Below are 144,179 nucleotides of genomic sequence, written 5' to 3'. Positions count from 1 at the left end.
AAGTGTGTTTGATACTCAAGAGGGTATTTGTCATTTGGGGGAAAGGTTAAGTCAATTATTTTGTCTGGAGATCAAAAAGATGGAGAGTCAGCTTAATAACAGGCCTCAGGTCCACAAGGGGCTGTTCTGGGGAAGATGGTGACCACCTGTCTGTTCTCTCCACAGCAGAAGAAGAATTGGGCTTTTGTTGAAGAAAGAGCTAAGTGAGGCCGATGGAAAGACCACTGGACCGTGGCACTGACTGCTCGCACTTCTGCAGATTAGCAGTGAGATCTCCCCCACCAACAGCAGCTCATGAGGAGTGGGGGCTGTGGCTGAAGACCCTTAGAGGTTTTTCTTTGGTTCCATGCCTGAGATTTGACGCCGTAAGACGAGATTGGGAGAGTAAAAGCCAAGGGATACCCACACCTACCTGCAGGTCCTGACTGCTGCTTACTTGTTGAGTATAAGAGACTTAGTTTCCCTGGACCTCAGTTTCCTCATCTGTGTGATTAGATTAACAATGCCCATGCTGCTCTCCCATCACAGAGTCATGAGATGAACCGAGATAATGCACGTGAGCACGCATCGCAGACCACAGGGCACTGAGCAAATGGAACGCATTATTTTTCCCAGAGTAAATGTTGATTGTTTTTCAAGTCAAGTGTGCACTAAAATTTTTCTTCCTGCTTTGGATAAAGTTGCCAGATGGCTTTGGATCCAACCTTGAAATGATGTGCCAGTTGTTTTCTCTTAGCTCTTGAGCCTTCCTCAGCATGCTGCTCCTTGAGCAAGTCCTGCTCTGCTCCAGCTACCAGCTGTTCACAGAACTGTGTCTTTGAGGATGAAGGGGGCCTCACAGAGTATCTTCCAAACCAATGTCCAGTCCACGTCTGTTTCCCTTTTACCGGTGGCGGTTCTACTTCTCTTGAATGCCTCTGATGATGAGGAAACTCACTCTTCCATTTTTAAAGCGATTCCACTTTTCAAAACTTCAGATATTTAATGATTCCTTTCTCCTTATATGAAGCCCAAATCGATTTCCTTGGAGCTGAAGGAACAGGGATAAATGCAGGTAAGATAGATGATATGGGCCTCTAAGAGAAAGAGTCATGGAAGGTGGTGGTTACCTGGAGAAGAGATGCCCTCCCAAAGCAGATGGCTGCTACTCCACGCTTATAGATGACTGCCCTGTAGGAATGTGGGCCCAGACTTCCCAGATCCAGGGCTTTGCTTGGGGCTGGGGTAGCTTAACTCTGTGGAGTATCCAGTGTCACCCTTGAAAGGAGGCTGTACTTTATTTTGTTAAATACCAAGATTAGAAATTGAAATGGAATTATTAAAAAAAAAATAATAACCTTTGACTCCTCAGAAAGAGGATAACAGGTAGCCATCATCCTTTACAAAGTGCCTCTCTTTCACCCCAAATGCAGACCCTAGGGTGGCAGTCCCAGATACTCTACCAAAGGATGGTATTTTCAGATCCTTTCAATGTTCATTTATTTATTTATTTAGAGAGCATGAGCTGGGGAGGTGCAGAGAGAGAAGGAGAGAGAGAGAGATTTCCAAGCAGGCTTCTCACTGTTAGCATAGAGCCTGATGTGGGGCTCGAACTCACGAAATCAAAAGTCAGACTCTTAACCAACTGAGCTAGCTAGGTGCCCCATCAAGTCCATTTAGTTTTAAGAGACAATAGAACTCTTCATTTTTACACAAAAGTACAAGGTTCTGAAGTTAGCTTTATTTCAAATATTTTACAAAGACTGGATTAGCCAAATAAAACGTTCTCTGGGAGGTGAATGTGGACCACAGACCACCAATCTGCAGTCTCAGCTACCCTGGGTCCACCACCTCAGCCTTGGTTCTACTCTTGAGGACCAAATGGAAACAGTCCATTGAGATTCTAGGACATCTGTATATCTTCTCCGGTATTTTCCTCACCAGGGTAAAAATCACTAGCAACATTTTACTTCCTTCATTATCAAAACTTTCAGTTCTGTCACCATGTCCTCAGGATCCTAGGACCCTTCAAAGTAGACTGTTAGAAGAAAGGCACTCATCTGCTCACATACATATTTTCAATGCATAGCTCTCCTGTTTATGAAAGAGGTCCCTTGCTAAGGACCAGATTCAAACCATATGATTCAGATATTTTGTTAGCCTTAAATTACCCATTCTCAATATATTCTTTGGAGGGAAGGGAGTCTATAGACATATACCTTCAGGGTTTAATTTGCTTAACAATGTCATTGATAACAGAGCAGCAACATAAATTGAGAAACTGATTTCTTTTTAATGAGAAATCCAGGATGTTTGGGCCGAAAGAGAATTGTGCATCATCTCGTTAGCCCAAAGGTGGCAAATCAGTTTCATGTGAAGGGCCAACTCACATGGGAGTGATGTGTTGGGAAAGATTCTAGAGAAAGAAGACCAGGAAAAGGCAAGAGGGAAAGGGACACATGGGTGTCACCTTCTTGCCCTTCCTTGCCTCAGGTAAGGAGACTGAGGCCAAGAGCAATAATTTGATGATTAAACTGAAGCCAAACTCAGGCTGAGGCCCATATTTCCTGATTCCTCAGATCTCTGCCTCCTGGTGCGAGATTTCTAGACTATGTGTCATGAGCCCTCTGTGTGCTCTCTGGAGAGGTGTCCCAAGGGTCTCTGGGAGAATGCAGGCTGGTCCAGTTGGGTTCCTATACTATTTTCCACACTTCAACCAGCAAAGAACTCCATCCACCTCCTCTTCTCTGGAGCTTTTGTTTAAGAATTAGTTTGAAAAAAAAAATGGTCCATTGGTTACAGAAACATTGGAGAATCAGTGCATTTTACTATGTTATTTTCTATATTTTGTAATTGATTGATGAGCTAATTAATCAATTAATTCAATTGTCTTTTATTCAGCAATTACTATTTGGAAATCACTGTGCCAGGCCCTGCTGAAAATTAGAGACAGGAGTCCCTTCTCAAAGAGTATACAATTTGCTAGGAGGCCAGACATATGAATAACCACTTATTGTAAAATAATATGTAATTGCATTGAGGGAACGTAGAAGAAGGAGTTATAACTTGGCTGCTGGTAATCAAGGAATGCTTCATCTGGGAGGCAGCCTTTGAACCTAGCCTTGAAGGACTGAGCATCTTTCCAAGGAATCTTAGGATCACAGGCTTGAGATGGAAGAAAACTTAGAGATTTTGACAACTCAACTTCTGAATTTATAGATAAACACACTGAGGTCCAAAGAGGAGAAATGACTTGTCTACATTGTTTTTGGATCTCCTGGTTCAGAGCCCATTTGAATGGCACTGCAATATGGAACCACTCTATGAAGAAAGAAAAAGACAAAGACAATTAGGTGTATGGTGAGAGTGGTGATGACATTACTGCGCTGGAGTTTAAGGAACCTGAGGACTCCCTGTAGTTCTGCCTTGACTCACAAGGTGGTATTTCCTGATGCCTCTCACATGCCCTGGATGAATGTGTCCTCACAAAACATGAATGCAATGAACCCATCTGTATTCTGAATTGATTTAGTAACCTAAAACCACCACCACTATCAGGTTAGCAATAAATCTTATCTTGTTAACAGAAATTCTTACACAGAAAAGTTTTATAAATAAATGGTTGGAAATTAGAATAAAGGCTGTGGTACATGCTCTTGGTTGGCTGGCCTTTCTAACACCCCTTCCCAACCACTATCTTCCCTGCTGTCTTCATCTAGAGAAGTGGCAAAAGGGGAAGAGTCCTTAGATTGCCACTATTACAGTTATGGGTGACAATACAACCTGGTTCTGGCAAATGACATAGAAAGGGAAGTCAGCTAGAAGTTTCAGCTTGAACTGGAACCATAAATTCTAGCCTTTTGACTTTTTCCCTGCTGATGTGATGATCTAAATCCTGGAGTAACAGTAACCATCTTGTGACCGTGAGGCAACAGCCACAAGATGAAAAGACTAAGGATGTAGAGTAAAAGCATAAGAATTGTTTGACGATTTAAGTCTTCTTTAAAATCTATCCATCTTTAGGTGGATTTCATTGTGTAAGAAAATGATAGCCCATTTGTTTAGGCTACTATATTCATCAGGCTAGACTAACTGCTATAAAAGCAACACCCCCAATCTCAGTGTCTTAACACAATAAGTGTTGATATCTTGCTCAAACAAAACCCAACTGGGCTTTTCTTAAGTGGGTGCTGTTCCAGGAGATTGTTCTTCATTTGGTGATTCAGGGAATCAGGCCCCTTCTAGCTCAGGATGCTTCCATCTTGAGGTTGTGACCTCCAATGTCACTGCTGAAGGAGATGAGATGTGGGTAAAGCTTTCTTAACCTCCTTGGCTGGGAAATGATATACCTCATTTCAGTTCATATTCCAATGACTTGTCAGTAGAAATATGGCTCCACCTCAATGCAGGACAACTGAGAAATGAAGTCTCTGCCTACAAAGCTGCTTCCCAACTCTGTGTTATGGAAGGGGAACCTAAAGCTTTAATGATAGTTAGCTCCCTCTGCCATACTCACTCTTAGTAGATTTTCTATTACTTGCACTCATAGGCATTCTTGGTGTAATAGTGGAATAACAGCATTTGTTGCATGTACTCAGGCAACGTTTATGGTCCCCAAACTTCATTCAGGGCACTGGACCTGGAATCAAGTGCCCTTTATAATAGATGGAAGTCACTTTTCTTACTCTTTTATTACAGAGGTAAGAGTCATACAGGAACCAGTTATCTATAATTACCAGCAATATTTTGAGAAGTTCATGGCATCTTGTTTGGGCTCAATAACAATATGGACATTGAATGAATTCAAAGGAAGGAGAATCTCAATATGAATAGTTCTCCAGGGAAGGTTCCCTGGGCAGAGACCACTGGATAAAGAAGGGTAACACCTTGCAGTTTCCATGAGACTCTGTTTCTTTAAAACAAATGTATTCGTCCCGTATAATTATTTATCCAATAAAATACTATTATTCATTCCATGAGCAAGCATGGTATGGGTGGCAGTACTAAGATTATAGATACTAGATGAGTAAGATATAATCACTGCTCTTGAAATACTCAAAGTGCATGATGAGAGACATAAACCAAGAGTTTCTCTGCTTGCCAAAACCATGGGAGTTTAGAGGAAGGAGCAAGGCGGGTGGAGTGGGGGAAGGCATCAAAAAGGATGGAACTTGGTAAGCTGGACCTTGGAGGAAGTTTAGGAAATTTTCAGTGATGGAAGAAGAGAAGGAATTTTGGGCAAAGCAAATGGCATTACCAAAGGCACAGAGGTGTGCAGATTCATGGCAGACTCACAGAATAGTGAGTAATTGACACTGGGTGTGTATGGGGGTGGGAGGGATGGTGGGAGATTGCATTTGAAAAACAGGCTGGGCCATATGATGAAAGATCTTGAATGGATTCAAGCTGTAAGTTTCAGCTACAAGTTAGAAAACATATGATGAGGGCTTTTGAGCAACTTGCAGAAGACGACATGAGCAAGGCAACCTCAGATTTGGTTCAGCAGCTCAGTGTTCACATCATTTTGGGTATTTTTGTGTGTGTCTTGCTCAGAATATCAGTGACATTTCCTGGGGTGACCAACTGTCCTAGTTATCCCGGCAGTGAGGGGTTTCCTGGATTTATGACTTTTAGTGCTAAAAGAAGGAAAGTTTCAGGCAAACTGGGATGTTAGTGATCTTACTGCCTACCCTGTCAGTCACAAGATGGCTGCCACAGTCTCAAACATCACACAGAAAACAGGCCATCTTTTCACATACTTCCCTCTTATCAGGAAGAAAATAGTCTTTCCCTAAAGCCCAAGTGAACTTTTGCTTATAACTCATAGACAAGACAGGGTCATATGCCCACCCTTAGTCCAAAGAAGAATGAGATCACTGTAGGTGACTTAGAGCAATTGTGGTCTGTCACCTAGTTTGGGGGCATTGCAACCAGACCTTAAATTGGATCTTGCTGGTACGGAAGAGAGGTGGTTTGTGGATGGGCAACTCATAGTAAATTCCACAAATGCCATGCCGGAGGTTTTAGACTTTATTCTGAAAGCAGTGGATTGTCATCAAACATTTCTAAGCAGGAAGCGATAGGCCATCACTTATATTTTATACTTAGAGGCAATATCATAACTGGATTTGGAACAAGAGTGAGAGAAGAGAGATTGGCCAGCAGGTTACTGCAATAATCCAGACATAAGGTGATAATATTTGAATTAGAACTGTGATTATGGATGTGTACATGGAGTGATGGGTTTGGAAGAAGTGACAGGACATACATCTCACATGTGTGAATGGAAACTGCACGGTGCACAGGTCAGGCTGTGATTGGTCCCATTTGTGCATGAGAAAATACTGGCATGGGTATTGAGGTGACATGTCTAAGTTTCTCTCAGAGGCCAAACATTACCTGCCTACCGAAGTTAACCTCCCATGCTCCCGGAGTGAGCTCTTGGACATGTTCTACACCAGCTGGCTTGCTCTCCTGGGGCTCCTTCATCTACCTGGCGCCAGGTGGGCGTCAGCCCGGGCAGAAAGCCCTCATTCTCTGTAGTTAGACAGCTTTGTAATGATGACTGTGAGAAGATGTGTTGATTAGCCAAATTGGCCTCAGCAGAATGAGCAGTAATGTAGACCTCAGAGAAAGGACGTGAGGTCAGCAATCGTAAATTCAAGGATTTGCTTCCTACTCCCAAGAATAGTCTTGCATTACTCTATGCGTGGTTTACAAGCGAAATCAACTAATCTCGCAAAGACCTCTGATACTGGAAAGTTAACCCAGTGGGAAATCTAGTTTGGGGTGGTGCATACTGCCTGGTGAGCCATGAACGGGGCTATGAGGGAACTATCTGGTGAATGGTGGCTTTGGTGGCGTTGCAGAATAAAAAGAGCAGTTGAGATACGAATTAGCATGTATTACGTCTATGTCACAGTCCCATTACTTGCCTTATAGGTCTTAGCTCATACGGCAATTAGACATTCATAAATGTGATTTCTAAGTTTATGTCCACCTACTCATACAGGGTAAGGGTGTTACCTAGTTTGCTTACCACTGTATTTCCTGAGGCTAGCACAGTACTTGGCACATAGTATTTGCTCAATAAATATTTGTTGAATTAATTTTTTTATTAAATGACTGCTCCGTGTCAGTTACTACATCATCTCTTTGAAACCTTCCCAAATCCCCATAACATAGACAATGAAAATGAAATTCTTTCTTTTTTACAGACAATGAAACTGAGAATCAGAGCTGCAGAGTGAGTTAACTGTGGTCATATATTTAGTTCCGAGATCCCATGCTCTTTTTCTCTAAATGTTGTTTGGATTTTCATTTCATATAATGCTATTTCTCAGTGCAGAGAAACCCAGTGTTGGTTTAGTCCTACCACACACTTTATAGATGAGAAGCTCTAAGCCCAGACAGGCCAAGCATCTTGTCCAAGGCAAATTAGTGCTCAAGTTAAACGTAGCTCAGAGTTGTTTTCAATCAGACCTTGAAGCTCCTTTAAGATAAGGCAGCCACCAATTCAGAAAGAGCCAGGGCTTGTGGGTTGGATTTGACCTATCTTTACAGTGTTGCTGGATGTCTGCATAGCAGAAAGGCATGAAAAATCTCATCCAATACAAGTTTCAAAATCCTCACTGTTGTTTTCTGGTACTCAGCTTTCACTGCATAGCCTGCCTTTTGAATGAAGGGAAGGCAGGCCTCAAGCTTTTGGAAAGCCACTGCAAGTTTGCTGCTGAAAACTTCCAGGTTGGGATGCAATCTAGACTCTGCTAAAGTACTTAAGCTAATAAAGGTCTAACGCTTCTTCCAGACTCTGTACAACCGCCTCACTGGCTCAGCGTGCACAAACCCACAGGAGAACGCAGTGTCCGTGGCTTGGACAGCCCCACACACGTGATTCTGGCCAAAGCACTGCAGCAAGGCCAGAACCCTTTGCACCCCCACCTCCCGCCCCCATCTTATCACTCCACTTTCTTCCCCAATATGCTACCTAAGCCTCTGCTCCAAAAATTCATTTGTATGTCCCTGAATTTCAAGCAGGGAAGTATATTACCTGCATAAGGTTAAGCTTGCAATTCAGCTGAAAGCATTGAGGAAACCTCAGGTTGAGTTGCTATTTGCTCATTTTCTACTTCCTGAGCTAGGCTCCTTCTCCTTGACAGGGGCTGTGCCAGGCCCAGCTCCTGCCTATGGGGCCCTCGCCGTCAAGTGGGCAAAGGAGCTGCATCACACAGCCAGTGTGGTCTTGTGTTATTTCTTTGTAACTCACTGAACGTTGTCCTTCTCTGTGGCCTGGTGTTGTCCTCTGGCTAATACAAAGATGACTGCTCCAATCCACACATGACCACCCCCGGGGGACGAGGGAGCATCTTTCTCAGTAGACTCCCTTACAAACAAAAATTTTATTTTCCTGAAGTCTGAACAAAATACTCCCTTGGTCTCAGTGGCCCAACTTGTGACACATGTTCATTTCTGAAGTGGGAGATAGCATAATATGATTGAAAGAGACCTAATTTCCTTTAAAAACAAAGAGGGGGGGAGTATCTTTTCCTTGCAACCCAAAACGCCAGAACTTGCTAGAAAAAGCCATTTCATTTTCCATTTTTAGATTTCTGCCAGAGCATTGCTGCTTTATTCAATTGATTCCCCATGGTCCCCATTTTCATTGTCATCATCATCGTTATCGTCATCATCTGGAAGGTGGATGTTTTAAACAAATGAATCACGAAGGAGAAAATCTATGACAATTGTGTGACAGATTTCTTGCTAATAGATAATTCACAATTTCTCATTTCCATTCTTTTTTGGACTTTATCCTAAAGGCAATGGGATGTCATCAAACATTTCTAAGCAGAAGGTGATAGATTGGCTCTCATTTATGTTAAATGACTCACGTGGGTCAAAGCTGATGGGAAGCCAAAGTAATTAAGACACCCTCATAGGACTAGCAGTTTAAATCTGTGTGAGGCAGACTGTCTTGAATAGGCCTGCCTGCCAGACATGTGGACCAATCCAGGATCGCAAAGATGGCCCCAAGGTGCAGGTTTCATGAGCAGTAATCCTCTCCCCAGGCCCAGCAGCCTCTGGTTGCTAACCATTGGTGACTCACACAGTGCAGTGCAAGAGATGGCCACAGGTCACATCTTTGTACCAAAAGGAAAGAGAACACCTCTCTTACACTCTTCAGGGTGTTGGGGCTGGGATTTTTGAGTGGCCAAGTAGGGTTCAAGCCTGTTTCCTGCTTCTTGCTTCTGGCTAGGACAGGCCAGAAGCTGTGAAGGGGATTCAGACCCTTGAGGAACACTTCTCCTCCATGGCCTTATCCCTACCCTTCAACCTCCTCCCCACATACCCACATCTGTCAGAGTGAGCTTCTGAGTGTTATACTTACTAGAGCAAAAGTTCCTAATGTGAGGACTCACCTAATTATGTGTCAGTGGCTAGGACCACTGTTGGGATAAATTACATTTTAACTAAGCAATTATTTTGAAGTGTTCAGTTTTTTAGAGATCAGTATGAGGTCCATGAAAGTTCATGGACTGACTACTTTAAAGTACTCATCTGATCCAAAGAAGAAGGCTGGGGTCAGAAGAAGCCTTGAGTTTACGGAGCATTCCCAAATTTCTAATAAAGTGACATTAAAGGTAAGTCACTTCTACATTCTAAGCCTTTGGTTTCCTCACCTATGAAATGAAAATAAGACTTTTTCTCTCTTTAAGATAGTGAGGGAGACGGTAAAATGCATGATGGGCGTTGAGAAGGGCACTTGTTGGGATGAGCACTAGGTGTTGTATGTAAGCGATGAATCATGGGAATCTACCCCCCAAATCAAGAGCACACTGTATAAACTGTATGTTAGCTAACTTGGCAATAAATTATATTTAAAAAAGAATTCAATGAGATAAGATATCTAAAACTCCTATGGCTCATGATTTTTATTCATCTGAGAGGCTCACGTCTCTCCTTTGCAATCTCTGTTTTCTTACTCATGAAATGGAAGTGATATAATCTGACTTACTTGCTATAGAGTAAACAAGAAATGCAGAAGCCTCTTGTAACCTGTAAAGCCTGATGCACTCCTGAGCACTTAGTTACCAGGTTGATGCTCTGAGAGGACCAACCCAAGGTACACCTGTAGTCCAGGAGTTGGCTGAGATGAGGAATGTTCTTGAGAATTAGTCTTACCAAGAAGCCAGCTGCTGTCTTTTCTCCTAGAACTAATCTACACTGCAAAGATTCTCTGTTCAGAGCACAGTCTTGAGGGCCGTTGTCTTCCAGACTTATTCAACTGTAGCAGATGGGCCCCAGCAAATGGCCCTCACATGCCTCCTCTTGTCGGTCAGGGATTTCAGTAAGCTGAGGTTTGTTAATGGCGTTTTCTTTTCTGTTAATGTGTTGTTTTTTTCCCTAAAGAAAAATAAATAAATAAAAGAACGCAATATTTAAAAATTCAAGTCAAAGTGTCCCCTCCCTTTGAGATTTTCTGTCCATAACTGAAGCCATGAAGCCATCTTCCTAAAATTAGCAAAGCATTCCTTTTGCCACAAAACAACAGGCCCTTTAAAAAAAAAAAAAGGGCTATTTCCTTTTTGGATGGGGATTTATGTAAGAGGATCAGACAGGGGAAAAAATGAGCTTTCATCCAGCTTCAGCAGTAGCTTCCCCATTTGTCCAAACTTGGCTGGCTGTTGGGATTATACGGCATTCATTCAGGCAAGGACGGCTCAGAGACAAAAACTGAGGTCAGATGAAGCCAGATGCTTTAGTTCTGACTCTCAACTTTGAGTGTCCAGTACTATCACCTAGAACGCTTGTTAAAACACAGACTGCTGGGTCCCAACCCCCAGAGTCTCTGGTCAGAAGGTCTGGGATGCCTGGGAAATTGCATTTCTAACGAGTCCCCAGGTTATGTTGATGTTACTGGTCTGGAAACTGTACTTGGGGACCACATCTCTGAGTTAACAGTTTTCAGTCCCCAGGAAAATTTTTAGAGAAGTTATTGTGGCCAGAATCACTGTGGCTGGTGGTTGACTTCCAGTTTCCTGGCATTGGAGGGCATGGCTGCACGATCTGGGCGTTTGCTTTCCATTCTGGTGTGGACCTCTCAGCCCAGGCAAGGTGTGCTCTTGTGGCTCTCAGGCTGGTCTCCCTGTGTCCCAGTTTCTGTTATCCTCCATGGGAGGCTCTGATCTTTTCTTTCCTCTTAAGAGGCTATGTGAGAAATATAGAAGGATCAACACAGTTTTTGGTATCAATCAGATGAACATGTATATGAAACCAGGTTCCCCTGTTTATTGGCTATGCAATCCCAAGCAAGTGAAATAACTTTCCTGAGTCTGTTTACTTGTCATCAAATACGAATAATAATAGTACTCTATTGTAGTGGTCTACAAACCTGGCTGAGGTCCCGCTCCTCTCCCACATCTATTTCCCCTTAATAGTTCCCCTTCTTGGTAAATGACATCTCTACTCAACCAGCTATCCAAAGACCCCTAGGGGCAACTTTGGCACCTCTCTCTCTCTCTCTCTCTCTCTCACTTTCCATATCTGATCAACCACCGTGTTCTGTCCATTCTACTTTCAAAAAGTACCTTGGCCCTGAATACTCCTCTCCATTTCCGTTGTCCCTGCCCCACAACCTGCCACCCCCACCGAGCCATCATTAACCCAAACTCGACCACACAAAAAAAATAATTTTTGATCTATCTTACCAGTTCTCATTTCATGTAGGCTAAAGAATAAAGCCCATAGCATGGACTACAAAAGGCCTACCAAGTCTTCTGTTCCGGCCTATTACTAGATGAACACCTCATTCACTATTCCTTTGATTCTCTGAGGTGCACTCAGAGGAGCTGGCCTTGGGATCTTTGAATATGTCAAGTACTTTCCTGCCTCAGGGCCTTTATGCATGTTCTTTACTCTGTCCTGTATGCTTTCCTCCCCATTGTCTTTCCAGGCATGCTCCTGCTTCAGGGCATTTATACCATCTGTTCTTCTGCCTGCATTCTTGTATTCCCAGATTTTCTAGTGGATCTTTCCTTCACTTTATTTGGGCCTGCTCACATATCACATTCTCAGTGAGGCCTTCCTGTCTAAAATACCACCCAACCCATTGCTGTTAGTCTGCTCATCCTGCTTGATTTTTTGTGTGGTCATTAACAGAAATTGACATATTATATGCATGTTTGCTTATTAACTGTCTCCTGACTCAGAAGGTAGCCTCCATGAGGGCAGAGATTTTGCCTGCCTTGTTAACTAATATAACCCCAGGAACTAGAATAGGATCTGACATGTGATTTATGCTCGACAAATATTTAATGAATGATTGAATGGATGGATGGGTGCATATATGTACATGACGATAATTGTTAGTGATATCTCTGGTAAAAATCACCTGGACTGGTCCCTAACCTTGGAATTCTTTCTCACATACCCACTGCCAAAAGAGATATTCTAAGCATAATTTGGACATTTGGGCATATTTCCTAAACCCTTATCTGGGATCATTTTATCATGTGAGCTGTGATAACTTACTTCTGCTTGCACAGGACACATGCCTATGTTTGTGACATAGCATGCTTATGGATCTCAGTTAGTCCGGCTCCCAATTGGCCTTTTGCAGGAACAGGCAACTCCTTCAGGTGTGAGAGGAGTCCCTAGCCCCTCTGACTCTACCTGCCAATTTCAGTATGACTTTCATGACAAAGAAGTCATCCAAAGAAGAAAGTGTTTCAGTGTAAGATTGAAAGCCATTTAGCCTTTCCTCTTGGAGCCCTGGCTCAGTTTCAAGCCATAGACTGATGTCAGAATGTCTTCATGTCAGGGAAATCTAGAAACACATTAAACATCATATGCATCATGGCCTAGGCTATGGTTGACCCCACCCAAGGGTAGCCAGGACAGAGGTTCATCAGAAGCCCAGGAATGAGGTTAGCCAATCACATTCTCACTCTTGGGACTTGGAATTGGAAAACGTGGAGAAAATCAGGTTGGAAATGGAACTTAAACAGATGTAATAAATACACCCATGAGGTAGACTGGGAAGCATAAAGAATCATAACTAAGCTGAGTCTAAGAGGTATCCAGTACTAAGATTAAGGCAGAGGACACAGAAAAGAGGAAGAGGTAGTTAGTTTGCAGTGGTGAAGTGAGACACACAAATAGAAGCAGAAATGGGGAGTGTAGCTGAGTCACCTCAGTTGATGAGCTCCAAGGAGAAGATCTAGAAGCTTGTGTTCTACACTCTAGTAGGTAACGTCCCATGCAGAGATTGTGAACATGCATGCCACCATGGAGCTGGTCATTCATGGCTGGCTGTCCCTTCAAGTGGAGAGACAGTGTCATCCCTCTGGGATGTAGGGAAATTCTCTGCAGAAGAGGGCACTGTAACTCAGTCATCAACACTTACAGTCCCAGGAGGAAGTTGCAGTCTGGTAAGAAAGAATGGGCCAGGGCACCAGCAATATCACACTAAAGATTCAATAACATGATAAAATAGAGATATTTCCATAAATGTAATATAATGCACATGTAATGCCAAAAACTTTGGCCCTCAAAAACAATCAAATTTTGAAGGACATTTCTTGACACAGAAACATATTATTAAAATAATATGGGACTGAATGTACATACAGTTACGTATGTCCACCCCATGTATATGAAAATAGAGAAGACTAGATGGAAATAATCAAAAATACTTACGGCAGTTATCTCTTGGTATTAGAGTCCATTTTTATATTATCTCAATACAATTTTGTCTCCACATTTTTACAACGAATTTTTTTACTATTATTCTCAAAAAATATATATAATAAAAATGTAAAAAGAAACGGTGACGAGTTAAGGTTACTTTTTAAAAAATTGGCCATGTTTTCCACACACGGAGAGGCTGACAAGAAAAGCCTTGGCTTGTGTTTCTCAGGGCAGGAAATGGTGGAGTAAGAAGATTGACTCTGAGCTGGAGGTCTGAGGTGGTGGTTAGAAAATTTGATTATGACTTCTTTCCTCAGTTAGTATTAAAGTTAAATAGGGTGACTCCATCACCTTCTTTAGCAGAAGGTGGTAAGTGCAAACAGTGATACAACCTCTGATGTTCCTTCTTATTTCTGGCCACCAAATAGCCTCTCAAAGACAAGTGAGATCCAAAAATCAGTCTTAGTTGATGAGGTAAACTGTTAGTGTATCTTTTACACCTTCCTTCTATCCTCCCACCTCTGCTGGTCCCCTGCCTTCTTTCTCCCTCTCCCTCTTTCCATGTCCCCCTTCTATTCCCCATCTCTTCCTGCATATCTGTCACCTCCTTTTCTTTTCCTTCTGCAACAAACTATCTTTGGTAACTATCTTTCATGAGCCAGAAGAGAGCCAAGATCATCTTCCCAGTAATTCAACCTCCCAGCACACAAGGAATGATATCAACAGACTTGTTAAATATCTTATTTTACTTAATATTTTATACCTCTATCCAGAGGTATACTTCTCTTCCAGAGAAGATTTTAGACCTGGATACATTACATACACCAGGGAAAGGTAAAAATCACTGTGTATCCAGATAACAACATATTTACTGAATATGTAAATTTTCTTTGTTTGTAGTTAGACAGTAAAGTAAGATGTTTTAAGTGTGGTTTCACTTATGGTCCCTGATGACCTGCCATGATTCATAAATAAATGAGAAGGTATAAAATTAATAATAGGAGTAAAAGAGGAAGGAAGGAAGGAATTTATAGCAAGGAAATGATAGGGACCCAAGATCGACATTGAGAAAGTAGGTTACAAAAAGACCTTTCCCTTGCTATGACTGGCTACAAACTCAGCTTCAATTTTAGTGGCCAATAAAAGGGGAGGGAAGATTAATAGAGACAATTACACATTTCACCAAGTGTATGCGATAAAAACTGACCTGTTTTTCAGCGGTAGAACTCTGTTTAGTATTGAAAGGAAAAAGGGCCCCAACTCTGGATGTAATGAACAAGGTCATCCACAGTAACCTGACAGAAGACATAATTTTAAATGTCATAGGTCTGTAGCTTCCTCAGTATGGCCTGATGGCAGTCCAGCTAAGGCCCTCATGTGGTGCAGCTCAGGTCCCCAGCATCCTGTTAATCCGGTTTCATTTGCGACAAATTTCAGAATTGGAAGAACAGTGTTGAAATATATCTCTTAGGGGATTTTTATTGTCTTAAGCCCAATTTATATACTTATTTTTTCATTCAGAAACACTTATTGGGTACCAAATCACACCAGACATTGTGCTAAGTGCTGTAGCAACAGAATGGGTTCTTGGTGATGAACAATACGAGACTTAACAGTGACTTCTCAACAACAGAAAGTAAGGTCATTTGAAGCATCTCTTCACCTATGCATCTAACCATCCATTCAATTGTTTGTTCTCTCTGCAAATATTTATTGAGTTCTTGGTATATGTCTTGGTATATATATATATATATATATATATATATATATATATAGCACTGTGTTAAGTGCTAGGGTCAGAAAGATGAATAAGACAGGTTCCTGCCTTCAAAGAGTCACTGCCTAATGGAGGAGAAAACTCATGTTCAACATGGTGCTATAGCAAAACCAGGTACTAAGTACTATGCATGCTCAGAAGGGCCAAATGGACTCATAGGCAATTTTTCCAGTAATAAATCCTCAGACAGGGAATTTCTGTGACTGGAAACTTTCCTTAGGTAGAGGGTGAATGGTGGTGAAGGCAGAGATGAAATGAAAAAGAGTTTAGAAAGGAATGAGGGCAGCTTGGAATGCAAGAATTAACATCTTAGTCCTAGAGGTGGGTGAATTTGGGCTTGAGGACACCTCTCCCATTTAGGAGATTTGGATACGGGGCCTGAGGGGGATCCAACACAACCATATGAATCCATGAGGTTCAGGAAAGGTAATGCTTGTGCAGTATTTAACACAGCACCCAATTCAAAGTATCCATTCAGTACTCTCTACCTGTGTTGTCATTTGGTCACGTCTGTTTTGCGTAGGAGTATTGTTTAGGCATCAAATAGGATTTGGATACTAGATACTTGTGCAGAGCCCCTCATGAGGACAGAAATAGACTTGATCTTAGAAGTACTGGAGTCCAGGAGAACAAAAAGAGGGTTCCTGGAGGGGGTGTGGGGGGGGATGGGCTAAATGGGTAAGGGGCATTAAGAATCTACTCCTGAAATCATTGTTGTACTAGATGCTAACTAATTTGGATGTACATTAAGAAAAAAATAAAATTAATTAAAAAAAAAGAAGTACTAGAGTCCAGGTGATGAAAGTTCAGCAAAGTGGGAAATGTGGTCAGAAGGTCACATGGCCTTCACGCGTCCTCAGATGGACAGCACGTGCTACGGCAATGAGAGCCGAACATGGTCTCCTTTGTGGAGTGTTGGGAGCCTGTCTACTCAGAACAGAGCTTGCGTGCAATGTGGGTGGTCTACAATCCCAAGACTTATTTTCAACAGTAGCCTCATCAATCTACTTTGGTGGTTTGTATTTGAAATATTGATCTCCTTGGGGAAAATGAGTCAGCTCAGCATAATATTTTTTTGTAAACTTTGACCCTGATGAATTTCGAAGAATGCCAGTCTCTTTACCAAGCTTTCTGAATTGAGAAAACAGATCATCTATGTATATATAATAGTAATAATAATATTATCTATTATTAATATTAATCTTATAAGGTATAATTAATATTATAATTATAATTAAGAATATGTGCTATTATATATTACATATAATATATTAATAATAATAGTTATCTAACTTATTGGATAATAATATCTAACCTCTGTGTCAGGGAATGTATTTATATATATTATATATATATATATATATATATATATATTATTCATTTAATTCTTGCAGTATCTCTATAAAGGGGTTTTTTTTAGATGAACAGACTGAGGCACAAAGGTGCTAAGTAACTTGCTCAAGGTCACAGAGCGGGTAAACTTAGGGCTGGAATTAAATTTAGACAGTCTGGCTGGAGGCTAGCTCTTAATTGTTAGGCCTTGGTATATCTATGTCTGTACCTATACATGTAATGTATATCTATCTGTATCTGTATCTATAGCTGTATATAGATAGATATATCTGTATCTATCTATCTATCATCTATCACTAAATAAAGTGTTTGTAAAACTCAATACTGTGGCTAATACATGGAGGAGTTCAACAAATGGCAGCTGTTATCAGCAGTAGTCTATGTAGTTATGTCTATGGTTGTGTTTATCCCCTGGCCACAGGCTCTGTGGAGCAGTGGTGAGGGAAACGGAGTCCAGAGGCAGAGCTGCCTGAGCTCAGTCCCAGCTCCGCCACTAAATATGTGGGTGATCTTGAGTGAATTTACTTTGTGCCCTCATGTGGAAATTGGAGATAAAATATTATCTGGCCTGGTGGTTATTGTCATGATTACACAAGGACAATGTTCACACTCTTGTAAGTGTATGTCAGCATTACTATCCTAATCAGTGATAACCCAAAGTGTGGGAACCAAGCCTCTCCAAGCTGGTCAAGGAGATGCTCCTTCGGTGGCCAATGGAACTCAGGGACCAATGGCACTGGGGGGTAACCTTGCCGCTCTTGGGGAGTCTCACACATGCTCTGGTTCACTTTGAGAAATGAAGGTAAGCCATTTCGGTCTGGCCCCTTTTCCCCCACCCCCCATGGGAAAGAGATGTGTCAGGCCAGCCACGCAGGTCACTGGGTACAGATGCCCCTCAGCCTTTGAAGACCTGAAGCGATGGGAATTGAAAAGACAGGCGCCCCACTGGGCAACGGTTCAGCTAAAAGTTCACATCGCTGCACATCTGAGAACTTCCTGACCGGCCGCCCTGGTGTCAACGGGGTCTGAACCCCTCCTTGTCTCCAGCCCTGACATGGACTTGTGAGCGAATGCTTGCGTTCACAAGACAGCACAAGGCATCAATGGGCTGATTATGTCAAGACATTTGAAGACAAAGCAAAATGGAACTTCAAAAGACTTGGGAAGGCCGGGAATCTCCTTTCAGAAGTCAGAAAGTTCAGTTGTTGCTAAAATTCCCATATTGGGCTCACATATTGGCTTTGAAATTACAACTCAGATGGCAAATAAGATTCTTTCCTGTATTTACACTTTGGATGAAACTGTTTCACCTTCTAACTCTTGTTCAGAAGATATTTATCTTTTTCATGAGGAAGGCTTCCCTTTTGAGTGCCACTGCTACATCGATATCACAGCATTCACTGTGCTTTCATACATATGTGCATGTGCATATTTATACACATACATTTTTCCCCTCTAAAGGGGAAGGAAGGGATGGGGGATGGAAACCTTAATACATCTTTATTATTATTATTATATAGAGGATTGCATGTTCCTTGGCCTTTGAAAAGGAAATTCTTTCCAGCTATTTAGCTTGGCAAGTCTAGAAAAAAGGCACACAGAATCTAATGAAAGGATTTTTTTAAGGAAGGAAAGGATTCTGTGAAATGGATTTTAATAAAGGCACTTAGGAAATATAACTCAATCTAAAATATATTCTTAAGAATATACTTCCTGCCTATTTATTCTCTTTAAAAAATGTATAGTGTATTTCATTTTTACACATAGACATGTGCAATTTCCTGGTTGGGGAATGATATCAAGAGGCTGTTCTGAAGTGGAACAGGTTTAGAGAAAGCTCTTACTGTAAAATAAAACACAGATACAATAAATCATTTTTTTTCTTTTTACTCCTTTTATTTTGCACTATAAACAACAACAACAACCAGTGACATACTACTTTTCTCCACATTCATATGGATTTTAGGAAACTATTGCCTTTTCCCCCGGAGAAATAACTCGCAGATGAGACACAAGTACCACATTACAAAATCTGCAAATCCCAGAGGTCTACAGCTTAAAGACAAATATATAGCTTAATGGATTAAAAGGCTAAAACTCACTTAGACCAAAAAATAGAAATTTTCCAGATATTCCAGAAGCCCTTCACATGTGTTCCCTTCCCCTCCAAAAACAACCACTATCTTGACTTTTAGAGTAATCACTTCCCTGTTTCTTTATGATTTTGTTACCCACGGGTACATTCTTAGCACTGCAGTTTATTCTTACTCACTCTTAAAAATTTGATAAGTTTAAAGTTTTCTTTTGATCTGCTGGTTTTCCTTCCATCCCTTGCTTTTGCATATAATTTATCTGTTAAAGATCTTTGGTGGTTTGACCTGTGGAATTTCCTACTTGTCTGGATTTTGCTGATTGGGTACTTATGGTGCTGTTCAACATGTTTCTCTGTCCTCTCTGTAATCTTCAAATCAGAAGCTGGATCCAGAGACCAATAAAACTTTGACTCAGTCATTTTGGCAAGACTGCAGGAAGTGGCATGTTATTTCATTAGATAGCATATGTCTGGTTGTCTCTCTTTCTATTATGTCAACAGCCATTGAGGCTCATTGCCTAGACCTATTAATTTGTTGGAGATTGAGAATTGGTGACATGTTAACTTAACATTTTATTTTACTTTATAGTTGGAATAATTTATAAAGGGACACATCCCTCATCTATTATTTGGTTATGTGGTTGTATAGTTTATATCTAAAAGCTAGGACAAATGCTTGATTCTTTTTCTTTACCTGTTTTCAACACAATAAATTGGTTCTTTATGATCCTCAGAAGTGCCTAATTTGATTTTTTAGAAAATATGTCATTTGGGGCATCTGGGTGGCTCATTTGGTTAAGTATCTGACTCTTAATTTTAGTTGGGGTCATGATGTCACGGTTTGTGGGTTCCAGCCCGGCGTCTGGGCTCTGAACTGACAGTGCAGAGCCTGCTTGGGATTCTCTCTCTCCCTCTCTCTCTCTCTCTGCCCCTTCCCTGCTCAGTCCTCCCCCTCAAAATAAATAAATAAACTTAAAAAAAAATTTTTTTCAACGTTTATTTATTTTTGGGACAGAGAGAGACAGAGCATGAACGGGGGAGGGGCAGAGAGAGAGGGAGACACAGAATCGGAAACAGGCTCCAGGCTCTGAGCCATCAGCCCAGAGCCTGACGCGGGGCTCGAACTCACGGACCGCGAGATCGTGACCTGGCTGAAGTCGGACGCTTAACCGACTGCGCCACCCAGGCGCCCCGATAAATAAACTTTTAAAAAATGTAGAAAATGTATCATTATGACTCATGAATTTTAATATATTTAACAGGTGTAAATACATTACATTTCTTATTTTTATTCAAACTTAAGTTGTCCCATTTTTGGCCACTAGAAATTTTTTAACATTGACAGCTGAATCCTTTTGACATGACCTGATTAGTCTTTGACAGCATCTTTTCTCTTCGGTAGGACAAAATGTCCTAGGTTCATCTTGCGTAGGTCCTACCTCAAACTTGGAATTAGCTATTTCTCCAAGAAACTGCGGTTTCTTATAATAGAAAATTATATTTGAAGATCACAATCTGGGCACTACAGATGCTTATTGCAACTAGATTAGTCATATTTCTAGACATTTTGGTGGATTTATATATTTAAATATAATGTAGGGGTGCCTGGGTGGCTCAAACATCTGACTTCAGCTCAGGTCATGATCTCACAGTTCGTGGATTTGAGCCCTGAGTCTGGCTCTGTGCTGAGAGCTCAGAGCCTGGAGCCTGCTTTGGATTCTGTGTCTCCCTCTCTCTCTCTGCCCCTCTCCTGTTTGTGCCCTGTCTCTTTCCATCTCTCAAAAATAATAAATAAACATTAAAAAATAAAAAAAAATAAAAAAATAGCTTGTAAATTCATAATAGTGTTTCCAATTCAAACTCAGAGTTGCGGGATTTTTACTTAATTTCTTCCATATCATGTATGTGTCTCCTTTCTTTCATACCAAAAGCCTTGGTCTTCAAGGACACAGCGAATGAGAGAATTGAAATATTCCATCATTATTCATTTTCTTTATCCCACATTACATAACTGCACATGCAATAGTCAGGATAACAATACTAATACTGCCACTACCAATTATAATTATCAAAAGCAGTTTTTTTTTTAAACTGAAGGTTCACTTTCACTTAGGGTATATAAAGTCACAGGAGGACATCACTCACACCATTACAACAATGATAACAAGCCATATAACCTACAAAGTTGTATTTTTAGTCCAGTAGGGATATGAGGTCTCAACACAACCAGATAAGCTGAATTTCAAAGATGAACAAACCCCTCTGAGAAGATATGAGACACAAAATGTTTTACCTTTGGCAGAATGAAGGAGGAAGAGATAGTAACCCTAGGAGTGGGCAAGAGCAGCTAAAATTGTAACTTCTTAAATGTCAGGTGTGGGCTAGCATGACAATGTAGGAGTCTCAGACACAGGGGAGTCCTATATGTACTCAGCAGCTCTTTCCATTAGTCTGCACTGAATGCTTATGAGAAAGATCAGTGAGAAGAAAGAATATCTGAGAGTAAGATTCCACTCTTCCTCAGTGAGGATGAGTGGGCTGTGTAAAAATTTGAAGGTGGAGCAGCACTGCTTGGGATAGCCTATCCATACCCTGGGCCCTGACCAGCAGCCACGATGAGACAAGGAGAAAACTGCCCCCTGCTTCAAGGCAAATGCCTGCAACAGGAGAAGGGGTAGAAAACAAGCCCTCATTGGCAGCACTGCTACTGGAAAAGGGACAGAAAACTTACCTACACCCAGGATGCTGTCATGATGAAAAGCAGAGGTCTGTTGCCAGTGGGTGTGGACAGGAAAATCACTCTCATCCAAGCACCTCTACTATTGTAAGGCAAAGTTTGAATGCAACATGGAGAGGTGGGAGTTGCAGGGATATTGAAAAGGGCAAACGTTTAAAAACCCGCTTAGAGCATTTACATTTAGTGTAAATATAATTAAAGTTGAACTTACCACTTAAAATATGTTATTCTACTTTATTTATTCTGCTGTAAAATGTGGCCCAAATGTCTGAGGGTAATCTATGTTTTTGCTTGATAAGTTAATGACTATTTTTAGGTGGATGCCTGAGGGATTTTTATTTTTTCTTTCCAATCTAGTAATATTTCTTGTTATTGCTCTGTATGTATTAATATCCTCTTTCAATATGAGGCACACAATGCACTCTTTCAATATGAAGTTTCAAATGTCATTTAATTTCAGGAAACTTATCTTGAATTACAGTTTTTAGAATTTGTTCTGTTTCCTTGTTTTGGTTTTCTTCCCAGGGAACTTTGGCTATTCATATATTAGAGCTTCTTTGGTATCTTCAACATTTGTCATGTTCTTTGGAATACTTTCAGCTCTTTCTTCATTTATTTTTATTTTAAAAACGTCTCTCTTTTCACCTTCTATTTCTCTTGAAGCATCGCTTGTGTTTCCTTGTCCTGTGCTTCTTATAATTCAGTCTTTTCTAAAATAATTTGTTCTCTTATTTTTAATTGCTACTTTTTTTTCTAATTATGATTTATTTTGTTCATCTTCTCTTACATCATTTTCTTAAAGTCTTTTACTCATTTTGAAATAATAGATTGCAGTTTTAATCTGTTTTATGAATATGTCTTTCTGGCATGTTTTCATTTTCCATTTTACATATGGCTTAGTCTTCTTTTTCTTAAAATAACTTTTCATGGACCTTGACCTCCATAGTTTTCTACTGCTTATTTTTATGTGAAATTGGTTTTTGCTAATTTTTAGAGGAAGGCGGCTTTCTTCAGATAACATTTTTAACTTCACAGATATCATTCCTCTGTGGTTTTTAATGTAGTGTTAAAAAATATAAAGGTTTTATTTCAGATATTTCTTGGGTTTTTTTCCCTTCCTCTTCCATTTTTATCTGAACCTTCCTTTTCCTCATCCCTATTGTCTCTGACCTGCTAGATTTGATTTCACTCTCAGCATTTTTTCCCAATGTGGGGCCTTGTCCTGAAATGGAGAAGTGGCTGTCAGTTTAAAAACTTCACAGGGGCTGAACTGTCCCGGGATTTTTAGTTCTTACTATGGACCTCTCACATACCCCCATTCCAGTGGGAAAACTACTGGAACATCTACTCCAGCTGCTTCTCTCAAAGTACTTCTCTGTGCTTCTTGATGAACACCTGTTTGGCTATTTGGGGTTTCCCTCTTCTTAAGTGCTTCAGTTATCCTATTACTTCCTCTGCTCTTCCAGCTCAGATGTTGAGACAACGAAGATCTTATGGGTCTATTGGCATTTTTCCATCACCCACTGTATTTTCAGGTCTGAAAGTATACCTTGTCGCCTGATTTTTGCAAATGGAGTCCGTGGGTATTGATTCATATCTAGCAGCTTTATGGAAATTTGAGTTCTGGAAGCTATACATCCACTGCTGCCACCCTCTTCTCAGAATTCCTTGCCCATTTATTCTTACATAGCTGCTGAATAATTCTCTGAGAACTTTTGTCTTTATTGAACATGCATGGTTGAATTACTTCCTCTTTTTCTAACTAGCCCATACTTCTGGGGGGAATTCATTCATTCATTAGACATTCCCTGAGTCCCTACCACAGTGCACTAGGCACTGGAGATACAAAATTGAACATGACACAATTAGATCACAGTCTCGGGGTGTGAGCTGTGAAATGGTGATGTGCATGAAGGAAGGACCAAAAAAAGCGAGTGAAGGGAGTGGTTATCATAGACCTAACGGACCTGGCATTTCTGTGGAGAACAAAACAGACTCTTACATTCCTCTTTTGCTTACTTGTTTATCATCACCCTTATCTTGACCATCATAACATACAGGTGCAGAAGACTAATCAGCATAAAAAGTGCACTCATATTCTCTCATTTGATTTTCACAGGAACCCTAGGACATACTATTACTATAGATGAGGAAGTAGAGGTTCAAAGAGAAGCAGTGACTTGTTCAGGGCCATCCTGCTCAGTAAGTGACAGAGCCAGGACCTCAACTTTCTAAAACTGATTCCAAAGTTCTTCTTTGCTCCATAGTCTGATACCTCCCTTGTTTGCCACAGTCAATTTGAAGATATTTGCAATGGGCTTCAGTCCACAAACACTTTTGTAAAGTTCATGATGACAGACACTAAGGATTGGCTAACCCAACATCCATCTCCATCTCTTTCTCTCTTGTCTGCCTCCACTACAGAGGCTGAAATAGGTAAAACCTCACCTTTCCAGTCTCCTGTATGGAGGTGGCCTTGTGACACCACTCTGGCCATGAGATATATATAACTCTGTTCAGTGCTTCAGGGAAGTGTCTTCCTTTCCTAATAAAAAGGACACATTTGGCATGTGGCTGTTCTTTCCTTCTCATTCTTTACTCTTCAGTTGGATGTAGACTTGATGTCTGGTGCCAGGGCAGCCATTTTACAACCGTGAGGAAGAGACCAAAAGAATCCAAAGATATGGGCCCTGAACCAAGGTTTCTGCCTGAGAAGATATGAAAACAATGACAAAATACCCCTCTATATGTTTAATCCACCATTAGTTAAGTATACTGACATTAACAGCCAGAAATGTTCCTAACACATTTGCCTTTGATAAAAATAAGGACATCCTACACTTTTAAATCTTTCCTTATTCTAAGCAGTAGAAAATGGTTAAAAGCATTTTATTAACTATATAAAGGAATTCAGAAACAACTTGAGTTCCACTTTAGATGGACCTCCTTTTTAAAAATTCTGCAATGTTTAACTTTATACTGAGCCTTGCTCAAGGCAGACTAGTGGCTACTGTATTTGAGCAGTCAATATTCATGCAGTTTCTGTTTACTAAAGCATTAGCAGAAACATATACTGGACTATATACCACCACACAATAGATCCCAGATGTGTTATTATATTTTTAAAGACAGGAAAAAAAGATAGTTGGAGGAATAAGTAACCAAAGCACATTTTCTGTCAATTTGATCGGGCTTGGTGGTAACTCATCAGAGTGAGAACAAACCAAACTTAAAACACAGTGGGATTAAGATTTGGTTCACTTTGTTTAAATTCAACAAAATGATCACCAGGTCTCCCTCAGAGCCAGATTACCTGTGTTATCTCCTCTCAACAGCCTCATGCCTTCCTGGTTATTTCGGTTCTAAAGACTATTAAAGGAAGGTTAATGGGGCTGCACAGCTCCAGCCACAGAGAAGCAGAACTGGGATTCAATCCCAGCCTGTTTTACTTTAAAGTCCACATGATTACTGTTTCAAATATTTCAAAAGCAATTATGATGTCTATAAATAGAAAAGGGAAAAACATTATTTTTAAAAAGCAAAGACCATTCTGGGGAAGGGAAAAAGCTTTCCCTGCATGGCTCTAGGAAGTGGACCAGTGACATTTGGTAAGTAGACATTACCAGAAGGCAGGCTTTGATTCCACTAGCATCATCCTGAAAATCTCTATTTCCTGCCAGCTGTGTATTACACAACATGGCAGGTGGTCTGTAGATGACATAAATAAAAATAAGATTCTTATGCATCCTGGAAGGAAAAAAATATCTCGCCAAGGAGATGGAATGCGGTGCATACATACAAGTGATTACACATCTATCTTTGCTGGTAGTCCCTGGTTTGGGTCTGTGTTCTAAATGATTGAGGTTGCCAGGTAATCCATTTCTACATAATGCAATGAGCAGAAAGAGAGACAAGTGTCCAACCAGAGGTATCCTATTAACCATCTCTCAAACTCTATAGATAGTGTGGATTCGTGAGCCATAAAGGACATGCCAAAGGGGCAGCCATGACAGCAACATAACCTCAAAGTCTGCCGTGATCTTCCATGTACCAGATAGAGGCAGATATGTGCATGCCTCATCCCTTAGACACTTTTCTCTTTTTAGAGATTCCTACAAGACTCTATGGATTTGGGGTGTGAGTGTTACCTATCTAACGGACTTTGCTCCTGGGTCTGGAAAAGGACTTGTTGAATAGGTGGAATAATAGATGCTTTATGATTGCTATACATTTTAAGGCAAGAGAGTAGCTGCTGGCAAATTCTCTAGGTGCTAAAGTGTGGATAGTGTGTAAAAGTTAATGCAAGTTGATACCCTCCCTGTACTCTGCACCTGGGATAGCTACATCCCACAGAGAAGGAACCCCAGGAACTAGAAAGTTACTCATTTAGGTCTCCATTAAATATTTAAAACATCCCACATAGCTCTCAGGAGGCTTGGGGAGCCTTACAGGAGTAGATGGAAAGAGGCTATAAATTACTTTCACCTGGATGGGCTTGAGGCCAAGGCATCCTAAATTTTCAGCCACACAGGGATGGAGGAGACTAAGGAAAATCCACTCCATAAACCCAGTGTGGACAGGGGATACTAACCTACTACAAAAGGCCAGCCTCTGGAGGATGCTCAGGACTTGCAGATTATCATATAATGATCTTACCTATACTCTGGGGTTGTCAACGTGGACATTGCCCAACAGAAGGGCGATGAAGTTGAAGTAAAACCTTGTTCTTTGCTCAGGAGTCACAGAGATGGGGCCCAAGACTCTCCACCAGAAATTATACTGAAAGACACTTAGAAGCAGGATTGTCAGGGCACCTGGGTGGCTGTTGGTTGAGCATCTGACTCTTGATTTCAGCTCAGGTCGTGATCTTACCATCATAGGATAAAGCCCTGCATCCGGCTCCATGCTGAGAATTGAACCTGCTTGGAATTCTCTCTCAATATCTCTCTCTCTCTCTCTCTCTCTCTGCCCCTCCCCTGCATACTCTCTCTCTCTCTCAAAATAAATAAATAAACGTTAAAAAAAAAGAAGGATTGTTAAGCATAATCCAGCCCCCAGGGAGGGCAGAGTTGACCTGCAGAGCAGGGTCCTTTTGAGGCTGACTGGAGAAGCTGGAAACTAAGTAGTACAAAAGCTCAGATTCATGAGGACATCGTGACAGAAGACAATCCTATGGCCTGGGCCCAGCTGGAGACTGGGAGAACTGAGATTTGGGCATCCAGGCTTCTCCCCCCCCGCCCCCGCCCTCCCCCAGCAGAGAAGTCCCTGGTCTGCTAGGCAACCAGGAAAATCACAGGGTCTCTATGGGAGCTAAGTGGTCATGATCACACCCCCAAATCTTGGGGCTGGGAGCCTGATTCAATTCCAAATCCCACAAGGGGTGGCATGGAGGCTATTGATGCAGCCAGTTATTTATTTATTTTTTTAACATTTATTTATTTTTGAGACAGAGAGAGACAGAGCATGAACAGGGGAGGGTCAGAGAGAGAGGGAGACACAGAATCTGAAACAGGCTTCAGGCTCTGAGCTGTCAGCACGAGCCTGATGCAGGGCTCGAACTCACGGACTGCGAGATCATGACCTGAGCCGAAGTCGGCTGCTTAACCGACTGAGCCACCCAGGCGCCCCGATGCAGCCAGTTATTAAAGGAATTGGCTCATGAGCCACCTGCTCTGCACACCTCCTCTAGGGTTCATCTCCATCAAATACAATGGGCCTCAGCCACTTGCACACATTTCATGGCCTCTAGTCTGATCAACTTGCTTCAAGCTGCCTTATATTCTGCTCTTCCTTCCTTCTGCTTTGCTGATTCATCTCCCTGTTGATGCCCAAGCTGATTTCAGCTTGCAGACTCTACACCCGGTGCCACTCTCCAGTTTTGATTTTGGCTTCCCCTTCATTCATCACAGGTCACACTCTCTGCCTGGCTGACCTTCTTTCATTCCCCCCAGCTGAGCCTGGTGATCTTACACCTCAGCACAGAGCTCTGGGCGCAGCCATTCTGCTGGGCGTGCCCAGTCCCATGTATGAGACCCACACAGGCACTGGGTGGGCTGAAGTCTGTAGGTGGGCGACATCCATGAGCCGGCAGTGAGCTATGGGAGGAGAGACAGAGGATGAGATAAAAAGGAAGGGGCTAGACTTCCAATCTCTTCAGAGGCTCACAACATTTTTTAGCAAACTGCTGGTGTTTCACTTTTCTGAAGATCCCTGAAGTTAGGGAATGTTGTTGGTATCAGAGCCAGAAGGGGTCAAATAATGGGACTTTTAATAAAGTCAGGTAGGAAAAACCACAAAGGATGGTGAATTTCTCCAGAAACCAGCAATAGTAGGGCTCTGCCATCATTCCTAGGCAAGGAGAGTATGTTTCCTTGACCATGGAAACAAAACAGGCTGGGAAGAGAAGGAAACCCCTAGAAGGATGTGGCCAGCCCCAGCTGGGGAGGATGCTGGGGAAAAATGCCCTGACCTCCTCCTCCTCTCCCATTTTCTTCTGGTGCCTCCCTTTAGCCAAATTCAACAGGAAGCCAGGGAGAAAGGAAGGCCTTTGGTGTCAGCCACCCAGAGCAGGGTGGAAAAGGGGGACAGCAGGAAGGGACTGGTGAGCCAAGGGGGTAGAGAGGGGATGGTGCCACCTGTCAGCCTATACCCATGGTCCCCTAACTGAGGAGCTTCTCAACTGAGTAAACAAAGAAGGGGAAATGATTTTGGAACCGTCCGGTCACAAAAGATGGGTCAAAGAAGACTCGTTCCTGCTTCACAAAATGCGCCATCACCATCAACATCAGACAGAATTGTATATACTCCCAGCTGCCTGGGGGATAAGCCAGGCTCCGGACTAAATTCAAGCATCCACTTTGAACTTGGCACTGTGCTCTAATGGATGTCCTCGGAGCCATTGCCCTTTTAAAGAATCAACAGCCACATACCCTGAGACAGGTGAAGTATTTGAGTAAGGTAAGTGAGTAAGGGAATGACACTAACAACATGTAGAGCCCCTCACCTGGCTACAAGCACTGTGAATGCATATCTACCAAGCTGTTCTCCCTCAAAGTAGTAATTCTGAACCGCTATGATTGGTGGGCCAGACATTGTACTGACTGTGCAATTCTCCAGGTAGACGGTGATTTTCTATCCCCAGTAGAGGTTCTGGCAGAGAGGACAGACACATCCCCGTCTCATTCTGTGCTATAAGTGTTGAAAAGATGTGAAGCTGGACGTAGCCAGACACCCATGGGCTGGGTGGATGAGACTCCTACAAAGTTTTCTTGAGTTGGTTCTTGAAAGAACCTTGGACTTCTGTGACAAGATAATGACAACTTTGGCTCTGCCCAGAGCCAGATTTTCTGAATGCTGTTCCTGTGTTCCTGTGAATGAATAGAGGAAGGAACACGAACAACAGAGCCCGTGTGAATATCCGGGCTGACTCAGTGTTCTTCATAATGCCTTCCCTGGTGGAATCCAGATTGCAGACATTCCATAAAAATGTATAAAATACACCTTTCTGCTGCATTTCTGGGCCTCAGGGATTAGACTATACGCCTCGCTTCTTACCAGCCACTGGGAGTCTATATGCTCAGATTTGATTTATTTATTTCCCAACCAGTGGCCCCATAACTGTATCCTACCCCCTACCTAGTCCTTTGGGGTTGATTTGCTCGGACCAGGGTCCGGGACTTGTGCTTCAGCCCTCCCTTAGATGCTGCTCCTTGGCTGGTCCCACCCAAGCCCCGAAACCCACTCTGCCTCCCAAACCCCGGCCTCAGAACTGTGGCTCAGGTCCCCACATGATCACGAAGGCACAGTGATCTACTAGTGAAGGCACTAGTAGCAAAACCTTTTATGGGATCCAGGGCAAAGTGTTACATGAACACAATTTTCTGTTATCCCATGGTAACTCTGTCAAGTAAGTAGGAGTCCTTATTCCCGTTTTCAGATGCTCAAGAAAGTTGGAAGTAACCTCCCCAAGGCCGTGCGGCTATTAAGCAGCCAAACCGGAATTCAAGTTCATCTCTGTGTTGGGAGCACAATGCCATACTGCTTCTGAACTTGGGAAACTGGCAGTACTCCCGGGGAAGGTGTTGGGAACTAGCTGCTCCAGTCGAAGACCAACTGCTTCCATCTGATAAAGACTGATTTTCTCTTTCTCCTCATTGTTGCAGCGTTAGAGATAAACGATAAGGATAGTCTGTCTCGCCGAGGGCTGTCAGAAAATTCGCAATGGATGGCGGGTATCCAGTCCTCTGTCCTCTGCTTCCTAGACCAAAGGAAATGAAGGAATCTGCACCAGCTGGTGCTTTGGGGTTCCAGACAATCCATTTTGGCACAGGAACAAAGGTAGCCCAAAGTTGGAACGAAGTGTCCTCAGATAAAATGAGTTCTCTCTGCCGTTTCACACACACACACACACACACACACACACACCTCTTGACGTATTTGCTGGTTATAGCTACACGTGGAGTATTAACATTTGTCACCCCGAGGAACATGGGAACATCCACTCGACTTCCTTCCTAAGCTGCACACGTGTGCCTGCTTGCAGAGAGTGGCGGAGGGTCAGTGGTTTCCTCCCCTCCGCTCAGCCGCAGGCTGGTCTACGTGGAGGTGGGCTGCAGAATATTCTCACACAGGAAGGCACTGACTTATGAATCGACTCCCTGCGTCCTGGTGCCATTGGCAACCATCCCACAGGCCCTTCCCATGATCCCTCCACATCCCGGTGAGCTGCTCAGGGAGATGAAACAAAATGCTCCTAATGGAGCTCTGTGTCCCTCAGGGCCTCCCCGTCATTTCTGAAAACTCTGGGGTGGCCCCAGAGTGAAAGCAGTTCTAACCATGAGAGTAGCCGAGGCCGGCAGGGCGCCTTTGAGCCTGGGAGCCGTACCAGGGGGTTATTTTTATAACCTTCAATTTTGCTTCAGGGACCAAAGCTTGAAAGTAGCTTAAGGACTTAGATGAAACAAATTTGCAAGCCTCAGCTGAAATCTTGAAGCAGGTGATCTCACATCTGGAGTAACTAACCGCCAGGACGAGCTAAGTGCTTTCTCATCCTTTTTAAAACCATGTTGTCAGTCTGAAAGAGGAAGAGGAAACCAACCAAGTTTTGATGACGCTTACAAGTCAATTTCCTGCCTTCCTTCTCAGAGAGTTCTGCTGACCCCTTAGGTAGCTAGTTTTAGAAACTTGGCTATAAATACATACTGCTCGGTGTTTACATCAGAGCTCCCTCTCAGCAGCGATCACCACGTGGTTTTTTTCTTTTTTCTCCCTGACTTGTGTTGGTGTGAGCGTAGGCCAGAGGCCCAGTCTACTATTTTGTGGCTTGAATTCCCCTTCCCCACATCTAGAGGGGAGCCACCTGCTCTCCAAGTGTTCTCTCTTCTCTCTCCTCATTGCCTCTTAATCTTCTGTTCCCCCTCCCTACCTGCTGCCCCACCCACCCAAGTCCAAAGTCATGGTCAGGCAGATGGCGTGTAGGAGTCATGAAGGTAGGAGGTGTTGGAAGGAGGGCGCTGTGATCTGGGTAGTGAGGAAGAGAGGATTCCTTTTTCTTTCCCTATCTGAAGTCCTGATTAAAGAAAAAAAACAAAACTAAATTTCACAGTAACCTGGTCCCAAATCTTTGTCTTCCTGTGAAATAAAAGACCTAAACGTTCTCTGAAGTTCCTACAGCTATGATGATCATCCCATGACTCATTTTTGGAGTATCAAGATGGAAACCTATTACTTTTCTTTGTCCCAAACACTTCCCCACGACCAGCAAACCTGCTGTAAAATGAATGCTTTGCCCCAAAAATAGCGTGTTTCTTTTTTTTCTATTACAAAAAGTTAACAAAAAAGACCGCTTCTGCCATAATTGCACCCTGCTTTAGACTGGAAGTCTGTGGAGGTATTTTGTCTTCACAATGATTGGGGGAATCCTACTGGCATTTAGCAGGTGGGAGGTCAGGGATCTCTCAAATTCTGCAAGGTTCAGGATAGTGCCTGTGCCTGGCCTGTTAATAGGTGCTTAACAAGTATTTATTGAATGAGCAGAACTATGGCTATAGTTCTCCATTGTAAGGCCTCACTTCTGAGGGAAGTAACTCTCGTCTCATCTGAGGACCTTCAAGTGGGTCATGCACGTACTGCAGTAGGTCAATTTCTTCAAACAAGAATGTCCATCTGGGGGGCACCTGGGTGGCTCGGTCGGTGAAGCGTCTGACTCTTGGTTTCAGTTCAGGTCGTGATCTCGTGGTTTGTGGGTTCGAGCCCCACACTGGGCTCTTCTCTGTCTCCTTCTCTCTCTGCCCCTCTCCTGCTCACTCTCTATCTTTCTCTCTCTCAAAATAAATAAATAAACATTCAAAAAAATTTTTTAAAAAAAAGAAAAAGAGAAGAATGCCAATCTGGGAGCAATTCCTCATTCTTCTCTAAACTATAACCTCCTCAGGGGCAGTAACAACGATCCATATGGTAGTTATTAGGGCTGTTCACAAATATTCCCAGATCGCCTCCTTTTGGAATGGGATAGAATTATACTTTTCCACCCCTTTCCATTGTTAGCCATGATAAAACGACTTGTGTTGGGCAGTGAAATATGATTGGATGTGTGTCTTTTCTAGAGGGACACTTAAGAGCCAGTGTGCATTCCACCATGTTTGTTCACTCCCACTACAGAGACCATGGATCTCAGTAATGAGATGGGGCTCTGGGTAGCTGAGTGACTAGGATGAGTAGTCTCCCTCCACAGCTGTATTGGGTATATAGAATCCAAGGTCCACCTTGGCAGGCTGATAACAGATTGTGAGCAAGGGATAATTTATTGTTTCGTTAGGCCATTGAGATCTAATGTTACTTGGTACCACAGCAGAATTTGGCTTATCCTGAGCGCCATTGTCCAAGCTGAAGTTTTTAAGGAAAGCCAATAAAAAGCATGCCTACTTCAGCCAAAATCTGAACAAAATGTGAAAAAAGACAACAAGAAAAGCAGATGGAGGCCAAACTCTTAGCTTTATTATTAATTTAACCCAGAGAACACTAGACTGAGCGAATTTCCCCACAAAGCATGTGCTGGTGGAGGGGGACACCGACTCAGCCTAGTCTCACAGTTTTTTCTGGATGCATGTTTGGGAGGACTGCTGGAGCAAATACCACAGACTGTGGCGTCAAGAACCCGAAATTACATTCCTCACGGTTCTGGAGGCCAGAAGCCTAAGACCAAGGTGTCAGCAGCATTGGTTTCTTCTGAAGCTTCTCTCCTTGGCTTGTCGATGGCTGTCTTCTCTTACCTGTGTTTTGACACTGGCTTCCCTCTGTGTGTGTTCATGTCCTGATCGCCTCTTCCTGTAAACACACCAGTCATATTGGATTAGGGCCGACTGCCAAAGATCACACTTCAACTTAGTTGCCTCTTTAAAGGTCCTATCTCCAAATAGTCACATTCTGAGGTACTGGGAGCTAGGACTTCGACAGATGAATTTGGGGGCTGGGGGCACAATTCAGTTCGTAAGAGTAGGTTTTGCGGTTGGAATGTGACTCCAAAGGACCCAAATGGTGGACTCGAGACAAATATGTCTCATTTTACTCTTTGCAAGTGTACTGTTCAACCCCTTGCAAATTGACTGATGGCCTGGCCTCCAGTCTCTCCAAGGAAGAGGGGTGAAAGGTTGGAGAAACAGCAACCACTTCATCCCAGCTGTACTCTCTCCACATGGAGGAGACACTGAGAACAAGAGAAAATATTCCCCTCCTAACCCTCCATATCTGGTTCAGCCCTGTGTCTTCACCACCCAACATGGGACCTGGTTCATGGAAGACACTCAGTATACAAAACAGTCTCTTTTGTGATATTTAAGTTTTTTGAAAAAAATCTGGTTGCACCACTGTTGTGTCATGCTGTTCTTTAGCACATGTGTCTATTTTTTTTTTTTTTCTATTCCGCCCCCAACTGCTAGGAGAAAGAATTTCCTGGGTCCCTGACCACACACCGCATTGGAGAAGGCACATCGCAGCTGCCTACTGAGCTGGTGGCAAATCAAGGTCTGGGTTTATTTTTGACTTCTGAGTTCCTCTCGCTACACTCAGGTCTGAGAAAAAGGAATATGGCCTTGGAGAGCCTGGGCAAATGACAGGGCTGACAACTATCTCCCCAGTAGAAACCAAGCCACCGTGGTAACAGCCGTTGGTCCCTGCAGACCTAACAAGTATGGAGAGACTCTGGCAAGTCTCATTGCCTCTGGAAAGGAGAATGAACTTGAGGCAGCCAAGCCAATGTGCGCATCTCTGCCGCTGAGAAGCCAAAGTGGCCTCTGAAAGATTAATGGGGCACTTGGTTCTCAGCTTCTTAACAAGGGAGGAGGGAAAAAGCTTTCTGAAAAATAGCAGCAGCTTTGGGAAGGGATTCCAGAGGAGGGGGTTGAGGGCCCTGAAAGGATCCCTGGTCCTTTTCATCCCCTTAATCCTTGCTTTCTTTTTTCCCACAGTATCTCACCAGCCCACTTCTCCTGCTTCCTCTTCCCATTTCTTCTTTGGTGTGGCCTCCCCAAATGATTTCTGCCTTCCCTTCCAGTTGCCCTGTCACCCGACCTTCTTCCTGCTCTCATTCATCAGGAGCAGGAGCGCTTTGGATGATGGAAAGACACAGACTTTGGAATGCAGCCTGGGCTTTCAGCTCACCTCTGCATCTTCCTAACATGTGCACAATGGACATGGATTGTGTCTGTCCCCTTCCTTTGGGGATGGCGCCCATATATTTCATCATGGAAATGTCCCTCCCTGCTGAAGATGATTCTGGTTGAGATGTCAATCGAGTGGCACCATCCACCACACCACAGTGTATGGCATATGATCAGAGCGTGCAACTTCACTTGACTCAGTGATTGAACCAAGGTGGCCAAGCAGGGCCCATCAAAATGCTTCTGGAGGTCAATGTGGACTATAAGCTGGAAGGACCATGGCCTTTGGCTTCTGAGAGCCATCTTCCCTCCCCATGGATGGGAGGCTTTCTGAACGGGAAGCCACACGGAACAAAGCAGAGTTAAAGACAGGGCACGGATAGGACCCCCGATCCAGGAAAAGTGTCAGATCAACCCCTGCACCCTCATGTGTATTTTTTCATCACATAAGCCACTAGAGTTTGGGTTTTTTTCTTTAACCCTTGAACTACTTTGAATGTGGTTTCTGTCACTTGTAACCAATGCAGCCTTAATAATCACACTATGTGGCTTTAGGCAACTCATTTAACTTTCCTGGAATCTCAGTTTTTTCACCTAAAAATGGACTCCCATCCCTCATGCCCCCATTTTAAGTGGGGGTGCATCCAAAGAAAATGTGTTCCCTTCTACTACAAAACTCAGCATACTTTCCTATGGCATTCTGAAGGTAGACTTGTCTCCCTCTAGACTGAGGGCTGAGGGATGTGTCTTATTCATCTTAGTGCTTCCAGCATTTAACCCTGGGACACAAAAGGAACTCAATAATTATTGATTCACTCCCATGTTTCCCTCTTCTTTTAGAAGTCAAATTATAGCCTCCTATTTGTAGCTCTTACTTTTCTATTTTCTTTCTTTCCTGGGCCAAGTTTCCAGCCGATTTCCCCTAGTCCTCCTGTAGGTAAATTTTCTTACTTGGATACTTGATGTCTGTGCAAATTATAATTATTAGTAATTGTGTGTCCAACTGGTACTGTAAAGATCTGTTTCATCTCTCCTTGCCAGGGAAGGGGCACGTGGCCAACTGTGCCCACAAATGACTAGTGGCTACAAGATTGCAAAGCTTTCATGGCCCAAAGTAATTGCTAGTGCAAGAATACGTCCAAAGTTCATTTCAGCTTGGCATTAAAGCAGCAAGTCACACGCAGACTCCATTCCTGCCCCCACCCCACCCCGCCAAGTCGGACTATGACATCTTGTCAAACAAGGGACATTTTTCATACTGCAGTTACCCTGGGACACATCCACACAAATGCACCATGATCCCGAGGTGAACATGTGGCCAAGAAAACTCCCTTCCCCCCTGCTTCCCAATTCCAGGCCCTTCTTCTGGCTTTCTGGTTTGGGTAAATGGTACCGACGTTGTCCCAGGCACCAGGCCCCCAACGAGGTGATCATGTTAAACTCCTTTCTCTTTGTTCCCAAGTCATGAACATTCCATCTCAAATCCTTTCTCTTTTACTGCCATCGCCCCAATTTCAAGACAGCTTACCTCCCCCTCCCCATGTTATTTTAGGGGTCCTCCATTTGCTACCTTCCCTACCCATCTCCTTCCCATTCAGTCCAGCCCTTAACCCCCTCACTCTGACACTTTTAGGGGCTCCCCACCACCAAATGAATCAAGTAAAAATATTTCACTGCCACATTCAAACTGTTAGGTAAGATAGCTGCAAGCCAAATCTCGGGCCTCACCTTCCCTTTGTTCCCACCAGACTAGTTTACAGCCTATCCCTAGTGTGATCTGTGCTCACATTTGCCTGCTTTTTTATTTTTTAATTTTTAACATTTTTTTTTTGAGAGACAGAGACAGAGCACGAGTGGGGGAGGGGCAGAGAGAGAGGGAGTCACAGAATCAGAAGCAGGCTCCAGGCTCTGAGCTGTCAGCACAGACCCCGACTCGGGGCTCAAACTCACTAGCTGTGAGATCATGACCTGAGCTGAAGTCGGTTACTTAACCAGCTGAGCCGCCCAGGTGCCCCTACGTTTGCTCTGCTTCTATTTCTGCCTTAAATACCTTCTCTCCTGTTAGAAGCTGTTTTCCCAGGACTAATTCAGATGCTGTACAGATTGTCTCCCTTCCAGCCACCTCGACACCATGGAATTAACCCACGTGTGAGGAAAACATTCTTGTTGGCTCATGTTGCCTCAAGTTTTGTGAGTTCGACGGCTGGTTCTGTTTTTTTCACCAGGTTTGACTCCAGATGGCAACTTGTCTCCAAAAATTCAAGTCATCCTCATTACAGAATTTCCAGTCCTCAGAACCTTCCAGAATCATAGCTAGTGGTTAGTGGGCATTCCCTCTGTGCATGGTTGAGAGCTTTCCACTCACTATCTCATTAACTTCTCGCAATCCCCTTGTGAGGTAGACACTGTTATGACCTTCAGTCGACAGCTGGCTTCCTCTGAGGGACGTCGCTAGCAATAGGCACTGCTTCTGATTCTAAAGCCTGTGCTTCCCACTCAAAACATGCTACAGTTTTCATACAGAACAAGCAATGGGAGCAGGCATCATATCCATGCTAACTTTCTGGAAAAATTTCTTTGGTCCAAGCTGACCACTTCCCTGAGGAAAATCCATGCCCTTTACATTTCGTATATAAAACAATCTCACTACTTGGATCATGGGCACCTCTCATATGATCTTGTTTCCAAAACTGATTGTTTCATATTGCCATTTAAACGTAAGATTTATGGTCATGCCTGGGGATTCTGTTTCTCCTGTACCATCCCTGGCTGAAGAAAACAAGCGAATACATTTTCCCTTTCAACATTTCCCTGAAAACAAGTACACAGGCTAGGAAGATAGACAATTCTCTGCTTATCATTTCAGCATTTAACCACTTTTTTCCTAAATTTACTCATTTTATAAAAACCTAAAAATCATTGAAGCCTCTGACCCATGGATGCTCTCAAATCCTTCAACCTTTTGGGTCATGCCTGTTTCTCATGTAAAATCAGATGGCTTGAGGCCTCAATCTTTGAAAATAGCAGAAACCGGCCAGCTGTCAGAAGTTTCCAGTAAAACAAAAAGCAGCTTGAGGAGGAATTTTGACCGCCTTTATATATGTTAATTATGGACCCTAAGGGTCAAAAAGAGGGAAGGGGAACTAAGCCAGGAGGAGAGGAATATTATATATCAGTCAGAGTCCTACTAGCATATGCTAAGGTAGTAAACTCCCAGAGCCCAGGGACTTTCACATGAAAATTTATTTTGCTCACAAAAAGTCCACTGCAAGACCCATGGCTCTCCAGGAAACTCCCTTCCAAGTGATGATTCAGGGAGCCAATATGCTTCTGTCTTGTGATTCCAATATCTCCACACATGGCTTCCAGGATGACTGAGCAGGGGAAGAGAGAACCAAAGAGTCAAGAAGAAGATTTTCACTACCTCAGCCCGGAAATGACACATGTCATTTGTTTGTAGTTCATTGGCCAAAACCGTCACAGAGCTGTGTGCAACTTGGGAGGCAGCTCAAAAGTGTGGAAAAGCTCCTGCATATTAAGTAAGGAATCAGCGCTCTGCCTGGAGGACGCGGTTCAGGTCAATTAATTTACTTTTAATTTATTTACTAGGCAATCTTCTAAAATATATGAAACTTTCCTCTTTATACTTCTGTGCTTTCTCCTGTGGAACCTGAAGTAGAAGAAGAAGGAGAGAGACAAAAGGTAGAAAAAGGAGAACAGTGATTTACTCTGTGACTTGCTTTTAGATTCCAAGGCAAACAATTTGAAATTTACATTTGTATCTCATTTTACTGACCTCAGTACTTTTAAAGGAGCATCACAATGAGATACCATCTCACACCTGTCAGAATGGCTAAAATTAACAACTCAGGAAACAGCAGATGTTGGGGAGGCTGTGGAGAAAGGGGAACCCTTTTTACATTGTTGGTGGGAATGCAAACTGTTACAGCCTCTCTGGAAAACAGTGTGGAGGTTCCTCAAAAACTTAAAAGATAGAGCTACCCTATGGCCCAGCAATTGTAGTACAAGGTATTTATCCAAAGGTTACAAAAATGCTGGTTTGAGGGGGACATGCACCCCAATGTTTATAGCAGCACTATCAACAATAGCCACATTATAGAAAGAGCCCAAACGTCCATCAACTGAAGAATGGATACAGAAGATGTGGTATATATATATATATATATATATATATATATATATATATACAATGGAATACTACTTGGCAATCAGAAAGAATGAAATCTTGCTATCTGCAACAAAGTGGATGGAACTAGTGTGTATTATGCTAAATGAAATAAGTTAGGCAGATAAGGACAAATATCATATGATTTTACTCATACATGGAATTTAAGAAACACAACAGATGAACATAGGGGAAAGGAAGGAAAAATAAGATAAAAACAGAGAGGGAGGCAAACCATAAGAGATTCTTCAATACAGAACAAACTGGGGTTGCTGGAGGGGAGGGGGGCGGGCTAGATGAGCAATGGGTACTAAGGAGGGCACTTGTTGGGATGAGCATTGGGTGTTGTATATAAGTGACGAATTACTAAATTCTACTCCTGAAGCCAATACTACACAGTATGTTAACTAACTTGAATGTAAATAAATACATTGGGAAAAAACAGCATCACAGAACAGTCTAACAACTAATATTCAAAGCCCAATTATTTCATTCACTAATTTGTGACCTTGAACATCTAACTTGACCTCTCAGATTCTCAGCATGCTCTGCAGCACATCAGAAATATATTCATTTCTGTGAAGTTCACATTAAGTATGAAATGCCTAGTAAAGGGCTCCCAGCTCACAGTAAGTGCTAAAGAGTTTGCTGAATGACTGATTCTCCATGAGCAAATTAACTGCTTCCTATTTAAAATAGTATAAGCTGCTAACTTCACCATACTATGAAATATAAGTGGTACAAGAGGTCTAAGACCATTTTAGTTGATCAGAATGTCATGGTTGGTAAATTCATTTCTTTTTTTTTTAATTTTTTAATGTTTTTATTTCTTTTTGAGAGAGAGAGAGATACAGAGTGCAAGCAGGGAGGGGCAGAGAGAGAGGGATACACAGAATATGAAGCAGACTCCAGGCTCTGAGATGTCAGCACAGAGCCTAATGTGGGACTTGAACCCACGAACCACGAGATCATGATCTGAGCCAAATTCAGATGCGTAACCAACTAAGCCACCCAGGTGCCCCAGTAAATTCATTTCTGAGAGGAAATGGCTTTTGTTTTCTTTTGTTTTTTGAGAGGAAGTGTTTTAAAATTAAAGCAATGGTCATTGTACTCCACTGAGCTCTTGTGAAACTGAAAATAGATATCTGTGAAAAGACTATGTAAACTATAAAGTGCCATATAAATGTAAAATATTGGTGTTAAAAATACTGTGACAAGGGCTGGCTTCACACGTGTGTGACCTGTATAGTAGTCACACAGGACCCCACGTTTAGGAGGGTCTCACACTTGACTAAATGATCTGTGGTTGCCATCTTGAAGTTCTTAACCATTTCTGAACAAGGGGGTCCACATTTTTATTTTGCATTGGGCCCCAAAAATTATGTAGCTGATACTGGTTGTGATTCAAAATATCACTACTTTTTGTCAACGAAAGGGAGTTCTATTTTTATTTATTTTTTGGGAGATAGAGTGCGAGTAGGGGCACAGAGGTGAGAGAAAAGGGCAAAGGGGAAAAGAGAGAGAATCTTAAGCAGACCTCATGCTCAGTGCAGAGCCCAACATGGGGCTCAATCCCACGACCTTGAGATCATGACCTGAGCCAAAATCCAGAGTCAGACACTCAACTGACTGAACCAACCAGGCACCCTGAAACGGGGAGTTTTAGATGTTCTTTCTGGTCCCTTTCAGCCCTAAAATTATATAATTCTAAAAATATTCCAAATGTTATACCATTTTAATTTTTGTTTTTTAAAACCCTTCCGCCATTCTTTTGTTTCGAATCAAGCATTTTTTAAAGTATCTGTTATTTCTCACAAGCTCTCAATCTTCCAGTTTCCACTCCCATGAAACTCTGGGAAAAGATTTTATTTTCCCCACTAGATTCAGTCTACTTAGCTAAGGTCCTTAGAGACAATTCCAACTTTGTGTTTTTATGAGGCCTCTTTCAAAGTGTGCTGTGCTGTGCACTTGATGGTCTGAACTCTAGACTGAAGACTTATATTGGTATTGAGCAATGTGTTTTATGCTTTTGCAAAAGAACATATTTTTTAAACATCTACACTGGAAAGAAAACTTTGCAGTTATGGTATTCTGCTTCCGAATCAGGGAAGCTGTAATATAGCATAAAATGTTGAAGATTTGGCATTAGTAGACTTATGTTCAAGTTCTTGATTCATCAGGTGTTAGATATGTGAGCCTAACCAAGTTGCTTAAATCTCTCTGGGTCTTAGTTTCCTCATCTGCAAAATGGAGTCGGGGGAGAAGGGGACGGCTACGATCTACTTCAAAGGGTTCTGAGGAGAAGACTTGAAAACAATGTTCTTATTTTGTTTGTTTGTTTATTTTGAGAGAAGAGGGGCAGAGAGAAAGAGGGAGAGAGAGAATCCCAAGCAGGCTCTACACTGTCAGCACAGAGCCTCATGCGGGGCCTGATTTCATGAACCATGAGGTCATGACCTGAGCTGAAATCAACAGTCAGGCGCTTAAATGACTGAGCCACCCAGGTGCCCCCAAAATAATGTTCTTGAAATGACTTTTAAGTTGTGGTGTATCCAAAGAAGGGATTATCATGCTATACAGTTGTTTTCATTCTAAATAATTTTGTCCCATGAATGAATTAATCAACCATGGTAACTAGAAAACTAAGGTGACCCTAAGATGGCCCTATACTCCAATATTTTTATTTAACATCATGGTGGTCAGCCCAACAGATTGCACTGGATTAGGCAGAAAACAGGTTATTTTGTTGGAAGATGTTCACTTAACAAACATCTTTCGAGCGTCCACTCAAAGATATGCCAAGAACTGATATTAGGTCACACCTAATATATCCTAAAAAACAAAACTACATAGCATTATACATTCCATCATAAACATTCCATTGGCAAATATTTAGTAGGCATCCACTACATGACATAATATGAAGACTTTTTTAAGCTTTTTAATTTATTTTGACAGAGAGAGTGCTCAAGTGGGGGGAGGGGCAGAGAGAGAGAGAGAGAGAGAGAGAGAGAGAGAGGGAATCCCAAGCAGGCTCCACACCCTCAGTGCAGAGCCCAGTGCAGGGCTCAAACTTGTGAACCATGAGATCATACCTGAGCCAAAGTCAGACGCTCAACATCCTGAGCCACCCAGGTGCCCCATTTGAAGATTGTTAAAGAAGAGTTAAGAGGTGCACTGAGGATTGTAATAAACCCATCAAGTCCTGTTTTGTTTTGTTTTTTTAATCATGTGACAAAGTGGGGAAAGAAAGTTAGTGTAAAAAGCTGGAAACAGAAATCCTCAGGGAATTAATGGCAAAATACCACAATGGGCCATTTCAGTTAAGAAGGGTAACCCTTGGGCCAGGGGTGGGCTGGGCAGGAGAGAGAAGTAGAAAATCAAATATTCAAAGAAGATAAGATTGTATTGCTGCTAGTACATAATAAAGTAAGAATTATAAACTTCTGCAAGGCATCTCAGAAGGAAGAGCATGAAGTAACTAGAATAGAAGGGGTCTGAGGGAGCTTAAAGGAGGAGATGGGGTTGGGGAAAGAGAGAATAGGCAGAAGGTGTGGAAGGACTGGGCCCTCGGAAGGAGTGGTGGCCAGTTAGAGGCTCCCAATGGCAGGAATGACCATTGCTTCCAGCTGAATCTACTGTGGGTCACACAACTCCAAGGCAAGATATCAACCTGTTAGTTATTACAGCAGTTTCTCAGCAGACGGTAATGAAGGTCTCAAGGAAGATAGGCTTTCTTTCTACTCACACAGAGTCATTCAGACCGGCATGACTACATTGGCCAGAAAACTTTGAAAATCACTGTTCACTTTTACATGGTTTCCAGCAATGTAGTCCTTCCAGCTCCTGGCTCTTGGGCATCACCCTCAAATACTCACATAAACTATCCTATACAGGATATCCTGGGATTTTTTAAAAACTCAAGGGAAAGGGCCAAAAAGGAAGGTTAGAAAAGGAGAGCTGTGCAGGGAGGCACTGGTAAGAGACTGGGAACTCAGTAAAATCCTGAAGTCACCAGGAAAATCGTTAAGTACCTGGAGAATCCCTGTGGGCGTGAGGGGTGGGAGAGGCATGATGGGGTTTCCACTGTTTGTCAGGTGGATGTACAAACAGTTTTTCTTTAAATATCATAGGACAGGGTAACTCCAGATGGCTGAAGAATAAGAGTCTCAAAAGTCAACATCTGTGTTATAGGTTAACCTTGTTAGATGTGTCTTTCAAATGAAATCCCCTCTAGCCACACAGAAACTCAAGCTATTCTGTTAGTCCTTTATCATCAAATGTGTGTGTGTGTGCACACGTGCACACACACACACACACACACACACACACAATGGGGCTACCGGCTTTTAAACTCCACCTACTAGGTATGTCCTGATGGCAAATTTCCAGACAATGTCGCCAAGAAACTTGGAGCCATCTTTCTCCCACCCAAGCTTTTTATGTGACTTTAGGAAAGACCCCTTAACCTCCCTGAACCCCAGGTAAAAACACCTGTCCTGCCTCCCCCACCAGTTGTGATTAAAACAAAACAAAGCAACATAGCAGAAGTATCCTTAGATGCAACTAATGCAACTATCCTTGGAAAGCTCCCCCGCCAAAGGGCTGTAGACCCTGAGGGAAAGTCATTCATACAAGGGTCCATTTTCATGTCCCTGGAGGGCTGGGACCACACTGGGGACAAGAATGGCCCCTGGGACAAGCCATTGTTCTCTGCAGAAGTAAGACACTGCCCAGTGTAAGCAGTTCCTCCAGCTGCCCGGAAGTGGTACTTGCTGGGGCTGGGGACTTGCTGGGGCCCAGGAGGTGTCCCAAGGTTCCACAGAAAAGATTCCCATTTTACTTGAAAACACAGGCTTCCCCGCCTCTCACCACCCCCAGAATTTGAGACCACATGTAGTCTTGCTGGTCATTTTTTCCTGAGATTGTCCAACTCTTGCCGCTGATTATCAGTTGGAGCCAGCGTAACAAAACCTGCGTTTCCGTGCTGGATTTTATTGAAATGCTTCTGATATCAGCCAGAGGCTGTGGTAAGTGTGCAGCTAGTACATGTAGAAGGGTTTTTCCTTTCCCTGGAGGGAGCCCCAGCAGGCTTTATAAGTCAGTACTATTGACTGGAAAGGCAGAGACTTACTGTAAGTAAGTGCTATCCCTTCCGCTTTTAAGAAACAATGAACTATTTCCTGGTTTTTCGATTAGGAAGGCTTTCTCAGACTATGAAGGAAAAAATGTAATGTATAATAAATATACTAAGGAATGAGCATGATTCATAGCAATTCAAAGGAATCATCTGAGCTGATGTCTTATAGCCCAGGAATCTGCATTTACTGGCAGCCTCTGTAAATCGACCTTCCATGAATATGATGGTGAATACCCCAAATTCCAGAAAACACAAAACAACTCATTTCAAACTCTAGGCATTTGTTCAAGACGTAAAGATTCCTTGAATGGTAGAGTAGACTAAAAGACATGAATGCCCCTCAGTGTCTTTTTATCATTTGCATTGAAAACTGCTCTGAGGGGTGTGAGGGCAAGCCTGCCAAGGGCTTGACTTCCTCCCACAGACGGCTTTCTGGGGATGGGGAGAGGAGAAAGAGGAAAGGAAAAGTGGTTTGTGTCCTAGCATCTTCTTGGGACTTGTGTGCCTATCAACACAGAAAACTCTACAAGAGATCATCAGACCTGAACATGTCCCCAAGTCACTGTCATCTGTACCCACCCATGTCTCTTTCCATCCCTGGCCACAGAAAACGAGGTTTCCCTTCTGTCTGAAGCTATGTCTTCCCAGGATTTTCCAAAGCAGTGCATCGCTATCTTACTGTCTGTATCCGCTTCTCAATCATTCCAGACCCTTGTCTCTACAGACAAGCTCACGTCCCCTCTATCCTAAGGATGGGGGATGTCTTCTTTGTCCTTTTTGCCACAGATGAATTTCAAAACTGTTCTGCCTACACACTGTTTACCTGTCACCCACTGCAGTCTGGCTTCTCCCTGAAACTGGTAAGAATTACTATGTACCATCTACTGGCCACGTCCTAAAATCCTCTCTTCAGTAATTATTGTAATTTACTTTTCTGCTGCCTGGGATTATTTTCACACTGACCTTTCTGACCTTTCTTTCTACCAATTGTATAAGGATGGTTTCTCTTTCTCCTGCTCTTTTCAATTGCTGTAGTTCAGTTTTTACTGTCAAATCTTCTTTAATGGCTCTTTAAGTGTAGGACCATTACAGAATTCCATCCTCATTTTTCTACATGAGAATCTGTAAAAAGAGGGTGGTGTGGCTCGTGGAAATGTGAATGTGACAGCCACTTTGGAAAAGAGTCTGGCAGTTCCTTGAAGAGTTAAAAGTAGAGTTACCATTTGACCCAACCTGTCCACTCCTAGGTATATCTCCATACACCCAAGGGAAATAAAAACACATGTAAATACAAAAACTTAAACACAATTATTTATACCAACATGATTCATGATAGCGAAAAGGTAGAGACAACACAAATGTCCACCTACTGATGAATGGAGAAACAAAATGTGGTCTATCCATACAGTGGAATACTATTCAGTCCTAAAAGGAAATGATACATGCTACAGCATGAATAAACTTTGAAAACACACTACAGCATGAATGAAGTGGGTCACAAAAGACTACATCATAATAGTTCCAATTATATAAAATGTCCAGCATTGAAAATTTAGTGTCTTAAAGCAACAGCAGTTACCTACTTCTCACAATTCTGCAGATTGACTACATGGTTCTTCTGCATCAGGTGGTCATGGCTGGGGTTCTGATAGGGCTGGATGTTGTAAATGTCCTCATTCACATGGCTAGAAGTCAGTGGTGGTCACTGACTGGGTGCTCAGCTGGGACAATCATCCAGAGGCTTCAGTTCTTATCCACATGGGTCTCTCCACATGGGCACTTGATCTTCCTCTTATTATGGTACCTTGGCTCCAAGAAAGACCATTCCAAGTTGACAAACCCAATGTGCAAGGACTTATCAAGCAACCACTGTTGCACAATGCTTGCCAGTTTTTTATTAGCCAAAGCTATTCATATGGCAAAGCACAGTCAATATTAGAAAAGCTGACTTAAATGCTGGGAGTCATGGTTTATTGAGGACCACCAAAGTGGTAGGCTTCATAATGAGAAACATGACAGATGTTGGACAAGTTTTTAGAGAACCGACAAGAATTTTTCTTCCTCTCTGACCAGCTAATTATTTTAGTAGCTTCTCTGTGGAACACTTAAAGGCAACAAAAGGTAAACATATTTATCAAACATCAGACTAAATGTCTGGCCCTTTTTATATGCTAGAAATACTTTACAGAGGGAAGACTAAACCTGGCTTTAAGAAGATTATGGTCATATCAGAGAAACAGGTATGCAAATATGCAACTACAAAACAGTGTGATAATATGATAAAAGTGTTTCTCTTCACAGCAAAGTGGGAGCCCAGAGGAGGGAGCTCCTCAGTGTGCTTCAGAGAAGAGAGGAGGTATTTTTCGGCCAAACATGGGCAGGGGAAGAACCGCCTAGGCAAGGTGAAATATCATATATCATCAAGGCAATCTTTGCTAAAATTACACTTCAGTAATCTGGGATGTAAAGGGTGTGTGTGTGTGTGTGTGTGTGTGTGTGTGTGTGAATTGGTGCTTAAAAGATACAGTTGGACAGGTATGTGGAGACCAGATCAGAAAGGATCTTGTGTTCCATGCTGAAGTGTCCCAGGCCCCCATGATCACCCCCTGGGGGATGGGGATCCATAAAAGACTTCATCAGAGAGGCAGGGAGATTGGATTTGTGCATTATGCAGATTGCCTAACTCTGCATCCTGCTGTGGTTTTTGTTTGCTAAATGCCATTCTTGTAGCATGACTCAGTGCTTCCACACATTCCCCCCAAACAATCTCCTCCACAAAACATGAGTGAGAAATGTAGATTTTCTCTACTTTTGTACATGTGGAGATTTCTACATCTCCACGGAAACTAAAAGTTTCATGGGGGAGACTGTAGCGGGATTCACATTTCAGGGTGCACTGAACCCCCCTCCCCCAAATCCCTATTCTCCCTAATCCCTCCCTTGGCTGCCAGCAGGGTTCCTACCTCTCTGGACCCTTCCCCTGCAAAACCCTTCATTTTTCAGACCCTAGATCTTTATTCAGGAATCAGTCTCCCCTCTTCTTCCATCTCACTATTTCTTTCTAACTCATGAAGAACAATAATAGAGCGTGATTCCCATGCTTCCATTCCCATCACCTCACTCAGCAAACAAAGACCTGCCAATGTCAATATCTTCAAACACCTTGAAAGGCAGCAAGGAATATTACTTACATAAGTAAAATGTCAGTGTATGTTTCTGATGTATCTTTAAAATCTCACTTTGGAAGCAACGTGTGAAATGGATTGGTTGGGGACAGTAAGACCAAACACAGAGAGACCAATAAGGGATTATATTAGCACGGGAAAAATATGTGCAGAGCCTGAGACAGGGGCTGTTAAAATGGCTGTAGACGGGGCAGAAATGATAGCAATTAGAAGGTAGAATCAAGTGGACTTTGCCATTAATACAGCCCCTTACATTCACTAAAAATAGCAATGTTACTTCCTCAAATAGAATAGGATTTGTTAGGATCTGGGACTATTTGCTGAGCCAGACCTAGGAAGGGAAGTAACAGTGCGACAGGGAATGAACTGAAATGTTGTTATGGCGGTCCTCTCAACTTCCCGTGTCAGCCATATTGGAACTATCAGGTAAGACAGCTCATTATGAGACTGATTTTTTAAAACACAAGACCTCACACATCCAAATAGGTGTTGGCCTCTAAGTCACCAAGGGTAAGCGTCTCTTATTCCAACAATGCTGCCATTGTTGAAATCCATTCTGAAGTCCTCTTTGGCATCTGCATTTGGAGCCAGGATATGAGACACCCAATAGTCTGGCCTCATTACCTGATGGTGACTTTTTAATTTTTTCCTCTGGATAGCTTTAGTCACCTTGAACATCCAAGTTGCTTTCCAGACACTAAGACGAAGACTTTGGTTTAGAAAAATAAACTGGGACATGAGAATGGAAGAGGCTCAGCTGAGGCTCATGGTCAGGAAAACAACCGTAGCCAACAGACTTGTTAGGAAGTGATGCCAGAGTCAGTCCTGCCTGCCTCTTTACTTCCAACTTCCTGAGCCCACACATCATCAGAATGTAATCCAGCAACTTCCCCGGGTATGACACCTCATTCCTGGGATGCGACAGGCAAAGGGGATTCAAAGAAATAGAGAAAGACAGAGAAGCCTGGAAATGAGCTTTTTCAAAAAGTGCCCCTGCTAGTTTTCAACAGAATGAGCCTGAAAACGTGTTTTCCTTTTGTGAACTCATTACTTATCTCCAAAATCAGTCGTACCAGGGAAAGGTGGGCATTTCAGAGTAGTCCAGGTTCAGGGGGGAAGCCCAGGTAGTTTCAGTATGAGCTGGACAGACATTTCTGGTTGTTAAAAAAAAAAAAAAGATAAGAAAGTATCAAATATTGCATACTATAAACGAATAAATGCATTTAATGGATGTGAAGTGGCTAGCACAGTGCCAAACAATAAAATTTGCTCAACTGGTATTAAATAAATGCTCAGGAAAATCATGGGCATTTGTTGTTGTTTTCTTTGTTTACTTTTTAATGGAAAAACAGTAGATAAACCAACACAGATTCTACTGCTTCCACATAGTTGCTAATTTCAAATAATTGCTTTTATTTATTTAATATGCATATGGAGAGTACATAGATGTAGATAGTCCCAGACACTGTTGTAAGTGAGGTACAAACACTAATTCATTTAATCCTGTTACGAATCTTATGAGTTAGGTACTTTTATTTTTATCTCTGTTTAACAGATGAGAAAACTGGGGGCCTGGAGAGATTAAATAACTTGTCCAAGGTCACTCAGATAATAAATAGTAAGAGCTGTGTTCTTAACCACCACAATCTCTGTCTTTTGAAATTCAACTTTGACAGCCTTTGAATTTCTGGCACCATTGCTTGGATTCAGCAATCCTTTTATATCCAGGGGTTCTTTATGGTGGACCAAGATGAGTTGCACCTCTGGGTTCTCTAGATATGACAGGCAAAACAAAACAACATAGTTTTGTGTTTTTTAATGTTTATTTATTTTGAGAGAGAGAGAGAGAGCAAGAGCAGGGGAGGGACAGAGAGAAAGGGAGAGAGAGAATCCCAAGCAGGCTCCATGCTGTTAGCACAGAGTCTGACATAGGGCTAGATCCCACCAATCAAACCTTGAGATCATAACCTGAGCCTAAAGCAGCAGTCAGACGCTTAACTGACTGAGCTACCCAGGTGCCCTCAAACAACATGGTTTATTAAAGCTAAAGATACCTCAGTGATCATTAGCCCAGGCATTGCCATACATTTTTTTTCTTTCAATAATCCTTACTTTTAGAACAATTTTAGATTTCTGGGAAAATCACAAAGCTAGTGCAGAGAGTTCCCATATACCCTACACCCAGGTCCCCCTACTTTTACATCTTATATCAGTATGGTACCTATGATACAATGAATGAAACAATATTCATAAGCTATTATTAACTAAAGCTCATCCTTTATTCAGATTTCCTTACTTTTAATCTAATGTCATTTTTCTGTTCCAGAACTCTATCCAGGAAACATTACATTTTTTAAAAAAATTTTAATGCTAATTTATTTTTGAGAGAGAGAGAGAGAGAGCAGGGGAGGGACAGAGAGAGAGGGAGACACAGAATCTGAGGCAGGCTCCAGGCTCCAGGCTCCAGGCTCCATGCTGACAACACAGAGCCCAACACGAGGCTCAAACCCACAAACTGTGAGATCATGACCTGATCTGAAGTCGAACACTCAACAGACTGAGCCACCCAGGCACCCTTACACCACATTGACATTTAATAATCAAATTTCCTTATGTTCCTCTTGACTGTGAGAGTTTCTCATGCTTGTCTTGTTTTTGGTGACCTGACAAGTTTTGAAGAGTACCGTTCAGATGTTTTGTTGGATGGCCCTCAGGATGGTGATATATGGTGGTTTTCTCAGATTGGGCTGGTGCTGCATGTTTGGGGGAGGAAGACCACGGAAGTAAAGTGCCTTCCCCATCACATCATGCCAAGGGTATATACTATCAACATAACTCATCACGGTTAATGTTGGCCTCGACCCCCTGGCTGATAATTCCAAAACGTGTTGTAATCTGAATTTGGTTCTGAATCTTACTTCTTCAGATTGTGATTTTCCTTACCTTTTAACATGACCTATAATTTTTTGGAGAGAGCTGGATATGTTGTATCAGGTAATGGGAACTGAGGCAAATAAGCCTTTAGTAAGAGGATTCTTGTTAATCTGGAAGCAAATGGGGCTGTGTTTAATGTTCACTGCAGCTCAGGTTTCCCTACTGTCCTTGTTTTGTGTCCCCTGTTGAAACCCTGTTAGGGCATCTCTCAGAAATCTCCCTAGTTCAAGGTGTTGGTTACCCTGGCAACCTCAGCTTTCCGAAGGATCTAAGAAAAGTTATTGATCTTCAGTTTGTTCAACTTTTTTTCTTGTTGTAAGGTTGGAGGTGATGACTTCTAGCCCTTTACATGTTGCAGCTGGAACACTTTTAAAAGGAGAAAGTTTTTCCCAATGAAATGTTATGTAACTGTTTGAGTCTCCTCACTGTCTAGCCTAATCCAAGTACTAGTGCTGGCATATTTCCCACCTCCACTTCCACAGTCCTGTTGGAGATCTAGGGCACTCCCTCTTCGCCCACACTGTGTTTCAGGAGACTTAAGAATGCCATAGGTTTTTTAAAATGGAGTCCCCATGTGGGGAAGTAAGGATGGGATTTGGCAAAATCGTCGGGCATGGACAGGGGACTTTTTAGCTAGAAAATCCAACCGAAATGGTGAGAGGGTTGGTGGAAGAACCCCACAGACAATAATGGGAAGAAGGGCTCATGTGGTTTCTTCCATGTGATGATGGTTCACATTGCCCATGAATGATAGGCAGATGCTCTCAGCCTATGGCTTGGCCCCCATGAAGGTCCTTGGTGCTGGTCAATCTCTCAATATTGATCTCTGGTCCTCTCTATGTGACTTCCACCTCCAGTCAAGGTTTGGTCCTCTTGTCTAAAACTTTAAAGATGTTCTCTAAGGCTGTGCCCCATCCTCTTCTTGTCCAACTGACCCTCAGGTAATCCCCTGAGGATGGGAGAATTAGAGCTTTGAGACCTTCTCCTTCCTCTACAATGCATGTTCTTGCACAAAGTCTCCATTCTGCTCCCAATCAATCTCTTGATTACCAAGAACCTTTTGTTTTCTTCTGATAAAAAGTTGGCTTCATAATGTAAAGGCTTTGGCTTTCTAAACTAATATTTCTGGTGTGGGCTTTGACATCCTAAAACTAAACTGAACGTTGACTGTTTCTTTTACTTTTAATTTCTGCTACATTCTCAATACTCCAGGAGGCAATTTGGGTGCTTTTGACTAGTCATAAAAAAAGTCATAGATTCATACAAAGGAGTGTTGAAACAGAAAACAAAGATAACTACTTTAAGATATATTTTTTTTTCTCTGTATTTGTCTGGATGGTGTGTGTGCATGGGTGTGTACAAGTTCTGGTTAGAGGGGACTAAGGGGTCCAGAGCCCTGCACGCCTAGCCTTCTCCACTACCACCCAGGGCACTGAAACCACTCCTATAAAATGTCACCCTCATGTTGCCAAATTCAGGGGTCAGTTCTTAGTTTGGTGGTCAATCAGTGGTCAGTCCTCCTCTCTTTTGCCTTGTCAGCAGCCCTGGCCACAGCTCATCACTTCCTCTTATTTGAAAAAAAATCTCTCCCTAGCTTTCAGCATGCCACTTTCTGGCTCTCCTATCTTACTGAGTTTACCCCATTCTCTTCTCTTATTAAAGCCTGACATACCCAGGGTGCTGTCCTTGTCCTCTGTGAACACTCATGCCCTGCTTGAGCCCATTCAGTGTCACAACTTTAAACACCATCTCCTTACTGATGATTCACTTATTTGTATTTCCAGCCCAGACTGTTTTCTGAACTCTAGACCCATAAACCAAATGCCTTACATGGCATCTCCACTAGATATTGAACTCAACATATTCAGAACTATACTCCTTACCTCCCCTCCCAAACCTGTTCCTCTCTCTCCCTGGGCGATTAATTTTTCCAACCTCTCAGGCCACAAGCCTTGGCCTCCTTTTCTCTCACCCCCTATTGAATCTGTCATCAAACCCTGTCAGTGTTACTCTACTTCTAGTTGTTTTCTTATCACTGCTCCCACGCTGGTCCAGATCACCACCAGCTCGAACCTGGATTCTATACGAGTCTGCTCACTGGACTCCCTACTTCCCCAGCTTGATGTCCTGTCACCTAGTCACCATACTTCCAAATGTAAGTCAGATCTGATAGCCCACCTAGGTTTACAAGCTATCCATGAACTGCACACAGCCAACTCTCTAACTTCATTTCCTGACACTTCTACAACTGACTCTTCTGCCCCAACCCAACTGGCCTCCTTTCTTCTTACTTAAATATGTCAAGCTCACTCCCACATCAGGCCTTTGACTGGCTTTGCCTTCTGCCCAAATATCCACAGGGCTCTCTCCCCTACTTCCTTGAGACCACTTTTTATTTACTACCCCATTTTTAGTCCTTCCCTGGCCAGCCTATTTAGCATGGGGCCACTATCTCCCCATGTCTTTACCCTGTTTATTTTTCTTTCTTAGAACTTACCATTATCTGACACATAGTTCTTGTTTAGCAGCCTTCTCTCTTATTAGAAAGTCAGCTGAGCCAGAATAGGAACTTTGACTCCTTTTGTTTGCCACTCTATCCCTGGTGCTTTGAATAATGCCTGGCACACAGCAGAAGTTTAATAAATAATGAATGAATGAATCCTGTGAAGAGGCCCATGAAGCAGTTCCCAAAACCTCCAACCCCCCAGTTCTTCCATTTTTCAGATTAGGACCTTAGGCCCAAAATAAGAGAGGAGTACCTTTCCCAATGTCACCCAGTAGTCAATAGCAGGCAAAGTCCTGATTGTGTGCCTCTCTCTTATTTCCCAGGCCTGGCCTCCTTCCCTACATGCCTCAGCAATCATGAAAGAAATGGATGCCAGCTCCTGCCTCTTGTGACATTATGAAGGTCATGCTTCAAAAGGTTCCCCAAAAAACTGAAGGCAAGAGGCTGAAGCTATGATACCACCAGAAGGGAGGTGATGAGGACCTGGATCCCTTGTGACTGGGAAAGTCAAGAGGAAGGGCAAAGTCTAGGATTCTTTGTGAAAGAAACTTGTTGAATAATTGTGGTGTTTAAAGGGTCAAAAGGAAAAACTCAAAGTGATAGCAAGGAGGTAGGCCATGTTTTATTTATCTTTGTATCTTCCAAAATCATGCTTAGCACATAGTGAGTATACCACAAATATTCACTACCATTCACAGTAACGAGGAAGACCAGAAAAATCACAATCCATGGTTGTTCTGAGCCGAAGTCTCTAAGTGTAATGGGAAAGAACACAAATTTGGGGCCAGATAAACTTGGGTCAAGTCTCACCTTCCGTACTTAGTAGGCAGGTGATCTTGGGCAGAAGATCTCTCCAAACTTCAATTTCCCCATCACTAAATGAGGGATAATAAAAGAGCGACAGAGAGAGAGAGAGAGAGAGAGAGAGAGATACAGGGTCAGAGACAGACTGGCAGAGACATAGAGACAGAGGGAGAGAGAGACTAAATATAATTATGTGTATAACGTGCTTACTCAGCTCCATGTTTGGCCCATGTGAAGTCCTCAAAAAACGTTCACCATTATTTACTCTCTCATTGGCTTCTGTCCTCTTCTGAAATCATTTCTAAATCTGCGATGCTGAGTGCTCAGTTCCTCTCCCCTCCCCTCTTCTCCAAGGGATTTTCAGGCAGAGAAAGCTCCTAGCATTGACCTCAGGATTGGCTCCCACTTCTAAACTTGAGATTGATTTGGTGTTCCCCATCTGCTTAGCTGGAAGCTTTCTCACGAGATCCTGGGCACCCTTGTAAATGCATGGATCACATCAGCTCTGCTGAACAGAGCTATGAGTGTATCTCGGGAACCCAGATAGGAATTACAGATTAAGGGTGGGCCTGCTGTGAGTGGGCTTCCAAATGATGACAACTTGGCCCTACTTCCATGCATATTCCATGGTTTGTTAACATCTTACCTTTGATAATGGCACTTATTACAGAGAAAAAACAGTTTGAGTCTCATCTCTAGGCCCAGAAAAGATGGGAGGGCCTTGATGTTCCAGTTTAAGAACAAGAGAAAAGTTGTGTTTCTATCCTGTGATTGTTCATTGGAGCAGCCCACATTTGCCCTTCACAGAATTGTATGCAGTTCCTGAGGCCTGCCAGCTTCAGAGGTTAAGTCTCTAAAACTAAAGGGAAGCGGGGGCTGGAAGAATTTTGGAGGGAGTCCAGGGCTGCCTGGGCGAGCCAACCCAAATAATTCAGGCAAGCAAAAATTTGCTTGGACCTGAGCTGGCTGTCTAGACAGTCATGATTGCACACAGGTACGACCTTGCACTTCATTTGGCCTGTGCTGAACTTATTAAAGGTGCCTATCAATGAGTGTCTCAGTTTAGGTTCCCCCCAAAACAGATTCAGAATGAAGGCTTTTAGTGCAATGAATTTTCTAAGGAAGTGATCCTCGACTATACTGGTAAGGAAGGGAAGGAGTGAGAATAAGAAGGGAAAGAAGTTAATAAAGGAGTGTGTTGTTCAGCTAACTACCACTGTGGGCAACTGGAACTCAACCCTTCCTGGTGACTATTGAGTTCATTGTGCAAATGGCCCAGGGTCACACCCTCCCAACAAGAGGGCAAGGAAGCTGGTATGTTTATTCATCATTAGCTCTCCTTTGTTATGGGTTGAGGGCACATTCAGTCTGCCAGGAATGCAGAACAAGCTCCATCCTCTTTGGGCTGAGAGCTGCAGGTGTGGTCGGTAAATAGCCGTGAGAGTGTGGAGGACAATGTCTAGGGCATATGGGCAGGGCATTGCCAATGTCTGCAACCAGCAAGTCAAAACACAAAGCTTCCTAAAACTAAAGCATTGATCAGTCAGATCCTATTCCATTCCTCCTAGAGATTGCTGAATCACGGTCATCGAGATATACATAAGTTAGAATCTTGGCGGATGATTTCTCCTCTGCCAGGAATCCCCTCTAAATTATCACTACATCTATTGAGTGCTTATGACATGCTAGACACTTAGTCATCTCATTTGATTTTAATAACAACACTTGGAGATGAGAACTATTAATAGCATCACTCGTGTTGCATGGGTGAACTAATAGAAGCTCAGAGTTCAGGGACATGCCCAAGGTCATGAATGAAGCCAAGATTTGGACCCCGGCCATCTGCCTCAAGAGCCCACCCCTCACTCTCCATACTCTCTTGCTGATATCCCCACACAGCTGTATCTGGGCTCCCTCAGGCCCAGGGAGGGACTCTCAGAACTGTCGGTCCTTCTGTTGATGAGTGGTTTGCCTATTTGCATCTTGCTCTTTGCAGGCTGGAGGAGAGATGGAAGGGAATTGGCATCTGCAGATGTTCTGCTGAGCTGTTCCCCACACCAACAGTGCAACGGACAGAGGGCCCTATGAGCTTGGGGTCAGGATCCCCCCACAGTACAGCTGAGGAACCCAAGTGAGGTGCAGAGAAATGAAGCGATGTGTCCACATCCCAGGACCTGGGAGGCAATGGAGTGATGTGGAGATACTGTGACCTGCAGGGTCAGCTGCCTGTCACAACCAGGCCAGGCCTCTCTCTTCCTGACCAGGATGGAAGGTGCCATTCCCTCACTTCTGATCCATACACACATTCTACCAAAGCACTTGAGGTATTTTATTTGCACACTGTTGGTCTTCAACTACGTGTTCTCCCACTGGGAGTCCTCTGATAGTCTTTGAAATGCTGGTTTAAATAATCATGAGCTGAACAAACATATGAAAGTGGTAAATGAATAGATGAGTGACCTGGCTTCAAATCTTGGCACTGCTGTTTTTTTCTGTCGAGGGCTTTGCACTCAGAGAAGCCTGGATTCTGGAATGTGCCTCCCACCCAGGCCATTCAGAGAGAGCCTCAGGCTGGTCCTTGCCAGACAGGAGACCCCATTGGACTGTCCCACCCTGCTGCCCTGTCAGTCAGCTCTCTGTTCTCTCACTGCCATCTTTAAAAATGATTTGGCCTTTGTGTAGAAAAGTGACCGAAGCTTCTCTGACAAATTTATTCTTTCTAGAACCTTGATGGCAGCCAAGAGCCCAATGTGCCACCTTTGCATGGGAATTTATTTATCTTTTTTTACCCCTCACTTGTTTTTTTTTTTATTTAAGTTTTTAATTCCAGTAAGTTAATATACAGTGCTATATTCATTTCAGATGTACAATATAGTGGTTCAACAATATAGTCATTCATATATTGCCCTGTGCTCATCATGACAAGTGCCCTCCTGAATCCCCAATGTGAATTTATATTTTAACAAGGAACTGTTAGACTTAGCTCAGAAGAATGATAACTATAACAACTGATAATTATTTCATTTCCACTGTATACCAGGCCAGATTTTGAGTGCTTTGGGAGATTAAACCTCACACTAATTCCACAAAGTAAATTTTTAGAATACATTCTCAAACATCCATCAAATATCTTCCTACCAGCCTGTCACTGTGTCTGAAATCTTATAATCTGGTGGTTATTCAATCAGTAAATCCCTTCACAGTGCCTGGTATATAGTAGGTATGTGGATTCCCCAGAAGCAGATTCTAGACAAGGATTTGAGTGGAGGTGGTTCATTTGGGAGGGAGGTGCAGAAAACTCTGGTGGGAGTGTGGAGGTGTACAGGGAAGGCAGCTTATAAAAGGATGTGTTTTCACACTAGCTAAAATCATGGGCCCCTGCTGCTTTTCCCTTGGGGGAATATGGTGGAATGGTGTAGAAAATGCACATTAGTGTCATCCCACCTCAAGAATGAGGATGCTGGGGTATTTATAAGTAAACTCTCATCAGTCATTGGTGGAGGAATCCTCCCAGAGGACATTAACTATCACTTTATCTGTCAGTGAGTGATGGCACAGTGGCTTTGGAGAAATCCCTCAGGTGAAGAGACATAGGTACTGACAGAGGAAGTTGCCTGGCATTCACCAAAGTGATAAGGTCTGAAGGACGTGAGCAGGCACCACCAGCTTCGGCTACAGTGTTTAAGAAATATTTGTTGAGTAAATAAATGAATGAGTGAATGAATAAGATGATCGTGGTGCTGGAAGGCAAAGATGCCCTAACTGTCCTTGGTTTGTCATGACTCTTAAGATTTATTGCCATCTCAGTGATTTTTCCATCATTCAGGACACTTTCCCATGGAATATCCAGGGTGTCTGATCTTATTAGTAGCAAGAGGAAGACATTTTACAAGAGTCCTAGGAGCATGGATGGAGTTCTGGTTTCACATTGTTCAACCCCGACGTGACAGCATCCATCATATGTCTGAAGTTTACATCACAGAGTGCCAAGGCTTCTGCAGTAGCTATAAGGAAAGCAAAAGACCTCAGAGGGAAGATGTCATCAATTTTTCACTTTCTCTCTAGTGAACCCAACCATAATTCTAACCTTGGTAACACAAGGCCAGTGGAAACTATGTGCAGCACATGTTTGGACTAAATTCTCTGCTGATTTCTCTTGATTTATAGGTTAAAACCCAGCCAGTGCAAGTCTTTCTCCTACCCTACCAATTTCTGTCTTGAACTTAGTGTTAAATATTTTGTCAAACTATACTTTTTGTTATTTTTAGCCTCATAAAATAATTAAAATTTAAAAAGCCCTACCCAAGATTAGAAAGTAGTTTCTCTGTTTTTGTTTCCAAAATTATTTTGCTTTCCTGAATTTATACATCTCCAGCTCCCAAGAATCACATGATCTCATTGTTCTCAAACACAGATTTCTCATATTCATTTTTTTCATGATATATCAAGCCTGAAAATAGAGGCACAGATCCATAAGCAACACATATGATGGTGGCTGTGGAATCAACGACAAGAAACAACTGTGACATAATCCTGTCTGGAAAAGCCTGCCTTCCCTGGAGGAGACAACATCTTCCTTCCCTCCTCTTCCTCCTCCTCTTCTTTATTTTTCTTTTTCTTTCTTTAGTTTCCAAGCAGAACTTTTTTTGTGTGAAAGACCCAAGATGCCTGGAATTCCAAGTTCATGTCTCAGAATTTAGAAGCTGCTCCAAAGGAGAATCCAAGAAAACATCTGTAGCTGTGCTAAAACATGAGCAGGTTTGGGGATGCTTCTGACGGGATTGTCCACCAGGGACTCAGAATAGTTGTATTAACTATGAACTAAGACTGCCACCTGGCCACTCCAAAGTCCTCATGCTAGGAAACCAAGAAGCAAAGAAGGGGGTTACTGTACTGGTCAAGGCGATTGACCCTATCAAGGAGAAATTGAGTCACCACCACACACTCAGGGAAGGGAAAAGTATGTCCAGAATGCAGGCAATCTTGGGACGTCTCTTAGTAATCCCATGCCCTGTATGAAAATCAATGGAAAGCTACAACTCAATGAAGAATCAGAGTTTGGATCATTCCATTAGACCAGGAACTAAGACCAGCTGTAGGGTTTCCTGAGGGCAAATATAGAAACAATCATGGAGGAGGAAATTATAAATACCAGCTATGATAATATGACCAGTTGTAGAAAGAGTGAGTATCATAATTATGAGAATTTCTTTTTTATATATATATATTTGCATGCATCAATATAGATATGTATGTGTGTGTATACCTTTTTACATACTTTTTTCTTTCTTTTCCTTCTTATCCTACTCATTTATTGTGCAATATAAGATGTTATAAAAGTAGTAAGCCTTATATCTTGATATTTAAGTTACAAGATACTAAGAGAGGAGTATGATTCAGCTAGTAATGAAGGTGAGCATAACCCAAAGATGCATGAAACGATATCATCTTGGAGACAGCCTGTTTTCATATGTATGAAGAATAGTTACACCATGTTAAGAGAAAGCACGATTTCACACTGTCTTTATCTGGAAGTTAAATATAGAAAAAAAAAGAGATGTACTAAGTTGATCAGAGTTGTGCTGTTCTGAAGTGTTACATTTATCAACTTGGTTAAGCTAGAAACTTTCTCAAAATTCCATTTCCTTCCTCTCCCTAATCTGCATGGTTCCAGATTAGTGTTGCTCAAAAGAAGAAGTCGTTCAATATTTTGAGGGTGGAAGTAAGTCAGTGGCCATTACTCTCAGCAGACATACAATATGTGTTCAGATATGATGCTGGAGAGATGCAGAGATCCTCAATGCATCCTAGTTTACCTTTGCTCTTCATTATTCCACATCTAGCTAACATTCTTGATTGCTGACCTGCTGACCAATTCTCAGCTATGGGTTCCGAGATTCAGTAGCACAAAGACATCAACTTTCCATAGCCTCCTGGGAGAGCTCTCCCTTTGCTGTCCACTGAGAAGGCTGGATGGACTTATCTTCTCATAGCCCACTGCAAATGCTGGCTTGTTCACATGCACTTGTGTTTCCAGAGAGCTGGCCAGTGGCCCTTTCTCTGTTCCTTTTATTCTCTTTTCATATGTTTCATTTTCCAGCTCTTCTCACACTTGGGGAGGGTCTAAGTCCCATAATAAACCCCTTTTTCCCATCATATTCATTGTTACTGTGTATGAACCCTGACTAATACAACCTACAATCTAGATGGAATTACAAAAGTTTTTTTGTCTCTCAATACAAGGAGAATAGTGAGGTTCCCAGGTTAGCCGTGTGGGACACTAGGTGTCAACTATGGAAAGGCAGAAAAAAAGTAGCATTCCGATGGGGCAGATAAAGGTAGCTAGAAATAGACTGAATTATTACTTTCACTGAAGTTTTCCATTACTGTTTATCTCCTGTCTTTCCACTGGCATATTTTGGTATATTAAACTATGCCAATCATGCCCAGTACATGCCAGACAGACACATGATTTGGTGGGGTAATCTGTCGACTTCAAAGCCAGACCTCCTGGAATCGGACCCAAAGGAAACATATAAATGGAAGGTGAACTCAGGGCCACCTGAATCTGAAGACTTTCTCTGTCCCCTCCCACTGCAGCCCTTCCAGTTTTTGAAGATGCCACTCAGAATCCACCTGTCCTGTTTGCAATAGATTTCCATGCAGTTCCAGAGCTGTGAAACTCTCCTTCTTTTCTGGCCACCTTTCAATTCTACAGTAAAGTGTTATCAACTTTTTGTGTTCTACCAATCACTGTCAAAGCATTTGGGCTCCACGTGATGGAAATAAAAAGCCAGCTTTCTTAGCAAAAGACTTTATAGGTTTCCAGGCATTCCATTCCTGTGTTGATCATTTAAGTTTCCAGGATGTAAATGTCAATAGTGATATTAGGAATACATTTTACTGTGGTGGCTTTTAACATAAGGAAATAGAAATAGAAACAGAAATTCTATGGATAGCTAGAAATAGTTTTGAGCACTTGGCATATAAATTTACTGCCGAGACTTAAACCAACCCTGTGATTAGTGTCATACTTGTGGGCAGACATGGAGGTCAAGAGGCAGTTATTAATTGGTAATTATTATGAAATAGAAGCCTGCATCATACAGTATCTCACTGATTTTTTCAACCTTTTGGTGTTACACATCCCACTTTTGGCAATGTTGGCTCACGGGAAGGGCTCTTTCCCCTAAGAGAGTTCTGAGGCAGGTGGGCTGGAGGATGGACAGAGGTAGACATACCCTGAGCATCTGAAAATATGTTTATGATTTGACTTGTTTGTCCTTTGAAGTTCTTTGATTGCAAGCACAGAAACAAACTTTATCCAAAGCAAAAAAAGGAATTGGTGGAAGAATGGGGAGCAGATCAGAGAAGGTAAAGCTGGAAATGTAGGAGTTGGAGGGGGTGTTAGGGAATATCATGGACAGGCAGTCTCTTTGGAGAACCAGTGTCTACCTGACTGAGCTGTAGCTAGCCCCAGTCTGGCTATCATTCTGCTCAAGACTGAGATCCAGGGAGAAGGGATTGGCCTGGCTTTAGTTTCAGCCTCCCTAGGCCAAATGCAAGCGAGCATCTTGACTATCAGATCCTTGAGTCTGTCCATGCTGGAGAGGGACGGTTTCCCAAGGAGAAATTAGGATGCTTTTGCCAGATAATGAGGTCACTGTGTCATGAAAAGATGGGTCTTGTGGTGTTTTCCCAGGGACACTTTCCAGACAGGTAATCCGAGCATGTCCAGCAAAAGACGGTATGGTCCAAGGACAAACCTTAACACTGAGATGAGGGTTTGTCTTTTCCCACACAGCATCCCTAGGTTTGGGGGATTATCCAGACCCAGATGGTGTTTGAATTTCTAAGAGCCACGGCCATTTAAAGTCTGATATGCACTACACTTGAAAGTCATGAAAGGGCAGCCACAAGACAATTGGGACAAATTTTTCCCAGACATTTCTCTATATCTAGATCCCAGTAATAAGGAGTCTGAAACATACCATTAACTCACAGAGAAATCACCCCAGAGAAATTAGGCCGTTTCACTTCTTTGCTGCCCAACTACTCAACTCCCGATTCAAAACCCTCCCTCCAGTCAAATGCACCTTTTGGCCCCATCTGAGCCTCCACTTTCGTGGCTCCCCAATATCCAGATCGACCTCACAGCCACGCCAACGTGTCAGCTTTCTAAGTCTCTTCAGATCTCCAGAGATTTACCACCAGAGCTTCCAACAACACCTTGTTAAGTGTGTGCTTGTGGGAACATTTGTCCATAGGTCTCTTTGTCTGCCTTTGGCCTGTCTCCTATTCTAGAGCAGAAGCATCCTGAGGAGAGGGGTCACATCTGGGTTGCCCTTCTGCCTCTCCCCACAACGACTAGCAAAGTACACAGGCAATCGGCACTGGTAACTAACTCATGTAAATGAAATGGTGGAGAGACAGCATGGTAGGAGACGGAGCACCATGTTCTAGTCCGAGTTTTGCAATCTTCTAGCCCAGAGACCATGAGCAAGCCACTCAACCACACCGAGTCTGGGCACTCTCATGCCTGCAGAGGGGGCTATGAATAATCTCGTGTTTGTGCCACACGGTTGCTGTGCTCAAGTGAGAGCACTGATAGGAAAGTGGCTTATAGTCTCAGCTAGAGACACGGCACGTGGTTACAAGGTCACCCTGGCCACCAGCGATGGTGGAAACCAGAGACGTTCAGCCGGCCCGGGCTCTGCAGCCACCCCAGTTCTCCCCAGTCAGTATCCCGTGTTTCTGCCTTTAACATTTAAGCTCTGAGGCTACAGAGTCAAGGCCCTGCCATTTTATTTCAAGCACAGTAATATAAGCACAATATAAAATCAAGGCCTGCCGAACGCCAGCAGCGATGAAATACTTTATCAGAGAACACGAAGGAGTCAGGCTTCGTCAGCAGTATTACCCTAACATCTCTTCTTCCATCTGCTCCTACCACGAAGACACTTGTTCACACTCGGCCCATTTCCTGCCTGGATCCCTGCCACCTTCTACTGCCTGACTTTCTATCTCTTGCCTCCTGACCCCACTTCAGTGCCAGACAACTCAGGATGCCGCCGCTCAGTTCAACTTGGAGTGGCTTCTGGGCGTCTGCGCCACCTGCCTTTTCTGTTTAGAGCAACAGAGATCCTCCTAAAAATTGCCTTTCCTGTCACTCTGTTGTTTTCCCGTCAAACCTCTCTTCCCCGATTTTGGATTTTTTGGTTTGCTTTTGTTCCTAAAATTGTCTGCTACTAGCAAAAGCTCAAAGCGACTTTGTTACATCCTGCGTTGCTTTTTTTTTTTTTCTTTTTGTTGTGTTTACCATAAATCCCTTTCTCTGTCTCTAGAAACGAAAAGCAATGTATAACCCAAACCCCAGCACTGCGAGATGATTTTGACGTTTTGGCAGGAAGTCACGGGAGATTAACATGAAAAGGAACTCCGATCTTGCAAACATTTGCTGACGGACCCCATCGTTCAGTAATGCACCCCAGGGCTGAATGTTCCGACCTCTTGGGCAAAAACTATGCAGGAACTTGGCTCCCACCTTTTCCCTTCCTAAACCTGAACCACAATGCCTTTCTTTCTGACCATCTGGTCTCCCCATTTAACTTGGCCAAGCGCAGCTTGACCACTCTCCCCCACTGCGGTGGCACAAAGGGAAGATAAGGAACCCTGAAATTCGCCTGATACAGTCTCAGACTTCAATTCTATGCTACTTAGGGTGAAATAAGCCATCAAAGTGATATATTAGGGAACTATGTGCAGCAAAGCCAGGTTCATTCAAAACTAAAGGCAGGGAAGAAACGGATTTAGAGTAAGTAGTCTTGGTGCTTTGGGAAGAAATGACTGGAAATTCTATCCCACTATGCCTGACTTCAAAATAACAAAGGCCAATAGTATTTGCATTATTCTTCACAGGCTACAGAGGGCTTTTTCAAACGGGAGGACATCAAAGAATAGTAAAATACTAGTTTATATTTGACTCTTTCTCTTTTCCAAGCCCTTTTAGATTGGATATCACAAATCACCCTCTCCTACACTTTGGAAGACAGAGAAAGTGGGATTTATTCAATCAATCATTCGTCTATTCTCCTCATGTTGATTGGATGCCTACAGCAGATGCCGGCCTCTATTCTAGGTCCTGGAGATAGAAGGCATCGAATACAACAGACGAAGCCTCCCAAATCTGTGTGCTTCTGCTGTTAATAGGAGGAAAAGACAATAAGCAAACGTGAACAACTATGGAGTATTTCGGATGGGATAAGGTGAGAATAGAAGCAGAAAACAAAGATACAACAAGATAAAGGGGTTGGAGAGTCATGGGGGATATGCTTTTCTATATATCACTTCTGATGAAGTGATATTTGAGCAGAGACGCCCAGGGGAAAAAGGCTTCCAGAGGCTCAGAGGGAACAATTAGGCGGGAATGTGTTTGGCTTGTTAGAAAACCAGCGAGGAGGCCAGTGTGGCTAAAGCAGAGCAAGCAAGGCAGAGAGCGGTAGGAAGTGAGCTCAGAGAGATAAGGGAGACAAGGCATGTAAGGCCCTGTTACACACTGCGAAGGCTTGCACTTCTAGCCCCAGGGAGTGGGAAGTCTTTCCACAACATAAAGCAGAGCCAGCAACTTGACCCAACTGACATTTCGAAAGGGTGACTCTGGCAGAGCCTACACTGTCGCCCCAGCACCCGCTTCCTCTTTCTTGCATAATAATGGAAAGCCCAAGTTGTTAGGTGGACGCATGGCATCCCAGAGTAAAAATAAAGACCGTATTTCCCAGCATCTCCTGAAGGTGGTTTTAGCCAGGCAACTCAAGTCTGGCCAAGGGGCCATAAGTGGAAGTATGGTGTGTTGGCTCAGAAAATCATGCCGGGGCGCCTGGATGGCTCAGTAAGTTAAGCATCCGACTCTCGATTTCAGCTTAGGACACAATCTCATGGTTGTGGGAAAGAGCCCTGCATCACACTCCTGCTCAGGATTCTCTCTCTCTCCCTCTGCCTGCCCCTCCCCCACTTGTGCATGTGTGCACGCTGTCTCTCTCTTTAAAAAGAGAGAAAAATCATGCCTAAAAGACAGGCAGTCTGTATCTCTTTTCCGTTTTCACCTTTGCTCTGTCCTCCATCCTCTGCCTGGAATGCAGATGTGATGGTTGGAGCTTTATGCTACATCGGACCATGAGGACAAAGGCCACCCTGCTGGATGGGATAGTGATGAGTTGGAAGAATCTGAAGAATCTGAAGTCCCCAAGGACTTTATGGAGCAGGCCCATACCTGCCCATGCAAGTCACCTCCAGACATTTATTTTGAGTCTCTGTTTCTGGCAGCCAAGCCTAGCCCTAGCTGGTATGGCCTTTCTGGCTACTGTGTAGAAAATAAACAATAAAGAGCACAAGGGCAAAAACAGGGATAATGTCTATTTCATAAACGAGAACGTCGAGGCCTGACAATGTTAAGTGAAGAACATTGGGATTGCAGTTAAAAGTGTTGGTTTTCAAAGTCAACAAACCTGCTTCTATTTAAATCCAGCCTCCAACACTTTCTAGCTGATAACCTTAAGCAAGCAAGTTCCTTAGCCTCACTAAGCCTTGATTTCCTCCACTGTATCATGGGGATACTAACAATTCCTGACAAACTATTAACTGTGAGCATTAAATAAATTATGTGAAAAGATTTAACTTAGCTTGGCAGAGTCAGGGCCCTCATCTGTTGGTTCTCTGTCCCTCCTCCCCTTCCTTCCGTTCACATCTCCCGTGCGTGCCCAGAAGAGAGTGATCCTTCCAAGATTAGTGGACATCATGCACAATTCAGAGGAAATACTTTTGTTAAGAAGGGAAGAAGGGAAGGAGAGAGAGAAGAGAAGTCTTGGCCCACGGATATGATGGACTTTCAAGTTCTTCGAGGCTCTCTGTTTGAAGGAGAAAAATGTCAGCCCTGGACAAGCTGGAAGATCTAAAGGAAGAAGGCCAGCAGCTCACCCTTCAGCCTGGGGCCTTGGCAACATCAGTGCTCCAAGCTGTTCCCTCCCTGGCCCCCCTGCTTTCTCTCCCCTTCTCCCTCATCTCCTCTTTCCTCTTCCAAAATAAAAACAGGAGTAGTGAAGAGCTTGGTAAATCATCTCGTTCTCAGGCAGTTTTTCCTTGATGTGGACTGAATTTTTCATTGGCCTGGCAGGATGTTTTGAGACTGTGTGGAGAGCACTCTGGATGTTTTCTTTATCTGAGTACTAGGCTTTGGAATGCAAAGCAGCACATACATGTTTCCTTTTTGGTAGCAGATTCTCTTCCTCATTATGTTTTGCTCAGGCTAATATTAAAATGAATTGGCTTCCTCTGACAACAATAAGTGTAATAATAACAGGAAATGGCCCAGAATCACACAATAATAAAAATAGAGCTGGAGGGGAAGCTACAGGACTCTTGAGAACATTTTGCTGCTATACTTTTCCATTCCATTCCATTCCATTTCATCCATCCATCTGTCCATTCATGTATTCAGAAAACTATGGATTGATTCGGAAAAGTATGTTTATAATTGATGAAACCAACAGGGAGGCCAAAAAATCCAACCTTTTTTCTTACAGTAGAAAGGTGTGTAACATCAAACACCAAAATGAGAAAAAAGATACGCTGTCAGTGTCTGTATAAAGATTGACCTGTATTGTACCTAATGCAACTCTTTTGTAAAAAAAGGTTGAGTCAAAGTAATACATTTCCATTATGTTCTATGTTGAAGGCTCTGATAAGTCCTATAGAAAAGCAACCTGGTTAAATTCATCTCAGCAAGGCCCAAATTTATTTGACCATGGAATTTTTGTTTCCTTTTCATTGAGTACTTATGAATTGGGGAATTAGGCTTACAGGATATATACTTTTTACAGTTTTAGTTCTAAAGGGAATGTTCTACTTTGTGTTTTGAATGCTGCTTCCCGGGCATTTGGTCTAAATACAATGTTCCTTAATTCTGCTAGCTGGTTGTCTAGGCCTCCATAGACAAAGAGGATATTCTTTTACCAGCAGTATATTTTGATCATCAACATACTTAATTCAACCAGAAATTTGGAAGGTAAAATGCCTTTGCCTTTGCAAGCTGATAACCATTGTCTTGATCTTACCTAGTCGCTCAGGAGGAAGGAAAGGGGATAGCTGTGCTCCAAAGTCCTTTCTTTTCTTCCCTCCCTACACGGAAGGTCTTTAGTCTCATTTCTAACATAGGATGGAACCCCAGGCCAGTTCACCTCATCCCACATGCCGCACACTTAGCACCAGTAACAATCTCTTCCTTAGCTACATCTGGAGAGTGGAGAACCCTTCATAAATCCACCAGGGACTCACAGGGCAAATGGATGGGTGAAGAGTCTAACCTGTGTGTGTATTAAAGGAGGTGACAGAAGACAAGGCCTAGGTCAGAGTTCAGGGCAAGCTGGTCTGTGCATGCTCAGTTGGCCCAGGTTGATCTAGTAGACGTGGTACACAGAGAGCAGCAATCAAGGAGCATATTTGATTAATGACAATTACCAGTACCAAAGCTCAGCTAAGACCAAAAGGGGTCAGCCTGTGGACACAAAGGCTTTTTATTAGGTGAGACATCTGTTCCGATCTCTGTTGCCAATTAGGTTGTCATTAGACTCAGCCAACACTTATCAATAGCAGAGATGCCATTGAGAGGAGACATTAACACCTTTACTGCTAACTGTAAATCAGGGCTGCTCTGGTTGTCTGCGAGTATCTGCAAAACACCTCCCTCCGGCTTTTGCAGCTATGGGTTCTCCTCTGTTCCTGGAATGATGCACAGCCCAAATGGCTGTCTGGAGACCCAGGCCCTATCATATCAGTGACAGCTTCCAGACAAAGGTAATGAGCCCCATGGCAAGTTTCATACCAAAACGTTTGTGTTTTTCTTTTTAAAGTAACGTACATGTGTAAGAGAAGATCTAAAATACTATACTAACCAAAGGGAAGGGAATGAAGATTACTCAGGATGTCACAATACTAATACATTTCTTTCCAAACTTTTTTCTCTGCATTTTTTTTTTATTTCTGCAGAGTTGACATTATGCTACTCCTGGTGTAAAAGCCTTTGGTCCATTCCACTCCATCCACACAGACCTCTTGACACCCTCTAAACACACCAGGCATGTCTGCATCTCCTGGCCCTTTGCTCTGGCTGTCCTTTTTCTTTGTGGAATGTTCTTCCACTGGATATTCCAATGACTACCCCCTTCACCTTTTCCAACTCCCCTCCTCCAAGAGGAGTTCCTGACCCAATGAGCTGAAATAATTGCTTCCTTTTTTGACTCCTCTGTTCCCTTGCTCTGCTTTCTTTTCTTTCAGTGCACGACACCACCTGATGTATCACAGAGTTGTGTGTTTATTGTGGATGTTCTCCACCATGACTTAAGCTCTAAGAAGGCAGATGTTTTGTTCTGTTCACCCCTGAATTTACACAACCTAAAGCCGTGACTGGTCCATAGTACATGCTCAATAAATATCATTAAATGTGTGAATACATTGCGTTTTGTAACTTGCCTTCTTTTTCTTTAACAACATGTTACAGAACTTTCGGGGTCCCTAAGCATATTCTTCAGCAATCCACTGCTTAAGACTACATCACATTTCACATTACGGCTCCATTGTAATATAGTTAATCAGTCCCCTGTGGGTGAACATTTAGGTTCAGCGGTCTACCCACTTCCCCTCCCCCACATGTTTAAATTCATGTAGTGCATTGAAAGCATTTAAATTATTTCTCTACACTAGGAGAGACTTGACCCTAAAACAGTTGGAGGTTTGAACTGGGGAAAATGATCATTAGTAAGCCTTTGACCAAAGAAAGAGTTTAAATTTCTCGACACACGCCTCAACCAGCAGGACAGGTCACATCAGCCTTGGTGCTCTGTGACATGACAGTCACCTCACATGTGGTTTTATACAAGTGCTTACAGCTTATAGAGAAGAAGACAGTAGGGCGCCTGGGTGGCTCAGTCAGTTAAGCATCCAACTTCAGCTCAGGTCATGATCTCACAGCTTATGAGCTTCAGTCCCATGTCAGGCTCTGTGCTGACAGCTCAGAGCCTGGAGCCTGCTTCTCCCTCTCTCTCTGCCCCTCCCTAGCTCATGCTCTGTCCCTCTCTGTCTCTAAAAATGAATACGTATTAAAAAAATATTTAAAAAAAAAGGAAAGAAGAAAGTACACAGAGATACATAGACATGACAGGCTGAAGCGTGTCCTTTCAAAAGTCACCTGGCAAAGCCCTAACCCCCAGTGCCTCAGAATCTGACTATATTTGGAGAGAGGGTCTTTAAAGAAGCAAGTAAGGTAAAATAAGGTCATTAGGATGGGCTCTAATCCAACCTGTAACCTATCTAATCCAACCAATAACAAGAGGAAAATTTCACACAAAAAGAGATGCCACAAAAAGGACCACCATGTGGGGATGCAGAGAGAAGGCAGCCTTCTACAAAGCACAAAGAGAGCCCTCAGAAGGAACCAAACCTGCTGATGCCTTAATCTTGGACTTTCAAACTCTAGAACTGAGAGAAAATGAAATAAATTTCTGTTGGTTCAGCCACCCAGCTGTGGCACTTTGCTATAGCAGCCCTAGAAAATTAATACAATAGACAAAGGCAGTGATGTTAAAATGTCCCTGAAAAAATATTTGGGGCTTCCTAAGTATACTTCTTATTGTGTATCAAAGGTCAAAATGTTCTGTGCAAACATTTCTGAAATTAAAACAGGAGTCATTAGATACATATGAACCAAGAGTCAAACATTTACTTTATACCCAACCCTTTCTTGAGTGCCTCATCTTTAAAAATTAAACAACAGGGGCGCCTGGGTGGCGCAGTCGGTTGAGCGTCTGACTTCAGCCAGGTCACGATCTCACGGTCCGTGAGTTCGAGCCCCGCGTCAGGCTCTGGGCTGACGGCTCAGAGCCTGGAGCCTGTTTCCGATTCTGTGTCTCCCTCTCTCTCTGCCCCTCCCCCGTTCATGCTCTGTCTCTCTCTGTCCCAAAAATAAATATAACGTTGAAAAAAAATTAAAAAAAAATTAAGCAACAAAAGTTAATGTATAGGTCTCAAAGAAATCAATGGGAATCTCAAAGGACTAAAAATTTCTGTGCCCTTCAACGATCTAGTTTATTTTTCCCTTATTCTGTATTCAATCATTTAGTCCTTAATTAATTAACTTGACTAATATCTAGCAAGCGCTTAGTTCCTAGGGATATGACAGTAAGTGAGACAGATACCTCTATGCTATCGTGGAATGTGGATCTATTGAGGGAAAGAGTTAAAATAACAGGTAATTACAATCTCCTACTGGCAGAGGTAGGCTTTGTCTCCCAAGTCAGAGGTTGGCAAACTATAACGAGCCAGAGAATAAATAGTTTCAGTTTTGTGTGTTACATGGTCTCCCTTTTCAACTACTCAACTCATAGAGTGAAAGGAGCCATAGACAATATGTAAACAATAAGCCCAGTTGTGTTCCAATACAACTTTATTTATAAAAACAGGATGCATGCCAGATTTGACACAGGGCTGGCATTTTCTGGCACCATTCCTGAGTTTGACACTAGACAACATGTTTTTCAGCCCAACACAGGACATCTTTGCATACGTGTCCTGTCAAGTGAGGTGTGTCCAGTAAAACATAGATAGATCCTTGAACTTGGCAGTGTATGCAAGAGAACAAATGATCCTGTGTGATCTAAGACCCTGAAAAACACAGAATATGAAATAACATATCCCAGAAGTCTCTGCCAAAAACATAAGTTCTGGTCACCAGAGCTTATGACAGTCCCTCCCTTCCCCCAGCTCTTCAGAACGTGGGACGACACTCTTTTGTACAATTCAGGCCAGCAGTGCCTGGTGGTTGCACCTCATGTTTGGGGCTGGGCTGGCAACCTCCAAGTATAACTGTCCTTCATTAGGGCTTATTCATGCTTCCTATCCAAGTTTCCAGAGCCTTCACTCTCAAAACAGTACTTCTCAGAAACCATGTTTTGTGGCCTAAAGTGCATGTACCACACCCTGAGGTAAAACTTCCAGACCACATTAAAACATGGGTGTGCACAATTTCCAGAAACTTACATGGAGAGTTGATCCACCTGTGTATAGATGTGGCACAAGGCCTTCAATCTTATAATTATAGGCTCTCCGAAACCCTCGCATTCAATATAAAAAAGAACAAGGCTCAGAATCACTGAAAACTCAGTCATAATCATGAGGAACCTATGAGTATCACCCCTGCCCCCCGACATACACACACACACATTGACAAATTGGAAGCAAGGACAAGGTATAAGACATAGAGGAGGAATAACTCTTTATGACTAAGGAGGTCATTCATGTATTCAGCAAATATTTATTCACTGCTTGCTAGGAGCTAGCTAGGCACTACCCTAGGTGCTAGATAAGACAAAAATCACTGCCCTCATGAAGATCACAGCTTGTGACCAGAAAGCTCCCTAGTAGAGGAAACATTTGAGCTGGGAGGGGACTTTATACTGCACACCTCCAGAGGCCACCATTCACATCAGCCTATGTCAGTGGCAGCCCCGGAGTGGTCAAATGGACAACTAGTGGACCATGACTTGAACCTTAAAGGACTAGGTAGGATTTTAGTAGGTACAGAAGGAGAAGGGAGGTAGTCCAGGTAGAGGGAAATAGTTTGTGCAAAAGTATCAACCATCATTTATTTAGTGCCTACTGTTGACATGACTCTAGGTCGTGGGGCTAAGAGGTAAATTCTTGTGACCTATACTATAAAACCACATCACTCTGCAGTGTGCCTGGGTGGCTCAGTCAGTTGAGCGTCTGACTTTGGCTCAGGTCATGATCTTGCAGTTTGTGGGTTTGAGCCCAGCATCGGGCTCTATGCTGACAGCTCGGAGCCTGGAGCCTCCTTCAGATTCTGTGTCTCCTTCTCCCTCTGTTCCTCCCCTGCTCACACTCTGTCTCTCTCTTTCTGTCTCTGTCTCTCTCTGTCTCTCTCTCTCAAAAATAAATAAACATTTAAAAATAAAGTAAAATAAAACCACATCACTCCTTTAGTTATAGAATTTAACAAATAGTTCTTGAGCACTTAACCAGGATCCAGGCTCTGCTATAAAACATGGGGATGTCGCAGAGAACAAATCAGAAATGACACCCAGCTTCATGGAATTCACCATCCAAGAGCATATTCAATAATTGCAAAAATAATGAGCACTTCAAAAATAAAATGCCCAGTCTCAGGACACTTATAACTGGGAGGGCATACCTGGTTTCAGCAGTTAAGAGATTTTTGTGATGGAAGAGGGAAGAAAAAAGGGGATAAAAACATGAGAAGAGGAGGGGCACCTGGGTGGCTCAGTCGGTTAAACATCCAACTGTTGAGTTCAGCTCAGGTCATGATCTCTGGTTCATGAGATCAAGCCCAGAGTCGGGCTCTGTACTGACAGCTCAGCTCAGAGCCTGCCTGGGTTTCTCTCTCTCTCTCTTTCTCTGCTCCTCCCCTGCTTGTTCATTCTCTCTCTCTCTCTCTCTCTCTCTCTCTCAAAATAAATAAATAAAAACTTTTTTTAAGAAGTGTGAGAGAGGAAAATGGGCTTGGATTATTTAGGAAACCAAATGTCCACAGCAAAATCAAGTCAGGAGCATCTTTGAAGAGAGTAGGAGGCTCAGAGAAGAAAGAAAGAAAGAAAGAAAGAAAGAAAGAAAGAAAGAAAGAAAGATGGGAGAGAGAGAAGAGAAGGAAGAAAGAAAGAAAGAAAGAAAGAAAGAAAGAAAGAAAGAAAGAAAGAAAGAAAGATTGATTTAATACATAGTTGTCTCAACAATCCCAGATATTAGGTCTCCACAGGAATGGGTGGGGGAGACTTGACCTCAGTGTGCATACTGTGGACAGATGACCTTGTTTCTCTAAATGACACTGTGAGCATCAGTATGAGAACTACTGTACTAAGGGAAGAGATTGAGGGCAAGCAGTATCTCATGAGTTCACCCCAAACAGACAAATACAAACCATTCCTGACAGTCTGGCCTCTTCTCTTGGAGACACCCAGGCAGAGCAATCCCACAAACAACCTCTGGAGGGAGGGGAAGAGTGCCCATTGATAAACCTGGGAGCTGGAGAGAGGATGTGAGGTGCTAACTTAGAAATTGTGGACCAGGGCTGATTTTTGAGGTCAGACTTCTCTGAGGATGTCTGATATGTGATCTGGAAGCCAGCAGAGTGCACCATACTTTATTTATCTGGGTGAATTAACCTCAAAGTACAGCGTCCCCTCAGGAGGTTCGGGGAAGATGCACTATAGTCAACACAAACACAGCAACAGTGGCTTCTACTCAGAGGAAAATGCCAAATACCTAAGAGTTGTTCTCAAATCCTAGCATACACCAGAATCACCAGGAGGGCTTATAAAAGCACAGGTTGCTGCACCACCCCCGCCCCCCCCCCCCCCCCCCGCCGCCACCCGACACTGAGCCACTGAATCAGGTTGCTGTCTGAGGTAGAGTAAGAATTTGCATGTCCTACGAGTTCCCATGTGATGCTGATACTGCTGGGCCACGTGTTCATAACCAGCCACTCTTCCTGCATATACTGTGAGGCTTTTCAGTCTCTGTCCCCAAGACCCTTATTCAAACTTCCTTGCCACAGTTGGGTTTCCCATCATGCACCTTACCATCCCAGACAACTGAGTTGTTTTTTTTTCTCATGCACAGAACACAAATGGATTCTCCTCTATGTATCTGTTTACTCTGTTCCCTCCACCCTTAACTCCTTATCTCTGCCTCATGAAATCCTTAAAAGACCTGCTTAAATACTGCTTTCTCCACCAAGCTTCCTCGGATCTCTAAAGAATTAAAACGTTTAAGGTCATCTAGTGTTCTTTGCACTAATCTCTGTGGTAGATTGTGATCTCCCTAAAGATAGATACCTTGTCATTCAGAGGTTCATTTAAACACATATGAGGTACCAGTTGGGTGCATGTGTCTGGACCCAACTGGGACCTGAGGTTGTAATGGGGAAAGATAGAAACTCCACACCTTCCAGGAGCTAGTTTCATGGGAAGACAGACAAGTAAATAGGCAACTAAAATACAGAGTGATCAGTACTAATGCCTGGTTATAGGAGCACTTGGGAAAGACACAGTTTTGGCTGGTTCAAAAGACAGTTTCCAGAAGAAAAGATTCCTTTATGACATGTGAAGGATGAGTGATATTTAAAGACAAATGATGTCGGGGCACCTGGGTGTCTCAGTTGGTTCAGCATCTGACTCTTGATTAAGGCTCAGGTCATGATCTCACAGTTCGTGGGATGGACCCCCGCATCAGGCTCTGCACTGACAGAGCGGAGCCTACTTGGGATTCTCCCTCTGTCCCTCCCTCTCTCTCTGCCCCTCCCCTGTTCTCTCTCTCTCTCTCTCTCTCTCTCTCAAAATAAATAAATAAACATTAGAAAAAAATAAAGACAAAAGGCGTAGGAAGAGAAAAGCAGGAAAAGAGGAATGCTGACCCAGGCAGGACACAAGTGAGGAGGTTTGACTCAAGGAGAGGAGAGACAGAAGATGAAGCCAGGGGAAAGCTGTGGTCAGTCTGAAGATTCTTAAATACCATGAGTAGCAGTTCTGATCCAACCAGGAGATAGAGACCACATGGTAGGTTAAACAGGGGGAATGAAAGGCCATAAATTGGTAACTCACATATCACATCAGAAAATTTTAAATGAACTATCACTTTCTCTTCTCAGTCCATGCCCAAGAAGGAAAAACAGCTCTTTCTATAATTACATTTTGTTTTAATTTTCTATGGAGTCTACTACATGCACAACAACAACAAAAACACCACCACCACCACACCTAGCTCTGAGTTTAGAGCATATTTTCCACCTAAAGCTATATTCCAGATTCAGAACTGGGCAAACAGCGACTGGAAGTTCCTCAAGCCAAGCCTCAAGGAAATTCATCCAACATTCTCAATTGCATTGAAACCTCAAATCTAAAAAAGGCAATTTGTGCAGTGCCCATTATGGTTTTATTATGGAAGTTTCTGTACAGCTGCGGTCAGGGTCCTCCCAGTGCTCATGAAGTGATGAGTCACAGAAAATGAGGTAGCATGCATTATTCCAGAAGACTGACCATACGTTATGTTTATATGTGATATTTAAGACCCTTCATAATAAACATATATTAAATTTAGACCTATATGTACATAGAAGGTTTTGGAGGAGCAAATAGCCTCTCATTGTGTAAGTGCTAATGGCTTAAAAGAAATCTGAAGTTAACTCTACTCTGCCCCCTTTATAATACTTGTTTTGGTTATAATAGGAATCTAGTGATTTTAAAAAAATGGGATCAGAGACTCCAACAAATCATTCGGTTCCCTTATCTGGCTAAGAAGGAAAGAAAAAGTTTGAGAGCACAGGGAATAAATCATAAAATGCCTATTGTTAGGGCCATTAAAACTTTTGTAGGACCTTTGAAAGCTTGAAAGATGACTTCAGACAACAGTTCCTTTGCACTTCTGAGACTCCTCAGACTCCTCAATTGCTCTTCTCCTTCTTTCTTTTTCTTTTAATTAAAAAAAAATTTTGTTCAATGTTTATTTATTTTTGAGAGAGAGAGACAGAGACAGAGTATGGGTGGGGGAGGCGCAGAGAGAGAGGGAGACACAGAATCCAAAGCGGGCTCCAAGCTCCAAGCTGTCAGCACAGAGACTGATGTGGGATTCGAACCCACGAACCGCGAGATCATGACCTGAGCGGAAGTCAGACGCTTAACCTACTAAGCCACCCAGGTGTCCCTCTTCTTGTTCTTTCTATCCTGCAACTTACTCCCTAAATGTGGCATAGCCTGACGTTCCAGCATTAGCCTTATTGTTCAGTGCCCTTCCTTCTGTATGCTATCAAACACACTGATGTCTTCAACTACCATATCTGAATTCCCAGCTTTTGAACATCAATTCTATATTTTCAGCTGCCTATTTATTGTACCTGAGCTATTCTTCCCAGTGTTTTACTTCCTCTCTGGTAACGATTAATACATTGATCTCCTTGCCAGGTAATGATGCAGGACATCCCAATAGAATGAGTGGGAATACATTTTCCCACCACTTCGATGTAGGGTTCTTCCGTGTGTCTCATTTGGGTCACTGGAATGTTAGTGATCATAATACAAGAAGTTTTATATGTGCTACTATAAGCAAGGATAGGAGTATACCTTATGTGGCTGCTGGTCCAGATGAGACCTCTGAAGGAGACTTGAATTTTACCTGTAGCTTGGGGCCAGGTGAGGCTGGAGGGAGACATTACAAAGGTGCCTGAGAAAACTTTCAAGAGTGACAGATACGTTCATTATCTTGATTGTGGTGACAATTTCACAGATATATTCACATGTCCAAACATCAAGTTGTATGTTTTAATTATTTGTGATTTATGGTATGTCACCTATATGTCAATAACTTAAAAATACGTCTTGGTATGTGTGTATGTATGTATGTATGTATGTATATTTTTGTTTCCAAGATTTTATTTAAACTCAAGTTAGTTAACATACAGTGTAGTACCGGTTTCAGGAGTAGAACCTAGTGATTTATCACTTATATATAACACCCAGTGCTCATCCCAACAAATGCCCTCCTTAATGCCCATCACCCACTTAGCCCATCCCCCCACCCAGCTCCCTTCAAGCAGCCCTCAGTTTGTTATCTATAGTTAAGAGTCTCTTATGGTTTGCCTCCCTCTCTCTTTTTATTGTATTGTATTGTATTGTATTGTATTGTATTGTATTGTATTTTGTTATTTTATTTCTCCTTCCCTGCCCCTATGTTCATGTTTTGTTTCTTACATTCCACATATGAGTGAAATCATATGGTATTTGTCTTTCTCTGACTTATTTCACTTAGTATAATATACTCTAGTTCCATCCACATCATTGCAAATGGCAAGATTTCATTCTTTTTGATGGCTTAGTAATATTCCATTATATATATAATATATATAATATATTTAAATATATATAATATATAGTATATATTGTATATATTATATATGCAATATATTAAATATGCAATATATATTATATATATATATATATATATATATATATATATATATATATACCACATCTTCTTTATCCATTCATCAATTGATGGACATTTTGGGCTTTTTCCATAATTTGGCTATTGTTGATAGTGTTGCTATAACCATTCAGGTGCAGGTGTCCCTTCGAATCAGCATTTTTATATCCTTTGGATGAATACCTAGTAATGCAATTGTTGGATTATAGGATGCCTCTATCTTTAATTTTCTAAGGAGCCTCCACAGGATGGCTGCACCAGTTTGCATTCCCACCAACAGTGTAAGAAGGTTCCCCTTTCTCCACATTCTCTCCAATGCCTGCTGTTTCCTGAATTAATTTTAGCCATTCTGATGGGTGTTAGGTGGTATCTCCTTGTGGCTTTGAGTTATATTTCTGGTTTTTAAATGATCAGCTCTTACATAAACTTTCAAAATTAATAATAGGGTTTTCTCATATGAGTGAGGGATTCATTTGCAATTGTTCATTTAATTCCACATTCAGTTGGTTTCTTGGTATTACTTTACTTACAAAATTAGAATATTCTAAGTAAATTTTCTGTGCCAGTCGACTTGGAGAGTTTCCCATGATATATTTTTTAGTAATAAAAAAGCAAGTCGCAGAGTAAAATGTACTGTAAAATGCCATCCTTTTGTTAATAAAAAGAATAAGAAGGAAAAGAACATATGTCTGTTTATTCATATATCAGTTTACATGCTAATTTGGCACAGAGGAAGGTTGCTGGGGCTGGCAGCAAGTGTTAAGTAGTTTTGGATCGCTAGTTGGTAAGGGTATCTTATCCAAATGCTGGAAATTGCCTTTTTCAAGTTGGGGGATATTTATTGGTCAGTGAATTCCTAATGCACCCATTTTGTTGCCTCCTGCTCTCAAAAGTATTTCTTCTTAGTGTACTGGAACCTTTGGATGTGGTTGTAAAATATGCCTGGTAACATATCACCAGTAATGATCTTCGACAAGTAAAGAAAATCATCAAGTACTGGGAATGAATTAACTTCCCAGCAATGAAAGTGTTAGCACCAGTTTGATCTTCTTCAGTAGTCCCTAACATATTATCTAAGTGTTTGACATTAAAAGTCACAACATTTTGGAACCAATACATAGCATATACTGTTAAGACAGCCTACTGGAGAAAGCCACTTGAAATCATATTTTAAAAGGGTATTTTAGGGGGTGCCTGGGTGGCTCAGTCAGTTGAGCGTCCGACTTCAGCTCAGGTCATGATCTCACGGCTCGTGAGTTCGAGCCCCTCGTTGGGCTCTGTGCGGACAGCTCAGAGCCTGGAGCCTGCTTCTGCTTCTGTGTCTCCCTCTCTCACTGCCCCTGACCCACTCGCATTCTGTCTCTGTCTCTCTCAAAAATAAATAAACATTAAAAAAACGTTTTTAAAGGGTATGTTAGTGTCATGGAAAAAAAATTTTTCTCATCGTTCATTTGAGAAAAATTGTAAGATCACATTCCCCCTCAACAGCCAGCATACTCTAGTACCAAAAAGCAGAATGTTCGACTGGCTGCTCAGTTAATAACAAAGACTAGGAAAGACTTACACTTGTCAGAGTGGTTTGATTGGATTTGGAATCCTCACTGTTTCTTTCAACTCTGACTCAAGAGTAGGTGGCATAATGTCAGCGCCACCTTGTTGCATAATTGGTATTCGGGTTGCGGGTTAATATCGCCATCGTCTTCCTGGAGCACAATGTCCATACCATTTCTTGGAGTTGTTTCTGGCAGTTCTCTATGAATCAAGCAGCGTGTGAGCAGATCGTGGGTGCGAGGTCTTTTATTTGCATGGTAAGACCATCACACCAGATTCTAGCAAACTTCTGCAGCCTGCACATGAATCACAAAATAACTGCTAACCGCGTGAAAAGTGTCTCCTCTTGTTGAAGAGCCTTAAAGCAATTAAATGGAACAAGATGTTGTCTTGCACTTTCCCCTTGTATACGCCCTGTGAAAAACGCTAAGGGTTGATCCATATTCTGCATATAAGTAGGTTCATCCTATAATAAAGTAACAGCAACTGTTTCTCTCCATTGTGCACGACCATGAATAAGAAGCCCAGAAGTGTCATTGGATGAGGGAATCTTGCCAAAGCCTCATCCTGAGTTCTTCCAGGGCATAATATTTTTTATTAGCTTGAGGCAAGTCTTGTAATGGTCTTGGTCACAGTGTGACTAAGTTGTTTTGCTTCAAGGAGTATGAATTTGGATGATACTTCAAGATCCATGGTTTCTTCACTGCCTTAACTAATTTATCAATTTTGTATTGGAAAGCAGTAGTTTGCCCTTGTTTTGGAGACACTCAATTGCTTGAGAGTGATACCACTAGGCTTTGTTTAAAAATTAAGTGACTATGTTGTTGACTTTATGTTCCTCCCCTACAAATTTTTTACATAAATAATACCCTAGGTACCAGAGGGTAATACAATCTAACTTCCAGATATTCATTCATTTATTCATTCATTAATGTAATCATTCATTCATCCATGTATTCATTCATTCATTTTGAAAGTCAAGATTCTTTTTTTTAATGTTTTATCTTATATATTTTGAGAGTGAGAAAGTGGGAGTGAGCAGGACAGGGGAAGAGAGCCAGGGAGGGAGAGAATCCCAAGCAGGCCCCGCATTGTCAGCATGGAGCCCAACTTGGGGCTTAATCCCATGACCCTGGGATCATGACCTGAGCCAAAATCAAGAGTTGGATCCCCAACTGACTGAGCCACTCAGGCACTCTGAAAGTCAAGACTCTTTAGGTGTAATTTGCTCATAGTAAGATATACTCTCAGATATTCATTTTGATTTTTCCTGTACATACATTTGGGGGAGAGGTTGTCTCCCCCAAATGTGTGACATTATCACACATAGCCACTTGTGTGAACATATACATAGTAATATTTATACTTGAGTCCTATTCCTTGTTTACAACATTATTTTGAGATGTAATAACTGTACACCTATTTTTATCACTAACTTTGCATTCAGCAAATCACTTTAGAGCCAATGGTCTATTTAATTTTTTTTTTAATCTTCATTTATTTTTAAGAGAGGCACAGCATGTGAGCAGGGGAAGAGCAGAGAGAGAGGGAGACACAGAATCCGACACAGGCTCCAGGCTCTGAACTGTCAGCACAGAGCCTGACATGGGGCTCGAACTCACGAACTGTGAGATCATGACCTGAGCCGAAGTCAGATGCTCAACCAACGGAGCCACCCAGGTGCTCCTAGAGCCACTGCTCTATTTATAAGAATTGTAGATATAAAGCCACATAATGATGATGGAAAATGAGATTTCAGCAAATGTAAACACTAATAAGGTGAAAACACACTAGTCAAGTTAAGTGAACAGTAGCAAAAACAACCTTTAAAAATATAATGGAATCTCTGTGGAAAACCACAACTATTTTTACAGTTCAAGTTTGTGAAAAAATATGAATAAATTTTGGTCAATTTTTCCTTGGTAACTGTCAAGTCACTTCTAACTGCCAAAAAGAGAGGACCTAAGAAACACAGGCCTGAAATGTCTACCATGATGTTGAATGAAGGAATGAATGAATGCAGAAACTGAATTATAACAGTTGGAGATACAAATTGCCAGGTTAATTCATGTGATAATCCCAATGAATAAACAAAATCTCTCTCTACCAAAAACTAAGAATATTCTTTTTTTTAAACTTTTTATTTATTCATTCATTTAAGTAACATCTATAACCAACATGAGGCTCGAACTCACAACCCTGAGATTAAGAGTCACATGTTCTTTTTTAAAAATCTTTTTAAACGTTTACTTGCTTTTGAGAGACAGAGAGACAGAGAGAGACAGAATATGAGTGGAGGAGGGGCAGAGAGAAAGGGAGACACAGAATCTGAAGCAGGCTCCAGGCTCTGAGCTGTCAGCACAGAGCCCAATGCGGGGCTGGAACTCACAAACCTCGAGATCATGACCTGAGCCGAAGTCGGATGCTTAACCAACTGAGCCACCCAGATGCCCCAAGAGTCACATGTTCTGACTGAGCCAGCCAGCCACACCAAGAATTTTTTTATCCAAATAGAGGAGGCCAACACATACCAGTAAAGTGCTACCAGCAAAGACACGAACATTGGAAAGGAGAAACTGCTTATTCTGAGCTTTTTATTTAGGCAGGTTTTAAGAAACTCTCCAGATCGTTCTTAAGGATAGAGCAAAACAGCAAAAGGAATGGTTACTCAGGGAGGAATATATGCATCCTTCTTACCTTAAGTGACCGATGATAGCCTGTATGAATTCTCGATGTCAGGCCACAAAATCTACTGAACTTTTTGAGCAACAAGGCTGGATCCTTTCAAACATATGTCATCCATTTGTGGGAATAGCAGGTTTCATCCATGTCCCTGAGTTTCTTCTTTTAATCTGATTACAGTTTCCAAAATACTTACAAGTTTTTATTAGCAACACTCATGGTCTGTGATTATTTGGGAGACACAATGGCATATATAAAAATTTGTACCTAATTTCACAATCTAGTGCATTCTATCTGATTGGGATCTCAATGTCCTCACTCTGAAAGATTCAACCTCAATACAAGTGAGGAGGTTACTTCTGTTTCATCACCAAAAGTGAGTTTCCTCAGGTTGCTCCTGAAGCCGCTCCTAAGTCCTTAGCCTTAACTTTAGAAGATTTAGATTGGTATCATTCTGAAACGATTTCACCTGAAAATAGTGGAAAACTGAATTCACTGTGGCTAAAACAAATTGAGGCTAGTTTTCCTGACATGAGAGGAAGTCCACAGGAAGCTGGCGACTGAGATCAGTTCAGTGGGTCCACGTTCCTGGGGCTCACTGCCCTGTGATTCCCTTGGTCTCAAGGTTACAACATGACTGCTGTATCTACAGACAAACATCACATTCAACAATGGATGAAGGCAGATGGGAAATGGAGGAGCTCCAGCTGCACATGCGCCTTCTTAAAGAAATCAAGAGCTTTCCCAAGTCCCCACTTGCAGACTTTCTGTGCTGACTTCAACTTCTAATTCTTTGCCTCAAACTGTGTCACATGGCCAGCCTTGATGCAAAGGATGCTGGGAATGAAGTGCTTAGCTTTCCGGTCTCTTAGGAGAGGAAAGTCAGGGGGAAGGTTCCTGGGAATGGATGTTTGGAGAGTCAAAGGACAATGCCCACCATGATGTCTACCACAATTATGCTGCTCTAAGAAAAGAAGAAAAGAGAAGAAAGGATGGCACAGATGGGCTGAAGTTCATTCCCAGCTGGGCCACTTCCAGCGCTGGGAAATCTGGGACTGTGGGAGAGTTATTTAATATATTTATGACTCAGTTTTCTCATCTGTGGAGATAGTCATAACAACTACTCCATAGAGAAGGTGTGAAAATGAAACCTGATTTATGCAAAGAGTTAAGCCCAGCACCTGGCACATAGTAGCCACTCAAGGCCACTATCACCACCCCACTGCTACTCCTCCTACCACCAACAATACTGATAGTCATCATATGACCGTATGTGAAAATATTTCCACTTAGATAAGGCACTCTATAAACAATAAAATTTATAGAAGTTTATAAACCCCCTTCCTTCCTTCTCCTCCATTTTAATCATTTGGCAGCAGGCTATTATTGCAAATGTTTAAAGAATTGTCCACAGTCTTGGGATTTCATTCATTCACTTGATCAGCAATGGTTTACTGAACACCTGCCACCTGCCAGGCACTCTGCTGAATACTGAGGGTGCAGTGGTGGCCAAAAATAGACAAGAGTCCCTGTCCACATAACATGTACAATCTAATGGGTGAGAGAGACATTAAATAAACCATCATAAACACAAAAGCATAATTAAGACTGTGGATAATTATAAACACGGGGGTTTTCCTCTTTTAAGAACACTAATGCTTTTTAAAGTCCAGAAGTTGTGTAATTTTCAGACAATTCTAATAGTCACTCTGAAACTCTGCAGCAACTTGAAACTCTGCCTGCATTTGCATTAAGGGCATTTTGAAAATTAATTCCTGTACCTTGTTAGGAATGTATTTCTTTGTATGAGAACTATATTTCCTGCAACTGAAAATTAATGTAAGATGTTGGCTGCCCTGGAATGGAACAACCAACTGTATGAAATCATTTTGTGGTTTGATACTTCATTATTAGCCAAAGGAGTCTCCCCCGCCTCCCCCCACCCCCCAACCTTATGCCACTGCAAACAGCAATTAGTTCAAGTAGAAAAGATTACAGCCAGGTGCACTGTTTGAAGTTTTGGGGTTTTTTTCTCTTTTAGTTGTGGTGAGGGTGGGAGTGTGGGGGATGTCAGGAGGAGAAACCTCTTTTGTTAAGTATTTGCAGTCTGTGGGCATCCTGGTAATTCAACAGGCATCTGTGGAATTTTAGGGCATTGGGACCTTTTGTGTTTAACCATCAAGCTCTAACCTCAAGGGCGTTTGCTGTGGGTTGAAATAGGAGCTATGAGGCTTATTCACTGATGTGCAAAACGACATGATCCTCTTAAGGGTTAGAATGAGTTTCATTAAGATGAAAGGCAAGGACATGGTGGAGCTTAATATTTACAAAGGAATCCAGGAGATATTTATTAGAATTGAATTATCTTTTTATAAACACATAAGATATGGCAGAGAAAGTGTGTTTGCATGATGGCTTTTTTACATCTCAGAAAGGCAGATGAACAAATACCTGTGATCTTCTTTCTGGGTTTGATGTTTGTCTGTTTGTTTGTTTGTTTTGAGACTTCTTTAGAATTCTTGGTGTAAAAATGTACATACATTTGGAAATTAGAACTGAATTAAGAGAAATATATTGAGTGATATTATAGAGTTCCTTCTTCAAGGAGCCCATAATTTTTCAGGGTATTATTTATTACATTGGTCCCTCAAACTCCCCAGGCAGGACAGAGTGACCTTGAGTATTGAATTCTGAGTACAGAATAAAAAGTAGCCTCTGAATGGATCCATGCTGAGCTAATCCTGAGAAACTCAGTCTTCGCATTCATTAACTGATGGAAACATCAGAGGTCCTGCCTTAGTCTCAGAGTCTAAAGCAAAACTCCTGCTGCACAGATACCAGGAGTGCAATAACATTAGGACTTTTTTCTCTGGGCTGAAATCTTTGGAGACAAGGTCTTACTGATTTCTTGTCCAACCATAAATCTTGATCACATAAAAAAAAAATGCTTAAAAGGTACAAGGGGAAAATGATCTAAAGAAGTGTTTAGAAAAGTCTAAAATCCATAACTCCCAAGTTGGCAGAAATGCATGAATTCATTCAAAACAGAGGATCAGCCTCATAAAATAACGGGATTTGGAGCCAGTCAGTCCACGGGTTCAAATCCAACTCTGCTACCTCAATTTCCTCATCTGTAAAGTGGGGGCTCTAATACTGAAGTCACGAGGATATTGTGAATGTTAATTACAATATTCTCTGTTAAACACCCACACTCATTAGGGTAGGTTCAAGTGCCTGTAGCAGAAAATTCAAAATAAGAACACCTTAAATGCCAAGGATTCATTTCCTCAAGTCCAAGATGTTGGGAGAGAGCTGACTACAGCTGATATGCTGGTCCCACGATGTGACAGGGAGTAAGAAGCCTATCTTTAGCTCTGTCATCTTAAAGAGAGATTATGTCTTTGGGGCACCTGGGTGGCTCAGTCAGTTAAGCATCAGACTCTTGATTTCAGCTCAGGTCATGATCTCACAGTTCGTGAGTTCAAGTCCCACATCAGGCTCTGCACTGATGGTGCAGAACCTGCTTGGGATCCTTTCCCTCTCTGCTCCTTCCCTGCTCATTCTCTCTCTCTCTCTCTCTCTTCATTGTGTCTTCAAGGTGATCTCCACGTTAAGTGTCAGGAAGCGGGGAAAAGGGCTTTCCTAAAATGTCTGTTCCCCTTGTAAGAACACCTTCTGGAAGTCTTTCCCAACATCTTCATTTCTGATCATTGGCTAGACCTGGATCACATGGCCACACCCAAACCAAGGAAGACTGGGAAATACAGACATCATTTCCTCAATAAAGTAAGGGTTCTGTCAGTAAGGCAGAACAACTTGGGGGGCACTAGGCAACTGGCAGTCTCCCCCAGACTTCAGAATACCCAGAAAAGAGGAACTATTCTAACATGCTCCTCCTTTTACATCTAATAAGTGACTATTTTTTTATTAACTCCCTCACCCCTAAGTATTTCCCAAATGTACACATTTCTCTTTATCCCCTCAGTCATTGTTTTGATCCAAGGCTCCATAATCCCCTACCTAACTCGACAATTAACTTTCCAACTGCTTTCCCCGTTCCTTCTCTCCTCTTTCCTAATCCACTCCAAACACTGCTATCAAAGTCATCTTTCCAAAGGGAAAGTGGAATAATTTTTTTCCTTTGCTTAAAAATCCCTAAGAGATTCCCTAGGAGATGCTTTCAGACCTAAAGTTTCAGTAAACATCAAACTCTTCCATTGAAGAGAAATGAAGTCCTGATCACTTTCTCAGCTTCTTCCATTCTTCCTTCCAACTTTACATTCCTGGTTCCATTAACAGGTGCCTCTTTCACTCCCAAAGTCAGCACCCAATCCATCAGCAAAGCCTGCCCTGTGGCCTTCAGAATGTGCCCTCAGTCTACTTTTCACCTCTTCACCTGCTGCTGCCCTGTCTAAACCACCCTCATCTCTAGCCTAGAAAACCACCAGTAGTCCCTCCTCTCATCTTACTGCCTCCTCTTTTACCCCCTTCACACAGTTGTACAGAAGACCACATCACTTCTCTGATTGCCCATCTTCTGTGGAATCCAAATTACTTGCATGGGGGTTACAGCACCCCATATACTTTGTCCCCTGCTTCTGTCTCCATTGCTGTCCTTGATAGTCCTTTAACACAGTCCAGAGAGTTTCTTTTCACAACCTTTGCATGTGCTGCTCCCCCTGCCATGGATTCTCTACCTGCCTTCTCCATGAGAACATAAGCATCATAAGGGTGCTGCTGTGGGTTCATCTCTGTGCCCCCAGCACATAGAACACTGTCTAGCATGAAGTTGGCACTCAGGAAACATTGGATGAACTAACAAATGAGTTGCATTCTCTGCTGTTTTTGTTTGATGCCATTCTCTTAGGAATGTGGGAAAAGTTGGACCTGGCTGAGTTTGAATCCCAGTCTGTCTTTAGTGAGGTAACCTTGTGCTCATCTCTGACACCTGTTTCTACATTTATAAGACAGAAACTCTAAAGTATTCCGAATTTTTGTGAGACTAAATAATATGGTAAGTGGTAGTTTCTTCAGCTAGGAAAGCTGAGTTGATGCAGTCAAGTGATCCTTGTGACAACACTCTAGAAGTGTCTGAAATGTGTCACAGAAATATGACTTCTCTGTTCAGCTGCATGGAAACTTCTGGTTGTTGAGACTACATGGCTGGCTCCAAGACTATACAGTTGAGCCTTCTTATTCTCTAAGAATTTTGTTCTCTTCTAGAAATGCGTTTTCCTAGGAAAGAATCTTCCAAATCACCCTTACTTTGAAATAAAAATACATCATGAACAACATACTGGTAGGAACACCACATATTTTTAATAGTCTTCCCTGTGTTTTTATCTGAACTTTGCCCTTACTATGCTTTATGCCCCTCAATCAGAAGGAAGGCGGTGCTCATAGACTTAGTGCCTCTGTTAAATATATTTTGCTCATTTACTCCCTTATGACTGACACACATTCAGCAGCTTTTGCAATGGGTAGGACTTTGGTTGCAGTGATCATATGTCCTAGCTTACACCTGTTGTCCCATTTCAATTATTAATAGAGCTCCTTTCACTCTCAAACATGTCCTGGTTTGGACAATAAATTATGTTGTCACCCTACCTACAGTCCATATTTAAAATATGACATGAATAGACTTTTGAAACCCATTACATTTCTTTTTTTCCCCCTCTTGTTACCTTATGCAGATCTAACAATAATCTTGAAATACTCTTTCTAACTGCTACTTTGTTTACATTGCAAACTGAACTTCAGGGTAATTTTACTCTAATATCATGCAAAGCCTCCATCTTGCTTTCCTCCAAATCCTTTTTCTGATATAATTTTTCTGATTAGCTCATTATGTACCTGTAGCCGCATCAAATAGAAATAAGTCTCATTCAGACAAAGATATGTTTACTTACCTGATTTTTCTCACTCTGGGTAACTGAATCCTGACTCTGCTGTGCATGTATGGCCCGTATGGCCCAGGAAGTGACAATGCACACTTTTCTGAGACTTTGAAGAACTGACAAAGAGGATGACATATGTAGGAGGCATAGCATTGTGTGTTGATTTCAGTGTTAATATCTTTATTCCAAAAAGAATACCTTCCTTGGCTTTAGAATGCTAGGTAAACAGACTGCCCAAGTTCAAACAGGCTCTGCATATCAGTGCCTCCCACTCACCATCTTAAAGATAAAGGGGGAAAATGGCCACTTAAACAGAAACAATTATGCTTTCATGGGAAACAGGCACAGAATAGTTACAGGGTTGGGATGGCAAATGGTGTTCTATTTGAGTACAATTTTATTCCCCTGGCTGCTTAGGTGATTTTTGTGTGTGCATGAGCAAAATTTAGTTCTCTTAATATTAAGACTCAGTTTTCTTAAGTAATCAAAGATCTGATCAAACATAGGAAATGATTTTAGTAAAACAGAGTCTTTGTTTTTTAGACAGATAACTTTAAAGGTAAAGAAAAACTTCAGTCAATAATTTCTTATTATGAGCAGACCAGTGATTCAAAAAAATTACTTTGTCCATTTCCCAAGGAGAAAACATTTTAATTTTGCACTAGTATACTTTTGATATTAAAACTCATTTTCTTAAACTTATCGAATCTTAGCCAGTACTGACCACACATAAAATTCCTTTCCAAAGATTCCTTTTCCATAAAACTTCTACAACTTTTTGTTTCTTTACAGTCAGATTTTGTCCTAAGTTTTTCCTCTTTAAATAACCATCTCACTTTAGTACAAAATAATTTCTTTTCCCTCAACAAAAATGTATTTCTATTCCGTATGCTTTTTCTTACCAAAAACATGTATCTTACTTTACTTGCATGGAGTTGTTTCCCTTAGTACTTCCATTAGTCTTAATCACACTTTTTAGAATTCTTAACTCTTAGAAATCTTTCTTTCAAATAAATTTTTTTATTGAAGTGTGGTTGACACACAATGTTACATTGGTCTCAGTATATTACATAGTGATTCAACATCTCCATACATTCTGCTAAGCTCACCACAAGTGTACCTACCATCTGTCACCATATAATGCTATTACAATACCATTGACTATATTCCTTATGCTGTACCTTTCATCCCCATGACTTACTCATTCCATAATTGGAAGCGTGTATCACCCATTCCCCTCCTGCTTAGGTGATGTCTTGAAAGGAGCCGGCGGTGGGGGGTGGGGCGCTAATCTGAGTTGAGTCAGAAGGAAGGCCATGACCGATGAGTGATGTCTGCCTTGTGCATACAGAGGGAAAGTGGATACATCAAGGTCCATGTATTAGTAAACCCTGTTCTAGGGCAAGGGGTTCAGCAGAGAGATTAATGACATATAAATTGATGCTAGATCAACAGGTGCAACTCTCCATTTTATGAATGGCACAGCTATGGCCCCATAAGGAGAAGTAACTTGCTAGATTTCTCCAGCTCAATAAGTTAGTGGCTCAACCATTACTAACCAAGAGCCTGGTCCATTAGATGTTGGTCCATTAAAAGAGGAGGTAAAAAGTGTACAAGAGAGAAAAAGAGAAGGGCTAGTGAAGGCATACTTCCTCTACTTCCCAATTTTGCTCCAGGTTATAAGGAAACAAACACAAAACAAGGCAAAGCAGCAAATAAACAAAAGATAAATGAGGTTGATTTTTAATGGGCCATATACATATAGATTTGTCCAAGTTCAAAAGCCATGGGCAACAGAGAGTCCCTTAACAAGGAAAGTAAAACTTAAAGCAGCTTGTTGACAGCTTTGTCATTGAATGCAATCAATTTTTTTTCTCCAGAGATGAACATCAGGACCATAGGAGTCAGGCAGTAGCTAGGGAATATGTCCTCTCTTTGGAATTTTCTGGGAGGGGCTCAAATGAACCCTAACAGCTGTGAGTGGCTTTCAGAGAATTCCCTGCGCTCTTGCTGCTGAACTCAGTTGTGTGACTTCAGTGGCTGAATTTATGCTTAAAAGCAGCTTCGTGTTAGCTTTGTCATTGAATGCAATTCACCTCATTCATGAATTTATTGTTTCTGTGTCTCTTGCTTCCTGGAAATTAACCAGCTTGGTTACATGCGAATGACAATGGGGAACGGGGAATACAGAAATGAGCACCTTCATCATCACTTCTGTCTACCCCCAAGTCTGATGTTTCCCAAAGCCAACTGTGACAAACACAAGGTAGATTAAGAAGAAAAGGACTCCTGTGGCAAAGCACCACATACATTGCCTGATTCACAGTAAAGAGCCCCAACCAACCAAGATCCCATTTGAGGACCATAGTTAATTGGAATCAAGGCTCATTTTGTACCAGGTTCAAATATCAATGTAATTTTTTGAACTGAGTGGGAGTTCCATAAGGACTTTATCTTTAGACTTCAAAGTGCTACTCATACCTGAAACTGACCTTACTAGCCCTTGCTTCTTGGGTTATCCCTAACCCTATGCTACCTCATCCAAAGGAAATATTTGTTGATGGTGGAATTTCAGAATCAATGAGATTTTTCTTGGCCTTTTCTAATCATACCAGGTAACGAATGCTTATTCTGCCCTCAGAGAAGACAAATTGTTCTTAATTGTAAAGGTAGACAAAATTGTCCTCCCTCCCATCATTGGGCCATAACCTGAAATGCTTTCTTACTTTGGGCTGTATTGGGATATATAGATTCCAAATACAGGAGCCAGGAGGTAAACAGAACTGTGTGAATAGGATGGGCAACGATGGGGGTTAGTGGGATCCAAGGACCTGGAGGGTACTGCTCCTTTAAAGGCATTTACATTTATTTTTAAGCCCCTTGTTATCAAACAAAATACCACACTTTGCAATCCTAGAACTTACAGATCTGGAAATAAAGCTAACATTTATTGGGCACTTCCTAAGTGCCAGGCACTCTCTTGAGAAGTTTACATGTATTGAGTCATTTAATCATCACAAAATTCCTAAAATAACCACTGTTATTATCTCTGTTTTACAGAAAGTAAAACTGAGACACAGAAAACAAAATTAATCATGCAGTCAATAAGTAGAAAGGTCAAGATTTGAGCCCAAAGCGCTCTCTGTCTCTGGATCCCACATACTTAACCCAAGAGCAAGTACCAAAATTGATATCTTCGTCTTTTGCCAAGAGATGGATGAAGTAGTAAATGAGCAGTTTAGAGTAAAAGGGAGTCCAGGAGAAATGGCTCTCCTCCCCCAAGCCAAACCAGAGTGTACTGTGTGGCCTCCATAAATGAAGATGATACAATTGAAGGTAATCATCCTTTGTTGGTGCCTTTTGTGCTCTACCATGGTAATATTAAAACTTAAAAGAGTTCCATCCTACTCACTAAGCTAGCTGGCATCCATCTGTTGATGGTTAGTTCCAAACTAAAGTTCCATTTGGATACTAGAGGTGCCTCTTCAATTATTCAGGCAGCACGTGATGACCCTCCCTCAATGACGCTATTGTTTGGGTGTTACATTGTCTTAGTGATGACATAACTGGCTCCAGGCATGAAGCAGATGTTGCCTATTGTCTTTTTAAAAGCACACAGTACTGATGTCTTCTTATAGGTTATCACCCATGTCAGAAACAAAACCAAGTAACAGGTGGTCATAGGAACCCACTTCGGATTATCCAGCCCTCCCCTGAACATTCCAACCTAGATGCTCCTCAGGCACCTAAAACTCAGCCTGTTTCAAAATGAGCAATTTATCTCCTCCCGTATTTCCAAATCTGTTCTTCCTGGAGTACTTTTAATGCAAATTAACAATTCTTCCATTTTGCTAGACTACCTAATTGAACTACCTTATGCTTTCCCTTCTCCCTCAAACCCCACATCCAGCTGATCACTGAGCCTTGTTGATTTTTCCTCTGAAACAGCTCCTAGGGTTACCTTTCACCTTCTCCTCTGTCACTGCCTTGTATGGTCCTGGTTTTTCTCCATCTGAGCTACTAAAGTTGCTTCTTCTGTATTCTCCCTAACTTGTCTCTCTTTCCCTCCCATGATTCCTGACTCCAGTCTGAGGGACCTTCCGAACATACAAGCATCCTTAAATTTACTTTATCTATACCCCCATTGACTCTCTTTCTTATAGTTCAATGTCCTCACCAAGACCTTCCACCTCCACCTGCCACCCATTCCTCATCCAAGCTCATCACACCCACCCAACACCACTCCAGAACTCTATACACCTGCCACACAGTTATGGTGAACCTTCAGGTACTTGAACATGCTTTCTTTCTGTTTGGGGTGTTTTTGCATTTGGTAAACTCATATTTATCTTTCAAGACACAGATCAATTTTCATTATCTGTGAAGTCTACAGATTCCTTTGGGTGGATTTACTTACTCTCTTTTGGATCTCAAGTTCTGTGGTCATCCCTCTATTACCCTCTTGAAATTATAAGCTTTCAAGTCTACTTTTTTCAATAGAGGTGAGATTCCAAATATAAAGGACAATATCTAATGTACATTCATATCCCCAGTGAACAACACATTTAGTGTTGTTGAATATATTTATCAAACATTCATCACTCAACAAATATTTATCAAGTGCCTGCCACTTGATAAGCACTGGACTAAATATTTGTGACACAATGGTGAATAGAACCAGATATGACCCCTGTGCTTGTGAAGATTGCAGTCAATTGCCAAAACAGATATTGAGTAAACACAATATTTGTAAAATTAAAGTTGCACTAAACATTCTGAAGGAAGATCTATGATGTTATGAGAATGAGGTTTGACCTAGCCAAGAAATCAGGGAAAGATCTGAGCTGAGTTATGCACTGTAAATAGCTGTTACTTGGATGAAGAGGTGAGGGAAGATCAAGCACAGGGAATAGTGTGTGCAAATATCCTGTGGCAGAAGGCAGTCTAGAAAATACATAAAATTGAAAGAAGGCTACAGTGGCTGGAGCAGAGAAAACAAGGTGAGCTTGAGGCTGCAGAAGTGGGCAGGGTCCATACCAGGCAGGACTTTGTAATTCCTATTGAAAAGCTTTCTCTCTCTTAAAAGCAATGGGAAACTATGCAGCTTTTAGGCCAGGGAGAGATAAGATGATTTTGCATTCTGAGATCACTCTGGCTACAGTGAGGAGGACAGATGGGGTGTGGGAACACCAAACAGAAAATGAGGACAAAAGCCTATGTGAGAGAAGATGGTAACGTGCACCAGCTAGAGAAACAGTGGTAGAGACAAAGAAGGTGGTAGATTTCTGAGACTTTTTTAGGAGTTGTAAGTGACAAGATTTGCAAAGGATTCAATCTATATGAAAAGATAAGAGTCTAAGCAGGGCATATTTGAGTTGTAATTGGCAGCACAAACTAAAGATTTTCAACACTCTACTGTGGACTTGGAAACCATTTGCATTTTCTACTGCAGATCTCAAAAATGTAGGAAGAAAAGATGGTGAGGGGGCATTAGGATTCCATCTCCAATCAGCATCTCTAAGGTGAGCAGTGAGAGTAGAAGAGCCAGTAAAAGTAATAAAGGTTTGCTTGGCCGATGTGATGATTGGTTCAGAGGAGCTTCTGGAAACCAAAGGGACATGGAAGATCTGAAGAGAAGATGAGAATAATTAGAGCAGTGTCCCAGTGAGGCTTGAGCTAAGCCTCGTAGGATGACAGGCACAGAGTCAGAGAAAGCATCCCTGGCAGGAAAACATGGGACCTGGGTGATGCCAAGTGAAGGAACAGGCTATTGAGATGCCTCTCCTATTTCTCCTTTATTTCCTTTAGGCTAGAAACAAGATAAGCAAGCTTGTTACAGATTCTACTTAAATGATAATAAAATATTTATGGGGGATGGCATGAGTTAGTATAAGAGTGTAGTATAAGTTAGTAAAGATTGTCTTCTTTGGGGTCAGATAATGTTTATGTTTTGTCTTCCAGAGTTTGAGGCTCTGTGCCAAAGTTCGAGATTGCAGCTATGTTTAATCACAGTGGAACCTTTGGTTCAGTGAAATGCATCAACACATTTTAAGAGTCTCCTGTCTAGCAGGCCATGTACTAAATTCTGGAACTAGAAAGATGAGTAAGACGTGGCATCTACCTAGTGCGTCTTGCAACCTATAAAATGCTATCAAATAAGTTCAACTATAGTATTAATAAGACCACTAAGCCTTTAAGTGTATAGTTAAAATAAAAATGAAAAATTCTATGGGCATCTGGCTGGCTCAGTCACAAGAGCATTCAACTCTTGATCTCGGGTTGTGAGTTCAAGCCCTGTGTTTGGTGTAGACATTATTTAAATAAAGCTTTTTCAAAAAATGAAAACTTCTAATTGAACAAAATTGAGTATACATAAGACCAGTGTGTCTTAAAGCACCATCTCCCTGGATTACAGGCATATGAATCACCGGGGAAAATACATATTTTTGCATCTGACTTGACCTATACAATCAAACACCCTGAAGAGTGGAGCCTGAGAATCAACATTTTAAACAAGTTCTCTGGTGATTACAATGCCCACTAAAATCATCAGTGCATTAAACCAAGATTGAATCCAGATATTGGAAAATTAAGACTTGTCTTCTACTTTTTGCACTTTTTTGGAAAACTGTAAATATTAAATGTCTCCAAAGCAAAAACCCTTGTGTATCCAGCTTCAAGATAAGATCCTTAAATAGTCAATAACAGGGAATTCTATGGTGAAAATCCTTTCCCTCCTCCCCTTGCCTACACATAGTCTGCGTTCTTGTTTACCAATGCTAATCACAAGCCTTCAGGTGTATTTATTTATGTTGCCAAGTCTATCATATAAAATATAAGGCATAAATTATTCTTATATGTGTGGCTTCTTACCAGTTTGGAGTATATACATTTCACCCTCAGTGCGAAGTCAGCATGGAGTTTGCCTCTATATGGCCTCTGTACTTATATAATTTGTAAAGGTACCTGTCACTTTTGGTTAAGAGAAGGTGTCAGTGAAATTGCGGCTTGTTATTCAGATTATGTCTTTATTGTTTTTCATCTTAACCGCATTAAATTTTTTTAAAAAGGTAAATCCATTTTGTAAGGAAGAGCTCACTTAAATTTTAGATGAGGAAAAACTAGGTTAGCCTTGCTGAGAGATCTTTGTCCTATACAGCTCGTAAATAGGAATGTGAAGGAAGAGGTTCAGAATTAGGCTTTAATATGGACAGCAAAGAGGTCCAAAGAAAGAGAAGTCAAAACCTTCCATGCGTACCTGTCCCATATACTTCCTGCCTATAATATACATTGTGGTTAATTCCTGGGAGGTAGGAAAAAGAGTAAGTTACACCTTCCAGAGAATAAGTAAAATTCCAGACAAATCTCAAAGCAATGTACATGGAAACAGCAGAAGATTCCTACAAATGTTGCACACAAATGTTTGAGCCTCAGAGAGGCCTGCATTCCCAGAACCTTGGAGCTCAGAAGATCCAGAGAGAGAAGTTGCCTAGTACAGAGAAAGAACATCAACCAAGAGGGATGCCCGTCCCAAACTGAAATCATTGAAAGTCAGTGCCAGAACTGGTCCAAAACCTGCACCCCAGTCTTTCGGCTCCCACCTGCCTCTGTGCTGCCAATTCAGGCTTTAGATGATTTTGCCCACTACATGGTCACAATGGAATCCTTTACGTACAACGAATGGCCCAGAAAGGATTGTCTCATCATTGTTCCTCAAATAACCTGGTGGCCTTATCCTCACAAAGCAACAACGTCATTATACTTTCTTACTTTGTAAGTATACAAACCAGCCAACCTCTAAGACGACAATTCATTCCCTGGTCTATTTTTGCCAGCCAGCCTTTTATAGTTCAAGGTCTAGCTTTGGGGCCAGAGGGTCTGTGTGTGTGCATGTGTACATGTGTGAGTGTCTGTGTTCATGCTTGTGTTCAAGGGAGTGGGAGCAAGGGGGAAGCCCATCACATGTACCAGAAACAAAGCTTTGATCCACATCTTCCACTGCCCAATAAAACAACTTGTAACCACAAAAGCATTTGGAGTACTGTCATCTGATCCAGCAGCCATAGGCCCCTTATTTTCAGATGACCAAATACCTTCACAATGACACACTGCACTTGCCCACAGGGGAAGGCCCCCTCATCACTCACCTGCTGTCATTCCTTTCAGGGGCCCAGGAATAGTCCAGGGGCCTTAACTGCAAGCTCTAATTGGCTTCAGGCTCTTGAGTAGACTTTCCCAGGTGAAAGCAGAGCAAATGTGGTTTTTCATTTATGTTCCTTATCACGGGTCTACGGGGAGGGACTAAAAAGGGCCCAAGAGGCCATTAAGGGCTTGCATTGAAGGCAGGGAGGGAAGGGAAGGGAAGGAAAAGCTGGGAAAGTGGGAAATAAAAATAATATCCAGTACATTATTCAACTGCTTTGTAACAAGTTGAAATCAGGATCCTTCCAGATCTAAATAGATCCTCCAGTCCTGTAATTAAATTGAGAAAACGAAGCATTTCAGGCCTTTTGCTGCCTTTGATGGTTGTTGTTTTTGTGACTGATGTGTAACCAGAACTCCTTTTTCTGGGTCAGGAGCCTCAGATGGGCAGCTTCCTGATAGAGACAGGGAGAGAGAGAAAGAGAGAGAAGAGAGAGAGAGAGAGAGGGCTGCCTCCTGGTGTCAGCCTGTGAGGGCTGATGGCCAGACAGGGGCTGACAGGGTCCCAGCAAGAACAGACCAGAAAAGATGCTCCTGCATGGACAAGCCTCCTTCTGTGTGCATTTCCTTCTGGCATGTTTTTCCACATGTTCTCTCCTTCTCACGGACTCTCTGTGGGAACTGGCATTTGTCCCCTTGAAAGAAAAGGATGGGACATTTCATGACAGTGCAGAAAACTGTCTATCAAATCACAAAGAAGTTGACCTCTGAAAGCTTATTCTTTTAAAATTCTAGGAAAAAAAAAAAAGAGGTTAGAGTGGGAGAGAGCCAAAACATAAGAGACTGTTAAAAACTGAGAACAAACTGAGGGTTGATGGGGGGTGGGAGGGAGGGGAGGGTGGGTGATGGGTATTGAGGAGGGCACCTTTTGGGATGAGCACTGGGTGTTGTATGGAAACCAATTTGGCAATAAATTTCATATATTAAAAAAATAAAAAATAAAAATAAATAAATAAAATAAAATAAAATAAAATAAAATAAAATTCTCTCCCTTTGGTCCCTCATCAATTTCTACTCCTCATACTCCCACTGCATGCATGTGTGCAACACACACACACACACACATTCGCACTGAACATGAGTGGGCATGAACACACAGTTGGAAGCTCAGTGGATCCTCTTAGGCTAAGGACGCTCCAACGCACTGAAAGGTGAAATCTAATCATTAACATACCCCCTCCTCTCCATTTCTAGTGGAATTTGCTCTTGTTGATTCACTAGAGCGCCCTCATATGTCACTTTGTTGTAACACCACTCAAGACTTTGGAGAGATGTAAGATGTTTAAATATCGTTGTCACCACAGTTCAAAATATCACTTTTCTCTTTCCACCTCTACTTCTCAGGTGGGCCCATGAAGCTGAGAACCACTGTGTGAGGTCCTGAAATAGTACCAAGCCCTCGCTAGCCCCCAAATGTGTGTCTAGGCAGAGCCTGGCAAGCCTCAGACTTGGGTTCTGAGTCAGGGCCCCAAATGCTCACTCTCAGCCTTGAGCTGAGAATGCAGCTCTGATGTGCACAGAGAGCAAGTCGGAGGAGGAGAAGCTGTGTGCCAATCTCTCTGCCTCCTTACAGAAGTGGCCAGTACAGGCAGCCAAGAATCTCATTAACCAATCAAAGCCAAAGAGGTCATATTAATACGGTGTTTCTTAAAGTGAGCTTCAAGGAATGCCATCACCAGAATGCCAGGTAGTGTTATTCAAATCCAGGGGCTCCTGGGTGGCTCAGTCCATTGAACATCTGACTCTTGATTAGCCTCAGGTCATGATCCCAAGGTCATGGGATCAAGCCCCATGTCGCGCCCCCCCCCCCCCCGCACTGAGCGTGGAGCCTTCTTAAGATTCTCTCTCTCCCTATCTCTGCCCCTCCCCAGCTCCCACTCACACACGCACCCTCTCTCTCTCCCTCTCAAAATTAAATACTTAAATCGGAGTTTCAAGCCCTGCTCTGTATCTGTTGAATCAAAATCTTTGCTGTTGGGGCCCAAGAATCTGCATTTTCAATTTTCAAGTTGAGTTTTAGGCACAGTAAAGTTTGAGAAACCTTCCTTGTTTTTCACACATCCTTCAGATTATATTTTAACAAAAGCTTTTTAATTCCATAAACCGATGGGATGAATTTTGATACTATGGCAGTATTAAAAATAAGTGGGAGAAGAGGAGTTTCCAGTGCCCCTCTATTTTCCCCACAGATGTAGCTGCACATGCCACCAAAAACAAAGGGCCAGCCTTCTCTGTTCCAGCCCTTGAGTGCACTCCAAGAGTAGAGCACAGACTAACAGGGTTGGCTTCTGGGATAAAGGGTTACACCTTTCGGACTTGTACATCCAGTTGGGAGGGAAGAAGGGCAGGTCAGACTCAGCTTACCTCTAGGGGGCGCCAACCCAGGTGACAGAGTGCATTTCCTGTCTCTCCTGCCTCACCACTTTCTAGCTGGGAAATCTTGCTCAAGTTGCTCCTCTGTGTCTCAGCTTCCTCTGAGGAAAATGGGGACTAATATTTGCGCCTACACTGTTATTATTATAATTAATTTCTAAGGGTCTTTAGATTGGTGTCCTCAGAGATAGGTGTTGTGAGCAGTGGATAGGAAGTTACACAAGTCTTCCACAATCTGAGTGTGTAAGGGGAAAGAAATAACCTGCCATTGTTAACTATGTTAAATTAAATAAAAAAGGTTAAATGAGATCTGAGCTCCCCTCTCTGCCATCTTAGCTTCCACCATCCCTCCTCCTTTATTCTATCATATGAAGCTCTTTTCTGTTCCTTGAACCCAACAGCCATGGCTGGTCCTCATAAGGAAACTGAAGCTGGTCTTGGATGTTTCCAGGTCAGGAAGATTGTGTGTAGGCCTCCTTTGTCAGCCTTGGGCACAGTTTTGAATGGTCATTGTAACTGCCATCCTTGGCAAGGGTGGGATGATGTTGGGAGGGTTCCAGAAGAAGGAAGCTTTCTTTCCAACAAATGCTCAAGAAGACCCAAGGGATGTCATGAATAGAGCAAAGAGAGTCTCAAATCTGGTCAGACAGATAGGGCTTCTCCCCAGCTCTGCCACGTACTAGTTGAGTCACCTTAATTAATATTCTTAAACTCTAAACCTCAGTTTTCTCATCTGTAAAATGACCTTAACTAATAATATTAGCCTTATAATTGCTATGAGGATTAATAGAAATAAGGCATGTAAAGCAATTAGCACTATGTCTGCTGCATGTAAATTCTCTATTTATATTAATTATAAATAAATAGCCACACTCCTTAGTGTATGGCTTTAAGGTTTGTGCAAGACCTGTCTCTTGATTTATTTTATATTTTCCCATTTATTCTCCATTCTCACTCCTACTCCCCTCCTTTATCCTCCTTCCTGAGTTTCCAGGTATGTCCTTAGATTTTTATGTGTCTTTGAAAAACATGTAGCTTTGTTGTGTGTGTGTGTGTGTGTGTGTGAAATTTTAATATCCTTAAATGGTACTGTGCTATAAATTGCTTTCCACCTTTTGCACTCAACACTGAAAGTTTTAGAACTATCCATATTACTGTTTGCCAATGGTTCTCAACTTTACTACATAACAGAATCACTTGGGGAGCTTTTGAAAAATACCAATATATGGGTCTCAATTCCAGTGATTCTGATTTAATTTGTCTAGGGTGGGGGTTGAGCCTCAGGTCATTCTAAAGTGTAGCCAAGATTGAGAAGCAATTGCTGTGCATAAAGCTAGTTCACTGGCCAGGATGACTCAGGCAGCAAGAGGGCCAGAGTTCTACCTTTCTCTGGCCACAGCAAATCCCTACAGCAAAATCACATAATAACGGCCCCAAGGGCAGTGGCAAATGGAAAAGGAAAAGAGGAGAAGGTAACTTGCAACCTGAGGGGTATGCAGGGAAGCCCCCAAATCAGCCCTACATCTCCACCCCTTTGTAAGAGTCAATGACTTGCTGATTTTTGTCTATTTATACATTTAACACATGCAATGCATGCAACATGATGGTGAGAAGTCCAGCTTTTGAAGTATTGTGTTCCATATGGTCCCCTAGAGCAACAGGACCATCTTCACTCATTCTATTTTCTCTTGGAAGTCCCAACAGCACTAACGGATGGTTATCCCGATCATACCACTAAACCAGCTCTGAGCTGGGTGCTGCATTCTTTCCATACTGAAGTACTACAGAGGATGCCCTCTTACTTGGCATTACTTGGCACTTGTGGTTAGTTGGCTCATCTGGAAAAACATGGCTAAATCTGGGAATCATTAAAAGGTGATGTATACATACATTAAGCATTTTATTTTAACCTAAAACTTATCAATGCATATTCATGAACCAAACTTTTGATGTAAAGCCAAGGTATTTTCTTTGACCCTAAGTTTTCTGATTGGATTTCCAACATTATCTCTAACATAATCTACATCTATAATATATATGTTAGGATTTCTAGTTTCTATTACCTTAAAGTAGAGCAGAACTTAAGTGCCCTTCCAAAGAAGTCTAGGTGCAAAATTCCATTTAAAAACTATATTCTAGGAATTTGTTACTGAAATTTTAAATACACAAATTGAAAGAATGGCATAATGAACACCAAAATATCCACTGCCTAAATTAAACAACTTGTTAATCTATTGCCTTATTTGCCTTCTTTCTCCTGATGTATACAGATCTACATCTACATTCATTCATCTATCATCTAGCTATACTTATTTTTGGTAAATATTTGCAAATAAATTGCAGATGACATAACACTTTCCCCTAAATACATAGCATATAACTCTTGAGCATAAGAATATGACTCTATATCATCTCACACAATGAAAACTAATGGTAACTTCACAATAACATCTGATATCCAGGCTTCAAATTTCTCCAGCTGTCACAAGATGGTCATGTATAGCTTGTTTTTTATCAACCAATATCCAGTCCTGGTCCATTGTATTTTACAGTTGGTATTTTATGTTTTGGCTCACCTTTGTTTTGTTGTGCTTTTTTTTCTCTTTGACAGAGACTTTTTAAAGACTTCAGACCATTTTGTATAGTACCTAATAGTCTGGATTTATCTGAGTGTTTTCTGGTGGTATCATGGTTTCTCTTTACCGTGCATCAACTCTAAGTTGGAAATTAGATTTAAAAGCCTGAATAGATTCAGGTTAAATATTATGAGCAGACTTTTTCACCAGTGATGCTATGAATGTCATATGACATTGCATCTTCTGCAGGTATTTTTGGTGAACAGATGTAAGCATTTATCTTGGGTACATACCTAAAAGTGGGATTGCTGAGTCATAGGGTACACAAATGTTCAGCTTTCTTGAGTGGTTGCGTCAGTTCACACTCCTGCCAACAGTATATGAGTTCTAATGGCTTGGCATCTTAGTCAACATTTAAAATTGTCATTCTAGTAGCTTTGCAATGGTATTGAACTGTGGTTTTAATTTGCCTTCCCCTGATGATTTTGAGCACCTTTTCATGTGCTTATTGACCATTTAGATATGAAATGTTTAAAATTTTTGCCCATTTTTAAATTGGCTTATCTGTCTTTAGAAATTGATTTGTAAGACTGAATATGAATTCTTTATTGGTTATATGTATTTAAAACATCTCCCACAAATACAAATCAAAACCACACTCAGATATCACCTCACGCCAGTCAGAGTGGCCAAAATAAACAAATCAGGAGACTATAGATGGAGAGGATGTGGAGAAACGGGAACCCTCTTGCACTGTTGGTGGGAATGCAAACTGGTGCAGCCACTCTGGAAAACAGTGTGGAGGTTCCTCAAAAAATTAAAAATAGACCTACCCTATGACCCAGCAGTAGTACTGCTAGGAATTTACCCGAGGGATACAGGAGTACTGATGCATAGGGGCACTTGTACCCCAATGTTTATAGCAGCACTCTCAACAATAGCCACATTATGGAAAGAGCCTAAATGTCCATCAACTGATGAATGCATAAAGAAATTATGGTTTATATACACAATGGAGTACTACGTGGCAATGAGAAAGAATGAAATATGGCCTTTTGTAGCAACGTGGATGGAACTGGAGAGTGTTATGCTAAGTGAGACAAGCCATACAGAGAAAGACAGATACCATATGTTCTCACTCTTATGTGGATCCTGAGAAACTTAACAAAAACCCATGGGGGAGGGGAAGGGAAAAAAAAAAAAGAAGTTAGAGTGGAAGAGAGCCAAAGCATAAGAGACTCTTAAAAGCTGAGAACAAACTGAGGGTTGATGGGGGGTGGGAGGGAGGGGAGGGTGGGTGATGGGTATTGAAGAGGGCATCTTTTGGGACGAGCACTGGGTATTGTATGGAAACCAATTTGACAATAAATCTCATATATTAAAAAATAAAAATAAAAAAATAAAACATCTCCCACTTGGTGGTTTGCATTTTCACTCCCTGAATGGTGCTCTTTGGGGAACATAAGTTTTTTTTGTTTTTTTTTTTTTCAACGTTTATTTATTTTTGGGACAGAGAGAGACAGAGCATGAACGGGGGAGGGGCAGAGAGAGAGGGAGACACAGAATCAGAAACAGGCTCCAGGCTCTGAGCCATCAGCCCAGAGCCCGACGCGGGGCTCGAACTCACGGACCGCGAGATCGTGACCTGGCTGAAGTCGGACGCTTAACCGACTGCGCCACCCAGGCGCCCCAATAAGTTCTTAATTTTAATATATTTCAGTCGATCAACCAATTTTATTGCATTTAGTAGTTTTATTTTCTGTTTCAAAAGTCTTTGTTTACCCCCAAATCATGAAGATATTCTCTATAGTATCTCCCATAAACTCTATTTTTTCACACTGAGATCCACAGTCCATTAGAAATTAATTGTTTCAAGTATGGTGTGAGACTCAATATCATTTTTCAACTTAATCAGAGCATTTTGTTGAAAAGATCATCTTCACTCCACTGCTTTACTATGTTCCCTTTGTCATAAATCAAGTATTTATACATGTTTGGATTTCTATCTGGACTTATTTCGCTCCATTGTTTTGTTTGTTCTTATGACAATAATACACTGCTGTTTTCATTACTATAGCTATATAACTCTTAATATCCAGTAATACATAGGGTCCAAATTTGTTCTTCCTCCTCAAAATTGCCTCTGTTATTGGGAAGCTTTTGCATTTATTTATACATTTTAGACATCAACTTGATAATTTCAAAGAAGTGTTACTGGATCTTGATTAAGATTGCTTTAAATCTATAGACAAATTTGAGATAAACTATCTAATATATTTCTCTCTTTAGATCTTGTTTAAATTTTCTCAATAATGTTTTATAGTTTTGCTTAAATTATTAATTGTAATATATTATTTGTAGATTATTTTGGATTTTCTAGGTACACAATTATATCATGAATAAATAATGATAGTATCTTCATTTTAATTTCTTATGTATTTTATTTCTTTTTCTTGCCTTATTGCAGATGTTAGCCCTTCCAACATACAATGTTGAGTAGGGGTTATATAATAGTGGTATAAAATGGTAATCTCCACCATTTTTTTTTCAAATCCAAACTCAGGAAGAAAATTTTTAATGGTTCATTCATCATCAAATATAAAGTTTGCTATAAGTTTCTATTGATATTTACCAAATAAGAAAGTTCCCTCTGTTTCTAGTTGCCATGATTACTTTTAAGTCATGTATGGATATTGAATTTTGTCAATTTTTTTTCTGCATCTATCAATATGATTATTGATCTTATTTCTCATCCCTTTTCTATTAGTTTATTGAATTATACTGGTGAAATTATACTGGTGTTAAATCAGCTGTGGCCTGTTGGAAAAAAAAAAAGCCTGACTTGGTTATGATAAAAAACTTTTTTGTATATCTTGTTTTATATGTGTTGTTGTTTAAAATATCATCACGTGCATTCATGAGAAAGATTGATTGAATCCTTTCTTGTAATATCCTTGTCAGGTATTGAGATTTGCTGGCCTAGTGAAGTTGAGAAATATCCTTTCTGCTTCCCTAAGAAAGTTTATCTAAGATTAGTGTCATTTCTCCTTTAAATGTTTGGAAGAATTCATTGGAGAAATCATCTGGGCCTGTATTTTTATTCATAGGAAGATTTAAATTATGGTTTTATTATTTTTAATAGATATAGAATTACTTAATATCTTGTTTATATCTTGTTTACTAAAATTTTATCCATTTTACCTCAGTTGATGAGGTTTATTCATAAAAAATGCTTATAATAACCTATAATTTTTTTTTAATGTCTTTCCCCTTGTTTATACTGGATTTTTGTACTTTTTATTTTAATTATTTTTTCCAGGGGTTATCAATTTTATTAGTCTTTGCAAGAAAACAAATTTTGGTTTTGCTGATTATTTTCTATTTCATTAATTTTCCCCCTTATTGTTATTATTTCCTTCCCTCTACTTTCTTTGGATTTAATTTGCTGTTCTTTTGCCAACTTTTATGACAGATATTTAACCATTGATATTTGGCCTTTCTTATTTTATAATACATGTATTTAAGGCTCTAGTTTTCTCCTCTGCTTTAGCAGAATCCCATTTTTTTTCCATAGAGAGAGGAATAAAGAAGAGTGCTTTCCATGGTGGAAATGTTCTCAGCGCTCTGCTTCCCAAGATCCCACAGTCTCTGAGGCCCTCCTGTAGAGTTCTACCAGTCTTCTCTGTTTCCTCCTCCACATTCTGAGGAGAGGGGCTTCATGCAGATCTGTTTTCTGGATCCAGCTGGCCCAGCCCTTTCCTGAGTTTAAAAGTTTGTAAACTATTAGGGGAAATATCCAGTGAACAAATGAGGGGCAGGTGGACATCCCATATATTATTATTTAATTAAAAACATTTTCTAACTTCCAACCTTATTTTTTAAAAATTTGACCCATAGATTACTTAGAAATATACATAGGGCTGCCTTTCTGAGTACCTTTAAATTTCTAGCTTAATTCTATGGTGGCCAGAAAACATTCTCTGAGTAATTTGAATTCTTTCAATTTTATTGAATCATGCTTTTATAGTTCAGCAAATAGCAAATGTTCCATGTGCATTTGAACAGGAAGTATGTTCTTTGTTTTGAGATACAGTATTCTGCATATAATATTTGCTAATCATGTTCAAATCTTCTGTATTTTATACATTGTTCCTTGGTCTTCTATCAATTACTATAAGAGATATGTTAAAATCTATTAAGTATGATTGTGGATTAATCTATTTCATCTTCTATATCTGACAACTTTTGCTTTGTTTTTGATACTCTGTTATTAAATACATTCAAAGTTAGAGTTATTGTATATTTCAGGTGAAATGAACCTTTTATTACTATGAAATGTACCTCTTTATCTCTAGTAATGTTTTTTGTCTTAAAGTCTATTTTAGGTTTGTGTTTAGGTGGTATATATATTTAACTCAACCTTTCCATGTTCTTGCACGCAGCCTGACAGTCCTGGTTTTTTTTTAAATTTTTTTAATGTTTATGTTTGAGGGGGAGGGAGGAACAGAAAGAGAGGAAGACACAGAATCCGAAGTAGGCTCCAGGCTCTGAGCTGTCAGCACAGAGCCGATACAGGGTTTGAACTCACAGACTGTGAGATCATGACATGAGCCGAAGTCAGACGCTTAACTGACTGAGCCACCCAGGTGCACCTGACAACTTTATATTTTAATTGGGATAGTCTATTCAAATTGTGTATGATTGCTAATAAGTCATTTGATTCTACTTCTCCCCAAAATATTGCTTTTTATACCCTTTCTTGACTGCTTTTGCATTAATCAATTATGTGTTAATTATTGCACTTTTCCTCTACTAACTTCTTCGTTTATAAATTTTGTTTATATTTACTAAATCCCTAATTATAATATCAGCAAGGAAGACACTACTGAAGACCATGAGGGGTTGTTGAGGAGCAGTTACTTGGCAATTTTTTAAGACATATCCATCAACTTACATAGCTACCTTGTTGTGTATGCGTGTGTGTGTGATGTGTGTGGAAGAACATTTGAGATCTACTCTCTTAGCAAATTTCAAAGAAACAATACATTATTATTAACTATACCCATCGAGCTGTCCATTAGGTCTTCAGAAATCATTCATCTTCTAATTGAAAGTTTGTACTCTTTGATTATTTCCCTTTTCCTGAAACCTCCATATCTGGTTACCACCATTTCACTCTCTGTTATTATGAGTTCGACTTTTTTCTTTAAGTTTCTTAGATTCCACACATAAATGAGATTGTGCAGTATGTGTCTCTGTGTCTGGCTTATTTCTTTTAGCTTAATGTTTTTCACGTTCATCCATGTTGTTGTAAATGGCAGGAATTCCTTCCTTTTTAAGGCTGGATAATATTCCCTTTGATTGAATAAAATAGCACATTTTCTATATTCATTCATCTATCAATGGACACTTAGGTTGTTTCCATGTGTTGGCTATTTGAATAATGCTGCAATGAACATGTGAGTGCAGATATCTCTTCAAGATAGTGACTTTTATTTCCTCTAGATATATACCCAGAAGTGGGATTCCTGGATCACAAAATAGTTCTATTTTTAATTTTTAAAGGATCCTCCATATTTAGTCTGTTTTCTATAATGGCTGTACCAATTTATATTTCCACAATGTAAGAGAGTTTTCTTTTTCTTGCGAACACTTGCTATCTTTTGACTTCACATAATAGCCATTCTAAAAGGTGTGAAGTGATGTCTATCTCATTGTGGTTTTATTTGCATTTCGCTGATGATCAGTGAAGTTGAGTATCTCTTCATACACCCATAACCATTTGTATGTCTTCTTTGGGAAAATGTCTATTTAGCTCTTTTGCCGTTTGTGAAATTTCTAGTTTTTGTCTATTTTTGAAAGAGAGAGAGACAGAGTCCGAGTGGGAAAGGGACAGAGAGAGGGAGACACAGAATCTGAAGGAGGCTCCAGGCTCTGAGCTGTCAGCACAGAGCCCGACATGGGACCCAAACTCACGAATGGTGAGATCGTGACCTGAGCTGAAGTCAGATGCTTAACTGACTCAGCCACCCAGGTGCCCCTTTCGCCCATTTTTTAATTGGGTTATTTGGTTTCTTTGCTATTAAGTTGTATGAGTTCCTTATATATTTTGGACATTAATCCCTTAGCAGACACACAATTTGGAAATTTTTCTCCCTTTCTGGAGGTTGCCCTTTCATTTTAATGATGGTTTCTTTTGCTATGCAGAAATATTTCAGTTTCATATAGTCCCACTTGCTTATTTTCACTTTTTTGCCTATGCTTTCAGTGTCAAATCCAAAAAAATCTCTGTTATGACCAATGTCAACGAGATTTCCCCCATGCTTTTCTGTAGGCATGTTATGTTTCTAGGTCTTACATTTAAGTCCTTAGTCTATTTTGAGTTGATTTTTATGTATGGTGTAAGATAAGGATCCAAGTCCATTCTTTTGTATATGGATATGTAATTTTCCCAGTATTGTTTACTGAAGAAGCAATCCTTTCCACATTTTTTATTCTTGTCACTTTTGTTGAAAATTAGTTGACCATATATAAGTGGGCTTATTTATGGGCCCTCTGTTCTGTTCCATTGATCTATGTGTATGTTTTTATGCCAATACCATACTATTTTGATTACTATAGTTTGGAACAGAATTTGAGGTGGGGACTAGTAATAAATGTAAATGCAGTTCAGAAGACAATACAGATAAAAAGTGATGAATAATGAACATAACCCAAATAAAGTCCAGATTAGTATCTTTAGTAACTGCCATAACCAGAACTCCCTTCAGGAGTTGACTTTGTTAAAAACAAGTTCAGAAGATTGGGGGCGGGGTGGAAGTAAACATTCTATAGTTAGCTTTTCTGTAGAAATTCACCCTCCTTTTTCTGTCTGTAAATATGAGTTACTATATTTATACATTTGTAATTGTTACATTTTGATCTTAAACTTACTCATTGTACAGGAACTATTTAACTATATCACTTCTTTACACAAAACAAGTGTCCAGCAGAATTTATAAATGGCTTTGAAAGAGGGGTGAGGACAAGGATCAGAGAAAGGACAGATACTTAGTATGGAGCAAGGAATATAAAATTGTGGCAGGACCTATGATAGCTCTAATTTTGAATTCCTCCCTGCTTCCTTCTTTTCTTCCTTCCTTCCTTCCTTCCTTCCTTCCTTCCTTCCTTCTCTGCCTCCCTCCTCCCTCCCTTCCTCCCTTTCCTTCCTTCCCTTCCTTTCTTTCCTTCCTTCCTTCTCTTCCTCCCTCCTCCCTCCCTTCCTCCCTTTCCTTCCTTCCCTTCCTTTCTTTCCTTCCTTCCTTCCTTCCTTCCTTCCTTCCTTCCTTCCTTCTCTTCCTCCCTCCTCCCTCCCTTCCTCCCTGTCCTCCCTTCCTTTCTTTCTTTCCTTCCTTCCTTCCTTCCTTCCTTCCTTCTTCCTTCCTTCCTTCCTTCTTTCCCCCTCCCTTTCCTTCCTTCCTTCCTTCCTTCCTTCCCTTTCTTCCTTAACTAAAATATCAGTATTGAATATATAAAGATAATATTGTATAATATATTTCTTATCAAAAGACAGTAGGGCCTTTTCCATTAATTATTACCTATTCTAAAAAAAATTGGACCCCCATGGTCAAGAATAATAATCACCAGTTGCTTAAAGCTTGTTGCATGCCTGGCAAAGTCCTGTGCCCTTTCATTTCATCATCGAGTAGTGCATGTGAGGTAAAAATTATTGTTTCCTTTTTACAGAGAAGCCTACCCCAATCTGAAATCTAGAACTGTCTGAGTGCAAAGCCCATACAAAGGGGTTCTGTGTTGAACATTTCTACATACCTTATCACACCTAGCACAGGAGAGTTCCACACAACGATAAAAGCCTCATAAAACCATACTCTAGTTAAGTCTTCCCAATTTCATGAGTAACTAGGCCATCATGAGTGATGGTCACTTCTCAAGCCTTTGGCCTGCCTGGGAAAGTGCCCCGGAAACAGTGGGCAAGACAGAGTCATGGTCAGAGAAGCAGCCCAGAGGTCACTTCTTCCTCATTTCTAGGAATTGTAAGAGCTATTGAATCATTTGGTTGTTCCACTGCCTGTGCTTCAGTCACTCAACACCCCAGCTGTCCTGTGTAGTAGATGCTGTCATCTGAAATTTACAAAGGGAACCAAGACCCAGAGGCCTTCACTGACTTGCTGAGGCCACACAAAGTATCAGTATCAGAACCTGGACTTATACCTAGGTACGTTCGGCCAGGCCTTAAGCTCTTAACCCCAATGCTAACATTTACTTCACATCTGACCATGCACCAAGGCCAGGGTGCAGCCCTTCACAAGCATGATCTCATTTAATCCCTACAATAGCCCTAAGAAATTGGTACTGTGCCACCCACTTTACAGCAGAAAACTAAGGTTCAAGACGGTGAAGCGATGAGCTGGACGTCTCAAGGCAGCAAATGGCAGAACAGAGATTCGAAGCCAGGTCTGTCACCTGAGCCTGGCATTTAAACCACTCGAATACCCTACGTCCCCGTGTGTAGAGATTATTCTGGAGCTGGATGTCACCCAAACTCCATGAGACCTGGCTGATTTGCAAGGAACCAGAAACCATGGCATCTTCCTCGAGGTATTTGTTTGTCAGGATCTAGGGGTGGGGTCCTAGAGTGAGGCTGTGCTCTGGCAGTTAGGAAAGTGGGCCACCTGTTCAGCACATCTTGGCATGTTTGTATGACCATCCCCTTTTCACTACACTTAATATGTTCCTTCAGTGAAGCCCAAAAGGCAGTCCGGCTTAGTGGAAAGTACACAGGATTTGGAGTCAGTCACCTGAAATTAAGAACAAAGCCACCTTTCTTTTACTCACTGCTGTAGAGCATGACAGATGAACCCAAAGACTCTAGAACCACATTGCCTCAGTTCAAATTTCACTCACAACCTACTTCCCTGCCACCTTGCCTACCTGTGACTCAGTTTCTCCATCTGTAAGAAGGGAATGATAATAACAGCGTCCTTATTTCCTGGTTGTGAAAATGTAAGGAAATCTTGGACACAAAGCCCTTGGAACACTCCTGTCCCAGGGGATGTGTTTGTACTGATTTCACCTCCAGCCTTTGTATGCCACCTTGAAACTGGTACTGGCTAGTATGTATTTCTTTTTTTTTTTTTTTTTAAGTTTATTTATTTATTTTGAGAGAGAGTGTGTGTGTGTGTGCAAGCAATCAGGGTGGTGGGGACAGAAAGAGAGACTCCCAAGCAGGCTCTGCACCGGCAACTTGGAGCCCTATGTGGAGCTCGAACTCACGGACCGTGAGATCATGACCTGAGCCAAAAACAAGAGTTGGATGCTTAACCCACTGAGCCACCCAGTGCTCCAGCTAATATGTATTTCTAAAATACGGGAATTAGCTGGAGCCTGTTTCCTTGTCTACAAAAGAGCAGCTTTGCCTATCTGCTTTGGAGAACTGTCTCAATTCACAGACATAAATCACCCAGAATGTCACCTGGCACACAGTGACTACCCAACAAGCATTCTTATTATCCGCTTATGATGTGAGCCTCGCCTTACTTTTCAGCAAAATGGGTAGCCTCAGGAAGCCTGCCTGGTAGGTGCAGCTACCCCCATTTTACAAACGGGAATCAAGACCCAGAGACCTTCACTAAGGTTAACATGTTATACGTGTATAACAATGTAGGTCAAAATGCTATGTAAGCAGTGAAATGCTGTACAATAGTGAGCTGTTACCATCACCCCCCTCTGCCTCCTTCAACAGCACCTCCCCACCCCATGTGCTTCCTCAGCGTCCAGCCACTCCCTCCATCCCTTTCCGGTTGGAAGCCACCTCCTATTCCCCTCTGCCTCCTGGCTTCTCCCACCCCTGGTTATTTCTCGGCTGCCTCTGGACCCTGCTTCTTCCCAGGCAGATCCTCTCCCTGCAAACATCTGCCTCACCCTCCAGGGCCAGCACAGCCATCCCCCCTTCTCTGCTGTCCACTGGGCTGCTGGCAGGAAGCCCTTCCCTCCTCCCTCCACCCTGTTCCCTTTGGTAACACCCTGCACACATGGGGATTATTTCTTCTGGCAGCGGGTGTCCAGTTGTCAAAGAGACAGATCAGTCTTTGCCAGGAGGAGGCAGGAAGGAAGGTGGAAAAATGAGACCCAAATGGAAAAGGTCTCCCTCCCCGTCCTGGCAAGAAATTCTAAGAAATGGGGAGATGTGCCTAGAAGCCACTGAACCTGGTAGGGTGCAAGAAAGCAAATCACAGATCTTTATCTGAGGAGCTGGACTCCCGCAAGCCCCACTTCTTACCCAGACAAACACCAAAAAGCCCTTCTCCAGTGCAAGCAGGATGCACAAAGGTGCTGAAGGAAAGAATAAGGTAAGTTGCCAAAGCGAAGGGTCATCTGCTCTGAACACTCAGTTCTAATTACTTCTGCATTTGCATTCACCACCTATGGTATAGAGCATGGGTCTGCTATGGACTGAATTGTATCTCCCAAAAATTCATATGTTGAGGCTCTAACCCTCTATATGACTGACTATATGTGGAGATGGGGTTGGCAGAAGGTAATTCAAGTTACATGAGGTCATAAGCGGGTCCCTGATCTGAGTGCACTGGTAGACTTATGAGAAGATGAAGAGAGAGATCGCACAGAGGACAGGCCATGTGAGGACACAGTCTGCAAGCCAGGAAGAGGGCCCTTACCAGAACCCTGCCATACTGCATGGAGACCTGGAACTTCTGGACTCCAGGCTGTGGGGGGACAATGTCTGAGGTTTAAGCCACCCATTCCATGATATTTTCTTATGGAAGCCTAAGCAGACTAACACACTTGCTTTGCTTTCAGTGGTAAATGGGAGGTATATCCTTTCTCCTTCTACTTCTAAGTTGAGGAAATAAAATGACAGACATGAGCAAGTGATACAAACTTGTACTGTGATATTCCTTCTCATAACTGGGAGTTCACAAGAGCCCACTGTAGTTTGGGGGGCATTGGCCATCTTTTTTTCCCCAAGTTTTTATTTAAATTCTAGTTAGTTAACATACATGGTAAAATTGGTTTCAGGAGTAGAATTTAGTAATTCATCACTTATGTATAACACCCAGTGCTCATCACAAGTGCCCTCCTTAATACCCATCACTCACCTAGCCAATCCCCCACCCATCTCCCACCATCAACCCTCAGTTTGTTCTCTATCATTAAAAGTCTCTTAATGATATGTTTCTTCTCTCTTTTTCCCCCTTCCCCTGTGTTTATCTGTTTTGTGTCTTCAATTCTACTTATAAGTGAAATCATATGGTATTTGTCTTTCTCTGACGGACTTATTTTTGCTTACCATAATACACTGTAGCTCAATCCACATCTTTGAAAAAGGCAAGATTTCATTCTTTATGATGGCTGAGCAATATTCCATTATATATATAGAAAAGTTGCAGAGATAGTACAGAGAGTTCCCATACACCCATCACCCAGTTTCCCCTAATATCAAACATTGTCATGTTCATTTGTCAAAACCAAGAAATTAGCAAGATTTCTAACCCAAGCATTGCCTCGGTTTCTGGAAAGAACACCAACTTCTGGAGTCAGAAGATCAGTTCAAATCCAGCTCTGTCATTTACCTACTGTGTGACTTTGAGAAAATTATTTCATCTTGTTGCAAATCTGCATTTTGGGAGGAATCAAGTAAGAAGCATATATAACCCTGAGATTAGTCAAGACTCCTCTGTTTCAAAGAGACAGAAACAAACTCACACTAAATTAAGCAAAATAAGGGACCACAGTGGCCCAAGCAGGAGTCAGAGTTCCAGAACTACAGGCTGTCTCCACCCTCTCAACTGCCCCTTTCTTCTGGGTTCTGACTCATTCCCTTATCCCCTACCATCTTGAGCTCACTCTTTTTCCACTCTTCTTTCCGTTTCTGTCTTCAGTTCCTGCCTTCACAGAGTTTATTAGATTTCCTTTCACTTAAGCTCTGTTTACTTTTGAAAGTGCATGTTTCATCCCACACTCCCCCTCCACACATATACACACATACACTTGGTTCCATGGAAAAGACCAACGATGGAAATAAAAACTTCATAAACCTCTTGACCAGCACTTTGACAGACTTGCTCAGAGGTTTGGAACTTAACCTCCAGTCATTTCCAAAGTTTATTCTTTCAGAAGGTCAAGCTACATACAGTGGATGTATATTTTAAGCTCAAATTCCTAAGGGCACTAGCAACTAATATTTAAACATCATCTTCTTCAGAAGTTTCTAGAAGAAGAATCAGATCCAGGCTAAAAGACATGACGTTCCACTTCCCACCTCAGATTCCACTCTGGAAACTCGACCTCAGTGTCCCTGTTCAGTTTTTTTCACTTTTACTTCTTCTTCGTGCCTGACTCCACTCCCAACCCCAAACACCCACTCATGCAAATAAACTCTGTTTCCAGCTATGCAGAGCTCTTCCAGGTTCCCTTAATGCACCATTCACCCTCACCCCCTTCCCCAATGGAAAATTCTGATTCATCTTTCAAATCCTGATCCATGCAAAGGGTATCCATAACATCTCCTGGGAAATTTGTCCCTTTTCTCTCATCTCATGACACTACCTTAACATATCATAGTGTGGCCATTTGTTGAATCATCTGCTTTTCTTTCTTCAAGGTCAGAAACTATCTCAGTCACGTAGTTTCATAGCGCCTAGTACCATACCTGGGATATAGTAGGTGCTCAGTAAATGTGTGAAAAATGAAACAGTGGAACATCTGAAAGGTTATTATGTGTCACTGAGTCTCATACCTCATTTAGACTGCTGGTAGAACCATCTTAGTCCATGTATCTACTGCTACATCATGAAACTCCCAACACAGAATTGCTTAAAACAGCAATCATTGTAACACCTCTCACAGCATCTCTGAGTTAGGAATTCAGGAAATACTTGACTGGCAAGCTCTGGCTCAGGGTCTTTCACTTGGTTGCAGTCTGACAGTGGTTAAAGCTGGAACTGTGTGGAGCAGCTGGGGGTTAGGAGGCTGGAGTGTGACTGAGTATCTCTCCCCATGTTGTCTCAAGGACTCCCCATGTGGTGTCTCCGCATGGGCTACCTTGAGTTTCCTCCCAACATGGTGGCTCAGAGCTGTTGGATTGCTTACATGGACACTGGAGTCTTCAAGAAGAATCACCACTTAGACTTGGAAAGTCATGCATTGTCACTTCCACTGTACTCTATTGACGAAAATAGTCATCAAAGACTATCCAGTTTCCAGGGGACATAGACCCCACTTTCCATGGAAGGAGTGTCAAAAAAATTGCGAACACATTTTAAAACCACCCCACCTAAATGCAATGTGGATAGAAAAAAGGACAGCTGTGGAAAAGGATAAGATTAAAATAAGTCTGGAGTTTGTTTAATAGTAATGTACCACTGCTGATTTCTTGGTTTTAACAAATGTACATGGCAATGTAAGATATTAGGGGAAACTGGGTGAAGGATATATGGGAACTGTCTGTACTATCTCTGCAACTTTTCAATAAACCCAAAATTATTCAAAAATTTAAAAATGAGTGAAAAAACAGTGCTACATGGGTCACCTGGGTGGCTCAGTTGGTTAAGCGTCTGCCTTCGGCTCAGGTCATGACCTCGAAGTTCGTGAGTTCAAGCCCCACATCCAGCTCTGTACTGACAGCTCAGAGCCTACAGCCTGTTTCGGATTCTGTGTCTCCGTCTCTCTCTGTCCCTCCCCCACTCACACTCTGTCTTTGTCTCTGTCTCTCTTTCTCTCAAAAATAAATAAACTTAAAAATAAATAAATATTTTTAAAATTAAAAAATAAATAGAATTTTAAAAATGCTACACACCTCTTTCTCCCCACTCTAAGAGCTGGTAGAGAGTAACTAGTCTTAAACAAAGAAGCTCCTGTGCGTGCAATAACTTAGAACTGATTCTGGCAATCTTCTATTCTGAACAAGCAAGATTTGTCACACCCTCTATAATTAGACTATTCACAATGTTCTATGACATTCACTTAAATGCCCATCTCCCTTATTGGAAGCTATGTCCCCTGAAGCACCTTTTCTTACCGTTCTTGTTACCTTCAATGCCCAGAACAGTGTTGACATAATGTAGTAGGTAGAACCATATGAAAATGCCAATTTTGTAGATCAAAAACAGTTGAATGGTAGCAATTAATCTACAATTGAATGAAATGGACTTTCCTTATCTTACGCCATGCTTTTGCTCAAAGGGAAGAACAGAGTCCAACAATCCTGAAAGAAGAATCCTTTCAGAAAACAAGTATTGACCTATATTTTTCACTGGGAGCTCCACAAAGACCTTAGAATTCCTTACCCATTGGCTTCTTGAGTTCTCTCTAACTTCTTGTCTCCAGAGCCAACGCCTTTGCTGGGCTGAGAAAGTCTGCCTTGCTCTAGTAGGCCAACAGCCAGAGGCTGCGGGGCCTCCAGATGCAGACAGGAACGTGCAGGGTGGGGTCCACGATAGCAGAGGATCCAGGCCCAGCTGGAAGGCAGCCATGGGCGCTGCTGGAGCAGGAGGCTGCAGGAAGCGAAGGAAGGAGGAAGTTATCTTGTTGGCAAACCCCACCCCTCCTCTATTTCCCAGGAGGTCAAGCAGATGTCATCAGATGAATTTTTCCAGACTTGAATGGAAGCTCAAATATGATTCTAACAGGAAACAGTGGGGGGTACACTTTTGCCACTTTCTTTCTTCCTTTTTCTCTTTTTAAACTCAAACTTAGGAGCAACAGCAGCTGCCCTGGTATTGTGTTAGGTTGTGCATCACTCTGTGAGGCCCACATGAGCAAGAAACAGTCACCCAGAAGGACCAAGTCAATTTGACAGTCTCATGCATGCTACATGACTTCCTCCAGGATCAAATTAAGACATGTATTCAGACACATCTTAGGGGAGAAGGTGGGGAGGGGTGCTGGGTGGCCAAAAGAGTTCTGCCACCATGATGGCCTCCAACTAGTTGTTGAGTCATATCCAAAAATGTGTTGCCTGTTTCTCTGTTTGTGAATTATCCTTTCCCAAACAGAACAGCTGGAGCATTTTGTTCTCCATTCTTTGAATACAACTGAGCTTTCCAATTTCTTGTTCTCCATAGTTTAACACACACAGCAATAAAACATAGAGCCATTTTCTGTGGTATTTAGTTAATGATGCAGTATCTGGCAGCCTCTCCTCCTTCACCAAAGCCATCCTTGGGAAAAGTTCTCATTCAAACACTCTAGAAGTTGTTTTTAACTGGCAACTCTGAAGACATAGACATTTTTGGGGGCAATCTGGTTCCTATTTTAACTGAAACTAGTTTATTCTCCTCAGAACAAAAGAATGCCAACAATTCATCGGTCCTTCACACTGCTATGTCACCAGCCAAAGTCTTCCTGAGCTCTGAGAAACAGCACTTCGGGAGATTAAAATAGAGAGAAGTCCTGGTGGTTGTGCAAGGCATCTGTTTTTAATTGTTCTTTTTCTTTATTCTGTGTGGCCGTGCAGCCAGGAGTATGCTGAGACCCAGTGTACATCACGACTGAGAGCCTTTGGAGTCAGACACACAGAGGTGTGAGCCACACTCCAATGAGAACTGGGATGTGGCCAATACAAGACTGGTAGGGAAGTGGGCATTTCTGTGCCAGACCAGGAATGCAATACTGGATCAATGCAATACTATAACTTGCAGTAGAATCTTTTCACAGAGCATCCTACAGTCTTCCCTTCTCAGAAGACCACAGGCACCAAGGAGAATTGGAAATACCATACTCAGGGATTAACCTGATGACCATCCAAAAAAGAACAGGATGCCCCAAGACTCCTGGATCCCATAACTCAAAATACGTTCTCCCTTTATAATTATATCTCAGTCTTTTGGAAGCTTTGGAAAATCCTTATTTTATAGATTGGAAAAATATTTATTGTTTCAGTCCATCTGTAGAGAAGATGAACCCTTATGAGTCATTTTAGTTAACTTCATTCTATGTCCAACTTTTTTCCTCCTCTCCTCTTCCCACCCTTCTTTTCTTCTTTCCCTCACTGAGTTGGTCAATATATAATTATTGAGTGTTTAATTATGTGCCAGATTATCCTGGGCCCTGAGGGATATAGCAATGTATCTGTCAGAATGGGCTACATTAGATTCCAGTAACAAACAATCCAAGAACATAATGGTCTTAAAGCAACAAAGGCTTATTCTCCTAATGCTTCTTATCCATTGAGGAATGCAAAAAAATATATACAGAACAGAAAAGTCAAGAGGATATATTGATTATTTCCTATATACCAATGGAGTATCAGCTCCTCTGCCCACATTTCCTCATTTAATTTCCACAACAGCCCTACAAGATGTGAAAATGAGGCTCAGAGAAAAATTAGTACCTAAGTTAAGATCTACCACATAGTAGAAGCTCTGTAAACATTAGGTTATTACTATCGTTGTTGTTGTTGTTGTTGTTGTTGTTGTTGTTGCTATTATTCTTATTATTAGAAAGGAGGGAGAGGATTTGGGTCAGCGTATCCCATGCAGGTGGAATAGCATGTTCAAATCAGGAAGGAGAGCTCAAGTTAGAAATGCTCCAAAAATAGGAAGGAGGGCAAAAAGTCTTCAACCCTAGGGAAGTGTGGGATCCCTTTGAGACTCTGATGAATATCATGGACCCACTCCCTAGATATATGTATACACACACAAAGTTTGTACAGATCTTCAGATTTACAGACACACAAAGGCCCATTCATGGATTCCAGAATAATAAATAATAATGGTGACCATGTAGTGCCAACTATGTGCCAGGCTCTAGTCCAGACACTTCAAACAAATTATCTCATTTAATCCTTAGAGCAACCCTAAGAGGAGCTACTATTATTATTTCCTTCTTTGTAGACAAGGAAACAGAGATCAAGAAGTTAAATAACTTGCCAAAGGTACACTGAAGTGTGAAAGTTAAGTGACATTGTTGGGATTTGATCCAAGCTGGCTCTAAAGGAAGTACAATCCCCACTGCACCCTACTGCCACATAAGACCCCACTCCCTGAAGGGTACTGAGCACCCCTCCTGCACTAAAAAAAAAAAAAAGACTTGCTTTTTAAAGGGCAGGTTCTTTGACCAACGAAACAAAAGCATGACCACCTATTCCTCTTACCTGGCACCTGCAAACCAAGGCCCATGAAAGTAAAAACCACTTGATTCTATGGCCATCCTGGTTGAGAAATAATCCGTTCCAGAGGTGTTATTAAGCCCCATGCAAATCCTTTGAAATAATGAGCTGCCTCACACAAGCAGAAACTCCCCCCCAACTGGTCTCTTCATGAGAAGGAAGTGTGCAAAAATTCCTTTTCCACCTGAGGGTCTCACACATATTGATGGCTTAAGCTCTCACCTGTGCTGTGCCTTCAGGTTTACGCCAATTCTTCTCCATTAAGCCCAAGAGTGTAACAGAGAGAAGAGGCCAAAACTGTGGGAAGGTCTCAAATAGCAGGGACAGGTAGCACACCCACAATTAATTATACACATTTATTAGAGAGCTGGTAAGCAAATCAATGTCATCGATGATTTATTCTCTAATTTGCTTTGAGTATGCACCTCATAAATCAATAATAGAAAATGGCACTAAAGCATGGGTGTTAACTGTCAGCAAAAGGCAGTGTACCGATTCTTTTAATTAAAAGAATGTGTGTGGTGAACATGTCCATGTGTTATATTAGATATGGTACATTTTAAAATTGCTTTTTCACATCAAAAGAAATGCTAGGAGTTTGGAAGAGGACGAAGAACTGTAAATTCACAGTAAGTGGCAAGAGTCCTGGTGTTCCTGGGTGATATATGGTAATTTGATATGTAGGCTCATTCGAGAGCATTCTGGGAATGGAGATAATGTTCTCTGGTTCCAGGCCAGGCTAAATGGATCCAGGATAAGAGCCATTGCTAACACTCCATCAGAAAGACATAAAAACACAATGAGATGTGGCATCATATCCTTTTGGGTACCAGATAAAATTGATTCTATGTTTCCCAAAGAGGTATATATAAACTACAGAAATTGAGAGGTTATCCAAAATGGACGGTCAATGTAGTAATGCTTTCCCCCTCCTCCAAAGTTCTGCGGATTAGATAACTTTTTTAGATAATAAATCAACAAAAATTAATATTAAAAAATCAAAGTATTTGCCTGGGTGAAAAAGAAAAGCCATTATAATACAGCATGAATTTCTATTTCAGTCTTGCCTGAAAATATCAGCTATTGTTAAAATAGATGGCACATGAAAGAAATACACTTTTTGTACTTTATTTTAACCAAAAGGCCAAGGAGCAATAAGGAGCACACTTATAAAAGACGAACCTGTTACTTCTCTGTAGGGACACCCATGTCTCAGAGAGAATATAGACTGCTAGCCAATCAATGCTTCTAGCCTAAAAGCAATCAGGCTTCCATGAGAGAGAAGACGCGGGTGAGACATTGTAGCTGACTGGATGTGAGTACAGGCTTTGAATTAGGTAGACAAGGGTTGAAATCCTGGCTCATATAAATAACCACTGTATGAGCTGGAGGAGAGCACTTTAATCTTCCAGAGTCTCCGTTTTTACATCTGTAAAAAAAAAAAAAAAAAAAAAGGCATAAGAATATCTATAATTTACAGGATGACCATAAGATTACAAAAGATAATGCACGTAAATCAATTAGTAGAGTCTCCTGTGCTGCAATGATGCTACACAAATGGTCAAAACAAAGTAAAACATGGCAAAACAAACATACAAAAACCAAAGGTGTGAGGGTACCTGGGTGGCTCAGTCAGTTAAACACCTGACTCTTGATTTCAGCTCAGATCATCTCAGGGTCGTGAGATCAAGCCCTGCATTGGTCTTGTGTTAAGTGTGGAGCCTGCTTAAAGTTCTCTCTCCCTCTGCCCCTCCCCCACTCACTCTAGCTCGCTTGCTCTCTCTCTCTCTCTCTTGCTCTAAAAAAAACAAAAACAAAAACAAAAACAAACGTGTGGGGCAGTGTAGATGCAGATTACAAAGCCATACAGTGAGATAATAAATGGAAGTGTGTGCCTGAGGGTAGAAAAATTTACTGGAGCTGTTGAGTTGGGAGAAGAAAGGACGAGTCTGGGAGAGGGAATAAAATTCCTGAGTAAAGGGCTGCATGACTTTCGGGTGGTCACTTCACATTTTAAGTCTCAATTCACAGGCAGTCTCAATTCAATGGGAGTTTGGGGCCACATGATCTCTGGGTCCCTTTCAGTTCTAAAGGTCTGGCAATGTGTTAGCCAGAGATCACAGTGGGTTGAAGATTTCCTGACTTCCAGAGGATATCATGGAAGTTCTGTCCCTGCATTTAGATCAATGTTAGGCACCCATTTCTTAAACAACATTCCTGTCGAAAATCCCATTATTCAAACTAGGATTAAGAATGGACACAGTTTCCAAGGTGGGATAGTTGCTGAATTTGGTTCTTTGTTGTTCAAGAATTGTAGAAATTGGGGTCCTAATGAATATTCGACACCATCTACAATACTTTGTGTGCCCACATGCCTGTAAGAGCCCCGTATGCTGTTGAGGGTGTCTGGAAACAATAGGCAAGGCACAAGAATGACCTGGCAGGGTCCCCTTAAGTAACCATTCTGCCTCTGCCAACTTCTTTTTCACATTCTTTTCTCTTCTTAGAATGCCCTTTATACCCTTGATCTCTGTCTCACTGCAGAAACTCTTTTGTATTTCTCTTAGGCTCTAAAGGTAAAGGCAACCTCCCTGGGAAGTCATTTGTGCTTCTGTCAGATAGATGCAGTCTCTCCCTAACGTCCCTCTTCAGCACGGTGTACTTCTCTGCTGGTATTCATTGCTTTCTCATTTGTGGTACAACCCCTGCACAGAAGCTTCCTCCAGGGCCCAGGCTTATTTATCCAACTGCCTGCTCCAAGGCAATCCTGGAGCTCATGATATCTCCCTGCAGAGTAGAGTGGTTAAGAACTCTGGAGAGAGCCAATCTGGCTCCATCATGCCTAACTGAGTAATCTCTAGCAAGTGGCTTACTTTCCCATGCAGTTTCTCATCTGTAAATCAGAGGTAGTGGCATCCCCAACTTGGATGATACCTCTTGTTAAAGCTCTGCTAGTGTTCTACGTACTTCCTTCTTTTGTGGCACAGATCATCAATGTAGTTAAGTCATTGATTAGGTAGTTAACACTTTAATATATGTCTTCTCTGTTATAATACAAGCTCCATTGAAGCAGAGACCACCTCTGCATTACTTGCTGCGTTATTTCAAGTTTCTAGAAGTTGGCTGAATGAGTGGAGGAATGAATGAATGACTGAAAGAACATATGTAAAAATGAATTAGACATTTGTTATATTCTCCACCAAATGGTTAGTACCTTGAGGGAAAATTGTATCTTTCTTATCTTTACATCCCTTACAATGCCTAACAATGAATAAGTGTTGAAAATTAAGAAGAATTTAATTGAAGGGTCCTCTCAGTGGAGGGGCAGGTACATTCAGGGGAGCAATGAGAATTCTCCCCATAAATCCTGTGTTCTCCTGAGGTAGACCAGTTGTCTTTCTGCTGTTTTTGTCTCAGCTTCTCCACCTGTGAAAGCAGAGTAATTGGCCCATGACACGCACACACTACATCACTATACCTCAGGCTGTCAGCTCAGGACCCAGGGCCAACCTTGTCCGGTTCCCATGACCTCATCAACCAAAATCATGGGGCAGAGTGGACCCCACCCTAACTGTCGTTTACTGGCATCAACACACAGCCAACCTCAGGGCTCGGACATCCATGCTTACTAAGTGGAGTTGTAACCTCAGCCATACTCATAGGGCTTTATAAAAGATATTTGTGTGGCCACAGGCCATTGCTTCAAATAAACCCACCTCAGGAATACTGAATCTCAGAACCTGCACTTAAACTACATGGGTTTTGAAATTGGGGTTCTTTTAAAATTTTTATATCTTCAATATCCAAACCTTTGGAAGTAAGCTGGTATTTATCATTCTCTTATATAACTGTTGCATAAAGCACTGAACCTGAGACCTGCAAGAAGTCTAAAAAATCACATATATACAAAGCTATAAATACATGATTGTAGACACATTTTCATTGAAATATACTTTATATTAAACATAGTGCTATATATGCCAAGTAGTACAAATACAAGCGTAAACATGAAACAGACTCCACTCCCAAAGATCTTGCTGATAAGCAAGAGAAATGGAATCATGATAATGATTTATACCAATTAGAGTACCTTTGGATGCAAGTAACAGAAAATGCTAATTGATAGTGGCTTCAATAATTCAGAAATGTAGCAGCAAGTCCAAAGGTGGGGTAGGTTTTAGAATTGGGTGAGTTTGTGACTGACATTATTATAAAAAATCCAGGTCTTTTCCATTTCTCTGCTCTGTGTCTTCAGTGTTCCCTTCTTCTTCAGTTTAGGAAATGACTTCACTCCTATGTGCCAGATCCAGATGTAACATCTGGATATGACAATTTCCAGAGGCAAAATGAGTCTATCTCTTCTTTTTTCTCTTGTAAACCCCCTCTTCCATCATTGCATTGTTTCAGACCTGGGTCACATTCCCAACTCTACCCCAACCACTGGCAAAATGGGTTACGGAGCATGGTGAGGATTTATTCCTGAGGTTATGAGTGTGGTCAGTGTTCCCAGAAACATGTGGAAGAGGTAGACACCAAAACATAATTGAGGCTCTGGAACTTGGGGCAAGGGAAGGTAGACGGTAGGAGGGCAGCTCACATCTGCTGTAGTATTTAATATTAACTTGGCATTTGATGCTATGCAACTCCTTTTAATATCCATTATCACTTGAATATGAACTCCATGAGCTCAGATATCTTTTGTATGTTTTGTTCTAGGATCTATCAAAAATACAGTGAAAGTTCCTGGCACGTAGTAAATACTCAAGAAATATTTGTTGAATTAATGAAATATTGACTGCATTATTTCACCCTCATGCAAAGAGAAGTTGAGAGTGGTTATATGGATTGTCCAGTCATCTCGCTATAGAATTTCAAAAGAAAAATTTTAATTTGTATTTTCTAGATTTCATATCCAGTTTTTATTTAAATTATTTTGGCTTAGCTGCCTTATTTATTACAGAGGTATGGATAAAGTGTTCTTCAAGGCATCTTCAAGGAATAGGTATTGATTCTTACTGGAATAGTTAGGAAACTTCATGGAGAAAGTATGTACAATTTCTACATGGAGTTCTCAATGCACACCCTCATACAGATAATAGCAAGTAACTCTAGCTGGGTTCAAGTCCAAAATCCCAAATATTCATGCAATAATTATATGCATATAATCTGTATAAGAGCATAAGAAAAACATTTTTCTTATTTAAAAAAAGTTTGCTCTATTTTTAACCACTGTATTTAATAATAACCCACTGGATTTTTTTCTTATCAGTTTCTACTTTGATATGTCAACATTTGCCTTAAGTTGCAATGTAAGATTGGCTTCATGATCTGGAGTAGTGTGCCTGGGACATTTCATTCACTGGTATAGTCATCAACAGCTATTTACTGAGTACCTCACAGGCCACACAGTGTTCTGAACGTGGAGAACATGGCAGGGAACAACACTGGCCAAGCATCCATTTGTAGACTATGCCAGGTGGTGGTGAGGGTTATGAGGAAGCTCAAAACAATGGAAAGGGATAGAAGCCCAGGATGGTGAGAGAAGAAAGAGATGCTCTTTTATACACAAAGTTAGAGACAGCCTCTCAGCTAAGGTAATATTTGCACAGACTTGAATGAAGTCAGGGTGAAGAACATTCCAGAATTAAAGAACAGAAAGCATAAAGAAGAATGCCTGATGTGTCTGAGGAACAGTAAAGAAGTCAGTGAGACCAGAACAGGACGAGGAGGTGAGGTCAAGGGTCCCCAGAGCGCACTGATGAAGGTTCACAGGCTGGGCCGGCATGGCCCATGGCAGGATGGGAAGAGGAGTATGCACGTTGCCTCAAGCAGCCTCATGGAATCCCTTCCATGGGAGAGGACACACCAGCAAAGGCCATTATATAATATCCACACGCACAAATGAAGTTACTCCCAGTTCACCATCTGAGGGAAACCTTGAGGACTAGTGGCAACCAGGCTGGTCTGGGAAGTCAGAAAGGCCAGTGACAGAATCCAGGTTCTGTCATGTGCTTGCCGTGACATACTTTGTCCCTGGGAAAAGTATGTAACCTCCCCAAGTCTCAGCTTTTTCATCCTAAAATATTATCATACCTACCTCATTTTGCTGTGAGGACTAAGCAAAGTAAGGCATGCAATGCGATTAAAATAGTGTCTGGCAGGGTGCCTGGGTGGCTCAGTTGGTTAAGCATCCAACTCTTGATCTTGGATCAGGTCGTGATCTCACAGTTCTTGAGTTCGAGCCCTGCATCAGGCTCTGTGCTGACTGCGTGGAGCCTGCTTGGGATTCTTTCTCCTTCCCTCTCTGTCTGCCCCTCCCCTGCTCACTCCTACACACACATGCACACGCTCTCTCTCTCTCTCTCAAAATAAACAAATAAACATGAAAAAAAATTTAAAACAGTGTCTGTCATATAATAGATGTTAAAGTACACCATTTTTATTATCATCATTATTACTGCTATTATTCACTGGTATTTCCTCAGCATGGCAGATGCACTTACCAGGTGACGCTCTTCCCAAGCTAACTACTCAAAACTGAAGAGTTTCCCCAGAAACAAAAACCATTTGCACTTGCAGAAACAGTGGCAATGTCCCTTAGTGAACGTCTGGTGGCTGCAAGAGGCAGCTGAGAAGCTGGCAGCCCTTCATGTGGATGAGTAGAAGACAGCCCACCTGAGCCAGGTGGAGGGGAGAAAGAACAAAGCACCCTCTCTGACAGCCTGGGGCACTGCTGCCTGGATTCCACACCTAAAAGCTCTTTCAGGGCCCTGTCTCAGCATCCCAGGAGCAGACTGTTTTCCCTGTGTGTTCTCTGAAGAGCCAATATGACTCATCCAAACTGCACACCTGGGCCTGTGGCTTGGGCCATGGTGGAGGGCAAAGGAGGGGGAGCTGCCATAAGGCCCAGGGTGCATGCAGGAGGCCTTGGTGTAAGAGACCCCAAGACTGCATGACTGCAAAGCTTTCTTGCCTCCCTACGCTGCCTCCATTTGTCTTTCTTAAACCGCATCCAAGGGGTCTGACCTTATGGGGGAAGATGACTGTGCACCTGAAGGACTTGGGGTATCAGGCAGGAGGGATGGGAGGATGGGGCAGGCATAAAGATACAGAGGGATGCGGGAGGGTCACTGTTTGACAACACAGCAGGGCAACATGGAGACAGAAAAAGGCATCTCGTTCTGCTTCCTGGTCCGAGGATCTTCCTTTCTGACTGAAACAGGGCAGAGCCACATATTGTATTGCTGTTGTGCTGTACAGTTTACAAGCACATGCCTCCAGCAGTCTTTCATTAAAACCCTGCAGTGCACCAGACCCCCATGTCAGTGCCCTGGACTCTCCCCAGCCAGGACTCCTGCTTAGCCCTCCCCTGGCGCCAAGCCAGCCTTAACTTCTGTTGGTTTCCTTTTAACACATTTTAATAAATATCTGAGACCCCCTGTGACAAGATGGCACAGGGCTGGCAGCAGGATGCAAAGGTACAGAAAACTGAGCCGCTATGTTCCCACCTCTGAGTCCAGCCTCACTCCCTGTAGCTGCACTGGTACCAACACCTGTCCCCTCCCAGCCCCCCGCCATTCAGCAGGCTCCTTATGAGCCTCTGAGTTCAGCCTGAGCGCTGCCACTCACCAACTATGTGACCCCAGGAAGGAAATGTGTTCTCCTAGAGACTGTTTTCTCATCTGCAAAATGGGGATAATCCCTTTGTCCTGCCCACATCAGCATGACTATTATGAATCCTACAGACAACACACACAGAAGACTTTGAAGAAATTAAACATAATATAAAATTCAGATGTCAGAAAGGGTTTTAAATCCCCCAGCTGGTATGAATAGCAAGCATGGGAAGCTTTAGGCACAATGGGATGTCTCTCCCAAGGCATCAATGGTGGGGTTCTAGAAGCTCATAGAGTCCTTCTCAGCTTTATTCCAGTGTTAATTAAATTCCTTGGCCACTGGGAAGGGACTAAAAGACCATCCAGAACCAAAGTGAGTAGCCCCAAACACTCACACAACTTCCTTCCTGTCTCTCCTCAAGTGACTTGTTTTTACTGGAACCCAGTTTCCTCTTCCTGTCTAGGAAACTCTGTTTACAAAGACTAGCTCTGTAAAGAAAGCAAAAAAAGAAAGCTCTTTCCACCAAATGGCCTTAGGGTTTCACCAGGTTATCCTCCTAACCTGAACCAAAATAGCTCATGATGCATCATGTATGCTTGGGGTGGGACTGGGGTGGGGGGGTCTTCCCCATATATCTTCCCAGGAGAACCCATTCTGCATGTTTGTCTGTAAAAAGCAATCTCTAGGGATGCCTCTGTAGGCAAATGAATTTGGAAAAATATTCATTTTGGGGAAACTTCATCTCCACCACACTTGTTTACAATATCTAGGCTCCCTTGCAAGGCTGTCTTCTAGAGAAGATCTCCTTGTCTCACACTTCAATGCACTCCCCACTGCATCTACTCATCCAAGTCAAATTTTCTTTCACTGTGTACCGCTCCACCCCAAGGTGACAAAGTCCTGGGTGTGTGACCCCAGACACAGCTCTTCAAGCTTGAGCTTCCTGACTTGTAATATGGCTAATAATGGCAGTATTAGCCTATGATGACAGAGCTCTTTGTATCTGCCCTCCCGCAAAGAAGCTATGAGGAGGAAGCTCCTACTGTCTTCATTTCACAGATGAAGACACTGAATCACATGATAGTAAGTAATTCACCCAAGGTAACACACCAGGAGTAGAGCCAGAATCAAAATACAGGCACTTTGGCCTATGGTTTTAACCAATATTCTATACTTGTCGACCCAATTCATTGGCATGTTTTGAAGGTCAAAAGAGATAACTGGAAAATGGTAAGTATTTAATAAATATTGCTATATTATTGGATGGAAATACATGTCAAAGCACCTGTTATAGTGTCTGATTCATCACAGGCCTTCAACTTATGTTAGTTCCCTTCCCTTCATCGATGATCTCAAAGCAATGCCCCGGACCATCATCTTCTCTCAGGTAGCCCAGAATGTGCTGTTTGAAGGTTACTCCTCTGAGAGAGTTATAGCACTGAATAAATTTTTCCTCAAAACAGAGTCTTCTGAGTAATTGAATCATTGAGGGGGCGGCAGGGATCTGCCATTTTCTAGCTAGTGCTTTAGCTCAAAGGTTCTCAGCCATGGGCACAAGTGTCATCAGTGCAACACAGAGTTTCTGTGATAGTTTCTAAGAAATCTTGATTTTTGGTGAGAAAGCATGTTATTTTTCATGATGGAACTCCAGAGTAATAGTCTTATCTTTACCCATTGTCTTCTCCTCTTTCACTTGATTATCAAGGATAAAGAAAGGAATTATATAATGATAAAGGGCCAGGTCTCTAGGAAGAAATAACAATCCTTAATGTGTATGCACCTAACAACACATGAGGCAAAAATTGATATGGTTGCAAAGAAAAATAGAAGAATCTACTATTACAATTCAGACTTCAACACCCTTCTATAAAAAATAGATTCCAGCAGGCAGAAAATCAGTAAAGATACAGTTGAACTCAACAGTGCCATCAGTTAATCCTCAAGCTCACATGGAACATTCACCAAAATAGACCACACACTGAGCCATAAAACACACATTAACAAACGTAGTGAAATAGAAATCATACAATATCTGCCCTCAGACCACAGTGGAATTAAACTAGAAATCAGTAACAAATAGATAGCTAGAAAAATCCCAAAATACCTGGAGATTAAGCAATACACTTCTAAATAACACATGGGGGTCCCAGCTCTTCAGATGAGGGACAGGCATGCTGTGCAGTTGGCCAGAACGTTATAGGCTATTGGACCTGTGGATGAGGAGGAGGAGCAGGCAGAGGAGGGCTGTCTTGATTTGGTCCCCATTGAGATGAAGGAAAAGTCTAGTTCTGGTGCTAAGATCCCAGTCACAATTATCACCGGGTATTTAGGTGCTAGGAAGACAATACTTCTGAACTATATTTAGACAGAGTAACATAGTAAAAGATTAATAGTTATGTTAAATAAACTTGAGAAAGGAAGTGCAGTGGATAAATCCTTAGCTGTCAGCCAAGGTGGAAAGTCCTACCAAGAAATGTTAGGACTTAGAAATGGTTGGTTCTGCTGTTCAGTAAAGGATGGTGGCCTTAGAGCTAATGAGAATTTGATGCAGAAGAAGGGAAATTTTGATTACATACCATTAGAGACCACTGGATTAGCAGATCCTGGTGCTGTGGCTTTCATGTTTGGGGTTGATGCTGAATTAGGGATTGATATTTATCTTGCTGAGATCATAACACTTTTGGATTCAAAATATGGATTAAAACATTTAGCAGAAGAAAAACCTGATGGCCTTATCAATGAGACTTCTAGGCAAGCTGCTTTAGCAGATATCGTTATCATTAAAAGAACAGACTTGGTTTCACAAGAGGATTTAAGCAAATTAAGAACAACCATTACATCCATAAACGGAATGGGAAAAATTTTAGAAACACAAAGATCAAGACTTGATCTCTCTAATGTATTAGATCTTCATGACTTCAGTCTCTGTGGAGTAAGCTTGCAGAAAAAACTCCACTATGTGCCAATAACACAGTCTCACCCTGATCAGAGCATTGTTATGGTCACATTTAAGTATGAGGAAATGCAAAGGAAGAAAGTCTAAATGTATTTGTTCAGAATCTTCTGTGGGAGAAGAGTGTGAGAAGCAAAGATGGAGGTCATATGACTGAAAGGACTGATATTGATCAAACACAAACCAAAACCAGGGATCGTCTAAAATGTCCATGAGCTCTCTGATTTGGAGGAGACTCCAGTGAACAGGGACAGTGACACTGAGAGTACAAATTGATTGGTTCTTATTGATGGGAATTTAGACAAGGATACCCTTAAATAACTATTTATAGCTACTGTGACTGAAACATAAAAGTGGACAACACATTTCAAAGAAGATCAAGTTGGTCCATAGCACTAGAAACATTCCTTATCAAAAAGATTGGATGATAAAATTGGGAATAATTTCCTACTGCATGTGTTTCAAGCATCTATTCTTTGCTTTACTTCTGTTATTAATTCTAGTATATTTTCAAATAGTGCTTATTTTATGGAATACATAAAATATGGTAAATAAGTACTGTAAAATATTTGACATTCATACAACGAAACATAATGTCCTCTGGAAAATACATACATACATACATACATACATACATACATACATAACACATAGGTCAGAAAAGAAATCTCAAGAGAATTTAAAAATATTTTGAACTAAATAAAATACAATGTATCAAAATTTGTCAGATGCAAAGAAAGTAGTGCTTAGAAAAATGTTCATAGGACTGAATACATGCATTAGAAAAGAAGAAAGATCTAAAATCAATGATCTAAGCTACCATCTTAGGAAACTAGAAAAGGGAGAAAAAGAAAGAGCAGATCCAAACTATGCAGGGTTCAGTTCAGAATTCCACCTGTGTTGGCCTCCCTGAGCTCCATCCTCAACTAAGGAGGTTCCTGGGCTCTGTTTCTGTTCTGCCTCCTCTGTGTAACACCTCTTGGAACTTTTCTCCAGGCAGTAACCTGGGAAGCATTGATTTCTCTTCTCTCAGGGATCACTGTCTTGAGTTGCCAGCTACCCAGTGTCACGTACTACCAATGTTTCACAGCTTTGTCTGGTCTCTAGTTGTTTAACATGGGAGGATAAATCCAGTGTACCCATTAGTCCATAGTGACCATGCTATTTCAAAGCTCCCTTCTCACTTTCTTTGTCACACAGTTAGCAGTTGGGTTGGCCTCACTACAAACAGACTAATTTCTGTGTGAGAATCACAGTTATGAACCACACAGGGACCCAAATGTTTCGCATGGTTGGTTTCTTAGGGACCACCAACAATTCACATTTCGCATGTGTGCGGACACATGTGGCATGGTGGCAAGCTGCAGGTTTGCCTTCTAGGCAGCAAGGCAGCCTAAACAGCTAGAGGTTGCAAAATATTTTCAGGTTCTGGCCCACGGTGATCACAGCATATATATTTAGCCCTTGCATCTATTACATCAGTGGCTCCATGAGTATGTGTGTGCTTGCACACACACGTGCACGCGTGTGCATAGGTGTGGGGGTGTGCACATGCGCATATGTGCATGTTGGGACTTCAAGGTGGATGGTAGGAAGTCAATGCAAAAATTTCCACATCTTACTATTTTGTAACCTACTTTGTGCTATGTGCCACACTTGAAATACATTATGACTTTTAATCTTCACAATTACCTTGAAAAACAAATGCAACTCTTATGCTCATTTTACAGAACTTGAGTTCAATGACAGGTTCCCCAAGGTCATGCAGTGGATCTGTGATGAAGCCAAATGTTGAGCACACAGTCATCTCTCTTCAAAGCCTTGTGTACTTTATCACCATGCTCTCCTGGCTTTTAATTTTTCACTTCCTGTACTGCCTAGAAAGATGGTCAACACATGGCTGGGCCTTAATAAATACTTTTGCATTTACTGAATCTTAAGGTATATTACTTTCAAAACTATTTTTAACGTACTTGCTGTGTCCTCAGTACTTAACTCAATCACAGTGCCTAGCACACAGTAAATGTTTAATAAATAACTTTTGTTTCAATAAACAATATTTCATCTAGATAGGACATAGTGCCATGGAGTGTGACAACTCATGTTTAATGATAGATAGCATTTTTTAGCCCTACTTGCAAGCACTATTTTCCCATTTTAATATAATTTGCTTTTTTGATTTTATAAAGAAAGATAAAGCATCGTTAGCAGAAAAGAATACTTCCTGTGACCAATTCTTTCTTTTGTAACCATAAAAGTCTAATTACTCAGCCCAAGAGGCACTAAGTTCAGTACTATCTAGTTCCTTCTTGCATAGATAAGTTGTATAACAATTTTGAGAGAACAAACATCCTCGTGAGTGTTGACAAAGGTGGAACAAGGAGGAAAAAGAAGGGAAGTGAAACTTGTTTTTGCCTCTCTGGTGCCCATTCACCTTCATCCTCTCAAGAGCCTTTGGATTGTTTCATGGAAAAGTAGCCCTGCCCCCTCTCAATCTACGTGTTCCTGGAGGTTCACTCCATTCTCCATCACCATGACCCCCAAGCTCCAGGACTGGGCATATGACCTCAACCTGACCTTCTGATCTATCCATACGGCATATGGCACAGTAAATTGTTCAATACCTGACTCGCTCCGTTCTATATTTTATCAGAGTTAGGCCAGCGTGACTTAATTCTGGGATCTTTAGTAAAAAATATTGGGAAATAAAAGTTTTCTCTTTTCTGGATTGGAACTTTATGAGATATGAACCTGGAGCTTCTGACATCCATTTTGTCACACCAACATGAGCTGGCCTGAGAGTGTCACTTATGCAGAAGAAAACTATAATTTCTAATATTAACATTTAGGCCTATAGAACCAGCCTCCCTTGAACCAAAATCTACTCAGAGTCATACAGGTGGCCTAACAAATTCCCTGTTATGCTCAAGCCAGTTTGAGTTTCTATCATTTATAACCCAGAAGCTCTATGGAGAAGGAGACCAAACAGCTACTCTGTTTCACTTGCCTGGTGAATACCATTTCACTTAATTGTCACAAATCCTTAGGAAGTAGGTCTTAGTCCTCTCCGTTTGATAAATAGGAAAACTAAGACCCATGGAAGTTAAGAAACTAGGCGCAAATGGCTAGGAAGTACTTGAACTTGGATTCACTCCTACTCTTCCCTGGCTCTAAAATCTAGGTCCTTCCAACTACTGAATACAGCAGGAGCAAACTTCTGTGATAAATCATTCTTTCTAGTTGAGTGTTTCGAAAGAACACTAAACAAGGGAGGCAGAGTCCTGGATCTTTCTTTCTTTCTTTCTTTCTTTCTTTCTTTCTGCCTGGGTCACCATACCTTTCATATGATCTTGAGCACTTTTCCTTTCTAAATCTCAGGGGCTTTTTTGTTTTTGTTTTGTTTTGTTTTGGTTTTGGTCTACAAAACCATGGGGTTTGGATTATATACTAATGATCCAAGTTCTTCCCAGCTGTAAAAATGTAAAATGTCAATTCTTGACTATTTTCCTGAAATTCCCAAGTTAGGTACTTGAGGAACCAGACATTAAAGCAAGCCAATAGGCGAAGCTTCCCTCCATGAACCTTCTCTCCTAATTTGGTCAAATGGATGAGGTATGTGTAATTAAAACTGCAAAAATAACAAGCTTCCGGCCAAGTTCTACCCTCACTTAACCATACTCTTGGGGGTTGATTTCAGGGGAGGGGAGGAGGGGCGGGGAGCGGATGTTGAACCCAGGGTGGAATTTGGCCTGATATGTGGATTCTTATAATTTCCAAATGATGTCAGTGCACTTATTTGAGAGACTGAGAAAGTGCTGAGTTTAGTCTATTCGACTCCATAAAGAAAAACTGAAAACCGCTGGGCTAGGGCCAGTGTCGACCAACGTTATAAAGCCAAGAACACTTTTGGCAGGGCAAAGTCATTCGGGGACGATAGTACCCAATTCCTGTCAATTTATGGTTGTTGTCTTTCTTTCTGATTAAGTTTGTTCTAAGATAGGGAATACTACCCCTGTACTTGTCAACCGGCTCAGAGAAAATGGATCTGCTAAAAAGTTTCATTGTCTGTTGATCCCAGAACCATTGAGGTTATAGAAATTTCAACAGCTGCTAAGAGGGGCCAGAGTTAAGTGCCCATTCGGAAGAGTCCATCAAGCTATTGAAAAAAAAAATCTGTCTAGTTGATGCAATTCAAAATAGAGCTTTGATTCTAATCAGACAAATAATGGCTTTGTATTCTTGTGTCTTTTTGCTTTTGAGTTGGCCTCTATCATACCAAGATGGTATATGTGCAGGGGTCCCTAGAATTCCAACACTTGACCTTTATTACCCATACCTTCCTCCAGGCAGTTCCTAATATGGGAAACTATAGTGGGTGAGAGGAGAATAGGAATGACAAGGTGTGTGCAATTAAAGGTAGATGCCCTAGATTCAAATCTTGCTCACTCACAAGTGAGAAAACCTTGGGCAATTTTTTTTTCATCTGGGGGGAAAAAATGGGATAATAATAGTACTTTATCACGGGGTCATTATAAAATGATTTACTTTATGCAAAACACTCACTGTTTGGCACATAGTATGCACTTAGTAAATGTTAGCTAGTAATCCTGAAGAAGCTAGAAAACAAAACTGGGGCACCTGGGTGGCTTAGTCAGTTAAGCAGTCGACTTTTGATTTTGGCTCAGGTCATGATCTCAGGGTTGTGAGTTTGAGCCCTGCATTGGGCTTTGCGCTCACAGCATGGAGCCTGCTTTGGATCCCGTCTCCCTCTTTTGGCCCCTATCCCACTTGCACTCTCTCTCTCTCTCTCTCCCTTCCCAAAAATAAACATTAAAAATAAAATAAAAATTTTTTAAGCTTAAAAAAAAAGGAAGCAAAACCAAATGTATCCAAGGTAAAAAAAAAGTTTATTGAGACCAATACCTAATATATCCAATGTAACACTCAGTTAAGACTGAGGGAAGCTTACAAACTAGTCTAATTGCCTACAAAGACCCCTCCTCCCAACTACAATTCTTAGGTATTATCACCTTCTGGCTGGGCCATATGATACAGTGGACCAGAGTTTTCATGACAACATTCAAGAGAGCATACAAAGAAAGCAAAAGACAGGAGAAAGTAGTCAGACATTGAGAGATCTTGGCTCATCTTGGTGATGTCCCTCTTATCAAAGCAGCAGCAAGAAGTAGAAAAGAGGATAAGAAAGACAACTACTTAACATTTTAAGAAATAGTGATCATGTCCATCAGTAAATATAGCCTAGTCCATGTCCCAGAATCTGGCTAATCAGATAAGCAACTCTTCCTCATCTAGAGAATGGGGGGGGGGGGGTGAGAAAAGAACAAAGGCTGAGACATCTTTCCCACACCTATATTCACCCTTGTTTCAGTGATTCTCAAAATATGGAGGGTGAACCATCCACATCCTACTCACTTGGGATGCTTGCAAAAATGCAGAATCCTGGACTATAGACAGACATACTGCAATGGTTAACATTGCATATTAATTTGAGTGGGTCATGGGATGTCTACATATCTGCTTAAGCATTATTTCTGAGTGTCTCTGTAAGCGTGTTTCTAGAAGAGATTAACATTTGAGTCAGCACCCTCCTCAGTGTGTGTGGGCATCAACCAATCCACTGAGGAACTGAATAGAACAAAAAGGCAGAGGAAGGGGGAATTCTCTTTTTCTGTCTGACTGGAGCATCTCTCTGAGCTGGAACATCAGTTTCCTCCAAGCCTCAGACTAGGGCTTACACCATGGGCACTACTGGGTCTCAGGCTATTGGGCTATGAATGAAACTATACCACCAGCTTCCCAGGTCTCCAGCTTGTAATTTTGGGACTTCTTGGCCTCCATAATCATGTGAGCCAACTTCTCATAATGTATTTGTATCTATATCTATATCTGCCAATATATCTCTTTCCCTCTCTATATGATAGATAGATGATCGATAGATAATAAATAGATAATATATAGATGATTGATAGATAGATAGATAGATAGATAGATAAGGATATGTAATCTATTGATCCTGTTTCTCTGAAGAACACTTACTAATACATGTATTAGAGTGGAATCTTTTAGGGTGAATCTCAGAAATCTGCATCTTACAAGTTTGCCAAGTGAACCGAAGTTGAAGAACCATTTATGTTGGGGAACCTGGGTGGCTTACTCAGTTAAGCACCTGACTCTTGGTTGCAGCTCAGGTCATGATCTCATGGTTCATGCCTGCTTGAGACTCTCTCTCTCTCTCCACCCCCCTCTCTGTCCCTCCTGAATTCTATAGATAGATAGATAGGTAGATAGATAGATAGATAGATAGATGATAGATAGATAGACTTAAAAAAAGAATCATTTATTCAGTTCACTATGAAGTCATCAAAGAGTGCAGGTGGTATTATGAAGTGTTTATGAGTCCTGTTTAGGCACTGCCTGAGAGGAAGGATCTAGAAGGCCCAGCACCTCTGTAAGCCAGGGTGGAAATCACACTGGGTCAGCTGGTATGGGATCTCGTATCTATCGTGGGCTTAGCTGTTCAAGTCTGTACACATCATGGGCTTTGACTGCGTCCCTTGTTCCTCAGTTGTCAATGAATAAAAAAAGCTCTCCCTTGCTTTATTCATAGGGTTCTTATGAACCTCAAATGAGCTGATGTATTAAAAAAAACCTGCAAAACTTACACAACACAATGAATTATTTATTCCTGTGAACTCAGAAATACCCACCCTTCCCAATTTTCCTGCAGTTATGGGGAACCAGAGGTTTGTGTTTTCCCCTCAACAGGCTCTCCACAAAGATCATATTCACCAGATAATTGCAGACTTCATTTTATTCAGCTTGTATATTCCATCATGGGATGGATGCCCATAACTAATGGGAATATACCTCACCATTTCAGTCCAAAACTTTAAAATGTCTATCTTCTCTCATTAATATCATTAAATAGTTCTTGCATTTTAACCTTACTGACCTCGCTCTTGAACTCCAGGCCTGGATTTCCAGTTGCAGCCTTAGTAGCTCCCCTTGGATATGTTTTGCATAACCCCAGAACCTCTCTGTGTCCCAGACTGAACTTCTCGTTTTCCATCCTGAACACATTCCTCCTGCTGACTTTCTCTTTCCTATTCATGGTCTCACCATCCTCCCAGCTCCTCCAAGTGAAGAACCCAGAGTCAACATGGAGCCCTCCACATCCAATCGCTCTCCATTGGGAAAGAGTGTCTCACTCACAGGTTCTTTCTTCTCTAAGCCCACCACCACTGCCCCCCTTCTGGCCCCAATCTATCACCACATTGCTCAGGTTCATGGCTGTGCAATAGTAAAAATGCTGTAAAGTCAAGCCTAGAGAGTCGGCTCAGAGTTGAGTCATTCTTAAATAAGTGAGCATAACAAGAGGACAAAAGACATCAGCTGTGTTGACACATATGTGCTTGTTAGTTGACAAGACCCAGGGGAGGATTTTGGAGGTCTTTGCCCCATGGAGCCTCTGCTTTGGAACACACTGAGGGTAGTTCTAGCTGAAATTGAGAGCAATCTCTCTCCTGGGAACCCTGAGAGACACTGAATGATTTTGCTTGTTTATCTCACCATCATTATATCTTTTCCTCAAAATAAACCACATTCCATGGAGAACGTTGGGGTTATATTTTTGTCCCATAGTAACCCCCTAAGGATGCAGGACAGGAAGCTGGAAGAAGCTGGTCCACAATGGAATCCCTGAGCCACTGTGATGGCCCTGGCCTGCCTCCCCCTGGACTTCTGGTTGTGTAAGATGAATAGCTCCCCTGTTATTTACTGGTCAACATTGATCTTGCTTGCAACCAAATGCAATCTTGACTAAGAGTGAAAAAGATGGATCTGGAACTTGAGTCATAATCTGTCTGACCCCAACACCTGTTCTCTTAACTGTTACTTTATACTATGCCTTATCTGAGGCAAGAGCTATACAAATGGAGAAGAAATGAGATGTCCTAACATGGCCAAAGCTAGCAAGAGATACCCCACACCTGGACGGCCACTCTAAGAGGCACCATCCATAGCCAGTCACGTCCGACTTGAGTGCCACTTTCAACATGCTAGAAGCTGATGTAGTCATGTCTTAGGGATGGAGTTGGACTAAAACGCTGATTTGGTTTTCACAACTTGCTCCGGGCTATTCCTTTCCTTTGACCATCCCCCAGGCCTTCCAACCTACACCTCTACCTCAGGAAATGTTATGAAACCAGGACCTCAATAACTGAAGGCACAGCCTCCATCAGCATTTGAACCAGATGGTCTTTCCACTCAGGGTGACAGAAAGGAATCCTCTTTGCCTTGTGTCCTAGGAAACAAGAGGCCCTCATTTAATGTGATCTGTATCTGTACCCTGTAGCCTGGCATCAAACGAGAAACATGGACGAAAATAAAAACAGAAGGTAGGCAGTTTCAGACTAATCAGAACCTTGCTTCCAGAGCATGCCTACAGGGTCTGAATGAAAGAAAATATCACAGCAGAGAAAAAAGGGGCTGAGGGGAGCTGGAGGGAGAGAGCAGCCAGCTGACTAACAGCGAAGGAATGCATCATCAGCTTTTATCAGGTTTGACATGGCATCCGTCCTCTGTAGCAGGCCCCATTCTCCAGTGTTTACATTTGTCACATCTCCTTTCCTTCCAAACAAAAGATGCTTGACAGTCTGAATGGATAATTTGTAAGGTGCCACAGCTCTTCAGTCCACCACGCATATACATTTTTGGATGGGGAGAGGGCAATTGGAGGGCAGCAGCTACATTTGGGGGGCAATGAGGCTGTGATACCCCTGAAACATGCCCAGCGCAGAAAGAACCGGGAGCCACGATCTCCATCATGCAAAATTAAACTAACGACCCTCTCACCCACTGCAGAGGTCAGCGTGCACCAGAGCCCAGGAGGGCAAGAATGAGGCACAAAATGTGTCTGCAGGAAAAATTAGTGATTTTGACTTTCTGCCCAGACTAATAAACTTCTTTGTGTTTGCAAAATTCTCGTTTCAGCTTTGGTTGTCCCGGCCTCATCTACTGAGTGAAAAATTACTTCACATCCCTCCTCTCGGATGCTTAGAACAGTTAGAGGTTTGCCTCCATTTCTGTAATAGAACTGGAAGGAGGTGTATGGGGAGTGCAACATGAGCACAGGGTACAAGTCTCCACTGAACCTTGCATCCTTCATTAGAGTTTTGGCCACAATCACCGGGCCTGATTAAGTATATTTCACTTTTGCAAATAACCTCAAACTGTTGATCGGCTACTTGTTTAATCAGCCTCACTATGGGAATACTAAGCTTCCTCAGCTCAGCCAATCAGCATATTTATTGGAGTTATTGTTCTGAGCAGACACAAGACCTGACAGAGACAGGACCCAGGCCCTTAAGGCCTCACAGTGGAGAGAGAAAAAAAAGTGAATGCAGATTTATGTGTCAGTGCATGTGTGAATTTTTCTTGAAAATGACTCTTTTATTTACTTGCACCCAAAGGATCTGGGATGCAGTAAAACGTTATAAGAGAGAATATTGTCTACTAAGCTCTGTAAACAACCAGGATGCTTGGGTGAAGGATTGACTCTCAATGAACATTGATTTCCTTATTTGTGAAATGGAAATGGTATGAGGATTAAATAAAATAACATATAAAATCATTTAGTGTGGTGCCTGGCACGTGGTAGGTTATCAATACAGTTTAGCTATCACAAGGAAGGAGGCAGAGAACCAGAGGAAAAAAGGCGTTGGTGCAGGGAATTTTTCTAGAAGGTATCACATTTTTTGAGTCCCAGGTGCTCTGGGGCTAGAGAAGTCAAGGAAGGCTACCTGGAGGTAGTGAGACATGATTTGGCCCTCGAAGACCAAAAAGGATTCAAATTGAGAGAATCAGTGAGTGTTGGGTCAGAGCTAGTGTCAGGTAAAGGTAAGGGAAAGGATAGAAGCCAGGTTAAGGGTAAATAAGGTTTAGTTTTAATGTTAGAGATCCAGGCTAAGGAAACAGTAATATTCTGACACAGAGAATTAACAGAATCCAGTCCAGTAAATGGCAGCAAGGAGAAGTGGCTAGGGCAGACAGCCTGTGTTGCCTAACAGTGGGTGATGAGTTAGAGAGAGTCATGGATCAAAACAAGTGGTTTCTCCAGAGTGTTGTTAGAGTAGGCTCCCCTAGCCCACCTGCTCTTTTATGCACGTTCGTGCAAGCTAATCCAGGTCAGTGCCTGTGCTCATCAACAACAAAGGCAGTACTGTTTCCATCTCAGTCTTCCCAGCAATCAGCCCCACACCAAACACTCACCCCAAAGTCCAAGCTAAAGAACAGTCTCTTGGAACCATGGAAGGGGAAAAAGTCACTCCAAAGCAATAGCCCCTCATATTCTGCATCTATCAGCCTTCCACTCTCTTCCAGAAGACCTTGTTCCCCACTGCCCTTGCCTTTGCTATTATTTTCACGCAGCAAAGGGAGGGCAAGGTGTGCCTTCTCTTCTAAATCTTTGACTTCTCCTTCTAAAACCACTTTTGAGATATAGGCTGCTCTAGTCAAAGGAATAAAGAAACAGGGATTTTTTCAACTGCAAGCTCTGCCATCTCTACAGGTATGATTTATGGTTAAGTCTTTAAACCTTTCTCTCCCACATTTTCCTCATATGTGAATCTGAGTGTGAATGATTACTTTATCAAGCTGCAGTGAATTTCAGAGAGTTACCATTTCTGGTGCTTTTCATCCATTCACCAAGATCTGTGTGTCCATTTCTTTTCTTTCTGGGGCCACTTGTCCTTCACAGTGAGTAACTTTGTTTTGCATTTCTTATAGTACATGGCTGGCAACAATGACTCTGCTCAGCTTATCTTTATCTGAAAATGTCTTTATTCTGCCTACATTATTGAAGAATATATTTGACGGATATAGAATTTGAGATTGATAGATTTTTTTTGGCACTTTAAAAATATTCTTGCACTGGCTTTTGGCGTCCATGGTTTCTGATGACAGGTGTGCAGTCATATGAAACATTTTCTCATGTACATAATGTGCCTTTTTTTTTTTCACTAATTTTAAGATTTCTTTTTTATCTTTTCTACTGTTTGGCTATGATGTACCCAGATACAATCCCCCCCTTTTTTAAGCTTATTTATTTATTTTGAGAGAGAGAAAGAGAGAGTAGGGGTAGCAGCAGAGAGAGAGGGAGAGAGAGAATCCCAAGTAGGCTGCCCACTATCAGTGCAGAGCCCAATGCAGGGCTCAAACCCATGAACCATGAGATCATGACCTGAGCCAAAGTCAGACACTTAACCGACTGAGCCATCCAGACGCCCCCAAATGCAATTCTCTTTGATTTTATCCTGTTTCAGTGTGCTGAGCTCCTTCCCAGAATGTTCACCGTTGCTTTCACTATTGCTTCCTTAGTGCCTAGAAAAGAGCCTGGCTCTGCACTGTGAGGCTCAGAGAAGTGTGCTTTTCCCAAGTCATGTAGCTATTGGGTTTTAGGAGTCAGAATTTAGAACTCCTCATTGACTCCCTGCTAGTGTTTCTAGAGGCCAAACTCATGTTGCATCTCTTGTATTAGTTGATGTGCTTTCTCTACAGCTGTCATTTCCCCATTAGGGAGTTTGTGACATTCTCTCCATTGGTCTATTTCCTTTGGACCAGCTCTTGGTTTCAGCTCAGGTCATGATCTCACAGTTTCAGCTCTGGTTTCAGCTCAGGCTGGGCGTCTGACTCTTGGTTTCAGCTCAGGTCATGATCTCACAGTTTCATAAGTTTGAGCTCTGCATTGGGCTTTGCACTGACAGTGCAGAGCCTGCTTAGGATTCTCTCTTTCTCCTCCATACCCTCTGCCCCTCCTGTACTTGCACCGTCTCTCTCTCTCTCTCTCTCTCTCTCTCTCTCTCTCTCTCTTTCTCTCTCTCTCAAAATAAATAAACTTCTAAAAAATGTAAAAAATAAAATAAAGTATTTAATTTGCATTGAATTAACAGTAACCTTAAAATGAGACGAGCTATCTCTCCTCTACATGGAAATATTAGATTCTGTAAAAGGGACCTAGCATGAGAAAACTTTAGTCTAATGGAATTTTACTTTGGAAACCAGCAAATCAAAAAGTTTTAAAACTATGTTCAAATTTATTTCTTCTGTTACCAAGCGGGAAAACAAGCATGTATGGAGCCATTTTTTTATTTGTATCTGAATGCACTTAATAAATACCAATTTATGCATCATGATTTACTAGATAAATCAAAGGAGCCCCGCTTCTAAGTTCTTTCACATGGGAGTACCAGGTACAGAGAGGTACCAAAAGAATGAAATAGGTAATTGAAGCACACTTGTGGAATATTGCATTTCTAAATACCTCACGAGTTTTTCAAATGTACTTATATGCATAGTTTCATTTGATCTTCTGACATTTCTGTGAGGAGTGTGTGATATCTATTATTATTATTAAGCCTACATTTTACATTTAAAGCTTGAGGGAGTTATTACTAGTTAGAAGAAGAGCTAAGATCTAGATTCAGATCTTGTAAACCTAAATCCTATTTCCTTAGGGTTCACCAGTCTGCTTGAAGGAGTTATACACAGACCAGGTGAAATATTTGCTCCAGCTAGGACGAGAGTCGGTAATTTGAGTATGAGATGGGGCAGTGCTATTGAATGTTCATATTTACATGAAGTGAGATGGAATTGATCAGGAATACATGAGAATGTGCAGTGTGCACATGACATATACACATGTATACACATTCATATGCATATTTTTATATGTGGACACATACATACATTCACACACGTGTATGTGATATACTTGGGGATTTGCACATATATGTAGTTGGGGAAATCTTAAAACATGACAATATCATAAGCTGATTGGATGAAGAAGAGATAAGTTGAACTCTGAGAGAAGAATCAAAGTGCAAAGAGGAAAAGTTAGAAGTAAAAACATGAGAAATGGTCCCAGCTGCCTGTCAGTCCATTTGACAGGAATAAACAGGGTTTTGCACTCCAGACACCATTATCTCTTCACCCACATTGACCTCTTTCCTTGATCATGGCACTCTTTCCCACTGAGCCTGGATAGAACCACAGTCCTCCTCAAAACTGCGCTCCAAGCAGCCACTGCCAATAGATCAGAGATAGCACCCAAGAAGCCTTCCCAGCACTGCCTTAGGAAATCCCCACTGACTTTATTCTCAGCAATATTTTTAATTGAGCACAGTAAAGCATGAGGATCTCCCCTTTAGATTTCTTCGTTCAATGAATGATTGAGTTGTCAGTTTGATTTGTTCTAAAGTTAGTTCTTTTTTCTTCAGATCTTAACTTAATTTTCACATCCCCCAAGAAGCTCCCTCACAATCCCATTTATAATATAGTGTATTTCCCATTTCTTTATCTCAATAGCTTGTTTGCTTCTTTCACAGCGTTTATTTATTTATTTATTTATTTTTTGGTTACTGTTTTCTGTCTCCCTTGCTAGACTGAAACAAAGGCTATGTCTGCTGAGCTCTCCCTTGTATCTCTAGCACAGTGTGTGTGATCCAATGATTCAATGAGCACATCAGCAGATGAACAAATGAATGAATTAACTTCATGCCTGACCTCAATTGGCTCAGAGTCTAAGGGTGAGAGGCTCTCATGTGAACAGATAAATAATGTTATCAACACCGTCAACAAGCCCAAACAGCACCGGAGCAAAGTGCTGGGAGAGAACAGAGAGAGGGCACATAGAAGACTTCCCAGAGACAGGATTCTTGAAGGGTGGGTAGAGATCAGCAAAGCAAAGAAGCAAGAAAGGATACTGAAGCTCAAAGGCAAATTGAAAATAATAGCACTGAGGGTGAATCTGAGCTTGAGTGAGGCTAAAGCAAAAGGAGGTGTCATTGGGGTAGGAATGAATAAGGCCAGTGAGGAGGCCATGGAGGCCAGAAGAGGTCACATCAACGAGGACCCCCAGCTGATAGCTTCTTCATGCATCTCTAGCCCAGCACCCACCACTCTGCCTCTCAGACTGCTTCCCTAGAAGCCTGTTCATTTTTACAATGAATGTGCTTCTCTTTGGTAGACAGTTTAAGCCCAAAAATGGAATAAGATTATCTTTGTGTTTATTTTAGTCTCACTTTAAGGATTTTATCTCTAGTAAACCCACCATCATGGGTCACCATAGCAGGACATGATAGGAGGGGCCATATTGAAAAAAAATTAAGAAAAGGAAAGAAAGAAAGGCAATTATTTTCCCCAACCCCATTAAACTGTCATGAAGTTATTCCTTATTTACAAATGCAGATTCATTGCCCCAAGAGAGGAGGGCAGTGAGGTACAGGATAGTTTTGGTGTCTGGACTTTGGGGGAAAATTTTCAGGGTTTTATGAAGAATTAGCTTTCATACTAAACTTTATTAAATTCTATCCCTGAATTCTTTCCCCTTTGGAAAGGACCTCTCAGCCATTAAGCCTGGAGAACAGCCCATGTCGGATGAATTCCAAATGAAATGTAGTGAAGGGTCTGGAATCCTCTGAGCACAGACAACAGAAGTCTCATTAAATGTGTATAGACACTCTCAACAAAGCCTGCCTCACTTATAGCCTGGAGAGACTGGGGTGAGGCCTGGTCAGGGGTCTCACAGGCACACACACAAAGAAGGTAGCAAGGAGAAAGCAAACACCACTCTCCCTCATGAGAGTTTCTTTCTCCAATCGCAAAGGGAAAATCACTTGGAAATGCCAATTAGCCTCACTTCTTTTTGTCCATTTTAATTCTCTTTCCCTTATCACATCAAGATCTGTGACTGCTCAACAGATCTGAGACTCTCAACTCAAACTCTGGTCAAATATTAAGAGGCCAAAAGTGGTTAAAAAAAAATCTGAGGGAATCCCTGGCCTGGGACCCAAGTATTTAATTTACCTTGATATAATAAGTAAATTGGTAATCTCTTTTAAAAAAAATAAAATTGTGTCTTTAGACAAAAAGAGCAAATCCTCTCATTTTCACCCCTTTCACCCTCTCCAGGAAGCAGAAATAATTAATTCTCAGCTGCCAGCAATACAGAATATATATATTTGGGGGCTATTTTTTGGTCCTATTTTTAACAGGAGCTTTTTCCTTAAAATATAACAAATATTACATAGCTAGTAGGTAAACCCTTATTCTCTTTGCAGACCCAACAATCTCGCACCACATAGATTCTGTGAAGTTTGATTCTAACACAAAAGAACAATCTAGAAGTCATGTATAGAGGGGCAGGACTACATGTTGAGAGTTCCTTGGAGGCAAATTAGCAACAAAATATTCATTAGCTAAATTAGTACAGAGTCCTTTGTTGATGCTTACTAAATAGTACCTATTAGGATATGTCTTCAAAGCTCACACCTGCAACTTGTTCACACCTTGATGTTTCTAGAATTGCAATATGTCTTACAATTAAAATGTTCATTTGCTTAGCGTACTAGTACTTCTTTTGTTCCTGCAAGCTATTATTAAGTTGAAAGTGGATTTTCTTATAAGTGACACATGAATATTCAAGAAATTATTATAAATTATTACTATTATTATTAAAGTGAAGAAATGACACAAAGAGACATGGAGACATCATATGGGAAGTAACTCTGGCTGGTGGATTAGTAAATGAACAGTTAAGTGGCCAGATCATGAAGCCTGTTAAGTACAATACTTGGAGTTTGTAAATTTATTATCTACAATGTTTAATGTGTTTTGAGTAATGGAAACCTTTATATACCTAGAGACATTTATAATAGTGACATGGAACAGAGACAGTGGATAAAGAAATGAGGTGTTAGAGAAAGGGAAAAAAAGGCAATTGAGGATGTCCTGAGGAGAGCTAAGGGAACTTGAGCTAGAGTAATTTCAATGTCCAGATGGGGAGAAAGAGCAAGATTTGAGGGATGCTGGGAATGGAGAACTCTTACAATTTTGTGACCCACTGGACATGGACAGGCTTCCTTGGTTTCCCATGGATGGGAAATCAGACATAGATGTTGAGGTTCCTTAGTTAGCATGAAGTTTGAAATGGAAAGCCACAACTAGGCCTCCAGACTATGGATCTACTACAACCTTTGGAAGCCCTGTGCTCTGCATGCCTACTAAATCTGTCAACCATTTAGCCTGAGACCCCCTAGAGTACGACAGGTATGCCAACACATAAGGCATCCCTGGAGATGAGAAAAATGGTTTCTCATGCTACAGAGACAAGTCCTTTTTTTTAAGTTTGTTTATTTATTTTGAGAGAGACAGAGACAGTGCGAGTGGGGAAGGGGCAAGGAGAGGAAGAAAGAGAATCCCAAGCAGGCTCCGTGCTGTGAGTGCAGAGCCTTTTGCAGGGCTTTCTTGAATCCACAAAACTGCAAGATCATGACCTGAACTGAAACCAAAAGTTGGTCGTTTAACCGATTGAGCCACCAAGTACCCCTGCAGAGACAAGTCTTAAAGGCAGCACTGCTTGTATCACAAGGAAAAGAAGCAGAGAATGATATCCAGAACATGTCACCTCCAAGGGCAATATCACATCTGAAGTTGAAGAGGGTTATTAAGCCCTCAAGAAATTGATTATGTAGGTCTAAACTAAGCAGAAAAACTCATTACTCCATAGGTAATCATGTCTTTCAGGTAAAAGTTAGATTTCCTATTCTCATATGCAACTTATCATTCTATCCTCCATAGCTTTATGCATTTGTACTCATAATTACTAATAACAACTACTCCTTACTGAGCATTTGCTATATGCCAGACATTTTGCTAAGCACTTTACATTTTCTTATTTAATCCTGACTAACTTTGTATAATTTATCATCATCATCATCATTATCATCATCTTCATCTATAGATGAGATTGCTAAGGGTTCCAGAGATCAATTTGTCTGAAGTGAAGATGTTAGTAAATGGCAGATCTGAGAATCAAACTCAAGTCTAGCTTACAATATAATCAAGTACTTTCTCTAGGACCAACACTCTCACAGAATACAACTAAAATCTCTGGAAATTTTTAAAACAAATATTTGAAAGCAATATAGAGTAATTAAAAGCAAAAAATATATATATTGGAAGAAAGGTGAATTGACATTGAGGACAGGCTAAAATTCCAGTCATACTAGGTTGAAGAACCAAAGAACAA

At 41.6% G+C, this 144,179-nt stretch overlaps 1 long non-coding RNA gene and 1 pseudogene across 1 annotated transcript; one reads left to right on the top strand and one right to left on the bottom strand.

The window, feature by feature from the left end:
• Positions 1–32,600: 32,600 nt before the first annotated feature.
• On the bottom strand, positions 32,601–117,927 carry LOC123590504. The gene is made up of 3 exons (XR_006708804.1): positions 117,685–117,927; positions 113,681–113,887; positions 32,601–32,952 (listed from the first exon to the last, which is right to left on the bottom strand). It is a non-coding gene; the product is annotated as an uncharacterized LOC123590504 (long non-coding RNA).
• A 7,176-nt stretch (positions 117,928–125,103) lies between these two features.
• Positions 125,104–127,465, top strand: LOC123591893 (annotated as a pseudogene).
• The last annotated feature ends 16,714 nt before the right edge of the window (positions 127,466–144,179 follow it).

Source organism: Leopardus geoffroyi, chromosome B4 (genome assembly GCF_018350155.1).
Source record: "Leopardus geoffroyi isolate Oge1 chromosome B4, O.geoffroyi_Oge1_pat1.0, whole genome shotgun sequence".
Lineage (NCBI taxonomy): Eukaryota > Metazoa > Chordata > Mammalia > Carnivora > Felidae > Leopardus > Leopardus geoffroyi.
This window is presented reverse-complemented; position numbering and strand designations above follow the sequence as displayed.